Here is a 133831-nt window from a genome sequence, read left to right as displayed (position 1 = left end):
ACCCAGCACACAAACGTGCTCCTACCTTGCGAGCTGGTTGCAGGGGTTGCGGGGCTCTGGGGTGGTTGGCTGCCTGATGGTTAAAGCCTGGTTCATCCCTGCCCCCTAATTAGGGTCTGCTGGGCTCAGGCCAGAAACAGACATTAGGGAGTGAAGCAGAGCAGCTGTGTGGGATACAGCCGAGCTGCTTCGTGGGGCAAGATGCACATCACCAGTTGTCCGCCCATGGATCTTGTGGGAAAGCCGGCGACTTGCTCCCTGCTTCCAGGGTTCCCAAGGATCAGTGCAGAACAGGGAGCACACTAGGGTCCAGCCCTTGCAGAGCACAGCCGCTTGCCATGGCCAGGGGCACAGAGGGATGTCCCCAGGGGAGGGGTGCCGGCTTTGCTTGTGGGTGTGTGGGCTGCCAGCACTCGCCAACCTGTGCCCCTTTCCCTTGACCCTGCTTGCTGTGTGGGCCCAGGGCTCCCTGCTCCCCACGCTGAAGGAGGTGCGCCCCACGATCTTGTTGGCTGTGCCCCGCGTGTGGGAGAAGATGGAGGAGAAGCTCAAAGCCGCCTTCAGCCAGTCGTCCCTGGTCAAGAGGAAGCTGGTGGAGTGGGCACGGGGCATTGGGCTGCAGGCCAGCTACAGCCGCCTGGACGGGTGGGTAGGGGCAGCTGGGGACATGGGGCAGGTGGCACCATCCAGGGTAAGTGGGGAGGGTGGCGCAGGGGACACGGGGCAGAGAGGCCATGTATGTTGGGTCACATGGGCCTGGGGCACCCAGCAGCCTTAGCCCCAGACTTGGATGAGGTGCCGAATGCCCCTGCCCAGGGCGCTGCGCACACGCTGGGGGCACAGGCCGGCCCCGTTCCCCCTCTCGTGGAGCTGGAACCTACCTGGCCCTGGGGTAGCATGACCGCAGCAAACCCCTGGGCCAGTTGTTCCCCAGGCCACTTTCGCAGGGCCTTCGCTCTGCTCAGGGGAAGAGGCAGCATCCTCAGGCTGTGGAAGCAGCTCCCCTGGCTTGTGCTGTCACATCTGCCTGGCTTCAGCCCTGCTGCACCGCCTCATTCTCCCCACAGGGACGGCTCGTTGCCCTGGGGCTTTGCCCTGGCCGAGCGCTTGGTGTTTAGGAAGATGCGGGAGGCGCTGGGGCTGCAGCGCTGCGCCGTGCTGCTGACCGGGGCAGCGCCCATCGCCAAGGACACGCTGGAGTTCTTCATGAGTCTCCACCTGCCACTCCTCGAGCTGTTCGGGTTGAGCGAGGGCAGTGGGGTGCACAGCACCTGCACGCATGAGACCTTTCGCATCTTCAGGTGGGGCAGCACGTACGGGGCAGCGGGTTAGGGATAGGGTTGGACAGGGCAACACGCTCCAGTTGCTGGGACAAAGGTGGAAGCCCGGCTGTGCAGGGGTCTGGGCGGGATGGGGGCGGGGTGCTGAGGGCCTGGAGCAGGTCGGGGCACAGCAGGGGCTGGGGCACGGGGGATAGGGTGTCAGGGATCTGCTCCCAGCTGGGGGCGCAGGTGAGCGGGGTTCAGGACAGGGAGCACCTGGGAGACAGACCAGCCCTGCCCCCCCGCCCCCCGCCATCTCCGTTCCCACTGAGGGTGCGGGCGCTGCCTCCAGCTGCGGGAAGGAGCTGCCAGGCTGCAGGTCCCGCATCGAGCAGCCGGACGCAGAGGGCACGGGTGAGCTGTGCTGCTGGGGCCGCCACGTCTTCATGGGCTACCTGGGCATGGAGGCTGCGACGCGGGAGGCGCTGGACGAGGAGGGCTGGCTGCACACGGGGGACCTTGTGCGCCGTGACCCCGACGGCTTCCTCTACATTGTGGGCAGGATCAAGGGTAAGGGCTGGCGCACACAGGGGTGGGTGGGTGGGCGTGCAAGGAGCAGGGGTGGTGCGGGGCTGGAGGGCCTGGTGCAGAGGGCTGGCAGAGGAAGCATCGCCCTGCTGTGTCCTGTTGCTGCCCCTTGCGACCCCCACCCTCACTGCCTTTGTCCGGGGCTTCCCCCTGCCACGGCTCTGCCCTCCCACCCCATGACGCTGCGCCGGTTGCAGAGCTGGTGATCACGGCGGGCGGGAAGAACATCGCCCCGGTGCCCATCGAGGAAGCAGTGAAGAGGGAGGTGCCGATCGTCAGCAACGCGATGCTGGTCGGCGACGGCAGGAAGTTCCTGTCCATGCTGCTCACTCTGAAGGTGGGGACACCTCCGGGCCCTGCCTGCCCCCAGCGTCCCGGCAGGATGGGTCCCGCAGGGAGGGCCGTGGGCGTACTGTGGCGTGGACTCCAAGATACCTGCGCTCTGCGCCCATGTTCCCGCTCCCCGCACCGGCTGCCCACCTGCCCTCGTGTGACGGGTTCCCCCTCCCCCAGTGCCAGGTGGATCCGGAGTCGGGGGCGCCCCTGGACGAGCTGAGCCCCGAGGCCGTGCGGTTCTGCCGGGAGCTGGGCAGCCAGGCCACGCGGGTGTCGGAGGTGCTGAGCACGCGGGACCCGGCCGTGTACCAGGCCATCCAGCAGGGCGTGGAGCGGGTGAACCAGCGCGCCCCGTCCCACGCCCATCGTGTGCAGAAGTGGGCCTTGCTGCCCAGGGACTTCTCCATCGCCGGTGGGGAGCTGGGTGAGTGCTGGGCACCAGGCTCCCGGGACCAGGGCAGGAACCCGAGAGGGGCTGGGGGTGAGGGCTGGATCCTGGCGTGGATGGGTGCAGCCGGGAGGAGCTGGCCATGCCCAGCCTGACCCCTCCGGCCAGGGGGCCTGCCCGGCTTCCACTGCCCACAGCTCCCGGGGCCGCCCCAGCCTCCAGCCGCTCCAGGGCCCTGGGAGCCTCCCTGCAGCCCCTGGGATCTGCCTGCCCCTCCACAGCGATCCTGCCCTCATGCAGTGCAGCCGGCGTGCGAGCGCTGGCCTGGGCTGGGCTTGGCTGGGCCCCTGATCCCTCGGGGTTGACATGGGGCAAGGCCCAGCAGGTCCCTACACCAAGGCTTGCTGTTTTTTGCTGGTGGCCACATGAGGCCAGGAAGGAGTTTTCCCCTCCTGCTAGGCAGTGGCTGGGCTGTGACCATGCCCTTGCCCGTGCCCGTGGCTGTGCTTCTATGGGGCTTAAATGGACTGGGCCAGTGCTCCTGTGGGACCAACCTGCAGGGTTCTGGCTGTGCTCCTGCACTGGGGCAGGAAGGTGTTTCCCCTGGTCAGACTGGTCTGGACTGGGGGTTTTCTCCTCCCCTGCAGGGGCACGGCTTGGGCCTGTGGTCTCAGGGCTGTCCATGCCCCTTGGCAGCAACAGGACACAGCCCCGTGGCCCGTGTCTGGGGCAGGGGTGGGACTTACGATGGGGTGGGGACACGGGGTTTGTCCGGGCTGGTCCAGCTTGGGCCAGGCCGGGGGGACGTGGCTGCCTCCCACACTGGCTCTGACTCTTGGCAGCCCCCGGGCTGGGTGGCCGAGCTGCCCGTGGTGGTGGGGCCCTGCCGGGCCAGGCTAGGGCAGGGGCGTGGGGAGCGGGTCGGGACGGGCAGAGGTTGGGCACCGGGAGTGGGCCGGGTCCGAGGCAGGCGGCCCAGCCCTGACGCGCTCCCTCTGCTCGGCGGCAGGTCCCACGGCCAAGCTGAAGCGCCGGGCGGTGCTGAGCGCCCACGAGGACGTGATCCGCAGCTGCTACCGGGACTAGCACCTGCGCTCACCGCAGATGTGCCCCACTCTCCCCAGCCGGCCACCTCTGTGCCTGGCAACGCGCTGCCCTGGCCCCAGCCCTGACCTCCCTAGGGTGCAGCCTCTGCTCCTTCCCTTCCCTTCCCTTCCCTTCCCTTCCCACCCTGTGGGGCCAGGGCCAGGTGGGGAGGGCAGGGCAGAGCCCTGGGGCACGGGTTGGCCTGGCAGGCTTTGATTTCCCAGCCCATCATGGTGTGGGGTTGGAAGGGACCTCGCAGCTGCCTGGCCTCCCCTGCCCTGTGCTGGGCCAGTCCTGCTCCCGCCAGACCCTTGACCCACCCCGGCATGCCCAGGCCGACCAGCCCAGCTTCTCTGGCTCCTCTCAGCGCATGGGTCCCCCCTCGTGTGCCGCTGCAGCCCTGCTCTGTGCCCGCCCCGGTCTGGGCTCATCCCGCTGAACGCAGGGCGTGGAGCTACGTGTGCGATTTACATGAGTCCCCCTAAGGATCTCACGCGACAGCATCAGCGCTGCCCTTGATGCCTCTGCTGCATGGCTGTCACGTCGGCGGCCCCCAACCTGACGGGTCCCTTCACCACCTCCTGCTCACTGTGGGGCTCTTACACCAGACCCCGGCCTGCGGTCTGGCCACCCCCGCGAGGCATGTGGCACGTGGCTGAGGTGCTGCTGTTACGTGCTGCGTGTGAGTCTGGAGGCGCTGCGCGTCTGGCATGGCCTCCCCTCAATAAACCCGTGCTGTGCTTCATCCCGCTCTGCCTGTGTTGTCCCTCCGGGGCAGGGGCCAGTGGCAAGGAGGGCAGCGCCTGTGGGGGCCATGCCGGTCCCCCTCCCAGGGCAGCAGGGTGACTCCCTGCAGGTCCATCCCCCTTGGCCTGGCACATGGAGCAGGATTGTGGCTGCGTGGCCCTGGGAGCTGGCAGCTGTGCACATGCAGCCCCGGTGTGCCCCTGCCCTCTCCTGTGGCCCTGTGTCTCATGTACACAAGCTTGTGTCTCTTACATGTTGGCGCTGTGTATGTGCCCCACACACACTGGCTCACATGCGTGCACATATGTGTATGTGAGCAGGTAGCTGATACAGGTGGAAGCCGGGTCCATGCCCTGTGCATATTGGCTGATGCACACGCTCATGTGAGCACTAAAGGCACACCCATGTGTGTTGGCTACAAATGTCCAACTCGGGATCCTTAAAATTCTAGTTTATTAGGCGGATTGAAACACTGTAATCATAAACCTTGGGGCTGGTCCACACAAACACATGCACACATGCACACACATACACACACACACACAGTAGCAGGCTACAGAGTCAGGTATACCTATCCTACAAGCGCTGGAGTCTGTCGTTGAGGCTTCTTTCAGCGTGGTGTTATCTTCCAGAAAGGGGTCGCCGGCTGGTCCTTCTGGCTGGCCAGGTCTGGTCGAGTTGGAGATCAAGAGGGCGCCACTGAGGGTCACCTTTCACTGCCTTTTATCTGTCCTTGGCAGACTTTGGTGACTCCCCAGTTTTCTGGTTTGCCCAATCCAGGGGTCATTGACCCTCGTGGGACTTCCCCCCTCACCTCGGTGGCTACTGGACGGCATCTGACAGCCCCAGGGGTCGTCCGCATGTACGTGCAGGTTTGGGAATCCGTTGATGAATTTAGAATAGGGCTCTGGGAGTGGTCGATCTGCAGCTTCCAGGTGATAATTGCTGCCTGCTACTATGTTACACATTCAATCACTGATTCACTCGCTCTTTCAGAGGCCAGCCTGATACAGAGAATGGCAGTTTGATTTCTGCCCTTGTTAACATTGCTACAATGTATAACATATTCAGTTGAAAGTTGAAAGGTGAGGCATATAAATATAAGTTACAAATGCCATGGCACACAAATAGATAAAAATACCAAACTACAAGGGGAGATACAAAATGCACACATACAAATTTTAAAATACAATTCCTTATCTTAAAGTGAAAGAGAGAGGAAGGAAGAAAAGGTAGAAAAAGAGAAACATATCCAAAGAGGGGAGAGCAAATGCAGGCAAGAGGAAAAGGGGGCTTTCTGCTACATGTGCATTGGAGCACTCCCGCACAGGTGCACAGGCAGGTGTGGCACTTCAGGACACCATGGATGTGCCCGTACATGCACAGAGCCCATGCTTGGTGTGCACGGCCCAGCGCTGCCTGCTCCCACTGCAACTCGGGCTCAGGCCCTGGTGCTGCCGTGGCACCAGCCCACGAGGCACCGGCCTGTTTTGTGGTGGGACCGCGGCAGCTGCACAACGGACCCTTGCTGAGCACAGCTGCGGCTCCCCCAGCAGCTGCTCAGGGCCACTGCCTACCCAGCCTGGCCTGGCCTGGTCCGCCAGCTACGTGGTGCTGCCCGTCCTGCCCCATTCCTTGGTGCGGGCGCTTCCCTCCCAATTATTTAATAGATTTCATAGATTTCAGAGACATTACGGCTGGAAGGGACCTCAGAAGATCATCAAGTCCAGCCCCGTACCCCAGGGGCAGGAAGTCAGCTAGGGTCAAAGGATCCCAGCAAGACAAGCATCCAAATGCTTCTCAAAAGAGTCTAGACTAGGTGCTTGCCCCACTCCTGGGGAGAGTCTGTTCCAGGCCTTGGGGGCTCGGACAGTAAAGAAGTTTTTCTTTATGTCCAGCCTAAAACAGTCCTGGAAGAGTTTGTGACCATTGGACCTTGTCATCCCCTGGGGCGCTCTGCTGATCCTGATGTACAGCCCTGATGTACTTATAGGCAGCCACCAGGTCCCCCCCCCCCCCCAGCCTGTGCTTCTCCAGGCTGAAGAGTCCCGTGGCTCGCAGCCTCTCTTCATAAGCCCTGTTCTCCTGCCCTCTGATCATGTGTGTGGCTCCTCTGGACTCTCTCGAGCTTCTCCACGTCCTTCCTAAATTGTGGAGCCCAGAACTGGATGCAGCACTCTAGCTCTGGCCTCACCCAGGGCCAGGAGCCCTGGTCCCTGCTATGCCCTCCCTGGATGCACCAGCACTGCCCCGGGTATGGTCCTGCTTTACCAGGGGCTCTGTGTTCAAGGCCATGGGCAGTGAGTGAGGCCGCGTGACCATTTATCCAGCAGAGAAGCGCAGGAGCCTCTCTCTGGGGCGACGTGGAAGCAGGATGTGCTCCCAGCCACCCGTCCCTCGCCAGCTCCTGGGCAGCGCCGTGCACAGCTGGGGGAGAGGGGCGGCATCACAGGGCCACGGCCATGCTTGGCTCTCGGGATCCCCGGCTTGACTTCCCCTCCCTGACTAGTGCCACGTGCTGCCCGGCTCATGCTCCGTGTGCCCTGCCGTAGGCATGGCCTGTTCCTTCCCTGCTCGCCCTCGTGGGCATGCGTGCTCAGGGCGCCTGGTGCCTGCTCTGCAGCCAGTGGTAACAGGGACTGAGCGTGTGGTCACCTGTCCTGAGCACCAGAGGTCAAAGGTCGGTGAGGTGGCTGGGAACTCTGCAGAGGTCATTGCCAGGTCTCGGAGGGACAGCGCTCTCAGTGTCTGCAGCTCCGGCTGCCCAGAGCCCAGTTGGCGAGGCTGGCACCGTCAGGGCATGGACGCAGCAGGGGCTGGGCTGGGTGCGGGGGCAGGAGGCGCTGGGTTGGGGCAGGCACAGGCACAGGCACAGGCACCGGGTCCAGGTGCTCGGGGCAGCCAGGCCCCAGCCCCTCCTCCCGGGGGGGCCTCCGTGGTCTGTGCCCCGGCTCACTCCGTGTCCGGGCAGCGAGGGGTTAATGCACCCCCAGCCTCCGCCAGCTGGCCCCGCCGCGCTCGTGGCAGCCAAGGGGCTGTGCGCGGCACGCGTGTGCACACGTGTGCGCTTCCGCAGCTGGCCCGCGGGGAAGGGCGTCTGGCAGGGGCCGCACGCGGCAAGGGGCCCTTTGTTCCTCTCTCCCGGCAGCTGCACAGCAGATGGGGATCGGGCCCGCCGCACCTCGTCCTCGCTGCGGGGGCCTGGCCCAGCCCTGACGGCGCGGCGGGGGCTGCGGGCCCCGGCTCCTGTGCAGGCCGCCCGGCGCAGGTCCCGGCCCGGATCCTTTGCAGAGGGCGGCGCCAGGCCACACGGTCCCCGCCGGGACCCCCGGCCCTGAGGCCACGCAGAGCGGCTGCAGGAGGAGCCGGGCCGGCGGGGGCCCCCCGCGCCTTCCAGCTGCGCCGCCGACAAAGGGCCCTTCTTCTCCCGGCCGGGGCTGGGGCCCAGGCCGTGGGGGGCGGCGGCAGGGCTGGGCCACAGCCCCCCGCCCAGCACCGAGGCCCCACCGCCTGCCCCACGCGGCGCCGCGTGCACGCGTGTGCGCCCCGCGGCAACGCCCCGGCAGGACCCGCGCGGACCTCCCGCGAGCCATGGGGGCGGGGGCGGGGGCGGGGGCGCGGGCGGGTCCCCCCCGGCTCAAGGCGCCGCTTGTTGTTATAAATAGCCCGTGTCGGCCGCCGGCTCTGCGGGCGCGGCCCCGCCCCGGCCGTTGGCTCCGCGCTGCCGGGGCCGGGGCCGGCAGCTGGTTTCTGTGCGCGCTGCCTGGGAGCCGTCCTGCTTCCAGAGCAAACACCGGCTCCGCGCGGGCCGCAGCCGCAGCCGCTCCCGGGGGTGTCCGCGGGGGGCGCGGGGCTGCCCCGGGCCCGGCTGGGCTGGGCTGGGCTGAGGGCACGGCGGGGCACGGGGGGAGGAAGCCGGCTCGTGCTGCGCTCAGGAGGGAGCCCGGGCTCGGCGCCGCGCAGCCGGGAGCACCGCGCAGGGCCCGGCCTGTCCTGGGGGACCTGGCCCGGCTCGGCCCGGGGGCCTGCGGGCGGGCGGGTGGGGCCCGAGCGCAGCACAATTCTGCCTTGCCGCAGCCGGGGGCGGGGGCGCGCCGGCGGGGTGCCAGGAGAGGCCGGACGGGCCCCGCGGCGGTGCTGGGCACCCCTGTCCCTGCCCCTTATGCTGCCGTGTCGGGGGGTCCCGTCCCCGGGGGGGGGGGGGGGGCGCAGGCCGGGCTGGGCCAAGGCTCCAGTGGGCTCGGGGCGGGGTGGCGGCCGGAGGATCTGCTCCGCTCGGGATCAGCGCCCCGCACGGGGCAGGACGGGGCTTCCCCGTCACACTGGTCGCACTGGGGGGGTTTCCCGCTTGGACTGGTTGCACGGGGGGCGGTATTCCCGGTCAGACTGGTCTGCACTGGGGGGTTTCCCGCTCAGACTGGTCCCACTGGGGGTTTCCTGGTCAGACTGGTCGCACTGGGGGGGGGGGGGGGTTATTCCCCATCAGACTGGTCTGCACTGGGGGGGGCTTTCCTGGTCAGACTGGTCTCACTGGGGGGGGGGGGGGGTTATTCCCCGTCAGACTGGTCTGCACTGGGGGGGTATTCCTGGTCAGACTGGTCGCACTGGGGGCGGTATTCCTGGTCAGACTGGTCGCACTGGGGGGGGGGGGGGGTTATTCCCCATCAGACTGGTCTGCACTGGGGGGGGGGGCTTTCCTGGTCAGACTGGTCTCACTGGGGGGGGGGGGTTATTCCCCGTCAGACTGGTCTGCACTGGGGGGGTATTCCTGGTCAGACTGGTCGCACTGGGGGCGGTATTCCTGGTCAGACTGGTCGCATTGGGGGTTTTCCCGCTCAGACTGGTCTCACTGGGGGTGGTTTCCCGGTCAGACTGGTCGCACTGGGAGTATTCCTGCTCAGACTGGTCGCACTGGGGGGGCGGGGAGGATTACCGGTCAAACTGGTCTGCACTGGGGGGTTCCCGCTCAGACTGGTCGCACTGGGAGTATGCCTGCTCAGACTGGTCGCACTGGGGGGGCGGGGGGGATTACCGGTCAAACTGGTCTGCACTGGGGGGTTCCCGCTCAGACTGGTCGCACTGGGAGTATGCCTGCTCAGACTGGTCGCACTGGGGGGGCGGGGGGGATTACCGGTCAAACTGGTCTGCACTGGGGGGTTCCCGCTCAGACTGGTCGCACTGGGAGTATTCCTGCTCAGACTGGTCGCACTGGGGGGGTGGGGGGGATTACCGGTCAAACTGGTCTGCACTGGGGGGTTCCCGCTCAGACTGGTCGCACTGGGGGAGTATTCCCGCTCAGCCTGGTGGCACGGGGGGGTTTCCCCTTCCCTGCGGGCAGGGTCTCCAGGGTCCGTGCCCCCCCGGCCGCAGCAGGACGAGTCCCGGGGGGGGGGCGTTACTGGACACGGGCTTGTCCGGGCTGGGCCTGGCTGGGTCGGGACGGCCCCGCGTCTGTGACTGAGCGGGGGGCGGGGCGGGGCCGTCAGTAGGGGCCAGAGTGAACAGGCCCCGCGAGCGCAGCCCCGGCCCGGCCAAGGGGAGAGTGGGGCGGGGCTTCCTCGGAGCACGTGCTGCGTCCCACCAATGAGCGGGTGGCGTTCCCGTCGCTCAGCGACCGAAGCGGAAGCGGCTGCGTAGGCTGGCTCCTGCCGCCCGGTGTTTACCGTCTCCGTGGCAACGGCGCAGGCGCAAAACCGCCCGGGGTCGCCGCGATGGAGCCGGGACAGCGCCGAGGGCCCGAGGCCCCGCGCGGGTGAGGGGGCGTGGCCTGCCGGGGCAGAGGTCACAGGGCAAGGGGGGTGGGGAGACCATGGGGGGCGGCCAGAGGTCGCGGGGTCAACGCGGGTTTTGGGGGGAGACGGCGGGGGCCCGAGGTCACGGGCGGTGGTGGGGAGAGCGGGGTGCACCCCGGGGTGCGGCCGCCTGCGGGGCGGGCGGGGCCCGGGCCCGAGAGCGGCTCCCCCAGCGCCCCCCCCCACCCCGCGCACAGGGTGGCCCTCGCCGGCCGAGAGCGGCCCCGCCTGCCCGCCGGCCCCGCGGGCCACGGCTCCCCCCGCCAGCGCCAGCGCCAGCGCCAGCGCCAGCGCCAGGCGGCGCCCTGCCCCGCCGACACGCCGCCCGCCGCCGGGGGTCCGCGCCCGGGGGTCCGCGGAGAGGAGCCGCCGTGCTGCGTAGCAGGGCCGCGGGGCTGCGGCGGAGAGGAGCCCCGCAGCACGGCTGGCTTCCCTGGAGAGCTGCCCGCCGGGCAGCCGGAGACGGGGCGGTGCGTGGTGGCGCTGCCCCCCTGCCACGGGCGGCCCGGGCCCAGCGTGGGGGTGCTGCCGCCCGAGCCAGCCGTGGCGCTGCCCGGCCCCGCCGCGACGGCCGGAGAGCAGGCGCGGGAGCCCCTGCCCCGAGGGAGATGCTTGATCCGCAACTGGCAGGAGGAGGTAATTTCCCGGCAGGAGTGAGGCAGCGAGCGGGGAGTGTCGCGCGACGGACTCGGGGTCCCTGCGCCCCTGGCCGCCAGCCAGCTGCGCACGTCAGCAGCGCCAGGCCGGGCAGACGGGCGTCCAGGGCTTGCCTGGTGTAACCCGCCCCTCGCCCCCGGCATCCAGCGCCGTGCGTCGGTCGGTGCGGGGCGGTCAGCAGACGGCCCCGGCTGCTCTGGCCAGTAGCTCTCAACGGGCCCGTCCTCCAGGACTTTGAGCCCTTTTCACACTTGGGGACGCCACGTCCAGTGGCAGCGAGTTCACCCGCAGGACGTGTGAAAGAAGCACTTCCGCTGGTTTGATTTCAACCTGCCCCGATAACTTCCCCGCAGCCCTGGTGGAGTGTCTGGTGCTGCGGGACCTGGTGGAGAGCAGGCCCCACGCGCTGGCCACGTCCTTCAGGATTTCGTAGCCCCCTTTCACGTCCCCCCGGCCCTCTCCTCTCCAGACTCGCGTCCTAGCCTTCCCTTGTGCGCCAGCACAGCACCTGCTCCAGGCCCTGATCTTCCTGCTCGCCCTTCTCTGAACCTTTTCTAATTCTTCCGTGTCCTTTCTGAGGTGCCCAGACCAGGACTGCAGTGTTCGGGACGAGGGTGGGCCATGGGCTTGTATCATGGCGTGTCCATGTTTCTGGTTGCCCAGGCTGGTGTGACCAGCCGTGTCGCTTGCTTACCGGGCGAGGCGGTTCTTCTGCTCTGCTCTGCTCTGCTCTGCTCAGCACGGGTGAGGCCTCCCCTGGAGCCCTGTGTCCGTTTTGGGGCCTTGCACGTCACAAGGCGTGTGGAACGATTAGGGAGAGTCCGGCGAAGAGCAGACGACATGATGCGGGGCTGGGAGGCAACACTGATGGGGGAAGGCTGGAAGACCCGACCGAGGGGAGATTTGATCAGTCTGCAACTCCCTGAAGGCTGATTACGGAGAGGAAGGAGACGGGCTTTCCTTGGCCGCAGGGGACAGGACTAGGGCGGTCAAGCGTTGGAGCAGGCACCCAGAGCAAGTGGGAAATCCCGGTCCCTGGAAACATGGCTGGGGGGGTTTAGTCAGGGACGATCCTGCCTTGAGCAGGGGCTGGACTGGACGTGACCAGCCCGGCTTCCCTGTGATCCTATAAACATTTTATATTGGCTTTTTGGGTCCCCGGTGCACACGGAGCTGCCGTTTCTAGAGCGGTCTCTGCAACGACTCCGAGGCCTCTTCACGGAGGCGTGGCAGTCAGGTACGCACACGTTGCGAACGTGCAGTTGAGGCTGCTTTTCGCACGCTAACGACTTTGCACCTGTCACTGCTGAACTTCATCTGCTCCTTCTCTGCCCGCTCGCTCAGCTCGGTGAGACCTTTCTGCAGCCCCTTTCCATCTGCTGGGATGTGACCCCAGAGAATAATGTAGTGTTGCTGTGAACGTGGGGAATCCACTGTGCACACCCTTCTCCAGGTCGTTCAGGCAAACGGTGAACAGACCGAGGCCTGGCACGAGTGCCTCGGGGACCCCACCTTGCCCTTCCTCCATCCTGCAAGGTGCCCATTCCGCCGTACCCTTTGCGTCCTGGCTTTTAACCAGCCCGTCCCCCTCTACTGCGCGTCGGGCCACGGGCCAGCCCTCCACGTGCTGTCCTGCCTCCTTGGCGCAGACCTGTGGTCCTGCTGTGCTCCACTCCCTCCTCTGTGCCCTGCTGACCTGGCGGGTCCTGTGCCCTGCTCCCTCCACCCAGACTGACCCGTGCCAGCCACTCTGTCAGGCCCAGGCCAGGGCAGCTGGTGGGGGAAAGCAGCGGGTCTGGGGCTGCCTCGTGCGGCATGTGCCGCAGTCCAAGCACTGCTGCAGCAGCCCCGTACGTGACTGCCGAAGCTCCCCCCACCGCCGGGTGCAGTCACAGGCTGCCCTGGGCGACCTTGAGGGCTGAGCAGTGGAAACAGGACGAAATTCAATAGCACCAGGCGCCTGGTGAGGCACCAGGGCCGATCACAGCATCTCTGCCTTGAGCTGGGGCTCGTTGCTATGACAGGACGGGTGGGGGGAGAGGCCCAGACGTGCCGCACGGTCTCTGGGCAGCTGGGAGCCAGCAGCGCAGTGCCGCTCTGAGCAGGCCTGTGCGGTCCTGGGCGTGTGAGTGCAGGGCTCCTTCCTGGCTGTGGGCAGTGTGGGCCTCCATCGAGCCCCTCGGCATGTGGCTCTGGTCCCCGGCAGTCAGAGAATGGCACGTGGGTTGGAGCAGGTCTGGGGGGGTCGGGAGGGGGAGCCCGCGCTGGCACCAGAGCTGAGGGGCAGCAAGCCCCCGGGTGCCGTGCTTGGCGGGGGTCCCAGCACTGGCCCGTCCCAGCCGTGGTCGCATTGCTCTGTGTTCGCAGAGAGCAACCAACGAGCTGGACCAAGTGCCCAGCCCAGAGCTGGGCAGCGAGGGCATCTTCTATCGGCACGGGCACCGCGGGCTGCTCACCCCGCAGCAGTGCGCCTGTCTGGCCGACAGCACCACCATGAAGGACGCCTACCGCAGGCCCGTCCCCACGGGGCTCCCCCAGAGAGGTGAGGCTGGTGGGGGCGAGCAGGCTGCAGTGCACTGGTGCGGGTGCAGGAGGGGCTGCATGTGGGCGCCAGCCCCTGCCAATGCAGCATTGCTTCCTGGGGCTGCGTGTGCGGGGACTGCCGGCTCCGTGGCACGGAGCTGCCCTCGGCTCTGGCACGACTGGCACCTTTCCACCACCGCGGCCCAAGCGCTGCAGCTGTGCGCGTGGCTCACATGCCCTGCGCTGGCAGGCATGACAGCTGTGCCACGGCCACGCGGCTGTTTGTGACAGGAAGTGCTGGTGGGGGGCAGGGACAAGCCCTGTGGCATGCGGCAGCCAGCTTGAGAGGGTGTAGGGGTCACAGCCCCTCCCAGACCAGGACCCGGGCTGGGGTGGGCCACGGCACTGACTGTTGCCTTCTCTCCTGGCAGGGCAGCGCGAGGCCATGCTGGAGCTAATGCTGTACCACAAATACAGGCAGGTCGGCTCGCCCGCTGCCCCGTCAGGCTGGCTTGAGCACTGGCAGGGCTGGCACAGGGCAGGCCCGGTCTCGCTGCCCCCGTTCCCCCTGCCGTGCGCTGGGGCTGAGTCCAGCACAGGCCTACCCCGGCCGTGCTGCACCAGGGTCAGGGGCACCCAGCCGCAGCTGCCGACCTGGCACCTGTCTCACTGCAGCAGTGAGGAGCGGGCGATAGCGAGCAAGCCCAGCACGGCCCATCCCATCCCACACAACCCCCGTGGGGCCAGCTCTGAACTGGGCCAAGCCTGAGAAGCCCGCGGCCCCGCTTCTGTGCTTGTGCTGGACCAGCTGGCACTGCCTGCGAGCCCGAGGCCTTTCCTGCCGCTCTGCCTGCCTGCCAGGGCGGCAGGGCCCGGTGCCGGCCAGATGGGGCAAGCGCAGGGTGGGAGCTGCCTGCTTCCCCTGCTGCAGGCCGCTGGGAGACGGGAGCGGGGAGCGTGGCAGGCGGCGCAGGGACGGAGGCAGGGGTGCTCAGGGCTGCTAGCGAGCTGGGCTGAGCCCGGGCCGGCAGTGCCGGCTAAACCGGCCACAGGGAGAGCTGGGCTCGCATGCGGGTTGTGGCTCCAGCACCCACAGGCTTGCTGATATGTAGTAGCTGGGGGGGGGCAGGGAAGAGGAGGAGGAGGAGGAGGAGGAAGGCTGGCTGAGTGGTACTGGCACAAAGGCAAGGGGGTCTAAGGCAGCCCTGCCCGGGCACCCACCACACGGCACCAGCCTGAACGCAGCACCACAGCTGGGCCTCGGTGCAGACCCAGGCCTGGGGCCCGCGCAGTGCATCCCTGGGGCCCGGGGCTGGCAGCGGGGCCCCGGGAGCCGCCCCTCTGCGGGGCAGTAATGGGGCTCTTTGCAGGGAGGAGACGCTGAGGGAGCACTGTCCGCGCCCAGCGCCCATGGAGTCGCTCTCCACCATGCGCCAGGACTACCGCAGGGAGGGCTTCTGCTCCGCACCCCCACCCCCCACCCAGGTGAGCCCCTCTGCCCAGCTGCAAGCAGGGCACAGTGCCAGGGGCTGTGCCTCCAGCCCCCGGGGACTGCAGCCTCCCGCCCCAGACCCACAGGGATGGGGCTGAAGGAGGGGGTACAGGGGCCTGTCGGGGCGGGGTGGGGACAGGAGCTGCGAGGCTCGGCTGGGGCACCTAGAGGCAGGTGAGCAAAGCCCTGCGCCCGGTGACGGGGCCCTTCTCTGCCTCCAGCCCCACGACTACCGCATGGAGCAGCCCCGCAGCTTCTGGCTGGAGAACGCTGCCCGCATACCTGTAAGTACCTGCTCCCCGCCCGGGGCAAGGGCACCCCCGCAGCCCCCCACTGCCTTTGGTGACTGCCCAGGCTGACCCTGGGGCCATGCCACGACCCCCCAGCGTTGCCTTGCTCCCCTCTCTTCCAGGGCGTCACCAAGCCCCGTGCTGGTGACACCCCGTTCAAGAGGAACGCGGCCTTCTCCACGCCCGTGGAGGACAGCCCGTGGGGATGGCACCGTCCTGGCACCGTGTCCCCGTCAGAGCCGAGGCCCCTCCTGCCACCGACCCTGGGCAAGGTGAGTTCCCGTCAGCTGCTGGCGGCACGAGGCATGAGCTCACAGGAATGTGCTCGGCCCTCGAGCCAAAGCAAACCCCGCGGCAGCGAGGACTTCCCAGAAGCGTCCTGAACCCGCTCCAGGGGCCGTGGCAAGGACAGGCACAGCCTGGCAGGGGGTGCTGGGAAGCGGAGCAGCAAGGTCAGCAGGCAGAGGGCACAGCCCCCTCCCGTGGTACCTGGACCGGGTCAAAGAGCTCCCCCCGCCGATCCCCCTAGGTGTTCACGAGGGCCCCCGCGGGGGCTGTGGCAGCCCCCTGCCAGGCCGGAGCCGGGCCGGGCCAAACCGCCTGCCCCCAGCCCGGTGCTCGGGGTGCCGTCTCCGGCTCACAGATGTGGACTCACCCGCACATGTTGGGGGAGGTCTGTATTTCACCAAAATAGTGTGCACCGTCTGACTCCTATATTTACAAGGGGGAGCAGGGGTCGTGGCCCATGGGGTATTTACAGTGGGCAGGAGGAGCGTGGGGCGCTTCCTGGGCTGGGGGAGCAGCTGCACTGGCCCCGGCGGTGCCTCCCGCCCCGCTCTGCTGTGGGGCCAGCCTGGGCAGGAGCCCCTGACGCTCGCGGTGGGGGGTTAGCGAGTCCTGAAAAAAAAGCAGGCAAAGTGCCCGGGGGGGGGGGGGGGGGCGCAGGGCTCGGCCAGCCGAGTGGGGGCAGCAGGGGCTCGGGCCAGCTGAGCCCGGGGAGGGGAGGAGGGGGCAGTCGGGGCAGGGTCACGGGGAGACTCAGCAGGTGCGCCCCCAGGCCCTGGCCTGTTCCTGCCCGCCCCCGCGCAGGGAAGAGCAGCCGCGGGCCCAGGGCTGTGCCGTGGTGACGCCGGCTCTGCTGCTGCCAGTCAGGGCTGGGTCTGCTCTACCCCGTCCTGGGCGCGGGCACCGGGTGCAGAGCGGCCGGCGCGGGCAGGGCGGGCATGGGTCCCGCTGACCTGCAGTCCATCGGCAGCGCGCGGCAGTCGGGGATGTGGCAAGGGCTCCACGGCCGGAGGGCTCAGGCGACCATGTTGTTCTTCCTCTCGCCCAGCAGCCAGTACGTCCGCATCTTCCCCTTCCCCTGCAAGGAAGCACAGTGGGGTCAAGCCCAGTGCCGTGGCACCGCACAGCTTGGCCCGTGCCCCAGATGGGCAGCTGTGTCCCGGCTGCACCTCCTTGCCCCCGTCCCAGCTCCCCTGACCTCTCCCCTGGCTGGCCAGGCAGTAGCAGGGCTCAGCCCGCTGTGACGGGCCCGGGCACAGGGGTGGTGCGATGGGTGCGGGCAGGGCCGGGTGCAGGGACCCCCCGACTCCACAAGCACCGGGGATGGGCAGCACACAGCGATTCAGGGAGTCACTGCACTTCCCGGCTCGCGGACACTGATTCCTGCTAATCTCTCCCCTCTGCAGGAGTTAACGGCCCTCTCCCCTTGGTTGTGGCCTCAATGCGCCACTGTTCAAACTCCGTTTTCCTGTAGCGTTGCTGTCCCGTTGCCCTCCCTGGTCACCTCTCTCCTATTTCAGGCCCTGGCAATCTCAGGCTTTCGCTAAAAGAAGTAATAACCCGGGTGTAGACGTGACCGACGGTGACGTATTGGAGGCCTTGTCAAGACGCTCAGGGAGGCCCTGACAGCGCGGCCTCCGGGCCCAGGGGCACCACCTTGGCGTTGCTGCCTCGGGTTTGCCTAGCTCGCTGTTTGCTGAAGCTCTGTTTGTGACCTAGCAAATTCCTGCATATTTCACCAGAGAATGTTTGTTTTTGCTTGGATCTGAAACCGCGCGCGGCAGCGCTGGCCCAGCATCCCGCAGGCAGCCCGTGGCTCTGAAACAGGGCAAAAATGGGTGTTGGGGTCTATGTGAGGATGCACTGCACCTTCTGCCCCGCCGCCCCAAGTCCTACATGCACCCCCGGGCATAGCCCAGTCCCCAGCCTCCTCCTGCGGCTCTGACGGCCTGTGTGGCTAGCAGGGATTGGGCGCAGCTCGTCCCGTGTCCCTACCATCCTGGCTGCTAGGTCCCCTGCCTTCCTGCCCGAGCACCATCCCCTCGAGGGTCTGGGCACCCGTGGCCTGCACCTTCCCCGCCCCTGCGTGCAGCCGAGGCCCCCCTCGTCCCACCTTCATTTCTACGTCCCCGCGCAGCTCCAGCTCGAAGCAGCCAAACTCGTCCAGGACCTCCTTGGTGGTGGAGGAGACGTGGATCTTCAGGGCTGTGCCGGACAAGGTGGGGGTCAGCAGGGCCCTCAGCCAGGGTGAGGGGGCTGAGGCCTGGGCTGCGCCCCAGTGCTGAGGGCTGGGGGCCTGGCACACTGGACACGGCCTGGTGCCCTCCTGGCACCCTTACGATGCTAGGGCTGGGCAAACCGAGGTGCCAGGCCCGGGGGCACTGTCAGGGCTGGGGGCACTGTGCAGGGGACTCACCCTGCCCGTTGGACTCCATGCGCGAGGCCGTGTTCACCGTGTCCCCAAAGAGGCAATACCGCGGCATCTTCAGCCCCACGACCCCGGCGCACACCGGGCCTGCCGGACAGACGGATACGTCAGCTTGGCGCTGGCCCAGGCACCCGTGGGGCGCTGCCCCACGGCACGGGGGGGGCACCAGGCCGCAGGGTGGCTCACCGGTGTGGATGCCGATGCGCAGGTGCAGCTGGTCGCTGGGCCGGTGCCGGATGCGGAAGGTGCGCACGGCGTCGAGCAGCGCCAGCGCCATGCGCACGATCTCGTGGGCGTGCAGCTTGCCGTTGCGCACTGGCAGCCCCGACACCACCATGTAGGCGTCGCCGATCGTCTCCACCTGCGCCCATGGGGGACGGGGGTGAAGGGCTACTGCCTGCTCCTCCCCACCCAGGAGGCGACAGACCCCGGAGACCCCCGCAGGGGCCGAGACAGTCCGTGCCCCCAACCCGCTCACCTTGTAGACATCAAAGTTGTCGATGATGGCGTCAAAGCAGGTGTACAGGTCGTTCAGCAGCGTCACCACCTGGGGCACAGGAGCTGGGGCTGAGCGGGACTTTCCACAGCTGGAGACCCACTCAGCCCCGCAGGTGCCGGCAACTGGCCCCCGGCACGTCCAAGCCAGCCCAGCCCAGCCACGCACCCAGGGCCCAGGGAGCGACCTGCCCGCGTGTACCTGCATGGGGGTGCTCTCCGCCGACAGCGCTGTGAAGCCAACGATGTCACTGAAGTAGATGGTGACGCTGTCAAAGGCCTCGGCCTGCACCGTCTCCCCGCGCTTCAGCTGCTCGGCCACGGAGCTGCGGGGCGGAAAGGAAAGTGGCTGGGGCTGGCCGGAGCTGCAATCCTGATCCCTGGTGCCGGGTCGCAGCCGTCACCCCAGCGCTCCCAGAGCCGCGCACGTACAGAAGTGACAGCAGCACCAGTGCTGCAGGGACACGGCGAGGCCTGGCCCCTGCTCCAGGCATCAGCCCTGTCCAAACTGCCCTGCGCACGCCCTTGTCTGACCTGACCCTGACCCTAACCCTGTGCGGTCAACCTGGACACGGCCTTACAGAAAATCCCACTGCCGTGAGCTGGAAGGGACCCCAGGGGTTGCATCCAGTCCAAACCCGAGGCAGGATCAGCCCTGACAAACTCGGTGCCTGAGCTCAGAGCAGGACGACACCGTCACCCTGACACAGCCCCGGGCAGCGCCCCTGCCCCACAGCCGCCAACGTCCTGCTGCTGCCAGGGGGGTCGTGGGTGCCCGAGACCCCAGGCCAAGGCCGTGTCCCCGCTGCAGGGGGAGGGGAAACCCCCAGTGTGGACTGGGATGAGCAGGGGGGAAATCCCGTCCTGCCCGAGTGCAGGGGTCAGACCCTCCAGCCAGGACCCTGCAGCTTGGTCCCAGCAGCATTGGCCCGTCCCCATCCCCATCCCGGCCTGGGTTGCACCCACCTGATAAAGAAGGAAAAAACCCGACATCGGTAGCAATAGGAGCAGGGGAAAATCCCTTCCAGGCCCATGGGGCCACCAGCAAAGCCCCAGAGCCTGGGGCAGCCACGCACCAGGCAGAGCCACCCCTCAGCCCTCTCCCCGCACAGCCAGGGCTGCCGCTGTGCTCCCCCCTAACCCTAACCCGAACCCCCTTATTTAAATGTGGAGCCCAAGAGTGCACCCAGTGTCCGGGGAGGCCACACTAGCACTGCGCAGAGGCACTATCACCTCCCGTGCCTTGCACCTAATGCTTCTACCAATGCAGCCCCTCCATGCAGTCCCCCGGGGGCTTGGCTGGGGGGTCCCCAGGGGCAGTCAAGGCCCCAGCTGGGCAGCACAATGTTCCCAGGGGCTCCCAGTGCTATGCTGGGCACCTGCTGCTGTCACCACCCCTTCGCTCCCGCGTGGCCCCCCACGCTCTGATGCACCCGCTTGGGCCCGTGCTCACTGGGGCAGGATCTGGTAGAGCAGGTTCTCGGCCCTGCGCTTCTCCTCCAGGTAGGCCTGCGTCCGTTCCTCCACCAGCTTCTCCAGGTTGTTGGCGTACTGCTCCATGCGCGACAGCAGGTTGTCCAGGATGCTGGTGCTGCCCTCCCTGCGGGGGTAGGGGCATCAGGGGGCCCCATGCCCACGACACGGGAGCCAGGACCTGCCCTAGGCACTGCAGGGCCCCATTTCTGCTGCCCCCAATGCCCCTGCCCTGCAAACTCGGCCCCACAACACCCCCGTGCTTGTGCGGCCCCGGGCTGCTGCCCCCCCGGGAAACACCCAGCTCCGTGGGGCACGGCCCCCAGCCCCGCCACGCTGCACACAGCCATGGTCCCAGCCCAGCTCTCCCTAGGGGGCAGGCGGGCAGCTTCAGGGCCATCTTTGCCCCCGGCCCTCGAGACGGCTCCTGGATGGGGCATGGGCAATGCCCGCCCCTCTACAGGACAGAGGGGCACATATAAAGGCCCCAGGTGGGGACCCCACGTGGCACACCACAATGTCCACCCTAGGGGTGACTGTTTCTGGGGGGGGCAATGCCCAGTCCTCCTCCCCTGCATCTCCGCGCTACCCCCACCCTGCGGCACTCTACCCCCCGTCCCCCGCATCCTGCCCCCTGCTCCTCAGGCCGCCTTCGGGTCACTGGGGGGCACAAGCCCCTGCTGCACAGCCCCAGCCCATGCCAGGCACCCACTTGTTGAAGCGGCGGATGAAGACCTTGACCTGGCTGAAGTCGGGGCGCTCGGCCGGCTCCTGGGCCCAGCAGCGCTCCATGAGCAGGGCCAGCTCCTCGCTGTGCACGCCCAGGTCGATGGAGGGCCGGAAGAACGGCGCCTGGCTGTGCCGCACCTTCTGCACGATCTCTGCGGGGCAACGGGGGCATCAACGTGGGGGCCAGCACCCGGGCGGGGCTGGATGGGGCCTGCCTCGGCCGACTGGGGAGACACCGCCGCCCCGTCCCCCCGCCTCACCCTTGGGACTCAGGTCCATGCCCTCGACGTAGAAGGGGCCGTTGCGCAGGGCGATCTCCTGCAGGATGATGCCGAAGCTGTAGACGTCGGCCTTCTGCATGCCCTGGGTGGGCAGCTGCCCCTTCTGCAGCAGCTCGGGCGCTGTCCATAGCTTCTCTGCCAGGACAGGGCATGGTGCGGTCAGCGGGACTCGGGGAGGCGACCGCTCCCTGCCCCCAGCTCCGAACCCAGGGGCTGTGACCCCCCTGCCCCCCATGGCACAGCTCAGGGACCCCTCCGGAGGGCTATGACCCCGTCCACCCCGACGAAGCCCTGCAAGGGGGCACATCCTGCCCCGCACAGGACCATGAGGGGCTACGCCCCGGCTGGGCGCTGCATGGGGCACCGGCTGCATCCTGCCCCATGGGCGGGCAGAGGCTGCGGGAATCGGGCGCCCGGGGCAGCACTCACTGGCGTAGAGCGCGTGGGCATCGTCGGCGTCGGGCGCGGCGCGGAAGCTGGCCAGTCCGTAGTCGGTGATCTTGAGCACGAAGCGGCTGTCCACCACGCAGTTGGACGACTTGAGGCTGCCGTGGTGCCCGATGATGCTGTTGTGCAGGAAGGCCATGCCCTGCGCCGGGTGGACATGCGGTGAGGACCAGGCTCCTGGCCCAGTGGGACCCCATGATCCCCCTTCATGGGGAGACTGAGCCCGTCTGGGGGAGATCCCATCCCCGTCCCCATCCCCAGTGGCACCAGAGTTTGCCCCTGGGGCACGTGGCTGCAGGTGCCCGCCCGGCTGCGCCCGCTCGTTACCTTGACGATGTCGTTGATGAGCGAGTAGCGGAACATCCAGTCCAGGTTGATGCTCTCGTTCTCCAGGATGTCCTGGAGGCGGCGAGGGGGACACGTCAGGCGTGCAGCAGGGGCCCCGCCCCGCGGGAAACCTCAGCCACTGGCACCACGACCACAGCAGACACGGCCCCAAACCCAGCGCTCAGATCGGTCCCTGCATCCACCGCACTGGTGCCAGTGCCAAGGACAGAGCCCCCTGCCCGTGTCCCCAGGGCTGTATCAGTCTTGGCCACAATGCTGCCTTTGGAGCAGGTGTCTAGCAATGTCCGCCACAGCCCCAGAGGCCCTGCTTGCAGCTGGCGAGAGCCCAGGCCAGTCTTTCGCCCTAACACCTGTCCTCTCCCAGTCTGCAGGACTCCACCTCAACCAACAAGAGTTATTAAAAATGAATGCCAGAGATCTCTTCGGCCAACTCTTTTAGGACTCTTGAGTGGGGGAGACCAGAAGGGGGATTTTAAACCCTCTCTTCCTTGTGTACATTGGTTAACACCCTCCCTGCTCCTAATGCCTTGGGAAGAGGCTCCTCATCCTCACGTGACAGACTTCCTTCTGCTTCCTCCAAACAAAGCAACAAGGGGTTTCTTCGTCCTTATCTTGGTGCCACCCTGTCTCAGCATAAGGGCTGCCTTCGCCCCCGACACGCTTCAGGCACCTCGTCTTCCTGAGGCCAAAATCTGAAGATTTCCCGCCCCCCCATGGCCTTTGGCTTCCCCGCTCATTTCCTATGCTGCCTTTCCTCCCCACTGGCTATTTCTGCTGGCCCTTCCCTTCACACTGAGCCCGGGCAGGCCGCGGCCGGGGGACCTGGACATGCCAGGGCTGCAGGGGCGAGTCGCCGTGCCCAGCCCGAGATGGAAGTCACCGCGATCCCCTGACCCGCGCACCTGCAGGCTGCCCCGCGGGCAGTACTCCGTCACGATGCAGAGGTTGGGCGGGTCGATGCAGGCCCCGATGAAGCGGGTCAGGTGGTTGAACTGGATGTCCCGCATCTGCAGTGCAAACAGAGCCAGGCAGCCCCTCAGAGCCTGCTCGGGGTGCTCAGCACCCCATAGCCCTGGCCTGGGCGGCTGAAGACCGCCGGGCCCTGCAGAGCCCCCAGCCACGGGCACTCCGCCATCCTGGCAGCGACATGCGACGGTACAGCTACGGCTCAGGGATAAAGGGAGGGGGGGACGCAGGTGTGCATGCATGTGCAGGTCTCCAGGTGCATGCATGGCTGCATGACTGCAGGTGCACGTGTGTGGCTGCATGTGTTTGTTGCACAGCGAGTGAGGCTGGAGGGCCCAGGGATCATGCGCATGGTCCACGGCTGCAGCCATATTCCCCCTTGGTCCCTGAGGGGCACAGCCCAGACAGGGATGAGGCCACAGCCGGCCCCCACCCACCCTCTCCACACCACAGATGTACAGGCTGGGACCGCCGCATGCCCTGACCCCTCAGCCTGGAGCCATGGCCCCTGCCCCTCCTGCACCCTTGGCCGGGAGCTCACAGCCCCCAGGACCTACGTGCTTCAGTTCGAAGAGTATCTGCCTCGTCAGCTCGATCCGCTTCTTGTTGACATGCTTGATGGCCACGACGTTCCCCTGGGGAGCAGGGGGCAGGCAGAGTCAGCGCCGCAGCAGGGGGGTTCAGGGCTGGATGGGAGCATGCGGGGAGGGGGGGGAGCACGGTGCCAGGATGGGGGTGGGGTGGGGTGGGGTGGGGGCACCGCCGGGGCCCAACACTGACCTTGAAGTGTCCGGTGTTGGCAAAGACCTGGTACTTGCCGTGGGCCGTCATCAGGGAGCCGTAGCTGGAGCCGCGCTGCCAGGGAGGAACCGTGAGGGCTGTGTGGGCCCCGGGGTGCAGGGAAGGGAGGAGACGACGCAGCCGCCAGCACCCACGTGCGAGACGGAGCTGCCGGGCGCAGCAGCTCAGCAGAGCTCGGGCTGGGGCGCCACGGGGCACGGAGCTCCTACAGCCAGAGCCAGGACTGGCCCCACCGCCGGCGACCGGCCTGGCCGGGCCCGATCCTGCAGGGCAAGCCCAGCCGGGGCAGAGGCGAAGGGGGTGCCAGGCAGGCACCAGTGGGTGGTGGCTCCCCAGCTGGACATGGGTGTCTGGGGTCGGTGGGGAGGGCAGGGCAGGGCCCTGTGGGGCTGGCACAGGGCACAGCTCCATGGCATGGCCCAGGCAGTGTTAGGGGGGGTTACTCCGCGGGGGAGCTCCACGCAGGTGCTAACGAGGTGCAGGGCTGGCTGGGGCGGGGGTCGGGGTCAGGCGGTGGTGCAAGGCACGGGGGTGCAGAGGGTGGCGGGGCAGCCCAGGGCGCGGGGGCTCACCAGGGAGAGTGTGAGCCGGCTGCCAGCCCCTTTGTGGCAGCGGTCGGTGCTCCCGAACTGCAGCTCGTCCCAGCGGATGCGCCACAGCATGCTGGCCAGCTCCTTCTCCAGCATCAGCTTCCTGGGGACCCAGCCAGTCAGGGCTCCTGCCAGGCCTGCACCCAGGCCCAGGACACCCCTGAGCCCCCAGCCCAGCTCCACACGGCTCCCGGGGCTGGGACCCGCCAGAGGCTGTGGAGGGAACTGGCAGCACTGGGCCGGCGTGTGGGAGAGGCTGGGCCCCCCGCTCCTCCGGGCCAATGCAGCCACACAGCAACAACGTACGCGTGTATGTGCGCGTGTACCGTATGCACACACGGGAGGCTGGTAATGTGTGCGTGCACATGGGCACAAACAGGAAGCAGCCCCAGGAGCCCTGTGGAGATCGGAGCAGGGGTGCTTCCCCGCGACTCACCTGAAAATCAGGAAGCTGGAGATGCCGAAGATGACGAAGGTGAGGCCTGTGCCCAGGGCCACGATGGCCAGCGTGGAGAGGGGGGCTGGGGAGGAGAGCGTGTCACAGGGCTGGCCCAGCTGTGGGCAGGGGCCGGGCTGAGGGCAGGACCAGCGCCGGAGGCTCCAGCACCGCGAGCCGTGACGCCCGCCCAGGTCTGGTTATCGTGGCTGCTAGGCCCGCGGGCACGCTACTTAGCCCCGTGGCCAGCAGAGCCGACGAGCCCCCGGGAGCCGAGCTGTGCTCAGGGTGGACCCGGGGCAGAGGAGGGTTTGGCCCTGGGGGTTTCCGCCATTCGCAGCCCCAAGCCGGGGGGCAGATGAAGGGCAATGCCCCCAGCCCTGGGGGGAACCTGCCCGGGGGGCAGCCCGGCGGGGCAGGGGCAGCACTCACTTCGGTCACAGGAGGGGTCGTCGACGTCGAAGACGCAGGGGGGGTTGTCCAGGGGGGGCGCGCCCTTCACCCAGGGAATGGGCCGCAGCCAGACAATCTGCTTCTCCGCGCCCACGTAGTGCCCCGCCACCTGCAGCCAGATGGGTCCTCAGACAGCCTGCACCCCCCGCACTGCCGGGCACCCCCACACCGGACCACCCTGGCCAGGGCTCCCCGCTCCCAGCTCCGCGCAGCCCACCTCGAAGACGCCGCTGGCCAGGTCGCCCATGGCCCACAGGTTGAAGTCTGTGTCGCGGTCGTTGTTGCCGTCCATGCTCACCAGCCCTGTGACCCCTGTGGGGAGGAGGGGAGAGGTGCTGGGGCACCGTGGGGGCTCGACGTCTGCCCCCACCCGGGGGGCATGACGCCAGCCCCCTCCGTGCCCCCAGCCCCGTCCAGCCCTGCCCCGGGCCGCTACCCTGGAACTTGCGGTTGCGCATCTTCTGCAGGATGCGGGTGGTGTCCTTCTTGGAGCTGCCCTCGCTCAGCGTCTCGTTCAGCGCCATGGCATACAGCAGCACCCCGTCGTGGAAGCAGCCTGCCACCAGGTTCATCTGCACGCGGGGAGCGCACGTCAGCGCCGCCAGCTCCACACGGCCCCACACGCCCGGGCACAGCCCTGGATGGCCCCTCCATACGCAGACATGGCCCAGACACCTGGACACGGCTCCACGTGGCTCCCCCATGCCTGGCCATGGCCCTGACACGACCCCCTCCATGCCTGGACATGGCCCTGACATGGTCCAACATGGTTGGACACGGCCCTACATGCCTGGATATGGTTGTCCACATCTGAACACGACTGTGACACCCCCCTGCCCCATGCCTGAACATGGCCCTGACATGGTCACACACACCTAGACATGGCCCCACATGCCTGGACATGGCTGTGACATGGCCCCAGGCACCTAGCCACAGCCCCCCTGCCTGGACCAAGCTTCACATGCCTGGGCACAGCCCCGGCACAGCCCCACCATGCTTGGACACGGCTCCAACATGCCCAGACGTGGCTCCACCTGCCTTGCCATGACCTTAACCTGGCCCCAAGCCCCTGGACGCTGCCCTGTGGACTCTGTGGGCCCCGGCAGGACCCCTGGCAGGCCCCGGGCGCCCACCCGGTCCCTGCACGGTCACGGCCGTGCTCCCCAGGAGGCAGCAGAAGAGGACTGCGAGGGCGAGGGCGCGTCAGGCCTGCGGAGGAGAGGGCAGGAGCGGGCAGGGGGGGTCCCGCCACAAGCCAGCACCACGTGGTCCTGACTGCCCACAGGGCCGGGGGCGCCGAGCAGCAGGGAAGGGAGCCAGGACTCCTGGGCTCTCCTGCTGGCCCCGCCACACAGCTGGGCAAGTCCCTTCCCCGCTCTCGGTCCCCTGTGCGGGAGGGGAGAGCAGTGACCTTGAGGACAGAGCAAGAGCAAGGGGATGAAATTCAATCGCACCAGCGCAGTCATGTGCTTCGGCCGTCTGTCCGGGACTCGGAGCAGGGCAGGGAGGAGGCGCCGGCTCCAGGCACAGGCCCCAGTCATGGGGGCTGGGCGCAGCTGGGCAGAGGCAGCTGCGGTGCCAGGACACACGCAAGGCAGCACTGGGGCAGAGCGGGGTGGCATGGATGCCCCCAGAGCCCCGAACCCCCGACACCAGTCAGTGCAGCTGCGGGAGCTGCCCAGCCACGGGGAGACCCTGGGGCCCACCCCCAATGCCCCCACCCTGCCCCACGGGTGGCAGTGGGCGTCCTCTGCACCGAGTCCCGGGCGGGAAGGGCTGCTTGGCACCACGGCAGCCTCCGCCCCATCCAGCCCCCTACAGCCCAGCACGGACAGACGGGAGGGGGCACGGTGTGGCCTGGCCCCCCTCACCAGTGAGTAGTTGAGCTCCACGCCAAAGTCCTCCTTGGCCCGCCGGATCAGCTGGGTCTGGAAGTGCTGGTACTCGGGCGTCTGCGGCTCGTGGTACGTGATCACCAGCACCGTCTGCAACACGGAGCACGGGCCTCAGGCGCAGCACAGGTGCCTGAAACCCGGTCCCCAGCTCCCCCTCGGCCCCTGGTCCCACCTCCCACTCCTGGAGGCATATGGGGAGGATGCGAGGGCGTGCAGGACCATAGTCAGAGACAAGAAGGGCTGGAAGGGAGCTCAGGGGGTCACATCTAGTCCAGCCCCCTGCTCCAAGCAGGACCGGCCCCAACCACATCATCCCGGCCAAGGCTTTGTTGAGTCGGGTTTTCAAAACCTCCAAGGATGGAGAGCCCACCACTTCTCTGGGGAGCCTGCTCCAGTGCTTTACTACCTTCCTCATGAGAAATTTTTTCCTAATATCCAAACTAAACTCCTTTTGCTGCAGCTTGAGCCCATTGCTCCTTGTCCTGCCATCTGCCCCCACTGAGACCAGCCCAGCTCCATCCTCTTTGCAACCCCCTGCAGGGAGGTGAAGGCTGCTATTCAATCCCCCTCGGTCTTCTCTTCTGCAGACTCAATCAGCCCATTTCCCTCCTCCTCTCCTCACCAGTCCTGTCCCCCAGCCCCACAACCATTTCCATTGCCCTTCGCTGAACTCTCCATTGTGTCCACATCCTTTCTGCAGTGGGGCCCACATCTGGACACAGCACTCCAGATGTGGCCTCCCCAGTGCTGAATAGAGGGAAGAATCACTGCCCTCCATCTGCTGGCAACGCTCCTACCAATGCAGCCCAGGATGCCGGTCACCTTCCTGGCACCAAGGGCACACTGCTGGCTCCTGTTCAGCTTCTGTCCCATCCCCCCAGGTCCTGTTCTGCAGAGCTGCTGCCCAGCCCGTCCCGACGCATCAGTCCTGCCCCATCCTTGCAAGAACAGCGCGGGGGTGGGGGTGGTACCTGGAAGGCCTGGCGCAGCCCCGGCTCCTGGCTCTCGTTGTTCTGCCAGGGCATGAAGGCGCCACGGGTGGTGTCAGCCCGCAGGCTCTCCCCGAAAACGTCCACGTAGAAGAAGACATAATCGCCATTGGTCAGGTTCTCGCGCTGTGCCAGCGTCATCACCCGGTGCAGCATCTCCAGGGGGCCGCAGATGTAGATCACTGCCGGGGGGCAGGGGACGGGGTGTCAGGCATCGCCGGCCGGGGCAGGGCCCTCCCCAGGGCTCCAAGCTGCTACGCAGGATCCCAAGGGGAGGGTGTCCCCAGAGCCTCCCCATCACCCTGCAGTGGGACTGCCCCTGCCCAGCCAGGTAACGCCAGGCCAGCCCTGGAGACGGGGATCACCTTGAGCTCAAGGGCATGGGGGTCGCAGCGTGACAGCAACCCGCCTCCTGGAAGACCTCCACCCAGCATGGAGCCCCCAGGGAACAGCCCCAAGCTGCCCGCGGGCACAGCCCATCCATGCACCCGTTCCCTGGCTGAGGCTCCGTGTCGCGGTGGCCCCCAGCCCCAGCGGGTCCCTGGCCTTGCTTTCCCCCCATGGGACATCCTGGGATGATCCCCGTGCACAGGGGAAGTGGCTCCCGCTCTGGCCCAAGCCCTAGCGGGTCCCAGGGAGCCCGGCTGTCTGTGCTGGGAGCATGTCTGGGCGGCAAATGCCATCAGAGGCGGCTGCGGGGGCTTCGCTGTCTCCAGCTGCTGCTGCCAGAGATTAGCCGAGGTCGAGGGATTTGCTTTGGCTGCAGCCCGGGGGCCGGGCTCTGGGGCTGCTGAGGGAGAAAAACCACCTGGTGAGGGGCAGGGGCCCAGCACAGAAGCTCGGCTGGGACCAGCACCGGAGCCGGAGCTGGACCAAGGCGCGTGTGTCCCCTCCTGGCTCAGCCGCCGGACGCCCCAGCCCAGCCCAGCCCAGCCCAGCCCAGCCCCTCCCTGGGCCCCGGCACCCCCAGGCAGCCTGGCACCAGTGCCCCGGCTCCAAGGACGGAGGCTTTGCCGGGTCCTGGCGCAGGGGGAAGGTCCAGAGCCCTGGCCCCGCACTCGGTGGGCCGATCCTGGAGCGGCCCCCACCGCTGCCTTCCCTACCCGGTGCCCGGCATGGAGAGGAGACATGTCCAATGCGAGGCCCCGGGGGCTGGACATGTTTGGGCTGGGGGTGCAAGGCCAGGACACAGCAAGGGGCCCCCGGAGGCCCTGGCCTGGCTGTCTCTGTGGGGATCTGTCCTGGCGCAGCCTGAGCCCCAGACTGGACGTGGGCAACTGGCCCCAGCCCGATGCCCCCCACGCCTCCATGACAGATTGTGGCTGTGGAGTGTGAGAGCTGGGCGGCCCCCTCCGTGCCCGGCAGTCCCCGGGGGCTGCCCTCGTGCAAATCCCAGTGCCCTTCACCCAGGCAGTGCCCTGGGACAACCCCCAGGCTACAAGATGTGGGGAGGCCCAGGGAGGTGGGAATTAGGAATGGGGGAGCAGGGATGTTCCCCCAATCCTCAGAGAACATCCCCGCCGTCAGCCCCACGCTGCCGCATGCTATGAACATGCACACGCCTGTGAGCCCCATGTCCCACATGCATGTGCACTCGCTGCTGTGCCCCCTGCGTGCCCCCTGCACACACCTGTCTCGCCTCCATCACCCTCCTGGCTGCTCCTGGTGACAGGGCCGGGACGCAGCTTTTCTGTCCGCGTCCTTGTCCTGCTGAAGCCCGAGCTGGAGCAGCCCCCACCCGCACCCCCTCCTCTCCCCGCACATCCGTCCGTCTCTCCGGGGCCCTTTGCCCAGGTCCGAGCCCCTGTCAGCGCCGCGGAGAAGGAACGTGACCAGGATGGAGCCTGGGCTCGGATCCAGACAGACCCGCAGCCTTGCCGGCCCCCTCCCCTAAACCCACAGCACGTGGTCAAGCCAGTTCCTCATGCCCCTTCCCCGCCGGCCCCGGCGCCAGCCTGCTGCTCACTCCCCACCCGGGTGCCCCCGCACGCCGGAGCCCCTGCCCCGGGTCTGCCGCTCTCCCCCAGCTCCGGCCTCACGCCGTGCCCCCCACAGGAAGCTCTGGCTTCTCTGGCACTCGGCGCCTGCCCCCTCCCCCTGCGACCCGGGAGGACAGAGCTGCAGACACACCGGAGCCCAGCTGCCGCCCGCCGCACGGCCCCGCGGACGCCCCGCCGGGGTTCGCTGCTTTGTGCTGCCAGCCGTGCCGGGCTGCCAGGCCGGTGCTAGCTGCACAGGGGCTAGGCCCGCGGCGAGGTGGCCCCTCGACCAGAGCAGCCCTCCCTGCCAGCTTCGTGGTGCCCAGAGGAACCCGTGGGCAAGGCCCACCGGCACCAGGCCATGCTATGGAGCTTGTCCTTGCCACCCAGGCCCCACGTTTGGGGGAGGGGGTCTGAGCAGAGTGACCGTGCCCCCCGGGGTGACTTGGGCTGGGGCCGGCGGCTGGGGGAAGAGGCCGAGGCCGCCAGGGAGTCCCTGGCAGAGGCCGCCAGGCTCCGAGCGGCAGGAAAACATGTTTGGGTTTGTGGTCCTGCAGCCGGCGCGCGCAGGCTCCCAGCCCGCCCCTCTGCCGCACGGCGCTAATTGGAAACAGAGGGCGTCTCTGCTGGCAGGAAGGGGCGGCCGGGGCCCCAGCCGGGCCTGATCCCCAGGGCAGCGCGCCTGTGCCCCCTGCACCGCGCCGGGGCCTCACAGCTGCTCCGTGCTCGAGAGGGGCCGAAACCCCCGACCGGGGCCCCCTTCATCCTGCCAGAAAGCAGCCAGTGCCCCCCCTCCAGCAGCGCCACCGGAGCTGGGCTGGCAGGGGCCGGGGATTGAGCAAGGCAGGGGAGGAGGCGGCGGCAGGAATGTCACACCGCGGTGCTGCCCTGCACACGGCGCACACATGCACATGCACACGCACACGCAAGGCCCCAGACGTGTGGGGGCGGGGGCGGGGCGGCAGGCGCCTGCCCAGCTGAGCCGGGGTCAGGGCTCGCTGATGTGCGTCACGTGCGTCTCCTAACAGCCTCCCGGGCCTGGCAGCAGCTGGGCCTGGGGGGAAGGCATGGGGAGAGCAGAGGGGCAGCGCTCACACTGGGCGCAGCGGCTACGGAGGCCCCTTTCCTCCAAGGATTAGCCCAACCCTTTTGGGAAGCTGAGGGTGCAGCCGGGTTCACCAAGGGGCTGGACACGAGCTCGGAGGAAAGGGGCATGGGGAGCTAAGGGGCAGGGAGCGAGGGCACGGCCTCTGCATCAGACCTGCCTGGACCCTCAATGCTGGAGGCTGCAAGCGAGAGAGGAACAAACCATAGTCAGGCCCCGGTCACTCTCCCTTCAGCCTTCGCTCTCTGCCGCTGTGGGACACCAGAGACAGGACAAGGCGGACCTGGGGTCAGACCCAGTCCATGACAGATCCTACGCTCTTAGTCACGGCCACGGCAGCCACTCACACAGCCAGAGACCACGTCCCCCCAACACCCTCCTGGCTCCCACGTGTACACCGACTCCACTGTGCCCCACACATCTGCAGTGACGGCTGTCACGGCTCCCCTTACACACACACCGGCCCCGTGCTCCGGCGAGGCGAAGGGTTGCTGTCGCCTGTCACCCCCACCCCTGCCGCCAGCGGCCGTGTTACCTCTGCACCGACTGGCTCACGGGGTACAGGCTCCCTCCCCGGCACAATGGAAGGACACGGTGGAGGGACAGTGTCCCTCAGTTAATCTGGGCTGGCTGAGCCTGCAGGAGGGAACGTGCCACATCCGTGCCTGGCTGAGAGCTGGCATGAGCCAGGCCTGGAGGGAGACACCCACCACCACAGCGTCCTCTGTGCCAGGCCCCAGCACCGTGCCCCCATAGACCGGCCCAGGACAAGGGACCTGCATGTGGCTCAAGGGCAGGCCCGCTAGCCCAGCTGGGTCCCAGGACAGGACTGGCTCATCCCAGGGCCCTGGCACCTCTGCTGCCCAACGTGCTGGGTGCCAGTCCCACAACCCTGGCCTGGCTGCGTCTCCCTGTTTCTCCCCCACCCCACGGTCCCTGGCACCTGACCTTTGACCCTGGGTGCGATGTCCTGGTGACAGACCCTCAGCCCCGACCTTGGCCTGGCATCTTGGGCTTGCCTCTGGCTGCCCTGCTCTGCGCTCCCGGGCTCCCAGCGGCTCTAGCCACTGGACTGAGACTCCAGCTGACCACAACTGTGATTACCAACACCCTGCCTACTGTGTCTGGACCCTGGCCTGAGCCTTTGGCATGGCACACGGCCCCCAGCATCCCCACGCACCATAGCAGGCCCCCGCCCCAGAGGGCAGCGATGGATCTTGGCACCTGCCATGGAGAACGATTCAGGACTGACACCAAGTGGGAAGCCCTGGCCGAGACCAGCAGTGTCAACCTTGCGCCGTGTTTGTGCTTCCAGGCTCTCACGTTGCAGAAGCACAGGACCCCAGAGCCCAGGGTGGCATATGTCTAGCCCAACCCCTGCCCGAGGCAGGATCAGTCCCATCCAAACCGACATGGGGGCTGGGGACCACGAGCCCAGGGGATGCACTAGGACACTTGTCCCTGCCCTGTGCCCAGCACCGCTTTGTGCTCAGCACGGGCAGGCTGGGGAGCAGCTGGGAGCTGGGCAGGAGATGGCGTACATTTAAAACTGATTTACTAAACGCGGACCGGCTGTTTACTTGGCCCCCGGTCAACCAAGCAAACAGGCTGTGCCTGGTCACCAGGGCCAACTTGGTTTTAGAGCCAGCGGATCTTAGCTGCCCCCTCCACCCACAGCCTGGAGAGGAGGAGGGGGAAAGCTTCCTGCTTTTCCAACTCCCACCTGGACTCCAGGCTCTGAAGGCCCTGGTGTCAGCGCCCGTGGCTGGCCGGAGACCCCAGGCGAGGACATGGCTGCCATGGACCAAGCACTGCGGCTCTGGGGGGCACGGGCCTGGCGCCAGGACCCTCCGTGGCGCCTTGGCTCCCGTGTTGTGGGGCGAGGCGGGGGCTCAGGGGCATCCAACTCCCTGTGGCCAGCCCCGGCCCCCGCCCCAGGATGGGCAGCCGCCCCCCACAGCCCAGCCCCCAGGCTCTACCAGCCACGCTGGCTCCGGGGCCCTGGGCCCTCCCTAATGACACAGCACCGGATGCATTAGCGAGCAGCAGCTGGCTGGATCGATGCGCGGCTCATCAATAATGGAGCAGCCCAGGCGGGTCCTCCCGCGGGGCCCGATCCCTGCCTGCCCCATCAGCGCGGCAGCTGCCGGCTCCCCTCGGCCCGGCCCGGCCCGGCCTGTGCGCCCCGTCCCAGGAGCCCCCGGCGCTGCCAGCTGGGAGGCAGGGGCGGGGGGCGGGCTCAGCCCGGCACGGCGCCGCGCCGCGACCAGGGCCCCGCGCACGCACCGTCCGCGCCCCGCGACGTCGCGCTTGCGCCCCCCGCCCCGGCCCCGGCCCCGGCCCCGGCCCCGCGCGCTCACCGCGGGCGCTGGTCTTGATGAAGGCGACGGCGCTGTGGGCGCCGCCGTCGTCGGGCGCGTAGAGGTGGTAGCGCACGGCCAGGCTGGCGCCGTCCTGCAGCGCCTGGTACACGCCCTCGATGGTGAAGTAGTAGGGCCGGTCGTCGGTCTTGCGGTCGGCGTAGAGCAGCGCGGCGCGCGCGCTCCAGTTGAAGGCGCCGTGGAGCCGCGCCGCGAAGGCGCCGAGCTGCGGCGCGGACGGGCCGGTGCGCACCGTGGTGCGGTACTGGAGCCGCTTCTGCCCGAAGCCCGCGGCCACCGCCCCGGCCGTGACGAGCGGCAGGCGCCAGTGCGCGGCGAAGCGGCCCACGGCGGCCGCGGGGTACACGCAGCCCGGGCCCAGCAGCACGTCGGGGTCGTGGTAGAGCCGCAGGTCCACGGCCTGCAGCGGCGCCACGTCCTCGGAGCAGATGCCGTCCAGCTCGGAGCTGAGGAAGCGGGTGCGCACGGTCAGCGCCCGCGGCAGCAGCTCGGCGCGGCGCAGCGCCTCCAGCGCCAGCCTCACGGCCGGGCCCACGCGCGGCCAGGCCCACGCGTAGCTCAGGTTGCGCTCGGGCAGCACGGCGCCCAGGGTCAGGGTCAAGGGCAGGGGCTGGGGCTGGGGCTGGGGCAGGCTGCGGTTCGCGCCGTCGGGCTGCGCCCGGCCCGCCCCGCACAGCGCGGCCAGCACCGGCACCAGCACCAGCCCCAGCAGCGGCGGCGGCGGCGGCCGGCGCGGGGCGCCCATGGGGCCGGGCAGAGCGGGCTCGGCGCGGGCTGGGCTCCCGGCCCGGACTGCGCTGCCTTCGCCGGCTGCCGCCCGCCCCCGCCCCGCCCCGGGCCCGCCCCGGCCCCGCTCCGCTCCGCCCCGCCCGCCCGCCCGCGCCCCGGGGAGGAGCCGGCCGCTGCCCCATGCGTGCGTGCGGGGCTCCCTCCCCGCCCCTCGCGGGGGGCCCGCGCCGGACAAGTCCCCGCTGCTGGCTGCGGCGCGCGGGCAGGAGCCACCCGTGCCACCGGGGCCGGGGCACGCGGGTCCGCGGCGGGTGCCTGGGGCTGAGGCCAGCTGCACGCCGCGGTCCCTTGGCTCCTGCGCGAGCGGGGGATCTCCGGCTGCTCCTTCCACCCGGGACTGGGGCCGCGCCGGCCCCGCCGGGGAGACCTGGTTCAGTCCCAGAGCCACCGCAGGCACCGCCCTGGGGGCTTAGCCCAGCCTGACCCTCCCTGGCAGAGCCATGAGTCCGCAGGGCAGAGCCTGGGGTGCTCCCGGCTGGAGGCTGCTGCTGGCCGCCTTTCCTCTGCTGCCGCGGGAGGAAGCACTGGGACCCCCAGGGGAGCAGGAGCCTCTGGTGGGGGCCGGAGCTGGGGCCAGTGCCCAGCAGCCTGGGCCGCGCAGCCGCCAGCCGACCTGCGCGCGGCCGCCTCGCGAGCGCCGCGCAGCATTCCTCTCATTCCTGGGCAGGCCCTGTGGTCCCGTGGGGCCGGGGCTGGCGCTGGAGCGGGGCTGGCTGCATGGCGTGCCGGCCGGCCCCTCATAAAAGCTGGCCCCTCGTAAAACCAGCAGCAGCAGACGCCAGTGAGCCCCAGCGCCGTCTGCCTGCTAGGCCCTGCCGCAGCCACACGTCCCGGTGTCGGGGTTCTGGGCTGGGCCAGGGCAGCGTGACAGGCCCGGTGGCACACGGTTCCCATGACCCAGACGTGTGGGACAGGGTGGCAATGGTGGGCAGGGAGCAGGCAGGAGGCCAGGGGAGCTGGGGGCAGGGGCTGGGGAGCTGGGGTGGAAGAGGGGCCGTGTGTCATGGGGCATTGGGGGACCTACTCTGCAGTTCAGGGGGCACATGTGGCACAGGCCCGGGGGTTATTTCTATCCCTCGATGCCTGCTCTGGCACAGGCCAGTGGGCCTGGGGAGCTGGTGTGTGCCATCGAGTGTGCACCATCCTAGTGGGGCTGGCAGGTGCCATCAGGCACAGGCAGGGGATGCTGCAGCCCGGCCGTGTCCCTGCCATGCTGTGCACCGTAGTGTAGAGCAGCAGGTCCCTGCAGTCACCCCCACGTAGGGGCCCTGCATGAGCCCAGCACGGGTCTGCTGGGAACAGAGCCGCTGGATCGGGTCCTGACCCCCGGGGGCGGAGATTCCCACTCCAGGAGTCCTGGCACCTGGCCCAGGTGAGACCAAGCCGCACGGGGTAGGAGGAGACAGCCCGTGGCCCCAGTGCTGTTTGCTGCACTGGCCAAGCACAGGCACCAGTCCCGGCCAGCTGCCTGGTCCTGCTTTCTGCCACGAGCTGCTCGAGGCTCCTGGTGCTGGGGCCTGTCCTCCCTCCCCATGTGCGCCAGGGCAACTGCCGGGGAGCAGCAGGGGCTGGCGTGGGCCTAGCTCACTCCGTGCCCTGGCCAGTCCTCTCTGCCCTGCTCCCCTGGCACCAGGGACAGTTTGGGGTTTTGCCCCACAGCCCCTTCTCACCATCTCTAGGAGCTGTCAAGGCACAACAGCTGGATCCGCCTCATGTGGCTCTGCCCGTATGCCAAGGAGGTGAGGAAAAAGGTAAACCAGCTCTGTAATGAAGTAACAGGGGTCAGTAACAGCCTGATGATGAGAGAAGCGGTGCTGTATGAGCACCTGACGAAACACCCGGGGACCGTGTCAGCCCACTTTGACCAGTTCATGTCCTGTGTCAGGAGTGCACTGTGGAAGTCCAGGAGTCTCCTGATGTACAGACACGTGAAAATCGAGGTAGCAAATTGTGTTAAAATGGTACCCAGTGGGCTCCAGTCCTACTGGAAACCACTGGAGAGGACAGAGAGGAGGTGGCCAACACTGCCTGGCAGAGGGACAGCTGGCACAGGCTCATCAGAGACCCCCCTTGAGGGAAGAGGACAGCGACAGTGAAGGAGACAAGTCAAGCGACCGCGATGGGGACAGCAAAGATGACAACAGCAGCAGGGGAACCACCAGCGACAGTGATATGAACTAGGGGTTTAAAGTTCGCAACCGGTGCTAGAATAAAAGGGACGGACAGTGTAAATGTAACGGGGAAAGGGATGCAGGCAGGTGCGTGGGAGCGATTTTTGTAATGGGTACGCGGGTGTTAAGGGTTAAGGCTTTTGAAGAAGGATATACTAGATGGTCTATCTATCTATCTATCTATAAATATATTTATGCAAAAAGAAAAAAAAGCCCATCTAGTGCCGTTAATCCCTTGGTCCCAACTGGCGGCTCATCCTGCTCCGGGGTGGGGCCAGGGCCCGGTGATGGCTCCAAGGGCCAGGCCTTGTGTCGCAGGTGGCACGTGGCTGCAGGAGCGGCCAGCTGCTGCCTGTCCCGGGACCACCCGGCCGTCCCATCCTGTCCCGGCTGGCTTGCAGCTCCCAGGAAAGCCCCCTGCCCTTGCTGTCCCAGGTGCAGGCTCTGGGCTGAGGTGCAGGGGCAGAGGGTGGCCATGCCAAGGGGCCGGCTGGGCACGCTGCCCTGCAGCCTCCTGGCGGGTGCCAGCCCTGGCGCGGCCGCAGCTGCTCAGCCTCTGCAGCGCGGCTGTCTTTGTGTTGGCTGTGGTTCGCAGCTCCCGGCGGCTGCCATGAGTGCTTGGGGGGGCGGCCTCCTGCCTCCTGGCCTCGGGGCTGCAGCCACCAGCTTGTCCCCTCCTTGGGGGCCCCCTGCACCCACCGGGGCCCAGCACGCAGATGGGGCCGTGCCCCCGGTGCCTCCTGCCCGAGCCCTACAGGGAAGCCTGAAGGGGGTCGGCTTCACGGAGGGCCTGTCCTTGTCCCTCCGGCTGCACCGCGCACGGACGGCTCCGGCTCCGGGGTGAAGGGGCCGACGGCTCGGGGAGCGCCACGTGCCAGCAGAGGGAGCTCCCGGCAGGCAGCGCAGGCCTCCCCGGCGCGCTGGGCCCAGGGCTGCGCTGGGAGCAGGAGCAGGGGAGAAGGCATTGCTAGCCCAGGGGCCATAAACTCACCACCAGTGCTGGCCACCCCCTGCAGAGAGCCTGGCTCAGCAACCGCCCTGCCGGAGGGTCCTGATGCCACGAACTGCCCATGGGGCACTGGGCAGGACACCTGGGACACCTGCACCTGGCAGCTGGGAGGCCCCAGGGCTGCTGCAGGGAGCTGGTACCCACTGGATGGGCAAAGAGGGGCTGGGGACCCCACCTCACCCACGCCAGGGAGCTGACGGAGAGGCAGTCGTGCCCTGGCTGTGACCTTGGGCATAGAGACCCGAGGGGTCAGAGCAGGGGTAGGGGGAAGCTGCAGGTCAGGGGGTGTCACGGGCAGCGGCTGAGGAATGAGGGGCTCTGGGTGCAGAGGAGGTGGGCACGGATGACTCATAGATTCATAGATGTCAGGGGCTGGAGGGACCTTGTAGATCATCGGATCCAGCCCCCCTGCACTAGGCAGGAAAGGACAACGGGGGTCAAGTGACCCCAGTGAGGTGACCGTCCAGTCTCCTTTGGAAGATTTCCAGGGTAAGTGATTGCACCAGCTCTGGAGGGAGCTTATTCCACAGTCTGGATACCCTGACCATGAAGAAGTTTTTCCTGGAATTGAGGCTGAAGTGGCCTTGCAGGAGTTTGTACCCATTGCTCCTGGTCTTCCCCAGGGGTGCCCCAGTGAAGAGCTGTTCACCGAGCTCCTGATGCACTCCCCTGATGGAGCAGGAAGCCGCTACCAAATCCCCTCTCAGCCTTCTCGTCTATAGGCTGAAGAGGCCCAGGTCCCTCAGCGTCTCCTTGCATGGCTTGTCTTGCAAGTCCCTGATCATACGGGTGGCTCTCCTCTGGATCCACTCAAGTTTTTCCACCTCCTTGTTGAAGTGTGGCGCCCAGAACTGGACGCAGTCCTCCAGCTGCGGTCTCACCAGCGCAGAGTACAGTGAGAGGATCACTTCCTTGGTTTTGCATGAGATCTATCGGTTGATGCATGCCAGCGTGGTGTTTGCCCTGCTGCCCACAGCATCGCACTGCCCGCTCATGTTCATGCAACGGTCAGTCATTACCGCTAGGTCCCTTTTGGCCATGGTGCAACTCTGCAGACGTGTGCATGTGGGAGACGCGCGCGCGCGTGTGTGTGTGTGTGTGTGTGTGCGCGTGTGCCCATGCTCCTTGCAGCTCCTTGCTCGGGTTGCGGGGACCAGTGCCAGACCTTGGGGCTGGGTGTGCCTCAGAGCTGCCCTGGGCACTGAGCTGCAGGGAGGGTGCTGTGGCCCAGCCTCCAGCTCCCGAGAGGCTGGTGCAATGCTCCACCCGGCTGCACATCCCCAGAGTCCTGCTCCAGTTGGGCACCGTTGCTTGCGGAGGCCTCTCCTGCCCAGCCTGGCCCACACTGGGCCCTGCATGAGGATTGCTGGGGGAAGGGGGAGCAGGAAATGCCCCATCTGTGCTGCCTCCAGCCCCCAGAGATGCAAAGCCAGAAGCCTGGGACAGCCAGACACCCTCTGCCCTGCCACATCCGTCGTCTTTGCCAGCTGCACCGCCAGGGACCGCAAACACAGCTTCCTGCTTACCTGTCACCTGCTCTTGCTGGGTCTCCCAGAGCCGAGCGGTTGGTGCACAGGCTGCTACCCAGCGTCCACGCCCGCTCCCTCATGGCTCTCTAGCTCCTTGCTCTGGTCTGAGGCTCAGCACCTCCTGCCCTGACCTCTGGACTCTGCCTTAGCTTGCACCTGGGGCGCCTGGAGGCTTGGTCCCTGCTGGCAGGTGAAGCTGCATCACACGCGCCATCACTTCATACAATCAATTGCTGCAACACGCTACAGCACCGGGCTGCACTGAGCCGGCTGCAGACTGCGCAGAGCTCCTCGAAGCACTGGGGCTGGCGGCGGAAAACGTCGCTGGGTAGGCATGGCTCTGCGTATGTGTCTCTGCCAGCAAACCCCGTGGTAGGGGTACTGCCAGGACAGGACAGCACCAAACACCCACTACCATTCAGTCTTTTGAGAGATAAGACTACAGCCTGTCTGCGATCAGGACTCTGGCGAGCTTGGGCACTGAACTCAGGGCAGTCACCATTCCCCTCCTGGTTCCCTCTTTGTACCACGCCAAGTCAGGATCCAGTCACCCTTCCCGGTCATCTCCAGCCCCTCTCAGCAGGTAAGGCGGTACCACCCCGAGTCAGATAAAGAGGCAGGAGGCAGGTCTGTGGCCCAGCCCGCCCTTGATCGCGCCCCAACGCACAAGAAGAGGCGCTTGTGTCCGTGCCTGTCTAGCCAGGTGCACCAGCACAGTCCGACGCTCCCCGGTGCGGGCTGCGGGACACGCAGGAGCGAGGAGGAAGCTGGTGCACAGACAGGCAGTGGGTTGGCTTGAGTTTGCGGAGATCTCCCCCAGATCCCCACTGACACCGACACCCACTGCTTGGATGTAGCTTATTTTAAAGTGTTTCTTCTGTGGACTTGGAAGATGCCAGTGAGCTGGGGTGTGTGTCCGTGTGGAAAGGTCGGTTGTGGGGAGAGGACTGGCCTGTTTCTCACCCCCTGGGAACGCTGCTTGCCACGTGCTGCTCCTCGTCCCTGGCTGACCAGCTCATCGTGAACAGGCTCTGGGGCCTCCTGCTTCAGCCGCGCTCCCGCAGCGTCGGTGCGTCCCTGGGCAGTGGCCACGGCTGACGCAGACTAACAAAGACCCATGACTCTTTCAGCAGACACCGGCTGACTGCCTACAACTCAACTGCTATCAAAAGGCAAAACACTGGTTGTTACTTTTAGCTGCTGTGAAGCACTTTCCCAAAAGCAGTTATTCATTCTTGGCCTAGCCCCATATTAGTGGCCTTGATAAACAGATTCTTACTCTGCTTTCCCAGGCTGCTGTTTATGACTTAAATGCACTTATTGATGAGCGGCTGTATGCCAGCTTCAGCACATAGCATTCATAACTCAGGCTTTTGCTAAGTCCACAGTCTGCACCTGTCAGCGTGGTTTGCCTGTCGCTGATCCTGCCTACAGGGGCTGGAGCCCAGGGGGTGGGAGGGAATTTCTTTCCTCATCCTGGTGCCATGTGTCAGCGGGGTTTGAAGCCTCCCCCAGAGGCGCTGGGTGCAGCCCAGGCTGGGGCTGGGGCTGGGGATGGGCTGGGCTGGGCTGGCCTGGGGCAATGCTCCTGTGGGACCAACCCTGCAGGGTCCTGGCTGGCGGGGCTGGCCCCTGCGCTCTGGCTCAGCCCTGTGCTGCACTGGGACAGACAGGGATTTCCCCCTGCTCAAACTGGCCTGGACTCAGGGGTTTTGCCTTGCTCTGCAGTGGGGGCACAGCCCCAGCCCCTCACATGCTGTCGCTGCAGATGGGACCTCTGCTCCGCTTTCCATTCACGTTTGTGTGCCTACCAGCTTCACACCATGGCACGGGACTAGGCTGGGATTGCGGGTGGGGTGGAAACCCTTTCTGGGTCACCCCAAAGCACACGTCTGTGCCACCGGGGGCTCTCCCGAAGAAGCCTGGGCAGACTCCTGCCCACCCTGAAGCTCAGGCCTTGCATGCCAGCCTCCCAATCGACGGCCCCCAGAGCGGCATGCTATTCACGTAAGGGGCAGAGTACGACATGGGCGCTGGGCTGGCTGCAGGCACTGGGCACAGCACGGGGACCGGGATCCCCAGGATGGGGGAAACCTCCAGGACCCAGACAACCGTGGGTGCTGTGTCCCTGGATGAGCTCTCCGGCGGCTGCCCGCCTCGTGCTGTGTCCCCATGGCAGTGCAGCTAATGCCCGGCTCCAGCAGCCTGCCGTGCTGAGCACTGCTGCGGGGTTTTCGGGGGAAGGCACAGACACAGGGTGCAGCAGCTCTCCCCGGGGAGCCTTGCAGGGCGTGCTTCGGCTGGAAGGACGGACAAAGGTGTCGTTCCTGCCTGGCTCAGCCCACTTGGAGAGTGTCCACGAGTGGCCTTAGCCTGGAGCAATGCTGCCCCCACCCAGCACTGCGCCCGGCATGCACGCAGCCCCCTGGCCATGCCTCCCAGTGCAAGGCCCAGGCCCACGGGACTCGCCAGGGACCTGGGCAGGAGGATGCCCTCGAACACGAGCCCTCAGGATGGAGCAAGACCTGCCAGGCCCTGGGGACCATGGCTCTGCCCAGCCATGCCAGTGTCCATCACTGGGGATGGAGGCTCTGGGGGTCCTGGCTGGTGCCTGGGGGCTCCCTCAGGCTGGACTTATGCTCCAGCACATGCTGGGACAGGGCCATCTGCGCCAAGCCCCCTCCCAGTCTCCCTGATGACACCAAGCTAGTGCCCTGTGCCTGCAGCACCCCTGTGCCCTGGGGTCCCCCGGCTCCCAGCACCCCAGCCCTGCTCCCCGGGACAGGCCCAGAGCGAGCAGGAAACACGAGGCCCCAGGTGAGCGGCAGGCCCCGGCCCCCTCCCCGCAGGCCCTCGCGGGGGTCAGCGGGCCGCTGGCTGGCGCTCGCCCTGGCCATGTTCCCGGGGGCAGCGCGGCGGGCTCTTGGCCGGCACCACTGCCTGCTGCAGGGGAGCGAGCCGCGCTCTCCCGGGGTCGGCGCTGACTCACAGGAAGGGCAGGAAGCGTTCGGGGGGCTCAGGCACGATGAATCATGTGCTCATTTCCTCGCGGGGCCGGTCGTGCGGCACCTGCCGGGGGAGATTTATGGAGTGCCGGCTGCCCGTGCTGGCCGCTCTCCGGGCTTCTCCTCCTGGCCCCTGAACGCCCTCCAGCCTCGCAGCACCCTTGGAGCTGCGGGCACCATGCAGGGGTGGCAGCAAGGCCCCCTGCCCCGGCCCAGGCCGCGGGCGCGAAGGGGACGGGGTGCAGCCCACCCCTACCTGCCTGCTCTGCCCTGCGTCGCTGCACGCTGAGAGCCAGGAGCGGAGGTGGTTTGGGTGCCAGGCCGCGGCGCTGGGTGTCAGCCCTGGATGGCGGTGCTGGCACAGAGCGGGGCCTGGACTGCAGCAGCGTACGCGGGGGGAACGGGCCCCCTCGGTGCCAGAGGCTGCCGGCCACGCTGAGCACAGCAGGCAGCCGGAGGGACGCTGCCTTTCCGTGCCAGGGGCTGGGGGCTGCAGCGTTAGGAGGGACACGGTCTGCGCGCGCCCACGGGCAGGAGGCCACTGCCGGCTGGCGAGGGCTGCAGCCCCCGGGGTTTGTGTGGGATCTCAGGGAGCGCTGGTCGCTTTCCAGCCAGGGACGTGGCCGCGGCCCAAGCAGGAACAGCTCTGCTCCGTGGGAGGGTGGGGGCAGAGAAGGGTCATGGCTGCCGGACCCCCCGGGGCACTGGGCTCACATCCAGGGGTGAGGTGTGCCGGACGGATGGGACGGGCGGGGGGCTCTGAAGTGGACGGGGTCAGGGCAGACAAACAGCAGCTCCCAGGGACCGGGGGGGTCCCGCTGTCCGTGGCACCAGCAGTGCCGTGGCAGGATTGCTGCCCCCTGCTCTGGGGGCCACGCTCCAGTGTGGGGGCTGGATGGCTGGAGAGGAGCCCTCACATGGACGTGGTGGCAGGAAGAAAGCCCTGCAAGGGGGGGCTCACGCAGCAGCTGCAGGGCTCCTCGGTCCCCTGCACAAAGCCCTTCTGATAGGAGACACGCCGGTGCCACGGGCTGGATGAGCTGCTCAGGAAGGGCTGAGCCAGGCCTGGGGTGGGGGGCAGACACCTTCGCGTGGGCAGTGCCAGCCCCACAGGGCAGCCCCAGTGCTGCCGCGCTCAGTGCTGCACACCCCGGGCAAAGACAGGCCCAAAGCACCTTGTCCTGGAGGTGCCTGCATGCTGCAGCCCCCTGCCCTGCACCCCTCCTGGGGCTCCCGAGTCCTGGCTGCTGGGACCTATCCCCTCCAGGTTGGGTCACTGCCCTGCTCCCCCCTTCCACATGACGCCCAGCCCAGGCCTCCAGCCCGGCCCCCGGGCTCTCCCCTCGTGGGCCCGCACCCCGGGAGTCACCCCTTCATGGCGGCTGGTGATGCCCGGGGCGCTAGAGGGGACTCCCTCCCCTCCCCTCCCCTCCCCACCCTGATTCCCGGGGTGGCCCCTGAGACCCCCGGAGCCCCCTCTTCAGGCCCCCGCGCAGCCCATGCCCTCCGGAGCCGGCCCCACGGCTGGGCTCTGCCCGCTCCAGTCGCAGTAGGCACTGAACGAAAGGCGCCTCCGGCCCTGCTACTGCTGCACCCCGAGTGCCGTGGCACCCCCGCCGGCAGGGCCCTGCCCCCTTTGTGGAGTCATGGAGAAGTGGGGCTAGCAGGGACCCGAGAGCTCACATCCAGCCCCAGCCCGGCCGAGGCAGGACCGGTCCCATCCGAACCAGCCTGGACAAACACCATGTCCGAGCTCAGAGCAGTGACGTTGACCCTGACACGGCCCAGGCATCACCCCTGCCCCTGCCCCTGCCCTTGGAAAAACAGGGGGGCTGCAGGGCCAACGTCCTGCTGCTGCAAAGCGGGGTCATGGACACTCCACAGACCCCAGGCCGAGGCCGTGCCCCCGCTGTAGGAGGGCAACCCCCCCACCCAGTGTGAACCAGTCTGAGAAGGGGGGAAATCCCTTCCTGACCCCAAATAGAGCATCGGTCTGACCTGAGCGCAGGGGCAGGACCCTCCAGCCAGGACCCCGCGCGGTTGGAGCCAGCAGGAGCACTGGAGCAGCCCAGCCCCAGCCCCAGCTTCTGGGGGAGGCTTCAATCCCCCCGACACATGGAGCGGAGAGGCGGGGGTGGGGGGGGGGGGGGCACCACCAGTGCAGCCCAGGAGCCCGGGACATCTTCCCACAGAGCACAGGCATCGCTGTGCCCACATCCTCCCTGCCCTGGGGCTGCCCAACCTCTCCTTGCCCCCCCCAGCGAGGGAGAGTCCCCGGCTCCCCGGGCATCTCTCACCTGAATGAAGCAGGGATCGTGGCTGTGGGGTCGCTCTGCCCAGCAGGGTCTGGGGCCCTGTCTCTGCGCGGGGGCTGGGGCGCCCACCCCCTGCACACAGTTCTGAGTGCGAATGCTGCCTCATGTGCTTTGCTTGGGGGCCCAGGCCGCCCCGGTCACGACACGGGCTGCCCGTCTGCGCTGTCGCTCCCCGCCTGCGGCCCCTGGGCTGCAGCCCAGACAGGCTGTCTCCTTCCAGAGGAGCCGAGTGCAGGGCATGGCATTGGCCGGGTGTCTGCAGAGCCCGCGCGGCAGGAGGGTCCCCGGTGACGTCTGCTGCGCCCTCAGGCCCAGCCCATGCAGCAGGCAGCAGCCGGGGTCTCCCGCTGTCCTGGGCAGGCGGCGAGGCCCACCTGCTGCCCCCCACCCCCAGGCGGCCCTGATCCTGCAGATCCGTTACCTCTGGACCTGCACGTTGCTCTGGGCACTGCCTGGGGCTCAGAGGTTTTCCTTCCTCTGCAGTGGGGGCACGGCCTGGGCCTGGGGTCTCAGGCATGTATGAACCCCCTTTGCAGCAGCAGGATGCTGGCCCCGCGGCCCCGCTCTGTCCCAGGGGCAGGGGCGATGCCGGGGCTGTCTGGGAGTCGATGTTGTGCTGCTCAGAGCTCAGACAAGGGGTTTATCTTGCTGGTTTGCACAGAGAAGATGCTGCGTCAGGCCAGCCTTGGACTGGATGTGGCCCCCTCAGTCCCTGCCAGCCCTGCAGCTCTGTGACTCCTCAGCAGACCCCGGTGCTCGCGGTCCAGGGCAGGGGCACAGGCCTTTGGCAGCCGGAGCGGGCGCGGTCGCTCGGAGGATGGTTCGGAAGTGGGCAGCGGCTCCCACGAGCGGTCCCGGTGCGCGGCGGGCGGGGGGGGAGGATGCTTGATGCTTGCAGCTCACAAAGGGCTTCAGAGCCGTAGTAGGGGAGGGCATCACACAGCCCCAGGGCCAAGCGCCCTCGTCCCCGAGACCTGCCAGAGCCGGCCGAGGAGGTCTCCGGCCCCAGCTTGTGCGCAGCACTGCCCTCGCAAACCTCCCAGGAGACGCTTTGTTGAGCCAGGTCTGAGCTCTGGTTTCACCGGCTCCGGAGTGACTCCAGTTTCCTGCAGGGAAACCCCTTTTGTGACAACAGCGCCAGCTGGGCGGGCCCTTGTGCCAGACAGGCGGTGAGGGCACGGCAAGAGGGGCCGAGGAGGGCTGGGGCCATGGGGCGCGCACGCCTGGTGCCTTGATGCCCCTGCCCAGGGCCCGGCTCTCCCTGCTCCAGACACCCCGTGGCCAGGCAGGGAAGCATCCAGCCATCTCCTCTGTGCCCCCGGGGTGGGTGCTGGGGCCTGGGCTGCTGAAGGAAGGTGAGCCCCAGGGGGGGCTGAGCGGACACCCCCCCACGGGCTCCCACGACCCCCCAGGGGAGAGACCAGGGCAGGTGGGGCAGGGCTGGGGGCCCAGGGTGAGACCTGCCCTGGCTTTGCCTGGGCACTGCAGGGGCCCCTGGGCAGTTTGGCTGCTGTTTAGAGAGAAAACAAGCCTGCGTGGGAGCAGCAGCCAAGGCCTCCCCGGCGCGAGTGCGGCACCCCCCCACTTCCTCGGATTTATGGTGTTTGCTCTCCCGGTGCCAGCGGCATCCTGTTTGCTTCCTGCTCTGCAGCTGCCACTCGGCACGGCCGGCTGTAACGCTCCTGCCAGCCGGCACCGGCGCGGGCCGAGCTGTGGTCACAGCTGCCCCACGGCAGCTCCTTGGCTCTGGCCGGGGCCGCAGGGCCGTGTCCGCTGGCATGGCACTCGGCCTCCGCCAACAGCCGCTGGACATCTCTCCAGCTCAGTGCCCTGTGGGAGCCCTCTCCGGTGCACCAGCTTTGCCACGGGAGCCCCCAGCCGGCTGGGCAGCGGGAGGGTGATTTCTGTGCCGTGCCACGAGGTCCTTGCCTGCTAACCCGGGTGCCCTGCCTGTCTGGGCCCTGGCCTGCCCCATGCGCTGCATGGTGCCATAGTGCAACGGTTCGGCTCTCCACAGCAGCGGGGGCAGAGGGTGTCCTCGAGCCATGATGCCCAGAGGGGACCGGCGACCTTGGCACCCAAGCAGAAGCAGTGGTGGCGGGGGTGTCCAGGGCATGCACCGCACTTTGCAACCATCACGTCCCTTCCAGGTGCATCTGGTCACTCCAAACCCTGGCCCAGGCCAGCTCCCGTGGAGTAATGCAGCTGCCCCCAGGCATGAAGACCCTCTGGCTGCGGGGAGCACGGTGCTGCGGCCTGCAGCCTGGGCCCTGGGGCTTGCAAGTGGCCGGTTCCCCCAGCCCAGAGCAGCTCAGGGGTGCTGCTGTCTCCTCTGTCTGCCTGCCTTAGCACGGTACAAGCTGCTCTTGGACATGGTGACCAGCTTCGTGGAGTGGCCTCTGGACTCACCGGGGCCCTTCATGCCGTGCCCCAGCCCAGCAGGCACCATTGTCCAGTCTGACCGGGCAGGGGAGAGCCCCGGGGAGGGTACAGCACGTGCCAGCGAGGTGCCTGGTTACTGTGAGGGGTTGTCAGAGAGGGAGAAGCTGGTCCTGACTGGCTCCAGTGCCCAGCGCACAGGTCGGTGCTCTCCCTGCAGCTGCTCCAGCTCCGGCTCCGGCTCCAGCCCTCGGCTCCCAGCAGCCTCTCGGGTCCAGCAGTGCTGTCTCAACGCTCGGCAGGAGCTGACCCACCTGCAGCAGGCACGGCCAGGCAGCGAGGGAGGCCAGCCCCACACCCCACCAGCCTCCCGTCTGCAGGTTTTCTGCCCCGAGTGGTTTGCGGGGCCATTTCCATCTCCTCTCCAGCCCTTCGCCCTGGCAGACACGGGAGTGCACGCGAGCAGCGAGTGTTGCTCGCAGGTGCTGTCGACAGCAGTGACCCCCACCCTGCCCCGCTCATGCCCTCTGATCAAGCATCGCATCCGACGCCGCTTGGTTGCTCTCGGAGAGATGCTTCTGGACTGGGCAGGGTCTCACAGGACATTTGCTTTCTGGAGCATGGGGCTGGCAGGGACCCCTGGGCCCAGCCGTGGCCAGCGTGGCAAGGACTCCCATGCGCCGCCTGTTCGAATCCAGCCTCTGCGGCGCTGTCCTGCTCGGCTGCTTCTGGACAACGGCTCCGTGCAGAAGCTGTTGTGAGCCACAGAGCCCGGCTCTGTCCCATCTTTCTCCCACCGCTCCCTGGGACAACTGTAGGGATACATGAACCATCCACCTGTGGTGCCATGCTGCCGGGAGCCAAACCTCAATGGCATCACCAAGCAGCACTGCTGCTAACCCCCAACACAAGACGGGGCAGCCCACACCGGTGGCACCGTCACCCCTCCTGCCAGAGCAACTCGATCGCAGAGCTGTGGGGAAGCGACTGTGCTGGAACGGCCGGCGTGACGCGCAGACCCAGCGTGGCCTGGCCAACGCCACAGCCCCGGTGCTTCGGAAGTGCCAGACTGGGAGGACCTGAAAACCATTGGGAGCTAAACCGAGCGGGTGGAAATGGGGGTGATCACTGAGACGCTTTAACAGCTGTCCAGAACAAGGCAAACCTACTGGAGATCATGAAGGAAGGCACTTGAGGTTTAAGAAGTCCTGGCTAAGAGGAGAGGTGAAAACTGTAGTTAAAGTGGAGAAACGGAGAAGCTGTGTCTGGGCGTGCAGACGCAGCAGAGCTGACGGGAGGCTCCGGGCACCGGCCAGGTGTGGGGTCTCTAGCAGGCGGGCTCAGGACACGGAGCAGGAAACCTCAGCACTGCAGGAAGATGCAGGGTCCCGGCCTGGGGACCAGCCTGGGCCGCAGCAGGAAGACGCGGCTGTGAGTCGCGGGCGATGGAGAAGAGGCAGAGGCGGCGACTGTTTCTGCTCTGCACTTGCAGCGAAGCGGATGGGGATTCTGCGGACAGCCATGCAGGACGGCTCCCACTCCAGCAGCGCCGACGCCACCAGGACGGCAGAGCAGGTCTCAATGGGCAGGGCCAGGCGAGCTGCCAGCTCCTCCAGGAGGACGCGAAGAGCCGGCGACTTCCATTCAGAGAAGCAGGAGTGAGCGAAGGACGAGACAACACCGATCACAAGACTCCAGGAGCTCGGTGCATTAGTGTGGGACGGGGAGAGGCAGGGGTGACCTGTTTCCATTCTGCAAGCGCCTGCCACGTCCCTACCACGAGGCTGCCTGACCACACAATTAGAGAGATGGAGGGAAGCGGTGGCCACGCTGGGGGTGTGGAGGGGCTGTGGCTGGAGAGCGTCAAGGTGTGGCCTGGAGCCTGGATGAAAAGTTAGCCGCAGCCTGTCACAAGCACGGTGATGGCAGGTGAGAGCCGGACTGCGAGCGGGGACGGAGACGACCAGAACCGAGGTGGAAATGAAGCTCAGCGAGGTCGTGCACTCGCGTCAGGGGACCGCACGTCTCCAGCCGCGCTCCTGAATCCACGCGGGCAGCAAAGTGCCTAATTCACCTACGTGGGGGTCAGGAGGGAGGGCTGCAGAACGGCACTGGGGTGAAGTCTGTTTGCCCGAAGGTTCGTACCACGAAAACCACAGCCTGCGCTCGGGTCTTCCTTGCTAGCCGGACGACTGTGCCCTATTTTGGGGCTCAGAGGTGTGAAGCACCGCACAGCCACGTGTGCCCTTGCTGCTGTCGGTACGTGCTCCCCGGGCGGCGGGGAGACAACTTCATACTGCGGTGTCTGGTCATCCAGGACGACGGCGTCTCTGCTTATTCCAGACACGTGGCTGTCTCTGTGTACTTGTATCTAAGGGAGTAAATGGTGGTCCGCAGGCCTCCGCAGGCCTTGCCATGATTTTGAGGGAAAGGATAGAGATATGGAGAAGACGGGGGTGAGCTGCAACACGGGTGGGTTGTACTAGACCCTGACGTCCACCTTCAGTGGCTCAAGGCCAGCGCGCAGATCCGGCCTGCCTGCGCCGGGCAGGCATCGGACACGGTGCCACGCGGGAGCCACGAGTTCAGTGCAGAGGCTGGGCACTTGCCAAGGAGCGAGGTGCTAAGGAGACGCTCACGGCGAGAGAAGGACAGGGGTGCTCAGAGGAGCGGTGCGGGCTGGGGGTGACCCGAGGACTTCCCCGAGGGCTGCTCTTGGGACGCAGCGTGCCTACAGCAGTCACACGGGGCCGGCACGCAGGCAGAGGCGCGGTGATGAAATGAGCCGTGATGCCAGGCCGGGAGGCACCGCGACTGCAGAGCGCAGGGGAGCACCACGCCGGACTGGGAAGGCGCTGAGGCCCAAAGTCCTGGGCATGCCACGAAATCACCTGGTCACGGCTTTGGGGGTTAAGGACGAGAACCGCTGCATCTGCAGCTGGGAGCCCTTCAGCGGGACAGGCCTGAGCAGGGGAAAGCCCTGGGGCAGCCGCAGAGCAGCCGGGGAACGGGATCCCTACAAATCCTGGGCTGCTACACAGAGAGCAGCGGGTCGACAGCGCAGGGCTCCCCTGCCCCTGCCCCTGCCCCAGCGAAAGCAGGGCGGGTGCAGCCACCAACACCCAGCTGCTGCAAAGGGGGGTCATAGATGCTCTCGAGACCCCAGGCAGGGCCGTGCCCCCACTGCAGAGGAAGGGAAAACCCCCCAGTCTGCACCCCTCTGAGCAGGGGATAAATCCCTTTCTGCCCCCAGTGCAGTGTCGGTCTGAGTCTGAGCACAGGGGCAAGACCCTCCAGTCAGGACCCTGCGGGTTGGTCCCACAGCAGCATTGGCGCAGCCCCGTTCCCATCGTGGCCTGGGCTGCAGCCGGCCCCCAGCACCTGAAGAGGTGACAACTCCCTGACACGGAGCAGGAGTGGCGGAAGGGGGCCCCCAGCACAGCCTGCAGCCCGGGGAGCCCCACAGCAGCGCATGGCATCACAATGCCGAGTTCATCCCTGGCTGGTGGCTGCGCAGCCTCTCCTTGACGCCTCCGGTGATGGAGAGTCCCCCCGTCCCTGGACGCCTGCCCCACGGCCCAGGGCAGTGGTGGACGTGGCGGTGGCCGGCAGGAATCTCCAGAGCTAGGATGCACTGGAGGGTCAGTCGGCCTCAAAGGCAAACCCAGACTTGTACCAAACCCGGAGGAGACCTGACACGGGGCAGCTCACGCCAGCCCAACCACTGAGGCAGCAGGTGCTGGATCTGACACCGGGCCATCCTGGGGCCCCATTTGCTGCCCTCGTCCTCTGGCCATGCAGGTGCCACAACTGAGCCCCTGCCCCCTGCACATTTCTGTCCATCCTTCAGCCCTTGCATCCTCTGCTGCTTCCAGGAGCCGTGGCTGCACTGTCCAGGCCAGAGGACCGGCTGCCCGTGTCTCCTGCTTAGCCCTGAGAAGAGCTCATCTAGCTCTGGAGACCCGCTGGGCAGGGCAGGGCTGGGCTGGGCTGTCCCCCGGGCACCTGCATGGCTCCGTGGCCTGGCCTCATGCTGCCGTCCAGCCAGGCAGGGCCGCGGGGCCAGATTCTGGGACGCGGTGTGAGCCCAGGGACTTTGCTGGCGTGTGTCCTCTGTGCCCTGTATCCTGCTCTTTGCAGCGTGGGGCCAGAGCATCCCTCTTTGCAGCATCTCCCGGTGGCTGCAGACATGCTGGCCCGTGGCAGGCATCACCAAGGGGAGGGCTGCCCTCGTGCCCTGGGTTGCCGACAGCTGCAAGGCCACAGCGTTGCAGGGCAGAGAGGGCTGGGCCTGGTGACAGCTGCGCGGTGGCTTTGGTCCCACGCTCTGCCACGGGGCTGGGGCAACCTTCCTGCCAGCCCAGGGGTGGATGCACAGCTGCCATGATTGCAGCCCTTGGCCCTTCTCCAGGCTTGGATGTGCTGGGCACTCGGAGACCCGCTGCCCTGACATCTAATCCGTGGATGTTCTCAGGGACCGGAGCCAGCTTGGCGCCCCGGGCAGACTCAGAGAGAGCCTGTGCCCGGGTCCCGGCGCGAGGGGCTGCCCTGCACCTGCGGGTGCCGGCTCCGTGACCTCCCGGCCGCGTCCCGGGCCCCTTGGGGCTTCCAACTGGAGCCCTGCCCGGAGGGCATGAATCAGCTTTTCGCAGCTTGTTAAAGTCCTGATCCTGCCTCTTGTTTTCGTGCCTTTCAAATCAGGAAATGAGTTTTACAACTTTCCAGTGGGGCACAGCTGGTGGCCAGGGTCGTAAAGTTGAACTTTATAAATATCTCCCATGGGGACGGGGAAGAGCATTAAAAGGGAGAGCGAAGGACAGAGCAGGAGACAGAGAGAAGTGGGACTTCGCCAGGGCCAGGAAGAACCCATCTGAGCTGCAGCCATGGCCGGGCAAGGGCTGAAGGCTGGGCAGGTCTGGGGTAGGCTCTGCCTGGTGCTGTCTCTGCTCCTCCAGCTCCAGGGCTCCCAGGCCAAGTGCTACTTCCAGGCAAAAGGTAAGGGGGTCGGAGTAGAGGTGGAGATGTGGGGCATGAGGAGAGGCCTCCCCTTCCCCTGGCAGCGGGTGCTGTGCTGTGCAATTAAGGGATGTCATTGCAACCCGGTGGGCTGATGAGGGAGAGCGGTGGTCCATGAACCACCACCACCTGCCTGGGAAACCGCTACGGAGCTCCCAGCCACCCTGGGCAGGGCAGGGCAGGACGAGGCTCTGGTGCTCTTGGCATGGTCCTGGATGCTGGGCACAGCCTGGGGCTGTCGGTGCCAGCACCCGCACCCGTCCCTGCACCAGGCTCGGGGCTCCTTCGGCAACAGCTGCCGCATGCTCCTACCTGTCACGGGGCCTGGGCTGCACCCGGGCCACTGCCTCATCACCGCCTTTCCCCTCCCAGCCACCTGCCAGTACGAGGGGAAGCAGTTCAGCTTGGGGGAGTCGTGGCTCAGCACCAACTGCCTGCTCTGCACCTGCCTGCACCCCGTCGGCGTGGGCTGCTGCGAGATGTGAGTGGGTCGGGGGGCTGGTCCGCAGGGCGCCGTAACAGGGCGAGAGAAGCACCTGGGTGCGGGGCCTGCAGATGTGCCGCCGATGCAGGATGAGCAGCTGGTACCAGCTGGGCTGGGCTGGGCTGCGCTGCGAGGCAGCTGTGGGGCTGCCCCGGGGGCTGTGGGGTGACAGAGGGGTGCGTGGGATGGGGAAGCAGCTTCAGGTAACTCACTGGTCAGCCTGGCCTGGGAGCCCGTGCCCCCACAGCGCGGGGTGACGGCCCATCCCTTCTCTCCCTGCAGCACCCAGCACCCCATCGACTTCCCCGACTGGTGCGAGGCCCACTATGATGCCCAGACCTGCCAGATCTCCGTGGTGCAGAAAGCCAACCCCGGCCTGCCCTGCGTCAACAGCCTGGAGCGCGAGTGGGGCTCGGCCGGCACCCCTGAACCTGCGCTCAACAAGGTGCTGGAGACGGGGCTGAGCCGGTAGAGGCCCGGCAGCCCCGCGCCGCCGGCGCACCCACTGCATGTGCCAGACCTGCAGCACCGCCACGTAGACTCTCCACTGCAGCCACCTCCCAGGGAAACCACTATCCGGGTCCGCACCCACGGCCTAGCGCTGCCTTGGCATGGCTTTGCTTCTGCTTCAGCTTCCCAAGCCCCTCCTGCCCACAGCACAGCTCCCTCTCCAAGAGCAGCCCCAGCTCCGAGCGGGGGGCTCCGGGCACCCCACTGCTCCTACCCATGCACAGAAGCCCCTGGCTGGGGGAAGCCACGTGGAGGCCAGGCCAGGAGAGTGGGGGCTCTTGCCTGACCAGAGATGGGCACAGCAAGGGCAGTATGCCTCACAAAGCAGGGGAGGGGATGATGGCACCATGCTAGTGTCCAGGTGGGAGTGGACAGGCAGCCCCCAGCCCGGCTCGGTGGGAGCAGCTTTTGGGTATAGGGGAAGGAGATCGATTCTTTCCAGCTTGATCCACGGCTTCAAATGTGCACGGCCCCCAGGCAGCCTCCTGCCCCTGCGCCCGGGGCTCCTGCCTCCAGACCCCTTGCCTGCCCCACTGGCAGGGCACACCCCACCAGCGAGACCTGCAGCACGTCCTGGGGCACTCTGCACTGCGCTGCGCTGCCCAGAGGCTCCTTCCACCCTCAGAACCACTACAGCCCCTGCCTCTGCCCACGAGCGGAGGAGCTTACCTGCCTCGCACCTGGGCCCCGGGGGGGAGCCAAGCCAGGAGGCGGCCACGTGCTGGGTGCCCTGGGGCAACTGCAGCCGCAGGCCAGGCCTTCCGTGGGGTGTCCCTGCCTAGTGCCGTGAGAGGGGGCCACAGTGCCCTGCTGGGCTGAAGCGACCGAGGCGCTGGTGCGGAGCGGGCTGTGCGGCACCCCGCCCGGCCGGCGCAGAGCCTGCGTAGATGTTCTGTTCTCGCAATAAACGTATCACAGTCCACCTGGGCTCTGCCTGTGTGCCCGGGGATGTGCATGGGGGAGACAACAGGACACCAGCCGAGTCCGCCACACCCCGCTGCCCCCATGCTCCGGGCTCTGAAAGGCCCGTGGGACAGCAAGGAGGCGCCTGCACGCAGGCCCAGCACAGAGCAGGGACACAGGGCAGGGGCTTGGGGCGCAGTGAGGGCTGTTCGGGGGCCCCCTGGTGCAAAGCCCTGGGCAGGATCGGGGCTGCTAGAGGCTGTGGGTCAGGCACTCGGCTGTTTATTGATTCACACACAAACAGACTTGGGAAGGGCTTGTGGGGGAAGGGGCCGGGGGCCGAGCTGGGAAGGGCCTGGCCCATGCGGTCCTGCTTGGTGTCAGCTCTGTGTGGGCAGTGCCAGGGCCTTGGACAGCCCAGAGGGACTGGACCTGCCCTCCAGCCCAGGGGATACGAGGTCCAGCACAGGCTTCTCTGGCCTGGCCCTGGTGGGAAACGGGAGCCCGCTGTTCCCTAGCTGGGCCACAGCCCTAGAGAGCACAAGCCCAACCCTGTGCTGCGCCGAGGGCTAAGGCGCTGCCCCCCAGCAGGTCACAGGCAGAGTGGGTGGACCTGGACCTGGACCTGGACCTGGGGCAGGCCAAGCTCGCAGCTCAGAGCAGACTGCATGGGCTGGCAAGGCAGCCAGAGCACAAGCCCGGTGACAGGCAGTGGCTAAAAGGTCCCCGCTCTCTTCCTTTTCCTGCTCGGGGGCAGGGGCGCAATGTTGGGAGGGGTCAGGGCAGCTCACTGATTCGCCCAGCTCTCTCCAGCAAAGCCCACGTGTGGGTGAAAGGAGCAGGAGATGGGTCACCAACCCAAGAGCCCACAGCTCAGGGAAGCCCAGCCAGGCATGGGCCGGCTGCTGGGGACAAGCTGCAGAGGCGGCACGCAGTCTGCACATCAGCGCTAGTCCCTCCCCTCCTCGCACAGGGGCAATGAGTCCTGCAGGACCCGGGGGAGGATGCGCAGGGCCCAGGCCAAGCCTCCCATCAGATGGTGGTGGAGTTGGTGCTGGAGAAGGGGGACACATAGGAGGCCAGGACAGGGTTAGTGGGCAGAACCTTGATGGGCAGGTCCCAGCTGAAGGTGTCCACGTCGATCTGCTCCACGCCGCTCCAGGTGACCGTCTCTGACTGGTTCTCACGCACCAGGTGAGTCTCCACCGGCTCCCGCGATGTCACAAACTCAAAGTGCAGCCTCCACTTCAGAGACACTGGGCAGAGTGGGGAGAGGGCTCAGAGGCTGCCAGCACAAGGGCACTGGGCAGCAGCTATGGGAGCACTGGGTTAGGGCGGCAGCACCCGGCCGCAAGAGCCCAGCCACAGCTCTGGGATGGCATTGCGCCTGCCCACCCAGCGGCTCCCTCCCGATGGCCGGCCCTGGCGGGCACTCACCGATGTTGGTGCTGAACCCTGGCGTGGAGCCCAGCGGGATGGGCAGGCTGAAGCTGCTGCGCGACGTATGCAGGCAGGACTCCTGGTGACGGGCGTGAGTGCTGAAGGAGACGGGCTGCCCGCGCCGGCGCTGGAACTCCTCCTGGATGCTCTCCTCTGTCTGCAGACTCACCGAGTACTGCGGGCCATGGCGCACACGTGAGGGGTCAAGGGTGATGCCGAGCTGGGTGGCCCCTCCGCCAGTAGGGTAAAGGGACGTGATCCCCTGTGGTGACACCCCTCACCCCACCCCGACCAAACCCAGAGGGAAGCCTGAGGAGGGCCCCTCCACTGAAAGGGAAGCCCATGGATATCTGTGCTCCCCCACATGCACCCATGGGCCAGCTAAGGGGCTGCCTGCATTCCTGGCCTTGGCCACGGAGATGGTGGGGCTGGGAGCAGGGGCTGCACTGACCTGCAGGCAGGGGATGTCCCCTTCTGAGAAGTTGAACGTCCCGATGATGTCTTCCCCGATCTTATAGACTGTCTTGAAGATGCAGAACTTCCCCACCTTCCCACGGGTGTTGCTGATGCTATACAGGTCTGCGGAGAGAGGGAACAGCTCAGCAAGCTCAGGCTGCAGCCACGAGATGGTTCCTCCCTTCTTAGAGAGAGCTGCCCATCCCTTCCCCAGTACCGAGTTTTCACAGAACCACAGATAACGAGGGCTGGCAGGGACCTTACAGGAGTCATCCAGTCCACTCCTCTGTTCCAAGCAGCACCATCCCCAACTACATCATCCCAGCCAAGGCTTCATCCTAAAAACCTCCAAGGAGGAAATTCCCCCACCTCTCTAGGGAGCCTATTCCAGTGCTTTACCACCTTCCTCATGAGTTTTTCCTAATATCTAACCTCAACTTCCCTTGCTGCAGCTTGAGCCCATTGCTCCTTCTGTCATCTGAGAACAGTCCAGCTCCATCCTCTTTCAACCCCCCTGCAGGGAGCTGAAGGCTGCTATCAAATCCCCCCCCTTAATTTTCTCTTTTGCAGACTAAATCAGCCCAGTTCCCTCAGCTTCTCCTCACCAGTCCTGTCCCCCAACCCCACAACCATTTTTGTTGCCCTTTGCTGGACTCTCTCCAATGTGTTCACATCCTTTCTGTAGTGAGGGGCCCACAGCTGGACACATGTGGTCTCCCCAGTACTGAATAGTGGGGGAGAATCACTGCCCTTGATCTGCTGCAACGCTCCTACCGATGCAGCCCAGGATGCCGGTAGCCTTCTTGGCACCAAGGGCACACTGCTGGCTCCTGTCCAGCTTCTTGTCCACTCTAACTCACAGGTCTTTTTCTGCAGAACAGAGCTCCCAGCATAGGATTTTTCCCTCCTAAGTGCAGGAGTTTGCACTTCTCCTTATTGAACCTCATGACATTTCTTTTGGCCCAGTCCTCCAATTTATCAAGGTCTCTCTGAATCCTAGCCCTACCCTCCAGTGCATCTACTCCCTGCTGCTTGGTGTCATCTGCAAACTCGCTGAGGGCATGCGCTCCATCCCCTCTTCCAGCTACCCACCCACTGGGACTCCTTAGTGGCTTTCCAAGGGGAGAGGATGGTGTGGGTATTGGATCTAGCAAAAAATACGCTGCCACCTGCTGTAACGTACTTTGTGTGTCAGCTGGAGCAGGGGACTGGCTGGCTGAAGGAGGACAAGTCTGGGGGTGGTTGGCTGGAGAGAGCAGGGTGCTCGGCTGGAGAGAGCAGGGTGCTCCCAGCTGCTCGTTCCCTTGACTGGGTGGGGCAGCTTCCCCCGGCTGCTGCGAACCCCAGGGCTCCTGTACCAGTGGGTAGGCAGGACTGCCAGAGCAGCCTCTATGCTCTGGTGGCCAGGATGGGGCAGGAGACACGAGCAGGGCCTGCGGCAGAAGCAGCAGGAGGACAGCAGGGTCAGGCAGGGAACAACCTACGCAGGCTACGCCGAGAGGTGGCTGCCATCAGCAGCTCTGTGGCCAGGTCTGCCAGCCGAGGGTCCTTCTTCATCCCCTCCTCCTCCTCCAAGAAGGGGTTCGAGGGGGCGACAGCTTCATCCTGGGGGAACTGGTAATCCTTGAGCCCTGGGGGAGGGAGGGAAGGAGGAAGAGTCAGTGCCACGGCGGTGGGTGGCTGCGGGGAGGATGCCGCCTGCAGCAGGCCCTACCGTGCAGCACCAGGACCCGGAAGGGCACACGCAGCAGCTTGATGGGGGAGTTGACGCGCTGGCAGCCGACCGTCAGCTTGTAGGCGTACTTCACCGACTGCCCCCGGAAGGAAGGCGGCCCGTCCACCGGCAGCACCTCGCAGTAGGAGTCTGCAATGAGAGGGGCGGGCTCACCTCAGCTGGGCCAGCGAGGCTGCAGCTGGGCTGAGCAGAGGGTCCCTGGAGCAGAGGATCCCAAGGGGGGAGCAGCGTCAAAGACTGGCTAGGGGCAGGGCTGATCTTCCCTGGTGCTCTTGTCAAAGGCCAAGGACCCAACCCAGCCCGCTGTCAGCACCGTAGCACTCCTGGTCCACCCAGAGATGGATCACACAGAAGCACTGCCCTTCCCCTCCCCAGGCTTCCCTGATGATCTTCATCCGAGGGTACTTAGTGAATTAGCTGGAGTCACAGCGGAGCCGCTGGCACGACTGTTTGAGCGCTCATGGCGCTCAGGACAGGTCTCGGAGGACTGGAAAAGGGCCGATGTGGTCCCTATTTCCAAGAAGGGGAGGAAGGAGGAACCAGGTAACTACAGCCCGGTTAGTCTCACCTCTATCTTTGGCAAGACTTTTGAGAAAATTGTTAAGGATCACATTTGTGGGGGACCAGCGGGTAAAATAATGCTAAGGGGCAACCGGCATGGGATCACAGCAGGCAGATCCTGCCTGACTAGCCTGGTTTCTTTTTATGACCGGGTCACAAAATGCTTGGATGAAGAAATAGAGGTAGATGTTATTTACTTAGATTTTTAAAAGGCCTTTGACACAGCGTCGCACCCAGTTCTCACAAATAAACTAAACAGTTGCAATGTAGATTATTACACAGTCCAGTGGGTAGAAAATTGGCTTATGGGACACACCCAGAGAGTGGTGGTGGCCGGGTCAGTTTCTACCTGGAGAAATGTGGGCAGCCGAGTCCCCCAAGGCTCTGTGCTGTTCAATATCTTCATCAGTGACTTAAAAGAGGGAGCAGAAGGCACCCTGTCCAAGTTTGCTGGTGGCACCAAACTATGGGGGAGGTAGACAAACTAGAGGGCAGGGAGTGAATCCAGGCAGATTTGGACAGGCTGGGGAAATGGGCTGAACAAAACAGGATGCAGTTTAACAAGGACAAGTGCCATGTGTTGCACCTGGGGAGGAAGGATCATCAACACACCTACAGCCTGGGAGGCACCGCTCTGAGGAGCACGACTGTGGAAAGGGATCTCAGAGTCGTAGTCAACTCCAAAATGAAGTTGAGTCACTGGTGTGGTGAAGTAATAAGTAAAGGTAACGGCCCCCTTTCTTGCACAAGTAGGTGCATCACAAACAGGTCCAGGGAGGCGATGCTTCCCCTCTACGCGACATTGGTCAGGCTGCAGTTGGAGCACTGCGTCCGGTTTTGGGCGCTGCACTTCAGGAGGGATGTGGACAGCATGGAGAGGGTTCAGAGGAGGGCCACACATCTGGTTAAAGGCCTACAGAAAAAACCCCTACGAGGAGCGATTGAGGGTCCCCAATCTCTTCAGCCTTCACAAGAGCAGGCTGAGAGGTGATCTAGTGGCTGCCTACGAACTCATCGGGGGGGGACAGCAGGAAATAGGGAATACAATGTTTACCAGGGCGCCCATCTGGGTAACTAAAAATAATGGCCACAAACTGAGGGAAAGCAAATTTAGACTGGACCTCAGGAAAAAATTCTTGACAGTGAGGGTTGCCCAGACATGGAATATGCTTCCAAGGGCGGTGGTGCTGTCCCCGTCCTTGGACGTATTTAAGAGGAGACTGGACAGACACCTGGCTGGGGTCGTCTGAACCCAGCACTCTTTCCTGGCCAGGGCAGGGGGTCGGACTCGATCTAGTAGGTCCCTTCCGACCCTAGAAATCTATGAATCTGTGAAATTGCAGAGATACAAGTGTCCCAGGGAGGGCAGAGGCTGGGACATACAGACATTAATAACAACACTCCTCAGAGCAACTTGGGTCTCACAGACCCAACACCAGCAGTCTCCAAGGACGCCTACAGGCGCACCCACAGCACGTACGACAGGGGCCAGCAACACCTACAGTCACAGACAAGGAGGGCTGCCACGCTCCCCCGTGCCGCCCTAGGCTGGAAGGCCCTTTACAGGCCGGACCTAAGCTCTCTGTGGGGGGGAGCTGACCCAGGAGCGGTAGGTTGTGAAACCCCGGTTTTACGCATGTACGAGTCCATGTGCAGTGGCTTTAAGCCCAGTTTATGGAAATGGGAGTCTGCTCCCTTGCTTGCTCTGAGGGCCTTATGGTAAGCAAAACTCGGGGGCATCCGAACCCCAAGCCTCCGGGCTTGGGCCTGCAAGTAGGATGCCCGCCAAATGTTTTGGAAACATCTGAAGCCCCAGTTTTGGGTGGAGGATGTTTGCCGGTAGTAGGGCCACTTATGGTTCTGGACTCTTGGATTTGGAATTAGTTTTGGCAAATTTGGCCTTGGATACAAATTATTAAAAAAATTATAAAAAAATGCACAAGTCCATACACAAAAGCAATCTTAACTGAATGTTAAGCACTCACAAGTCAGGACAGTCCAGAACAACCAGCGCTGTCCGAGCTACAGCAAAATCCTCCGCAACCCAGCGCGTGAGCCTGGGCCAGACCCTGTCCTGACCACTGCCATAACCCGAGGGGCCAGAGGAATGCGAGAAACCCGTAAGAGGCAGCAGGGAACCATGCCCTGTGCAGATCTCATCCTGGCCCCTGGGGAGCAGAGCGTGACCTGAGCCCTGCAGCAGGTTTCATGTTCTTTCCATCAGCCACGACAGACACCCTGAGCTAACGGGGGAACTGGCACCAGCTGGCCCGTTATCCATCACGTGGCCACCCAGCATTGGGGGTGAGGGCACTCCCAGTGGGTTACGGTGCTGAGGTCTCTCCTGGGTCCCAGAAAGGTACAGGCCTCTCCAACCCTCTCCACCCAGCCTGTCTTTGCCTCATCTGGACATACACAGCCCAGTAGCAGCTGAAGGATGCTGAAAACATGGGAAGGAAGCAGAGAAGTAATTCTAGGCTTGGAAAAAGCAATCGACAGAGCAAGAGTGAGAGCTCCATCTGCTTGGCTTTATGAAAAGGCAATGAGAGGGCACTTGGTGTGTACAGTGCACAAGCCTCTCCCTGGGGAGAATATCTTGAAGGCTAAAAGGGCTCCTGAATCCAGCAGAACAGGAGCCAGAGGAAGGAAGACGAAGCCAGACAAGCCTGTATAAGTAAGGCCCAAGTGCGTAACAGCGAAGGGTGCTGGCCATCAGAACAAGCGGCTGATGGAAGCAGCAGTTCAAGGCTGCCTGGCTTGGGGTGACAAAGCAAACCAGCAGGTAGTAAGTTCAAAACAAACACCAGGGAGTTGTTTTTCTGGCTCTTAGTCAGAACTTCCTGGACCTTCAAGGTGCAGGCTGCAAGGGAAAACCCTGCTCAGACCTGGTCAATCTCCCTTCCAGCCTCTGCTCTGTCGCCCATCGTGCAACACCGGGCGAGACAGAACCAGGGTCTGACCAAGTGAACGGCAGCTCTTACGGCTCCATCTCAGCCCTTCCTGAATTCCGAGTTTAGTAAACCTCAAACAGCTGGAAAACAGGAAATGAAGACTTAAGATGATCGCCCACGCACCCTTAACCCTGCCCTCCGGAGCCGGCAGTGACACTGAGTGACCTGCATGCACTCCGGCTCCATCCAGATACCTGAGAGCTGCGGGGGCCAAGCTCCTCTGGGGAAAGCATGCCCTTCTCCTGGACCCTGCCTGGGAGATGACCGGGGAGAGGCACAGTGCAGCCAGGGAGCTGGGCTGCACGTGGGCTCTCATGGCAGGGTACAGCGGGGTCTTTGCTATGCAGCCTGTCAGCAGGGAGGTGAGGGGAGAGCTTGAGCTGTGTAGGGGTCAGTGTGCTTGGGGAGAAGGGGCTGTAAAGGGCACCAGCCCTGGGGATGCCCCAGTGCAGTGGGCTGTGCGACTGCAGGGCAGGTGCTGACAGCCCCATGCAGGACACGGCAGGTGTTACAAGGGCACAGGGTATTGCCCAGACAGATTCACTCCACCTTAGCTACAGACTCAGCCATTTCTGTACGTAAACCTATAGCAGAGATGTAGAATCTCTGCCCTCCAGAGCCGGCAGGGGAGGAAGGAAGACCCGGGAAACTATAGGCCCGTTAGTCTGACCTCGGTCCTGGGGAAGCTCTTTGAGAAGATTATCCAGGAGCACATCTGCGAGGGGCAGCAGGGGAGATTATGCTTAGGGGCAACCAACACGGGTTCATTAGGGGTAGGTCCTGTCAGACCAACCTGGTGCCTTCTACGACCAGGTCACAAAATCCTTGGGCGCAGGTGTCGCGGTGGACGTAGTCTTTCTGGATTTTAGGAAGGCCTTTGACACTATCTCTCACCCCATTCTCATTAAAAAATTAGGCGACTGTGGTGTTGATGCCTACATGGTCGGATGGGTCACTAGTTGGCTGGAGGGCTGCACCCAGAGAGTGGTGGTGGACGGGTCATTTTCGATCTGGAGAGATGTGGGCAGTGGGGTCCCCCAGGGCTTGGTCCTCCGGGCCACACTGTTCAACATCTTCATCAGTGACTTGGACGAGGGGGAGAAAAGCACCTTATTCAAATTCGCAGATGACACTAAGATGTGGGGAGAAGTAGGCACGCTAGAAGAGAGGGACAGGCTACAACTAGATCTGGACAGGTTGTAGAGGTGGGCAGATGAGAACAGGATGGGTTTCAACACTGACAAGTGCAAGGCGCTGCACCTGGGGGGAGACCCAGCAGCAGACCTACAGGCTGGGAACTCCCTTCTCGTCAGTGCAGAGGCAGAAAAGGATCTTGGAGTCATTATTGATTCCAAGATGAACATGGGCCGGCAGTGTGGGGACGCGGTCAGGAAGGCCAACCGTACCTTGTCGTGCATCCACAGATGCATCTCGAGCAGGTCCAAGGAGGTGATTCCCCCCCCCAACGCGACACTGGTCAGGCCACAGCTGGAGTGCTGCGTCCAGTTCTGGGCGCCGCACTTCAGGAGGGATGTGGACAGCATGGAGAGGGCCCAGAGGAGGCCACTTGTACGGTCAGGGGGCAGCAGGGCAGGCCCTACGAGGAGAGGCGACGGGACCTGAACCTGTTCAGCCTCCTCAAGAGAAGGCTGAGGGGGATCTAGTGGCCATTTACAAACTAGTCAAGGGGAACCAGAAGGCATTGCAGGAGTCCCTGTTCCCCCGAGCACTACCGGGAGTGACAAGGAACAACAGCCGTAAGCTGACAGAGGGTAGATTCAGACTAGACATCAGGAGGTGCTACTACACAGTCAGGGCGGCTAGGACCTGGAACCAACTTCCAAGCGAAGTGGTGCTGGCTCCTACCCTGGGGGTCTTCAAAAGGAGACTAGATAATCACCTTGTTGGGGTCGTTTGACCCCAGCATCCTTCCTGCCCATGGCAGGGGGTCGGACTTGACGACCTGCTCAGGTCCCTTCTGACGCTACCAACTATGAAACAAAGAATCGCAGACAACAAGGGTTGAAGGGAGCTCAGGAGGTCACATCTCATCCAACCCCTGCTAAAAGCAGGATCAGCCCCACCTAGATCATCCCAGCCAAGGCTTTCTCTACCCAGGTCTTCAAAACCTCCAAGGATGGAGATTCCCCACCTCTCTGGGGAGCCTGTTCCGGTGCTTTACGACCCTCCTCACGAGAGGTTTTTCCCTCATAATTAACCTCAACTTCCTTTGCTGCAGCTTGAGCCCATTGCTCCTTGTCCTGCCATCTGCCCCCACTGAGGCCAGCCCAGCTCCATCCTCTTTGCAGCCCCCCTGCAGGGAGGTGAAGGCTGCTGTTCAATCCCCTCGGTCTTCTCTTCTGCAGACTCAATCAGCCCAGGTCCCTCAGCCTCTCCTCACCAGTCATGTGCCCCAGCCATTTTCACTGTCCTCCCCTGGACTCTCCAACTTGCCCACATTTCTTCTGTAGCCTCATCTTGGCTGCTCCCTGGGCCATGGCAGGCCAGGCCCCAGGGCCCATTGTCCAGGGCTTGGCCCAGCCCCGTCTGGGGGGCCATAAGCAGTGTGGCTCTGTGGGAACAGCAGCTTCACGCTGGCTCCCAGGAGACACTGTCTAACCCTCCCCATGACAGCTCTTCCGAGCGGCGAAAACCTGAGCCAACAACTCAACACTTGGGCAACCACCTCGACCTGCCGAGAAAACCTTTGCCTGGGGAGGCCTGTGACACCTCGGCAGCCCTGTCAGCATATAACCTGCCACTTCTAGCACAAACAGGGCTGTGGCCTCATGGACCACTGGGATGGCAGCGATTGTGCCCTGAACTCCTGGCAGATCCAGACAACAGCAGACTTGTCGCAGGGAAGTCCCGGGGACGAGAGGCTGGCAGCACCTGGAGGAACGAGCTCCACCAGCAGAGGGGAAAAGCGGAGAATGGAAAATCCCTGCAGGGTACGAAGGGGCCAAGGCACCAGTGCAGAGGCTGCAAAGGGATGAACAAAGCTGGGGCAGAAGTGGGGATTGGAAAGGCTCGCCCTCATTGCACAGGGACCCTGTTTACCCGTGGAAGAGGGGAGAGTTACGGGAACTAACCTACAGCAGAGGCAGACTCCACGGTCCGGAGCAGAGGGGGATCCAGGACCCCAGAAGGCCTGAGCCTCTGCCCACGAACACTACACTGCAGTGAGAAACAGGCAGGGAGCCGCACGTTGGTGCGCCAGCCCGCCTGTCTGCCCCTGCACAGTTCAGCTCCGGCTCTGAGCAAGGAATGACCCAGTCAAGAGCTGGTCTAGAGTCCAAGCAAAGACCGCGTGTCTCATGGCTGCACAGACTCCGGCTGCAGAGTCCTCTTCCCCCGCCCCCACCTCCTCCCATGAGAGCGGACATGGAGCTTACAGGACTTTGATTCTCCAGGATCCAGCCGCAGGTCACAGAAGAGGATCTTGGGGGGAGTGGACAGGATGCACTGGCCTCTCTCTCCTGCAAGGGAAGGACAGGGTAACAGCTGCACAGCAGCAGAGCAGCTCCCTGGGGAAGGTGCCAGGACCACACCATGCCCCAGCCAGCTGTGTTGAGCTCTCACCAATGGCCTGGGGAATGGGATTTCATCTCCACTTCTTGATGGGCAGAGGAATGGGCAAAAGCAGCAGGATTGATGGCCCTCGTACTTTAATGCCAGTGCCCCTGCCTGTGTTATTCACAGAATCATAGAAAAGTCCGGCTGGCAGGGCCCTCCAGAGGTCACAGCCAGTCCAAACTTGCTCGAGGCAGGATCAAACCCATTCGTAACATCCCAGACATGTCCTCATCTAACTTATTCCTAAACCTACACAACACGTAACTACGAAGCTCAAAGACCCCAAGAGCCCCCAAATCTGCCCCAGGTAAAGCAGAGACATGGAGGCTGGCAGTGTCCTGCCACTGCAAGGGGTGCTTAAATGCACTCAAAAGTCCAAGGAAGAGGCTATGTTCCCTGCTGCAGAGGAAGGCCAACTGCCATCCCCAGTCCGTATCAATCTGACCAGGGGGAAAATCCCTTCCTGACCCCCAGTGCAGCACTCAGGCTGACCCTGAACCGGGGGGCAAGACCCTGCGACCTGGAACCTCGTGCTCTAGGCCCAGCAGGGCTGCCTCCCCTCGTCTCATCACCTGCTTCCAAAGGCTCCTGCAGAAACGTCGGCCCAGGGAATCCTACCAGGTGGGAAGGGGGTTTCTTCATCTACTGCCTCATAGGCCTGTCGAGTGCACCAGGACCAGTCTGGCTGGCTCTCTCCATTGCAATCACCTTCTCCCCATCGGCGCCCTTTCCTCTCCCCATCCCAGAGGCCTGTGCTCACCTCTGTTGGGGACGAAGACGGTCTCGTTCTCAGCCTGCACATCATGCTTGCTGTCGTCTGAGGGAGGCAGCGCCACCCGGTTCTCGCTGGCATGGAACTGGCAGTGAATCTGCGCACTGGCCCATGCAAGCATCTCACTGGGGAGAGAGGAGAGAGAAGGGCAGTGAGACACCGACAGCCAGATGGGTCCAGAGGGCAGGTGGGCCTGGAAAGTCCACACAGCCACAGCCCTTCCAGCTGTGCCTCTCTACCGAGGGCTCTGGTCCCTGGCTGGGAAAGGGCCTTTCGGTCCCAGTCCTGATGGCTCAGGTGTCTCCCCACGCGACTGTGTCCCAAGTCCAGCCAGGAGGGGCTTGGGCTGCAGCCCCATAGTGGAGAGGCTCCCTGATGTGGGGGGTCTCAGCCCCTTCCCTGCTTCACACCAGGCTGCAACAGGCAACCATCAGGTCTTGGCAAGCCTGGTGACCCGGTCGAAGGCTGAGAAAGATGCTGGCCATGGCAGCCCCCACCCTCCCCCTGCATTTCAGGACAAGGAGCAGAGTGGGGCTGCTCTGTTCACACCGCTCTCAGCTCTGGGACCCGGTCCTTCCCCACAGGCCCCCACTAAAGCACCACGTGGTCACCTCCGACCTGTGTCAGCAATGGGGAGGCTCCACCCTGCAAGAGCCCAGGGAACGGGGAGAAGAGCGGGGACAAAGGACCAGATGCAAGGGGGTAGGTGGAGACTGACCCTCATTTCTCTTTCCACCACGATCACGTGGCACGGGTCTGATTACAGAAGGCAGCACCGAGTCGCAGGGCAGAAGCTGCAGGATGCAGGGAAGGTCTTGGAGCCACCCTTTCCTTCAGCACAGGTGGAGCACAGTATTAACCAGTGACACCTCCAACCCTGGCTCCAGGCGAGCACCCGTGCGCTCACACAGGTCAGAGGACCAGAAACCCATTGGTAGCGATGAGTGCATGGCCCCTTCCCCAAATGGCTGCCTCCTGCCCTGGCCTGAGCATCACGGAGGGGGCAGGTTGTACGAGCAGGGCCAGAGTACTCCTGCCTTTGGCTAGACACCTTCCCTCCCATGCCACCCCGAGGGGTCCCGGGAGCAGTGCTGGTGTGCTAGACCTGCTACCACGGTGCGCTGCTGGAGGCTTTCTCCCCACAGCCCAGAGGAGCGGGAGGGATTGTTGCATGGCAAACAGGCTTGGCCTTCATCGGCCCCTGCACCACTGCTCTCTGGTTCCAGACGCTGCGCGGAAAACGCCCTCAGATCTTCTCTCTCTGCCCACAGAGCCCAAGCCGGTGACACGAGAGGTACAGCAAGTGGTGCTGGAACAGCACTGCTAAGCCAGGTTCCCTTGAAGCTACCAGGCACGTTCCTCCTTACTTATGGTCTCAGCCCGCTGCTGCGATGTTCCTGCCACCCCAGCAGCCTGTAAAAGCTTGCCATGGTGCCCAGAACGAGACATTGCAAACCTGGGAGCTGCTCCTCGTTAATGAACAGGAGCCTGCGGGGAGCATTTAGTGTGCTGGGGGCTGGGCAGCGACACAGCGAAGAGCCTTGCAGCCTGCCAGCGAGAGGCTCTTGCCCGCTCAGTTCAGCCCCAATCTCAGACCAGGGCACCGAGGCCCGTGTGTCGCTCTGGTGTTTGCCTAGCACGGCAGTCGGCCACCCCTCTCGGCTGTAGGTTGGGGTGACCCTGCTCGGCTCAGAGGTGGGCAAGTGCTAGGACCTGGCCGGCTGTCACTGCCTTTCTTCCTGCGGCAGCATGAGGGATGCTCCTGCCACCACTGCCAGAGGCCACCAGTGCCCAAGCCACCGAACTCCCACATCGTGGGTCATATCAAACAGCTCCGCAGTCTGTAGGCCGCTGACTGCTGCTTCAGCTTCCCATGCCCTGCAGATTTCCCCGTGTGAATCCTACCCCTTCAGCACTCTGTACTTGGCAACCTTCACGGCTGGCAGGGCCGGGCCAGGCCGGGCGTCTCAGACACTGCTCTTGCACCTCCCGATGCGCAGAGAGCGTGCTGCAGATTGCACTTGGCATTGAACTGTGGAACGGCTAGGTTGGCAGGGCCCTCGGGCGGTCTTGGCTAATCCAACCTGTAGCAGAAAGCCCCCTTTTCCTCTTGCCTGCAGTTGCTCTCCCCTCCTTGGATATGTTTTTCCTCTTCTACCTTTTCTTCCTTCCTCTTTTTTCACTTTAAGATAAGGAATTGTGTTTTAAAATTTGTATGGGTGCATTTTGTATCTCCCCTTGTATTTTGGTATTTTTATCTATTTGTGCGCCATGACATTACTTTTGTAGCTTATATTTTATACTCCTCACCTTTCAACTAAATGTGTTTAGTTTCAGAAGTAAGTTATACATTGTAATAATGTTAACAAGGGCAGGAGTCAAACCTCACTTCCCTGTATCAGGCGGCCCCTGAAAGAGCAGTGAATCCGTGATTGAATGCGTAACACGGTAGCAGGCAGCAATTAACACCTAGGGAAACCGCAGATCAACCAACAGAAGAAATCAATAGAAGACAATGTAGCAACTGGGAAACCTCTAAACATCACTGATCAAGGGCTAGAAGCCCTGGTCTGAGCTAATCAACATCGGGGACCAACTTTTGGGCTGAATATCTCCAGATCGACCGTTCCCAGAGCCCTATTCAAAATTCATCAATGGACTCCCAAACCTGCATGTACATGCGGACGACCCCTGGGGCTGACAGATGCCATCCAGTAGCCGTCGAGGGGGAAGTCCCACGAGGGTCAACGACCCCTGGATTGGGCAAACCTGAAAACTGGGGAGTCACCAAAGTCTGCCAAGGACAGATAAAAAGCAGTGAAAAGTGACCCTCAGCAGCGCCCATTTGATCTCCAACCTGACCAGCACCCGACCTGTCCAGCCAGAAGCACCAGCCGGCGACCCCCTTCTGGAAGATAATACCACAGCCTGCCACCGGAGGTTGTTCAAGCGCCTTCATTGAACACCTTCAAGATGAAACTGGATGCTTATCTTGCTGGGATCCTATGACCCCAGCTGACGTCCTGCCCTTTGGGCAGGGGGCTGGACTCGATGATCTTCCGAGGTCCCTTCCAGTCCTAATGTCTATGAAATCTATGAAAACCATGCTGGAAGAAGCCTCGATGGCAGACTCCAGCCATCGGGATAGGTATACCTGACTCTTGTAGCTCGCTAATGTGTGTGCGCATGTGTGTGTGTGTGGGGACCAGTCCCAAGGTTTATAATTTAACTTCATTACAGTGGTTCAATCTGCCTAATAAACCAGAATTTTAAGGATCCTGAGTTGGACATTTGTAGCCAACAAGCCCTGCTCAAGGCAGGCCTCTCTGTTATGTAAGGCACCTGCTCAAGGCAGGAGTAACCCTGTCTGAACCACCCCAGATAAGCCTCTGTCTAACCCAGTGCCTCTCAACCTTTTTGGACTGAGGGCACCCCTCGGAAGAGGCCAGCTCTTTGTTTTCACTTGTTTGGACCACAGAAGAATAACAGAACAATTCTGCTGCAGAGGACGCAGAACAGGTCTGAATGCTTTGGACTCCTATCTGAGATCTCTGCGCTTACCCTGTGACTCATGCTTGCTCACCTCACAGGGCTATCATTGCGAGGCACCCCGCAGCACCCCTGAAAGGATCTCAAGGCACTGCAGGGTGCCAGGGCACCTGACTGAGAATCACTGGTCTAACCTATGAAAACTGCACTAATGCCCCCTCTGCACAACTCCCAGTCACAAGGCCCCAAGCCACCGAGAACGGCCCAACGTGCCCAGGTGACGCAGGGGGCGCTGGCAGTGCCTGGGTGCTGCACGGACAAGGAGAAGCTTGAGGTGGCCAAGGAATGGCATCCTCTGCCCAGGACCCCCCGTAGGCTACCTCAGCACAAACCCTTTCACGTGCTTGAAGGTGCCAAGGCCTCCTCTGACTTCCAGGGGCACATTGCACAGCGGTGCCGTCTCTAGGACTGGCTTCCCTGCCTCTGCCTTCATCAAGGGCTGTCCACAAATACGCTAAACAGAAAGCACCACAACTGATGCCATCCTTTGTTCTCCAAACTGAGCACAGTCCCCCCACCTTGTGCTTTAGCTACTGCTTTGGAAACAAATCTCTCGGAGAAACATCCTTCAAAAGGCCAGGAAGGAAAACATAAGTCTGGATTCACGGACACCTGCCAGGCTCCTGGACAACCTCAAATGGTTTTGGGACAGATGCTCCTCTGGCATCTTCTTTTTCAGTGGCCAAAATCTCCTTCCTCAGCAGCAGCATCATGTGGCACCACCTTCTAGCAGGATCCTGATCTTAACTGAAAACCCTGGTGTGGCTTCCTGAGAAAGGTCACCAAACCCATACACCCCAAGAGCCCTCCTTCCTTGGGGTCTTTGTTTGTCCACTGCCTCCGCTGTCCTCGGGCCTGACTGCCCTCTCTCGTTAGGGTGTGCGTCTTACAGGGCTCTCACCTCGGTCAGCTCACCTCGGCCGTCGTCCCTTCAGATTCCAGGTTCTCTTCTCTGAAATATCAAGGAACACAACCCAGTCTCTCGCTGTGGGGCTCAGCATTTCCCCCCTCGAATGAGCAGCCCATCAGTGGTTACTCCTGACCTAGGCACAGTCTCAATGAGCCGGGGCGTGACGCTCGACTGCGTTTCCAGTGCTGAGGGAGCCCCGAGATGAACTCACTCAACAGCCCCTTTCCGGGGTGGGGTGGGGGGTGAAGGTGTGGTTCTCTCTCTCCGTGACACTACATCTGCAGAAATCACTGATCTGCACCGACGTCGCTTGTACGCTGGAACCTCCGTACAACATCCTCAGCTGCTCTGGGGGTGAGGGAGGGAGGGAGGAGTTGCTGCACGTTACAGCCGCATTTAAATCCACTGCACCTACATGAAACCGTGTGACAACCGCCATGCTGTTAGCTTCGCCAGTCAGTGTCTGAGGCTCTCAACATTACCCAGCTTTACCACCTGGTCAAGAACCAGCTTTTACTTCATCTTCAGTGGAGCAGGAGCTGACGTGGAGCAGGGATGAGGTGGTGCTGGATCTCTCAGCGGAGCGGCTAAACACCCAGTCAGATTCATTGAGGAAACTGTTGGAGCACAAGATTCTGTGGGTAAATGTGAAAGCTTTTATTAGACCAACTAAATAGCTGGAAAAATTGTTCTCTGCAAGCTTTCGGGTACAAACACCCTTCTTCAGGCAGAAGGAGAGTCTGCTGGTATGTGTGTGCTCTCCTGGGTGGAACAGAAGCCACTGCTCAAAATGTAGGTCTGTGAAAATGCAAGTGCATGGCAGCGAAGATCAGAGGCGATGGGAAATGGCTGCAACCTATCCTGCGGGGCAGGTACATGCTGTTTGGCCAGGTACGTGGAGGGCTGCTCTTCATCCCCAGCATGCACGGGACTTCCTGTTCGGTTCCTGCAAGCTCCGCTGGGCTGGATGGGTCCTTGTCCAGGAGCGCCAGCACAGCTCTTATAGAGGGTCTCCCGTGGCAGCCCCCGCGCCACAGACTTCCACGGTGAGAGCGCTGAGCGCCCTGTACCTGCTTCCTCGGAGCCTGCCGCATTCAGTGCCAGGCTTTATTTGGAAATTAACCCTTTGTTCATGTTTTTTTCTGGCATCTCAAACCAATGTGCCTCTGAGCTTGGTCTCCTGGCTGTACAGTTCTAAGCGTATTCGGCATCAGCGCTGAGGATACGTTCCCACAAAACGCAACTCTTGCTAGCGTGAGACACCTCCCTTGAGCAGAACACCTCTGCATTGCGCCTCCAGTGCCTCACTCATGGCCAACCTGTTTTCTGACCTTGCTTTGTACATTTGCATCAGGTCCTCCTGCCTTGGCAGGCACTTTGATTAGAAGCCTTCAATTGCGCAGCACGAGATTTGGTTACCCTGCAAACACCCATTCTTTAGGGAATCTCCTTGACTGGGGCAATGCCCATGCTTCAACCTGGCCATCACTGGATGTGTTGGTTCCTCATCACACCTGGACTCCTGGAAAAACTTTCTTGTTTGTTTTAAACAAGTGGCATTCTCCTGTGAGCACATGCGGTGGAGTCCAGGATTGCCGCGGTAGCAGGTCACAGACCCTTCTTGCTTACTGCGATATGCTGCGCATCTGCAAGGTTTCGCTGTCCATCTTCCTTGCATCTCTCGCTCCCAGGGGCTTGCGAAGAGGGCTGCACCTCTGTAAGTCTTTGCCAGATTCGCTTCCCAACCGAGGGCTTCTTGTAGCTTTGTTTGCTCCACTTTTGCTAGTGATTCAGTTCCCCTTGGACCTCAAGTACCTACAGTCGGAAGGCAGGGTAGAGATGCAGCTTTATAGACTAACTAAATCAAATATATAAGGAGAGCACAAGCTTCCGCAAGTTCTTGTGGTTACCTCTCCAAATGCTGTGAGTGGACCGGGGTGCAGAAAGCAGGGTGCAACAAGGACAGAGAAATTAGAATAACAAAAAACAGGGGAGGGGAGAGGAGATGGCAGGGGAGGTGCTAGGAGAGAAAAGCAAACAAGCAGAAAACCCCAGGACAAAGGGGGTCACCAAAGTTAATCCAGGTAATGAGAGAAGGATCCCTGGTCCCTGTCTAAAACCAGACTTCACACAGTCGGTCTGGGGATAATTTCTGTTCCGGTTTTCCATTAAAACTCGTCTGCAATTTTTTTTTTGCCTGTGAACAGCAATCCTGAGGCCAGGGATGGAGAGTCCAGGGAGGTTGGACCCTCAGCTGAGGTCCCCAAAGGTGATCGAGTCTCGGCCCCACGGCTCGGACCTGCTGTGCCACGTCGAGCACAGCCAAGACAGAGCTCAGCATTGCTTAATGAGCTGTTTGTGCAGAGCTGGAGAAGTCAGCTTCACTCTACATCGCGGGGACGGTTAAATAACAGCGCAGCTCCCCCCTGCGTGACATGGCAAGCCCGGCGCAACCAGACGCTCCGGTTTCGAGGCCAGTTCTGCACCATTCCCCTGCTGCGATCCTCCTCCAGGACCTGTCAGGCTGCTGCCGGCCCTCGTCACGGCACGACTGTCCCACCGCCCCGGCCCGCTCTTACGCCACGAGCCACAAACAAAGCTGACCCCATGGCCAGGTCAGGGACAGGCCAGGAGTGCCAGGCACGTTACACGGGCCCAGCACCCCACGACCGCGCTGCGCGGGGCCAGGGGAAGGGGCAGGGGCACGGTACCCATGGGTGTCGCGGCACCCCACGACCGCGCTGCGCGGGGCCAGGGGCAGGGGAGACGGTACCCAGGGGGGTCGTGGCACCCCACGACCACGCTGCGCGGGGCCAGGGGAAGGGGCACGGTACCCATGGGTGTCGTGGCACCCCACGACCGTGCTGCGCGGGGCAGGGGAAGGGGCACGGTACCCATGGGGGGTCGCGACACCCCACGACCGCGCTGCGCAGGGCAGGGGAAGGGGCACGGTACCCAGGGGGGTCGTGGCACCCCACGACCGCGCTGCGCAGGGCAGGGGCAGGGGAGACGGTACCCAGGGGGGTCGTGGCACCCCACGACCACGCTGCGCGGGGCAGGGGAAGGGGCACGGTACCCATGGGTGTCGCGGCACCCCACGACCGTGCTGCGCAGGGCAGGGGCAGGGACACAGTACCCAGGGGATTGCGGCACCCCAGGAGGGGGGCACTGCGGGGCGGGGCGGGGCTGGGGGGTGTTGGGCCGCCCCCCGGGCGGGGGTACCTGGAGGCGGAGGTGGAGGCGGCGGAGAGCGGGTTGGTGAAGGTGATGCTGCACTCCAGCACCTCCCCGGCCAGGAACACGGGCCCGCGGCCCAGCGCCGCCACCACCTCGATCATGGCGGCGGGGGGCGGGGCGGGAGCGGGGAGGCGGGGCGTGGCCGGGGGCGGGGCGCGCGGAGGAGGTGGGCGTGGGCGTGGGCGTGGGCGGGGCGGGTTGCGGCGCGGAGGAGGCGGGGTGGGGTGGTCGGTCGGAGGCCGGCGGGCAGGCGGATGGCGGCGGCGGCGGCGGGGCTGATGGAGCGGTTCGAGGGCGCGGCGGGCGGGCGCGCGGTGCCGCGCTGCGGGTGGCGGGTGTGCCTGGCGCACCGCTTCGCCGAGCAGCGCCAGCCCTACCGCGCCCGCGACGTCCCCGCCGCCGACCTGCGCGCGCACCTCGGCCTCGGACTGCGGTACGTGCCTGCGGCGCCCCCCCCCCGCCCGGCCGGCCGGCCCCGCACCCGGCCCCCCCCCCCGCACGCTGCCCCTTCCCTCAGCCCCCTCTGCCCCCTGCATGCTGCCCGCCCCACACTCTGACCCCCCCGCACTCTGCCCCCCTGCACGCTGCCCCTTCCCTCAGCCCCCTCTGCCCCCTGCATGCTGCCCCCCCGCACACGGCCCCTTCCCACGCCCCCCCACACTCTGACCCCCCCCCGCACACTGCCCCCCCGCACTCTGCCCCCTGCACGCTGCCCCTTCCCTCAGCCCCCCCTGCCCCTGCATGCTGCCCGCCCCACACTCTGACCCCCCCCGCACTCTACCCCCCTGCACGCTGCCCCTTCCCTCAGCCCCCCCCGCACTCTGCCCCCTGCATGCTGCCCCCCCCACACACGGCCCCTTCCCACGCCCCCCCACACTCTGACCCCCCCCCCGCACACTGCCCCCCCGCACTCTGCCCCCTGCACGCTGCCCCTTCCCTCAGCCCCCTCTGCCCCCTGCATGCTGCCCGCCCCACACTCTGACCCCCCCGCACTCTGCCCCCCCGCACGCTGCCCCTTCCCTCAGCCCCCTCTGCCCCCTGCATGCTGCCCCCCCGCACACGGCCCCTTCCCACGCCCCCCCACACTCTGACCCCCCCCCGCACACTGCCCCCCCGCACTCTGCCCCCTGCACGCTGCCCCTTCCCTCAGCCCCCTCTGCCCCCTGCATGCTGCCCGCCCCACACTCTGACCCCCCCGCACTCTGCCCCCCCGCACGCTGCCCCTTCCCTCAGCCCCCTCTGCCCCCTGCATGCTGCCCCCCCGCACACGGCCCCTTCCCACGCCCCCCCACACTCTGACCCCCCCCCGCACACTGCCCCCCCGCACTCTGCCCCCTGCACGCTGCCCCTTCCCTCAGCCCCCCCTGCCCCTGCATGCTGCCCGCCCCACACTCTGACCCCCCCCGCACTCTGCCCCCCTGCACGCTGCCCCTTCCCTCAGCCCCCCCCGCACTCTGCCCCCTGCATGCTGCCCCCCCCACACACGGCCCCTTCCCACGCCCCCCCACACTCTGACCCCCCCCCGCACACTGCCCCCCCGCACTCTGCCCCCTGCACGCTGCCCCTTCCCTCAGCCCCCTCTGCCCCCTGCATGCTGCCCGCCCCACACTCTGACCCCCCCGCACTCTGCCCCCCCGCACGCTGCCCCTTCCCTCAGCCCCCTCTGCCCCCTGCATGCTGCCCCCCCGCACACGGCCCCTTCCCACGCCCCCCCACACTCTGACCCCCCCCCGCACACTGCCCCCCCGCACTCTGCCCCCTGCACGCTGCCCCTTCCCTCAGCCCCCCCTGCCCCTGCATGCTGCCCGCCCCACACTCTGACCCCCCCCGCACTCTGCCCCCCTGCACGCTGCCCCTTCCCTCAGCCCCCTCTGCCCCCTGCATGCTGCCCCCCCGCACACGGCCCCTTCCCACGCCCCCCCACACTCTGACCCCCCCCCGCACACTGCCCCCCCGCACTCTGCCCCCTGCACGCTGCCCCTTCCCTCAGCCCCCTCTGCCCCTGCATGCTGCCCGCCCCACACTCTGACCCCCCCCGCACTCTACCCCCCTGCACGCTGCCCCTTCCCTCAGCCCCCCCCGCACTCTGCCCCCTGCATGCTGCCCCCCCCACACACGGCCCCTTCCCACGCCCCCCCACACTCTGACCCCCCCCCCGCACACTGCCCCCCCGCACTCTGCCCCCTGCACGCTGCCCCTTCCCTCAGCCCCCTCTGCCCCCTGCATGCTGCCCGCCCCACACTCTGACCCCCCGCACTCTGCCCCCCTGCACGCTGCCCCTTCCCTCAGCCCCCTCTGCCCCCTGCATGCTGCCCCCCCGCACACGGCCCCTTCCCACGCCCCCCCACACTCTGACCCCCCCCCCTGCACACTGCCCCCCCGCACTCTGCCCCCCGCACGCTGCCCCTTCCCTCAGCCCCCTCTGCCCCCTGCATGCTGCCCCCCCGCACACGGCCCCTTCCCACGCCCCCCCACACTCTGACCCCCCCCCTTCCCTCTGCCCCCTGCACGCTGCCCCTTCCCTCTGCCCCCTGCATGCTGCCCCCCCGCACACGGCCCCTTCCCACGCCCCCCCACACTCTGACCCCCCCCCTTCCCTCTGCCCCCTGCACGCTGCCCCTTCCCTCAGCCCCCTCTGCCCCCTGCACACTGCCCCCCCGCACTCTGCCTCCTGCACGCTGCCCCTTCCCTCAGCCCCCTCTGCCCCCTGCATGCTGCCCGCCCCACACTCTGACCCCCCCCGCACTCTGCCCCCCTGCACGCTGCCCCTTCCCTCAGCCCCCTCTGCCCTCTGCATGCTGCCCCCCCGCACACGGCCCCTTCCCACGGCCCCCCACACTCTGCCCCCCCTTGCACTTTGCCCCTGCATGGTGCCCCCGCGCCCCACATTGGGAGCTGCCCCGCAGACGGGAGGCGGGGGCTGGGCGGGGGGCGAGGATCCTCTAGCCCGAGCCGGGCGCGAGCGGCTCCGACCCCCGCACGTGCAGGGGGGCTTTGGGCGGTGTTGCGCCACGAAGGAGGGCCGTGGGCGCGAGGCGGGGAGCACGGGGCAGCGCGGCGTGGCGTGGCATGGCATGGCGTGACAGTTGCGTGTTGCAAGCCCTTTGAGGCCGTTTGCCCTCCGAGCCCGCAGCCGCCGTTGGCCGCTTGCACAAGGGCCCGGGCTGTGCCGGCTCGCGGGTGCTCGAGGGGGGGGGGACGCCAGGCCCCAGCCATCGTCGCGGGCCCCGGCTGTGCATGCCATGGCCTTGTGCACACGTGCGCGAGCGCGGGTCGTGGTGTGCATCCGAGCGGAGGTGCCTGCGGTCAGGACGTGTCTTCCTGCCCTGTGCGCGCGGCGCGGGGCTGCCTCTGCGGGCGCGAGGGCGAGGGCGAGGGCAGCTTCCCCAGCACCGTGTGTCCCAGCCCGGCTGAGCCCTGGGTTACTCGAGCCCTGCAGGCCTGGAAGGCGGAGGGTTGCCTGCCCCTGGCTGGGTGTGGAAACCCTCGGAGGGGTCCCGAGGCAGCGGCTGGGAAGAGGCGAGCTGTGCAGACGCAGCAGTGCTGCTCCCAGGCGGAGGCAGAGCCGGCCCCAGGGCCAAAATGGCAGGGCGCACAAAGGCAGCGCGGCCCCAGGCAGGGCAGGGCAGGGCAGGGGGTGGGGAAAGCAGCCGTGCAGGCAAGTCCTAGCAGAGGTGTTGGAGCCGGGTTGCAACGAGCTCCGCGAGACGGTGTTGGCACAGAGCGGTGGCAGCGAGAGGGCACCCCGCAGCGCTCGCAGCCCCCGGCCTCCCGCCTGCTGACCATCGCCCCGGCAGGGCCGCGCAGCGCCCATCCTTCGCCGCTGCACCGCTGCAGCGCGGGTGGAGGAGAGGAGCCAAAGTGCTTCGTCACCCGCGGCGTGGTGCTTCCTTATCTGAGCCCCTTCCCTGCCGCCCAGGTGGAGCTCGCTGCACTTTGCCCTCCGCATGAGCAATCGCAGTAGGTGTCCTCCCCTGACTGCCAGTGCAGAGGATGAGGAAGAGGAGGAAACGCTCGCCTGGAGCTGCCAGTTGCTGTGGAGGGAGGGATGGGCGTGCTGTGTTGGTGGGGCTTGCTCTGGCTTCCTGTTTTCACAGAGGTGAAACAGATCTCTGACTCGCCGCAAGGGACAGCGCCAGACACCCCCGGGCTGGGGCTGGGGCTCGTGCGGACGTTGGCGATACTGTACCGTCAGCGAGGTTCGCTCTCGCTGCGCTGCAGCAGCCCAGAGGTGAAAAGAGCCGCGTGTGATTTTTGTCTGCTGTGAGCAGGCTGGGAGAGCACACATGAAAGGTGGAAACATGCAGGTTTTCCAGGTTTACAGAGCTGCCGTTTTGACTGCTGATGGGGACGTCCAGATACCGGTCGAGGCTGACCCTGTGTTGATCGGTCTGCCTGCTGAAGGCAGGGCTGGTGTCTAGGCGCTGAGAAGGTAGAGCGGGGGGGCCGTGCTGGAGAGCGGTGCATGCCCCGCTGAGCAGGAACTCGAGCTGCAAGCAACGCGAGGGCTGAGAGCGCGCCCGGTGCTGGACGTGGCATCAGGGGGGTGCCGAGTCTGGGTGTGGCATTAGTGAGACCAATACCGGGCACCGAGCCCAGGTCTGGTGCTCACACTTGAAGCGGGCGCTGGCCGGTGGGAAGGGCTCTGGAGAGACGGGAATGGCCGGAGGCCTGGGCATCTCGCCGCCCGAACTGCTGAACTTGGCAGGAGAAGTGTGATGGGGAGACTCGGACATGGTGTAGGAGCACCAGCCCAGTGTTGGAGCACGTCGCCCCTTCTGCCCAGTGTATTTACAAGCCCCAGGCTCGCATCCTAGCCAGTAGGCCAGTCGCCTGTGATACTGCGTCAGCACAACCCGGGGCCGTGTACAGACGCAGCGGCGCTGTGGGGAGAGCCGTGGGGTCCTCAGCGCCGTGGCGGGGCTTGGTTGTGGCATTGGCGAGAAGTCGGGTAGGAAGGAAGTCATCTAGCCCCCCCGCCTGAGGCAGGTTCAGCCCTTTCCAGACGTCCCAGACAAATCCATTGACCAGCAAAAGGACTCAATCTGCCCTGACACGGCACCAGGCATCGCACCTGAATCTGCCACTGGGAAAGCAGGGGGTCCACAGCAGCCAGCTCCCCGCTGCTCCCAAGGTTGCTAATATACGCTCAAGAGGTCCTGGGTAGGGGCCACTTCTCCCGCTACACAGGAGGGCAAACCCCAAACGATCCCTATCAGTCTGACCACACGGGTAAGATTCCTTCCTGCCCCCGTATGGGATCAGTCTGACCTGGAGCAGAGGGGCAGGACCCTCTGGGTTGGGTGCAAGTCCCAGCAGGAGCATTGGCACAGCCTGGTCCCCATCCCCAGCCTGGGCTGCGGTTAACACCCGGTGTCTCCAAGGAAGGCGTCGAAACACCGTGACACGTAGCAGCAGGGAGAGGGGAGGGAAATTCCCTCCCACCCCATGTGGCAACCAGCAATGCCCAGAAGCCGGGGAAATGCCCGTAGCGGAGCACAGGCATTGCTATCATCCCCACCAGTGGCTGCCCACCCTCTCCTTGACACCTCCAGCGATGGAGAGCCCCCAGCCTCCCTGGCCTCTGTCCCACTGCCTCCCTGCGCTGACTGTGAAGACGGTGTTGCTGATGTCCCACACAAGCCTGCTTTACTGCAACTTCAAGGCCTTGGTCTGGGCCCTCCTCTGCAGCAAGAGGGGAAAGGCGTTTTCTCTCTTTCCGGCAGCCCTTCCAATATTTTGCCGACTGCTGTCATGTCCCCTCTGAAGTGCCTCTTCTGCCTGCTGAACATGCCCAGCTCCTTCAGCCTCTCCTCACGTGACTTGCTTTCCAAGTCTTTTATCATCTTTGTCACCGCCTCTGGATCCTCTCTGACTTCTCCACTTGGCTTTAAAATGCAGAGCCCAGAAAGGCATGCAGCACCTAGATGAGGCTGAACCAGTGCCGAGCAGAGGCACTATTGTCTTGCACTAATGCCTCTGTTGATGCAGCACAAAACTGCACTGGCCTTTTGTGCAGCCGCATCACACTGCAGACTCGTATTGAGTCTGTGGTCTATCAAGACTGCCCGATCCTTCCCCACAGCGCTGCCACCCAGCCAGGTCTCCCCTCTTTTGTATTGGTGGTTTTGATTAGGGCAGCACCTTGCCTTTGCCCACATTGAACTGCACATTGTTGGCTCCAGCCCAACTTCCCAGTCTGTTGAAATCCTTCTGAATTGCGCTTGCATCCTCCAACGTCTTTGCAATTCTTCCCAGTTTTGTAGTGTTTGCAGACTTGCTCCAGAAGCTTTCTGTGCCAGCATCCAAATCGCTAATAAAGGTGTTGAATTGATCCAAAGGACGCTGCTTTGCAGCTGTAAACCCCCTTCCCTCCCTAATCGCAGGGGCTTCTCATCCCCCTTTGAGCTGGTCCACAAACCATTTGAATCTGCTGAGCCTTTGAGGGGGCCTGATAGCTGCAGGGCTACTCCAAGGCAGGGTCCCATCGTCAGCAGGGATCTGAGTTTTCCTGTGGCGTTGGGCAGGTCAGGAGTAGTATGTGTTCATAGTTGGTTGGAAAAAGTGGCAGGAAAAAGTACTGGGGTCAAACAACCCCAGCGAGGTGTTCGTCTAACCTCCTCTTAAAGCCCCCCAGGGTAGGAGCCAGCACCACTTCTCTTGGAAGTTGGTTCCAGCTCCTAGCCACCCTGACAGTGAAGTAGTGCCTTCTGATATCTTGCCTGAATCTACCCTCTGCCAGCTTGTGACTGTTATTTCTTGTCACTCCTGGGAACAGGGACTCCCCCAATGCCTGCTGGCCCCCCTGACTAGTTTGTAACAGGCCACTAGATCCCCCTTCAGCCTTCTCTTGTGGAGGCTGAACGGGTTCAGGTCCCGTCGCCTCTCCTCGTAGGGCCTGCCCTGCTGCCCCCTGATCATGCGGGTGGCCTCCTCTGGACCCTCTCCGTGCTGTCCACATCCCTCCTGAAGTGCGGCGTCCAGAACTGGACACAGTACTCCAACTGCGGCCTGACCAGTGTCGCATAGAGAGGGTGGATCGCCTCCTTGGACCTGCTTGAGTTGCATCTGTGGATGCACGACAAGGTGCGGTTGGCCTTCCTGAGCACGTCCCCACACTGTCGGCCCATGTTCATTGTGGCATCAATAATGACTCCCAGATTCTTTTCTGCCTCTGCACTGATGAGAAGGGAGTTCCCCAGCCTGTAGGTCTGCTGCTGGGTCTTCCTCCCCAGGTGCAGCACCTTGCACTTGTCAGTGTTGAAACCTATCCTGTTCTCATCTGCCCACGCCTGTAACCTGTCTAGGTCCGATTGCAGCCTATTCCTCCCTTCTAGTGTGCCCACTTCCCTCCACATCTTAGTGTCATCAGCAAAGCTGAACAAGGTGCTTTCTAGCCCCTCGTCCAAGTCGCTGATGAAGATGTCGAACAGTGTGGGGCCGAGGACCGAGCCCTGGGGGACCCCACTGCCCACAGCCCTCCAGGTCGGAAATGACCCGTCCACCACCGCTCTCTGGGTGCGGCCCTCCAGCCCGTTAGCGACCCACCTGACTGTGTAGGCATCGACGCCACGGTTCCCTAGTTTTTTAATGAGCATGGGGTGGGAGACCGTGTTGAAGGCCTTCCTGAAGTCCAGAAAGACTATGTCCACCGCGACACCTGTGTCCAAGGATTTGGTGACCTGGTCATAGAAGGCTGCCAGTTTGGCCCGACAGGACCTGCCTTGACTGAACCTGTGCTGGTTGCCCCTGAGCATCACCTCCCCTGCTTGCCCCTCGTGGACATGCGCCAGGATAACTCTCTCAAAAAGCTTACCCAGGACCGAGGTAAGACTGACTGGCCCATAGTTTCCTGGGTCCTCCTTCCTCCCTTTTTTGACCCAGGCTGATGCATTGTGAGTATGGACACATGCAACAAGGAGACAGGTTAAACCTGGAGCAGACAAGCCTGTTAAACCAATGTAAAGCTGCATGGAACAGTTTAGAAGCATACCTGGAAAATCAAGTGCTGTCTGCGACCACCTGTCCCGCTCCCAGGAGGGGACGTACGCCAGTGCCGCTGGCCAGCTCGTATGCAGGGGGCAGTCCCCAACTCTGGGCTGGAAACCGTGAGCTGCCACTGTGGGAGCCCAGGACGAAAGCCTCGGCAGCAGTACGTGCCGCGGGCAGCGCAGGGGCAGGACAGCGCTGCGCTGTGCTGCGCCTGTTTCCGATGGAGAAGGCGGCTCGGGGCCCTTGGAGGAGCCGTCGCCTCGCACTGTGGAGCCGTGTGCAATGGTCCGTGTGTTCATGTCGATCACGCTTTGTTGCGCAGTAACCAGGGATCTTGTCTTTCACTGTGGTGTTGGCAGCTTCAGCCTCTTTGGTGAGACCCTGTGCCCACGTGCCCCGGTCAGCTCTCCCAGTGTCTTCCTCGTGCCGCATCGGCCAGTGGTGGTACTCGTGAGGTTGCTGCTGACCCCCTGGGGGAAGGACACGGGTAGGGATGGTGAGTGTGCGCCACTTGGGACTCTTGCCAGCACAGGTTTCACGCCCAAGCTGTGCAAAGGGCTGCACAGGCTGACAGGGTTGTGTCATTTCACACACTTGGCCGCACCCTTTGGTGCTGCGGGTGTGGGAGGTAGGTAGCTGAGAAGGGATGCTTCTCACTGGCAGAAATGGGGGATCTATAGGGGGTGTCTCTGAGGGACACCCCGCAGTCGAGGTCGGGAGCAGCGGGGACGCCTGCTCCTCCAGACCCTCTGGCCTGCAGAGCCTTAATGGCGTGTGCCACAAAGCAGCAGCACGCGATCGCCGCGAAGACCCGTGTGCCCGAGAGCCGGGCAGCGCAGGGCATGCTGCTTTGTGCTGCAGGTGAATGCAAATGCTTATGAACATGGAGCATGTTATTTGTAGGGTGCAGTAGTGTTGAGGAGGCAGAGATAGGGGTTTTCCGGAAAATTTTGAATTGGAAAATTTTCCAATGCCCTAAATAGAGCGTGATCTGATTTAGTGTGTTTAGTTTTGTTTACTAAATATAAGTCAAATAAAAAAGTATCCCCATGTCAATATTATGTCCCAATAGCCACAAGTATTTGAACTGAAATATTTGATTAGGAAAAAAAAAAAAAAAATAGAGCGCACTTAGTGTAGTTTAAATGTTATATTCAAACACGTTCACAGCTTTATGTGGAAAGAAATTATTTTTATTGGAATACTTGTAAAAATGTAAAGAACAATACACAATAGCATGCACTTCCCTTACATTGCTTGTTTAAAGTTAAAAAACACCAAAACCCCGAAGGCGCTGAAGACTGTTGACACACTAATTTTAGCACATCCAAAGAGCTGTGCATGATATGCCGTGCTTTGGTTTTGATTCAACCTGCACAGCCAATTAAGTGAATTCATAACTAGATTTTTGGTTTGGATTATTATGCGAGTGTATTTACCCTCCTGTTTACAAATTAATAAAACACATATGTACTTTTTCATACACTTCCTAGGGATAATCACCTGAAAAACACGAATTACAACTTTGAAACTGCCCAGCTCATCTAATATTGTGTTGGTATCCATTCACGGTTACTAATGAATTTTATGAAACAGTGAATTTTCAGAAATGTAAATTTCCCAAGGAAAAACAAAGCACTGGAAAATGTTGCTGCCCACAGGTCTGTGAGAGGGGCGAGAGACTTCCCCGTGACGTTTCTGTGCCTTTGCAGGTTTGAGGCGGCTGGCGGGTCCTGGCACAGCCGTCCCAGCCCTGCGCGCAGCCCGCTGTGCTGCTGAAGGATTGGGGCGAGCGGCGCAGGCAGGGGGAAGTCGCTGACTCTGAGCTGGTAGGACACCTGGAACAGTTGGCAGGAAACCAAAGCCTGGTCCAAGCACTTCTGGAATTGCCTGGTTGAAATCCCTGCGAGCATCCCCCGTTTCATCCATCCGAGAGACCTGTCGTGTCCCCTCGGGTGTCTACAGCCTGCAGCGCCCCACGCCCCTGCTAGCCCCCTCCGCTGGGCACGCCTCTGCCGGCACCTTGGCCGAGCGCCTGCAGACGAGTTCCTCTTCCTCTTGCCAGAGTCGAAAAGGACGTTTCCGTATGAGCGCGCTGCCGGGAACGTCTGCCGGAGCAATCCAAGGCTCTGAGCTAGAGAAAAGCAAAGTCACTGCTGGTAAAAATGGTGGATGAGACAGAACAGCGAGTAGTGGTGAGGATGGGATGCTGCTCAGAGCCACCTGGGCTATTGCAGCAAAGTGAGCCTAAATCCTGTCCAAAGCAAAGCTGTGCACGTAGGAGCGAGGAGTGCAGTGACCCAGACCGGACCCCCGGGAGGCAAGCAGCCGTCTGAGCTCCCAGCACGGTGCTGGGGCAGGGGAGGCTGCTGGGCTCCTCGGCACGTGAATGGGGGAGCCGTGGGCAGGAGCAGGGAGGTGTGTACGGTGTTGGCCTGGCCTGGCGTGGCGTGGAGTCCTGCATCCAGCTCTGGCGGCTGCGTTTTAAGAGGACTAAAACAAAATGTCCAAGAGCCACCAATGTGATCCAGGAAAAATCACCTGATGGGAAGAGACATAGTGAGAGCTGGGTCTGCCCTGTCAACCAGAAGAAAATTGATTCAGCTGGGTTGATTCTGGTTTGTGAATCTGCAAATTGCATTTGGAAGCAAAGCACACGTTAATGGTGAGAGTGATTAATTACTGGAACGTGGTGCCCAGGCAGGTGGTGGGTTCTCTGGCTCCCGTGGATTTGAATCCAGGCTGCATATCTTTCTGGAAATGCTTTAACCCAGCTCACATCCCTGTGCTCTGTGGAAGGGTGCCTGGGTGAGGTCTCCAGCCTTTTACACCGGTAGTCCGGCTAGGTGGTCTTACTGACCCTTTTGCCCGTAAGCTCTGTGGAGGATGGTGTTACCCACCCCTGGAGAGCAGCGATGAAGGGGCTGAGCTGCGGTCAGGCGAGAGGGCCTGGCTGCACCGGAGAGGCACAAGCCCATTTTGTTTTGTCAGCATGATCCTGCTTGGGCTGTCTTGCATACCACGTGCAGCAAGGGACTGCTCTGTGTCCTTCTCCAGGGGTCTGCAGCCTTCTCCACGCTGGTGCTTGCTTCCTCCGTAGGGCACTGCGTGGAGGTTGGGGGCTGCAACTAAGCATGTGACCCAGGTATGAAGAGGGCATCTTGGAGGGGGACAAAACTTTAGGGAGAGGAAGGTGCTTCCCCGTTGCCCCACAACGGCCCGTGTGGGTTCTTGCTCCTTCCTGTGAATCGGCTGGCGCTGCCCGCTGCCGAAGGCCGGCACTGGCTCCGTGGCCCTTGGTTCTGTGGGCCTGTGTTTCTTCGTGGCTGCTCCCAGGTTGAGCTGCGTCGAGCTATACCGATCTACAGCCACTTTGCTCCTGAGTGAGAGCGTCCCGGGGGGGGGATGCTGATGTGTGTTACAGGGCCTGGGGTGTGTGTCTGCTGCTCCACTGGGGTGCCAGGCAGCTCTGGACTGCGACATGCCATGCATGCTCCATGGGTGCTTCTCCCAACCCAGGAGTGCAGCTGCCTTGGAGCCATGCGGTGGGAGCAGCCGGGTCTCCGGAGAGGCATCTGTGCAGCGTGGCGATGCTGAGGGCTGCACTGAGCAGCATAGACAGGCCTGGAGACGCACTGACTTCACACCATCGCTTGACCTCCCGTCTTGCCTTCCCTGCGTGTCCCTGTGCAGGCGTGGCCCTGGTGTCCCCGGGGCCTCCCAGGCTGACCCCCCACCCCAGGCTCAGTGTCGCCCTGAATCAGGCTGGCTGTATTGTCCAGGCTTTTGGGTGGCCAGGTGTGGCCAGGCCCATAGTTGTTCTGGGCACCCTGTGCAAAAGCACTCGCTGTGGTGAGCACTGTGTGCAAAAGCAAAGGCACAGGGGACTCTCTCGCCCCTTCCTGTGCTCGCCAGCGTGTTTCCTGGGTTCAGCCAAGGCTCTACTTGTCCTGGGCACCTGATTTCCAGTAATACGTTTTCCATCTTGCAGAACGACCTGTCTGTACTGTGCGGCACACCTCAGCGAGCACACCCTCAACTTGCCAACAACCGCCTCATCCCAAATTACTGTGCCCTCCCTTGCCAGGAAAGCTCTCTGCCCATCTACCTGCTATAATCCATGTGCTAATTGTTCTTGGCTGGAGGCGCTAACTGAAAGCTGGCGCGGTGCTGGCTGTTACAGAGGCGGCACAGCTTGCATGTTCTGCTGTCTCGATGCCGCAGGTGAAGGAACAGCTGTTCCCGTCCCCTGCAGCCCTCTGGCTGTGAAGGGCACACCCCGCTCTGTTTTGTTCCCTGTTGTTCTTGCATCTCTTTCTACCTGGAGAGGCCTTTGGGTAGGAAGTTGTTTGACTGGCATGGCCTGGGACTGTACAGGCCACAGGCTGGCTTCATTCATAGTGCCAGAGAGGAGCAGGGCTCTCCTCTCTCACGTGCAGGAGAGCATGAAGAGCTGCTCTGCATGGCTTTGCCTACACTGGGTGAATCCTGTGGATGCTGACTGTCCTGGTGCAGCGCGACTTGCTCCATCGCACTTGTGTGGGTTTGATGATTGGCTAAGCTGCACGTGTGTGGATCATGCTGCGTTGGCATGCTCAGTGCTGACCCTGGGGACCCAGGGCATCAGTGACTGGCCTCTGAACACATGAGTAGCCAGTGAAGATGGTAACCAGAGCGGGAGCGACCCCCCCTTGGCAGCTCTGTGACACCTCCCTGGTGCCTGGAGCCTGCAGGTCTGGGTCACCTTGCGGCAGAGTGAGTTGGGATGGGGCAGGTGTGCGGTAGAGTTGGGATGGGGCAGGTGTGCGGTAGAGTTGGGATGGAGCAGGTGTGTGGTAGAGTTGGGATGGGGCAGGTGTGCGGTAGAGTTGGGTTGGGGCAGGGGTGTGGTGGATTGAGCTGTTTGGGCAGAGGTGCGGTAGAGTTGGGTTGGGGCAGGGGTGCGGTAGAGTTGGGATGGGGCAGGGGTGCGGTGGATTGAGCTGTGTGGGCAGGGGTGCAGTGGAGTTGGGTTGGGGCAGGGGTGCAGTGGATTGAGCTGTGTGGGCAGGGTTGTGGTAGAGTTGGGATGGGGCAGGGGTGCGGTGGATTGAGCTGTGTGGGCAGGGTTGTGGTAGAGTTGGGATGGGGCAGGGGTGCGGTGGATTGAGCTGTGTGGGCAGGGGTGCAGTGGATTGAGCTGTGTGGGCAGGGGTGCAGTGGAGTTGGGTTGGGGCAGGGGTGCGGTGGATTGAGCTGTGTGGGCAGGGTTGTGGTAGAGTTGGGATGAGGCAGGGGTGCGGTGGATTGAGCTGTGTGGGCAGGGTTGTGGTAGAGTTGGGTTGGGGCAGGGGTGCGGTGGATTGAGCTGTGTGGGCAGGGTTGTGGTAGAGTTGGGATGAGGCAGGGGTGCAGTAGATGGAGCTGTGTGGGCAGGGTTGTGGTAGAGTTGGGATGGGGCAGGGGTGCGATAGATGGAGCTGTGTGGGCAGGGTTGTGGTAGAGTTGGGATGAGGCAGGGGTGCGGTGGATTGAGCTGTGTGGGCAGGGTTGTGGTAGAGTTGGGATGAGGCAGGGGTGCAGTAGATGGAGCTGTGTGGGCAGGGTTGTGGTAGAGTTGGGATGGGGCAGGGGTGCGATAGATGGAGCTGTGTGGGCAGGGTTGTGGTAGAGTTGGGATGAGGCAGGGGTGCAGTAGATGGAGCTGTGTGGGCAGGGTTGTGGTAGAGTTGGGATGGGGCAGGGGTGCGGTGGATTGAGCTGTGTGGGCAGGGTTGTGGTAGAGTTGGGATGGGGCAGGGGTGCGGTGGATTGAGCTGTATGGGCAGGGTTGTGGTAGAGTTGGGATGAGGCAGGGGTGCGGTGGATTGAGCTGTGTGGGCAGGGTTGCGGTAGAGTTGGGATGGGGCAGGGGTGCGGTGGATTGAGCTGTGTGGGCAGGGTTGTGGTAGAGTTGGGATGGGGCAGGGGTGCGGTGGATTGAGCTGTATGGGCAGGGTTGTGGTAGAGTTGGGATGAGGCAGGGGTGCGGTGGATTGAGCTGTGTGGGCAGGGTTGCGGTAGAGTTGGGATGGGGCAGGGGTGCAGTAGATGGAGCTGTGTGGGCAGGGTTGTGGTAGAGTTGGGATGGGGCAGGGGTGCGGTGGATTGAGCTGTGTGGGCAGGGGTGCAGTGGAGTTGGGTTGGGGCAGGGGTGCGGTGGATTGAGCTGTGTGGGCAGGGTTGTGGTAGAGTTGGGATGGGGCAGGGGTGCGGTGGATTGAGCTGTGTGGGCAGGGTTGCGGTAGAGTTGGGATGGGGCAGGGGTGCAGTAGATGGAGCTGTGTGGGCAGGGTTGTGGTAGAGTTGGGATGGGGCAGGGGTGCGGTAGATGGAGCTGTGTGGGCAGGGTTGTGGTAGAGTTGGGATGGGGCAGGGGTGCAGTAGATGGAGCTGTGTGGGCAGGGTTGTGGTAGAGTTGGGATGGGGCAGGGGTGCGGTAGATGGAGCTGTGTGGGCAGGGTTGTGGTAGAGTTGGGATGGGGCAGGGGTGCGGTGGATTGAGCTGTGTGGGCAGGGTTGTGGTAGAGTTGGGATGGGGCAGGGGTGCGGTGGATTGAGCTGTGTGGGCAGGGTTGTGGTAGAGTTGGGATGGGGCAGGGGTGCAGTAGATGGAGCTGTGTGGGCAGGGTTGTGGTAGAGTTGGGATGGGGCAGGGGTGCGGTAGATGGAGCTGTGTGGGCAGGGTTGTGGTAGAGTTGGGATGGGGCAGGGGTGCAGTAGATGGAGCTGTGTGGGCAGGGTTGTGGTAGAGTTGGGATGGGGCAGGGGTGCAGTAGATGGAGCTGTGTGGGCAGGGTTGTGGTAGAGTTGGGATGGGGCAGGGGTGCGGTAGATGGAGCTGTGTGGGCAGGGTTGTGGTAGAGTTGGGATGGGGCAGGGGTGCGGTGGATTGAGCTGTGTGGGCAGGGTTGTGGTAGAGTTGGGATGGGGCAGGGGTGCGGTAGATGGAGCTGTGTGGGCAGGGTTGTGGTAGAGTTGGGATGGGGCAGGGGTGCGGTGGATTGAGCTGTGTGGGCAGGGTTGTGGTAGAGTTGGGATGGGGCAGGGGTGCGGTGGATTGAGCTGTGTGGGCAGGGTTGTGGTAGAGTTGGGATGGGGCAGGGGTGCAGTAGATGGAGCTGTGTGGGCAGGGTTGTGGTAGAGTTGGGATGGGGCAGGGGTGCGGTAGATGGAGCTGTGTGGGCAGGGTTGTGGTAGAGTTGGGATGGGGCAGGGGTGCAGTAGATGGAGCTGTGTGGGCAGGGTTGTGGTAGAGTTGGGATGGGGCAGGGGTGCGGTAGATGGAGCTGTGTGGGCAGGGTTGTGGTAGAGTTGGGATGGGGCAGGGGTGCGGTGGATTGAGCTGTGTGGGCAGGGGTGCGGTGGAGTTGGGTTGGGGCAAGGGTGCGGTGGATTGAGCTGCCTGGACAGGGACAGCGTCATATCTGCATGTGTGCAGTGCCCAGCGTGGTTGGTTCGTAGCCTACGAAGCAGGGGTGCGGGCTGCCCTTGCCCTTGCCCTTAGCTGTCGCGTGTACTGTGGCCTGTGGGCTTTGCTGAGGTCTGTGTGGCCTCATTCTCCCATCGTGCCCTCGCCAAGGGGCCTTTTGGGAACAGGGTGGTGATTGAGATGTACCTCCGAAGGCTCCTTCTGGCTGCTCTCATCTTGCCCTACTAGTGCTGAGGGGTGGGAGAGCCTCCCACCTGGGCCACAGGCTGCCGAGGTTGGGACAGAACGGGCATCAGCTGGATGCTCGCCGGGCACCAGCCCAGAGTCCTCCCCCTTGGGCTCCCCCCCTGCCCACACCGGGCCTGGTGCTTGGCTCGCTCTGCACCGCAGGTGCTGGCAGGAGGCTCGCATTTGTTTGGTCTGGTGTGCTGGGGCCATGGCTTGTGTCTGCAACCCTTAGCAGCAGGGCACTTGCTATGTGTTCGGCCTGAACCAACCCTCAGCTGACACCTCGCGCTGCTTGGAAGACCAGCAGGTCTGTGTTGTGTGCATGGCTGACACACCTGTTCCTTGTCTGCCCTGGGCTGGGTGACCTTTCTGGCGTGTGTTGGGTGTAGCTGAGTCCCGCTGAAGAGGACAGGCTCTCTGTGCCATGGGTGGGCATCACTTCAACCCCTGGTTGCAAGGGGCTCTCCCAAGACAGCCCTCCCAGACTGTCCCCAGCAGTGGCACGTTGCACCAAGCAGAGTCTCCAAGGCAGGGTTTGTGCCGGGCTCTTCCCCTCTTCGCAGGCTTGGCGGTTCCCACGGGGCCATTCTGTCCCCTTCAGAAGCGGATGGGAGGCCACGGCTTGCCCAGTGCCCTGGAGGGGTGCTGGAGAGGGAGGTGATGTTGTGGCCCAATGTCTGTGCTCACATCTCCCTTTCCTGGCAGGTATGTGAGGTGGTGGTACAGGAAGACGCATGTAGAGAAGAAGGCTCCTTTCATTGACCTGTTCAACTCGCTTCCTCTGCGCCAGATCTATGGTGAGCTCCCAGCGTGGCCGGCAGGGCGCCCGTGGAGGAGGGTGGTCTCCGCGGGGCAGGATGGCCGCTGGGCTGCAGCAGCTCTGTGACAAAGCAAGTGGGAAGCCGTGGTTTCCCCCGGGGCTGTGGGGTGGGTCAGGATGGGAGGGGGGGCTGTGCAGGGCAGGTCTGGAGGATGCCCCACGGCTGCTGTGGGCAGGATTGGCCTGGACTGCTGAGGGGCCCTGGGGCAGGCCGGGGGGCTCCGAGGGGGCCACCCCGGGATTGCTGCAGGCCAGGCGGCTGGGCCATGTCGGGGGTTGCCTCCATGCTTTTTGGGGGGTTGGAGCCCTGGAGGTTCCTGTAGGGCTGCTGCATGGTGGGGTGAGGGTAGGGGTGGGGGACAGGGGTGTTCCCCCGCCACAGTGATGGAGAGGAGACCTGAACCCATAAGCTGCTGTCCCCAGGAGCCTCCCAGCAGCTTCTGGCTCCGTCTTGGAGGGGGGAATTAAATTGCTGCCTTTTGCCTCTGCTAGGATGCCCACTGGGCGGGTTTGGGGGCGGCACCATCACACGAGGCTGGCGGGGAGAGTTCTGCCGATGGCAGCTCAATCCTGGGCTGTACCACTACAAAACCGTCATTGCCGACCAGGTGGGTGCCCTGCCCTATGCTGGTGGGCCTGGTGCTTCATCCTAAAGCCCTGTCCTCTCCCTGCCCATTGAGGTGAGTGAGGGGCCCCTGGGCACTGTCCCACCCGCTCACCTGCTGCCATCACATCTGTGCGTCCTGCTCTGGGGAGCGGGCAGTGGCCAGTGCAGAGCAGCGTGGCGCGGTGCAGCAGGTTAGAAGTGGAGCCGCCTCCAGCCTGTAAAGCCCCTACCCAGCTCAGGCTCGTTAGCGTTTCCCTTTGCATGTGCAGCCCAGCTGCACTTTGCTCCCTGTACAACTGCTTTGGGGCTGCATTGGCCAGCTCCCGTCGTGCTGCATGTTGAGGCGACCAGCAGGCCAGGCTCGGAGCAGGAGCACAGCTGACCTGAGCGAGGCCGGCTGTAGGGGGGGGCCCTGCAGCCCAGCCCACCACATTATTGCCCCTTTCCCGTAGTTTTCTGGAAGCTGGGAGAGGAGCAGTCACAGCAGGACCTCTGCCTAGGTGGGCGGCTCTGGGGAGCGTCTGGGGCTTCTTTCACGCCGCCAGGGTGCAAGCAGAGCCAGGGAGGAAGGGTGGACTGCTGAGCTGGGGTGTGCCGAGGTCCTGGGGTTAATGCCTGGCTGCATGGGCAGAGGCACGAGGGGCTCCTTTGGAAGGACTCCTGGCCCAGAGATTGGCTCCAGGACTTTGGAGCGCCTCCTCCATGCAGGCCGCAAGGTGAAGGAGCTTCCGAGCCCTGCTGCCTCGCTGGTGCGGGTCAGGACACTGCAGCACCTTGCGGACCCAAGCATGGGCACAAGCAGAGGGCAGCCGCGCTGGGAGCTGGCCGAGGTGCTTTAGCGGGGCCCAGTGATGGGACCCTGACAGTAGCACGGGGCATTCTCATGCGTGTTCGCTGTAGCCCAGGCTTCTCCAGGACAAGAGTCTCTGCTGGTGGGCGCAGGTTCCCAGTTCTCCCTTCCCCTGTCATCTCCCCCCTCCTAGAGAAGCGAAAGCAGGGCGAGCAGGGCTCTGGCAGCCAGCAGTGGAGAGGAGAGGAGAGGCCTGTGCTGCTACAGCTGGGGCTCTCGGGTCTCGGGCAGGGCTTGCCCTGTGCTCCCAGCTCATTGCTCTGCGCTGTCTCCTCCCAGTTCACTGTTTGCTTGCGTCGCAGAGGGCAGACCATTTACCAGCAGGTCCTGTCTGTGGAGCGACCCAACACCCTGCAGGGCTGGAACTGGGGCTACTGCGGTCACTATGCCTTCTACCATGCCCTGTACCCTCGTTCCTGGACGGTCTATCAGCTCCCCGGACAGGACGTGGTGCTCACCTGCCGGCAGATCACCCCCATCATCCCCCATGACTACCAGGTGAGTGGGAGAGGCTCGCCCCTTCCCTGGCCATTGCCCCTGCATCTCTCTGATCCGCCCTTAATCCTCTGGTGTCCCCGTCACTGGGATGATACTTGCCCAGTGGACCCTGAGCCTGGTGTAGGAGTTGCTGAGGAGTGATGCACCGTGTTGGGAGGGGAGCCCGTCTTTCCTGCAGGATTGTCAAGGCAGCAGTCCTGGCCATGCACCGTCTGGCTCAGCTGCCCTGGGACCTGGCCGTGGCTGCCGGCCTGGGCTAGCAGGCCACGTCGGGGGCACTGCTACAGCGCTGGTTCGGATCCATCCTGTAGTGACAGGAGGTAGTGGTGCGTGGCCTGTGTCCTGAGATGGGGGTCACAGACCAGGCGCTGGGCCTGGCGCCTTTGGAGATGATCTCTTCCCTTTCAGGGCCCAGAATCCTTCTCCTGGCAGGTTCCTTCTGATCTGTCCCTCCTTATCGTTCCTGCCCTGGCTTGCCCCGGGGGCTTGCATTAAAGGCAGCAAGAGAGTCAGATGAGAGCCTGCCTGCTGCCTGGCAGTGGCTCTCCTCCATCACTATGCACACGGCTGGGGTTGGGGCTGTTCCTTTGAGCCCTGAGCAGCCGGTGAGATAACCAGCACCCTGCCTGGGGGGAGCTGGGCTGGCAGGATTGCTGTGGGCCTTGGCCTCTGCCTGCCCAGAGCATAGACGGGGGGCCGCGGTGTGCAGGACCCCCTGGCAGGGGCAGTTCCAGCTGTTTACCGGTAGAACTGAGGGGTGTCTCAGAGGATGCATAGGCCATGGGGAGAGCCCTCAAACACGGAGGGATTAAGCAGGCTGGGACTGAAAGCGGGTGATGAGGATGGACAGGACAGCAGAGGTGTGGCAGGAGCTTTCCTGCTCTGGTCTCTTAGGACAGGAGCAAGCGGATAGTCGCTGGCACATGGCAGGTGTAGCATGGGTAAGGGTAAAGGGAGTGCTCTCAGCCTGTGAAGGGCAGTGCCACTGGCCAGAGTCCAGCCATGGGCAGGAGGGCAGACACGTGTGGCAAGAAGACCCAGTGTTGTGGGAGCAAGTGCCAGAACCAGGAGTTTCAGGACAGAGGAGACCCCCCTGGTCCAGGGCTTATCCCCACCCCTCGCTACTGGCCTGGGCAGCTTGTCCCAGCACTGAGGGCAAGGGCTCCTGGCAGCCAGAGGTGTTGTACCCTCAGCTCGTACCCGTGAGCACCACAGTGGCTTGTGTCTGCAGCAGCCTCCGTGCTCAGTGGCAGAGGCTTCGGTATTCAGATCCATAGGCCTGTCTCCTGTCCCTGCAGCTGCTGCTGTGCCCATAGGTGCCCTGCAGCTCGATGACAGCTAGTGCTGGAGACGAGACACTCAGGTGCATAGACAGAATCTAGCTTGGCCATCCCTGCTCCCGGCTGCATTGCCGCAGGGCGCTGAGGGCAGTACAGGCAGGGAGCTGGGCACTTGGCATGGGCGCTTTCCCCTGTGGAGCTGGGGTGCACGACCTTCACGGTCCAGTCCCCGTGCGCTCTGCTGGCCCTTCTTCGTGCAGGCTCTTGCTGTCTGAGGGACATGTGTGCTCCGCAGGCTTGCCGCACCCTCTGAGCTGTGCATGCCCTGTTTTCCAGGACACCAGCCTGCCTGTGGGAGTGTTTGTCTGGGAGGTGGAAAATGAAAATGATGAGGACATGGACGTGTCCATCATGTTCACTCTGAGGAATGGCATGGGGACCAAGGAGGACAAGAGAGGGGGCCACTGGAACGAGCCCTTCAGCATGGAGAAGGAGGGCGAGCGGGTCTCTGGCGTCCTGCTGCACCACTGCATCCCTGTGAACCCGTACACCCTGGCCATCTCTGCCAGAGAAAAGGTAAAGGGGCGGCCCAGCCGGGGCGGCAGTGTGTGTCACAGGTAAGCAAGGCTCCGAGGACCCTCGGGGTCACAGCTACTCCAGCGCCCTGCTCCAGGCAGAATCGGCCCTGTCTAAGCCATCCCACAGAAGAGTTTAGCTAATGTGTTCTTCAAGCTGCTCGAGCACCTTTCATCTGCACGCCCAGGGACAGTGCCTGATGACGCCAAGGGCAAAGCAGGGATGAGGACACTGCGAGTCCTGCCATGGCAAGGACAGGAATAGTTTGCTAATTCAGTGGTCCTTAAACTCTGCTGGGAGGAGGGGTGTGCGCGTGTCCTTTGGGATGGGACTGTAGGCCCGATGGCCTGGGGAAGTGTGATCTCCGTCTGAGCCTGTCTGGCCAGGCTGCCCGGGATCGCAGCCCAGGGGTTGATCATGGGCCCAAGGGCAGCAGGCGCCTGGGCGCTGGGCAGAGCTGCTGCAGGTCCCAGCCCAGTGGCTGCCTGATGGCGGATGAGCTCGGGGGGGCAGGGCCAGGGCCAGGGGCAGAGGTGGAGCAAACAAGATGCGGGGCAGAGAAGAGTTGTGACCTCTGCTTCCTCTCCTAGAGTGCAGGGCAGCGCCATTGAGCTCAGCCAGTGGCCTGGGCTCTGGCTCCGGCTCCGCAGACGTGTGAGGTGCCAGCCCCGCTGCTCGGATGGGCTGCATCTTCCAATGCTTATGTTTCCCCCCTTGCCCTCCAGGCTGGCACTGGCGTGACCCACATCACAGCCTTCAACCCTGCAGGCACAGGACAGGAGGTGTGGCAAGACCTTCTCTCGGACGGACGGCTGGACTCCCCGGCAGGTGAGGCCTGACAGCAGCCTGCGTGCGGGCCTGGGTGCCCGAGCTGACGGCAGAGGGAGCCTTCAGCTGTGCCACCAGCGAGGCTGGGCACTTGCCGGGCGGTCTGACCCGTGCCCCGTCCGGCCCGGTGTCCTGTCAGCAGTGGGCAGGGCCAGGGGCTGCAGAGAGCAGCGTGGCAGCCCCACGGCGGTGTACGGGGCGGGGACGCACGGTGCCGGGGGTTTCACGTCCCTGCAGGAGTCGCTGTAGCTAGTTAAGTCACTGCCACAGTCTCGCTCCACAGAAACATCTAGGCCTTCCCAGGGCTGGGAGTTTCTTCTCTCAGCCATGTCCCGTGGCAGCGAGTTTCACTGGCCAGCGTCCTGTTTGTTTCTTGTCTCCGTTCTGGATCTCCCCCATCCCTGCTGTTCCTGACGGCCCCCTGGTTCCCGCTTTGTGATGTAGGAATAGAAATCCCCACAAAGCCACCTGTGACACTTCCAGGATCCTTCTGCATCCTGTTCCTCAGCTCCTCCGAACACCTGGTTAAAGATCTGGCCAGAGCTGAAGTTTCTGTTGTTGAGCTGTCGGCTCTGACGCCCCATTTACCTTAACTCGGAGACTTTCACCAGGAACAGCCAGATACCTTCCTTCAGAGACGCCTAGGAAACAAAAGTAGGAGATCTCGCTGCCCTCTAAAGGCAAGCAGGACAGCAGAGGCCACGAAGTCAAACCTGTAGTGTCTCTAGCATATTTTTATTCTTTTAAAATAGAATTTATTTAGCATTTATTTTATTTATTTGGACCTTGTCCGCATTTTTTTTGCAAGTCAAAACGGTATTAACTAGGTGTTCATAGATGTTAGGGTCTGAAGGGACCTCAATAGATCATCGAGTCCGACCCCCCCTTAGGTGTTTGCCTAAGAATCCCCTGGCGCATTCGGAGGATTCGCGAGGTTACTGCCACACAACTTGTCTGGGTACGGGTTAGACGTAGTAGGGTCAGAGCGTTGTTGTAGCCTGGGCAGTCCAGGAAACGTGGAGAGGCAAGAGGTTTTTGTGATACTTTTATTGGACTGACTATACCGAGGAGAGATGCTGAACCAGCTTTGGGGCGTGGAGCCACCGAAGTGAAGGTGGTGGGTGTTTTGTGCTCGGCACTTGTCAAACAGGTTTCCCAACAATACAGTTGGTCCAGAAACCTATGCCCCTGGTTAGAACTAGCAACTGTCAGTTTGCTCCGGCACCGCTGTCTGACCCCTCCGTCAGGCTGCCTCTTGCCTCTGCCTGCCCCTTCCTTGCTCCAGGCGCCGCTCGCTCCACCTCTGTAATGCTCCCCGGGGCACGTGCCATTGGGCTGTTTGGCCAGTTGGAAGCAGGTCGTGTACTCCTGGCAGCACTGTCCCGTGGGATGGGACACCTGTCAAGGTGGAGGAGAGCCCTTGATTGCTCAGCATGTGCATGTCTTACCTGGCAGGCAAGAGCAGCCACACAGAGAAAGGGGAGGCGACTGCTGCGGCCGTGTGTGCCCGGTGCACGGTGCCTGCCCGGGGGCACGGATCGGTGGAGCTGGCCCTGGCGTGGGACATGCCTTGTATTCAATTTGGCTCGAAGGAGAAGATGCATCTCAGGTGGGTGCCCTGATTCTCCAGGCTCACTGTGCTGCCGGACTACACTCAGTGAGCCACGTGTCCCCCTCCTGTGGGTCAGTGGGACCTCTCACCCCCTCTAACGCCTCGATGGCTGCCTGGCACCGTCGGCCCCCCATGCCACCGAGGGGCTCTGCGCTAGCACCCCAGCCCCAGCCAGCCAGAGCGGGGCGGTGCTTGTGTGGCAGGGACCACCCCCCAGTCCACGCAGGCTTCAGACCAGGGAACGTGCCTCTGGCCCCATTGCTGTGTGCCCCTGCACGAGCCTCTGCAGCAGCCCCCCTGCGCTCGGGTTCCCGTGGCCACGCGTGCTGTAGTTGAATGCCTTGGAGAATCCCCTGGGCAGGGCTGAGGGGTTCACCAGCACCGGCCTCTTAGACCTCTCCCTCTAATGCAGCGGTTGTTAGCCTTTTTTGTACGAGGACCCCTTTGCAAAGATCAATGGCTTGTCCCGACCCGCGCCCCCCCCTGCCCTGCTGCAGCCTCTGCACCTGGCCACACGCACCCACCCTGGCCCTCCACCCCCTGCTCCCATACACTTACCTTCATCTGGCTATTGGGGCTGCTCCCGTCATCCTGCCTGGCTGCATGCTGACCACCGCGTCCCAAGCAGCCCCTTGCACACTGGGGCGCTGCCAGCCTGCAAGGGAAAACCCATGCTTTCGTGCATTTTTATGGCACTTGCTCGCAACCCTTTGAAATATTGTTGTGACCCATGGGTCGAGAAATGCTGCTGTAACGGACCTGCTTGGGCTCAGCCCGGGGCAGTTGCCTTGCCTTATACAGGGCACAGTGGGCACCGGTATTGTGGTCCTTCCTGACATGGACGTCAGTGACTCTAGTATCTCCTCGTACCGTTTTGCTCCTCGTCTGGTTGCCTCAGCTTCGAGACACCAGCTCTGTGCCCCATGGCCCCTCCGTCCTCCCCCTCCGTGTCCTCAGCACTAAGGGAGAGGCGGAGGGTGGGGAATCCTGCGCGGCAGGGCCAGCCTAGCCGGCAGCCGTGGCTCGCAGCGACGCCCCGTGGCCAGGCTGGAGAGGTGCAGTGCCCGTCCAGCTGTGCAGCACTGCAGCTGTGCCTGATGCCTCGAGAGAGCGCAGCCCCTGCTGCGGGGCGAGTGGCCCGCCTCCCCGCCTGCTGCTTGGTACTGGGGCAGGGTTGAGCCCGTTGCCCTGGGGAGTGGAAACCTGCTGGGTGGTAGCGGTGGGGTCCTGGCCAGACTCCCCGTGCTGGCTGGGACGGGCGGTCTGTTCTGGGGCAGCAGGTGGGTGCTCTTCCGTCTTCCCTGCCCAGACAGGCTGGGTTCGGCAGCCCCTGGCTCCCTGCCTTGTGCCGGGCTCATGCCGAGCGGTCTGTCTGTCTGTCCTGCAGGCGGTACACACGCTACTTTGGCAGCAGCGGCGACGCTGGCCCTGCCCTTTCCCACTATGCGTTGACGCATTACGAGCAGTGGGAGGAGAAGATCGAGGCCTGGCAGAAGCCCATCCTGGAGGACAGGTGCGGTCTGTAGGGGCCAGGGACGGTACGGGCTGCGGGGTGCCTGCTGGGCAGGCAGCTCAGGTCTCCAAGCCAGGGAAGAGGGATCCCTTTACAGGGCATGCAGAGGGGGTTTGGTGGGAGACCTGGGCTTTGTGCAGCTGCTGACCCCTTCAGCATGGGGCAGAGCCCTGCATCCGCGCAGCTGGCTGGCCAGCCCCCCAGACCTGGAGCTCAGGGACGCACATCCTCCCCTGCCACGTGTGGGTGCAGGGACGTTGGAGGGAGGCTGCAGTGTCACCATGGGCACGTCACGGGACGACCGCACTCCCCTCGTCCGGGGCCGGGAGCCCCGTGCCTGGAGTGGGAGGGCGGGCGCTAGACCCGGAGGCTCCCAGGGCCCGGTCTCCCTCTGTGCAGTCCCTCAGCCCCAGAGCCCAGCTGTCCAGGGCAGGGCTGGGACCCAGAGGCTTTGCTGCTGAGTGGGGCCTCGAACCACGACCTGTCTGGGCCACCCTGGACCCGGCGCGCAGAGCTGCTGCGACGGGCTGTGCTCTGGCTGTTGGAAAGGCCTGGGGTGGTCAGGGCCTTGCTGGCCGGAGCCGTGCGCCCGTCCCGACTGGGTGAAGCTGCGGCTCCGCAGCTCCACGAGCTGAGCTGTGCGTGAGCGCCCGCTGCGCAGCTGCCAGAGCTGGGCGCGGGGCTCTGTGCGTCCCTCGGCCGTCTGCTCTCCTCTCTGCATGCTGCCGCCTGGGTTGCACAAGCGTGTGCGCCTTGCAGCGTGCTCCACCCCCAGCGATTCACTGTGCAGGGGGGCACGGGCTGTGGCTCTGGGCACGACTGCCTCCATGGCTGAGTGCCCCCTTGCCCCGCAGCCAGCTGCCTCCCTGGTACAAGTCGGCCCTCTTCAACGAGCTGTACTTCCTGGCGGACGGCGGGACGCTCTGGGTGGAGCTGCCCCCAGAGGCCTGCGCAGAGGACGTGCAGGGTCCGAGGGGGGCAGGCCTGTCGCAGCTCTTCCCCGTCCTGCAGGAGTACGGACGGTTTGCGTACTTGGAAGGTAACTGCCGGCCTGAGCGCCTGCCCCAGCTTCACCCCTCCCGGCTGAACCCTAGGCACCCTTCTCCTCTGCCTCGACCCTGGTAGCTCCCAGGGCGGGCAGGCCCTGCCCTCGCTGGGTGGGAGGGGAGCTCTGGCCAGCCCCTCCCTCATGGTCTCCGCTGGGTCCCCAGGGCAGGAGTACCGCATGTACAACACCTACGACGTCCACTTCTACGCCTCCTTTGCTCTCGTCATGCTGTGGCCGAAGCTGGAAATCAGCCTGCAGTACGACATTGGTGAGCATTGCCCGGTCCCGGTCCCTCAGCAGACACGCTGGCCAGCGGTGCAGCAGCTGTGCTGGAGGAAATGCGTGCAGAGCTGGACTGCTGGTGCCCTCGGTGTGGAGCCGCTACCTGGATGGGGCACCGCTTCCCAGCAGCCCCCTGCCCGCCCCAGAGCGCCGAGCCGTAGCAGCTCTGTACCGAAGCCGCTGGCTGCCCCGTTGCCTGCTTCCCCGAGGGAGCCTGGAGAGCAGGGCAGGCTCTGCCCGAGCCCATGGGAGGGTCGTGCACGGCTGGTTCCCCTCCTCCCCGGCCCCCAGAGAGGAAGGAAGTGAGACCAGGATGCCCTGACTTGGCCAGCTGGTCGTGGCGCGTGGAGGGTGGGAGAGCAGCCGTGATGCAGCCGCTCCCCCTTCCCAGGGGCTGCTGGAGGGGCTCAGACCCACTCTGCTGTGCCGCCTGCGCTGGGCTTCACTTATTTTGCTGCCTCCAAGCTGTGTGAATGGAGCACCGTGGGGCGGGGGACCAGGGGAGGGCTCTGGATCTGGGCCCTTGGGCTGTGATGGTCGGGGTCTGCAGCGCTAGCCTAGCCTGGGGGTCCTGTGACACCCTCTGACAGGAGCCTGGGACAGCCTCTTTGGTCTCGTGCCCTCCCCAGGAGAGGTCCTAGCACAACTGGCCCCCCAGCCCAGGGCCACGCACCTGAGCCAGCCCCTGCGCGGAAGGCTGAAGCCGGAGGCAGGCGTGCGGCGGGGACAGTGGGGGCGCGGGAAGGCCCTTGGTGCTCCGTGGCAGGAGTGTCGCTCGCTTGGAAAGCCTGCTAGCTCCCTGCTCGCTGACCTGTGCTCTCCTTAGCTGCCGCGGTGCTGAACGAGGACACGCAGCCCCGGCTGTACCTCATGAACGGGCAGACGGCCCAAGTGAAGCTGAAGAACGTCGTGCCGCATGACATCGGGGAGCCCAGTAAGGGTCCTTACCCCGTGTAAGGGCTGGGGAGTCCCATGAGGCTGTTCCCAGCAGCCTGTCCTTTGCTCCGAGCTCCCAGCCAAACACTTGGCTGTTAGGGAGCGTCTCCGGAGATCCAGGGACTGTCCCTCCTCCCCCAGGCGTGCTGTGTGGGCAGGAGGATACTTCTGCAGGTTGGGGGGTGAGGGGGATAGTGCACGGACATACGGCAGGGAGCCCTTCCAGGGGGAGCCCCTTCTGCAGGGTGTGCCTGGGGGCTGCGGGGGTGAGGCAGGAGGGAGCCTGTCTCCGTGTGAGCTTGCTGCGTGGCACGTGGGGGTGCTACCGTGATGGGGACCAGCTGGGGTGTGGGGCAGGCACAGCCATGGGGCGCCTGGTCCCAGGAGGCCTCCGGCGGGCACGGGGTGCTGCAGCTGCCCTGTGCTTGGTGCCCAGGTGACGAGCCGTGGCAGCACGTCAACGCCTACCTGATCCACGACACGGCCAGCTGGAAGGACCTGAACCTGAAGTTTGTGCTGCAGGTGTATCGCGATTACTACCTCACCCACGACTCCACCTACCTGCGGGACATGTGGCCTGTCTGTCAGGTACAGCCTGCTCCTGCTCCGCTCAGACGGGCTGCGTGCAATGCGATGCGGAGCAGGCCCGGGGGGAAGGCAGCTTGCAGCGGGGCAGGGATGAGCTTTCATCTCCCCCGGGAGACACCCGTCCTCTCTGGAAACAGAGAAGGGCCCTGGCAGGGCAGTGGGAGGCAAGCAGGACTGAGACTCTGCCCGTCCCATAGGCAGTGATGGATTCTGAGCTGAAATTTGACACCAACAACGACGGGCTTATCGAAAACGCTGGCTTTGCCGACCAGACTTACGACGCGTGGGTGGCAACTGGAGCCAGGTGAGCATCCTGGGGGCCGGGGCAGGGCAGGTGACCGAGTCACCGATGCAAACAGGGTGGGGAGGAGGGCAAAGCGGGCACCAGCAAATTGGCCTCATCTCCTCTGCTTCGGCAGTGCCTACTGTGGCAGCCTGTGGCTGGCAGCTGTCTGCATGATGTGCAAGATGGCGGAGATCCTGGACGACGGCGGGGTCCTGCACAAGTACAGCGCCATCCTGCAGAAGGGCTCGGAGGCCTTTGAGAGGCTGCTGTGGAACGGTGCGTCCGGTCAGGGTGCCGAGCCCAGCCCATCGCGGTGGGCGCTGCGCTGCGCTGTGCTGGTTGGGGCAAGCCTCTGTCTCGCACCCTGGGATGCAGGCTGTGCGAGCAACCCTTGATGGCATCGTGGTGTGGTGTGGTGTGGCAGCCCAGGAGCCTGACTCTGTTCTCACTCCCCAGGCAAATACTACAATTACGACAGCAGCAAGGGCATCTCTTCCACCAGCATCATGTCGGACCAGTGTGCAGGCCAGTGGTTTCTCCGGGCTTGCGGCCTGGGCCAAGGGGAGTTTGAGGTGAGAGCCCCTGTGAGGCCCTGTTGGGGCAAGTATCTGCATCCTGGGGTGGGAAATGTCTGGGGCTGCAAGCAGCCTCCTGGGTCCTGGCTGCTGTGGGTCAGAGGAGTGCAGGGGACTGGGCCAAAGGGAGTCAAGAGCTCCCTCCTGCATGTTGGGCACTGGCTGGAGGACCTGGGCTGCTGTAGCTGGACGCCAGCTACCTACTGGGTTGCAGGATACAGCTACAGCCGTGCAGTTTCTAGCAGTCTCCTGTGGGTATCTGTTCTCAGCACAGCGATATGCATGACAAGCCAAGGAAAATTACAAGTACAATTCATTGGGAGGAAAAATGAGGTGGGAAAAGATGTGAGCGAGCGAAGATGGGAGCCACCTAAGAACCAGTTATCAGATGGCCAACGCCCCACCGCTGTGCAGGGGAAGTTGTGGTTAAAGCCCATCGTGGTGAGGAGGGGAAGTGAGGGCAGCAGTTGGAAATAAGCCTGTGCGTAGCAGTGCAGATGAAGTGTGGGGAGGCAGCGGTCGACACGGGCATGAAGGGTGGAAAGGCGTCAGCCCCATTACAAGAGGGTGGTGAAATCCTTAATGACAGGGCAGGAAAGCAGCAGCGGTCGGTGTTTGGGAAGAAGCAGGAGGACTTCTCAGTCCAGTAGCAGCACAGCGTCTATTAGGATCATCTCTGCCTTTGTGCGAGGCTGCGATCCGTCCCTCTGGGAACCAGGCGCCTGCGGCCAGCTGGCTGCCCTGGCTTCTGGACACAGCTGGGAAGGGCTCGGGGACTTCTGTAATGGCCTGAGTGAGCTCAGCTGGACGGAGCAGGTGGGCTCCTGAGGCAGGCTCTGGAGAAGGGGGCAGGCGCCGGGGCCTGATGGGTGCGTGCTTGAATAACAGCCTGGAGGAAAAGTCTGTCTAAGCCCTCCCTCCCCACACACGCAGACATGCAGGCGTGCTCTTCACGCGGGGGGTGCTGTCGCTCCTCCCGGAGCCGGACGGAGGAGCTTCAGCCTGCTGTCACTTCCCTCCTGTTAAGAGCAACATCATCGTGCTGGCCTCTCTTTTTTCCCCTTTTCTTCTTTTTTTAGGTGCTTTGCAGGTGACCCTCCTCCTCCCTCCCCCCACACCAAATAAATGAGTATCTAATAACTCCGTGAACTGTGAGGCATCCCCGGGGGCTGACGGAGAGGTGCTGTGTGCCTCTGCTCAGGAGGGGTGAGCAGGCCGAGCCTGGTGACTGCAGCCCTGGCTCAGTCCCAGGCAAAATAATGGAAAAGCTGACTCAACTGATGGGGAATTAAAAGCTGTGCATATAATTAGCACTGGTAGCACAGGCTGAGGAAAAGCAGGGGTTGTCAAACTAAGCCAGTTGGGTTCTGCGCAGAGGTTACAGTTTTGGTGCTAGAGGGAACTGCACAGATGTAGCCGACTGGGATTTCTGGGAGGCATTGGACCTGGTTCCCCAAAAAGTGCTGATTTTGTAATCAGAACAGTTGATGTGCGCTTTCCAGGCATTCAAATGGAGTGTGAACTGGCTAAGCAGCACATCTCGGGGAGTTGCTGGCAGTGGGGAATCCACACCCACCGAGAGGATGTCTCCAGTAGCTCTTTTGCAATGAGCACGATGCCCAGCACTATTCAGCAGTGATCTGGCAGCGAGTGTAAAGATCACTGCTGATGGGTAGTAGTTGCTGATAACATGCAGGCTGCAGGGATGGAAGAGAGCAGGGGTAGGGCAGCTCTGTGGTCTGGTCTGGATTGCCTGGTTTGCTGGGCCTGTTTAAACTGCTTCTGGAAGGCAGAGGCCTGCACTTGGGGCCCAGGAACGCAGGACAAGTCTGCAAAGGCTGGCAGGAGCCCTCTGGGAAAAGGCAGTGAATGGAGAAGGAGTCTGCCCAAGGAGCTCACCCAGGAGGGAGCCAGGGAGCAGGAGACTGCGTGCATAGGTGGGAGCGTGGCACCAGGACCCTGGTGCAGGTGCTTGGCGTGCAGGTTCTTGTGTTGTTTTCCTCCCTCCCTCTTTATCCTTACAGCATAGGTGCGCTCCAGGGAGCAAAGGAGGCACAAATGGAGTCTGGGTCAGCTGTTGCGACCTATGTGGGTTGTGCCATGTTCGTATTTCTCCCGGAGGGTCAGGAGCACTTCATCTGCACGGCGTGCAAGCTGGTGTGTGCCCTGAGGGGAGAAGATTCACAGATTGGAAGCAAGGGTACCCACCACGCTGCATTGCACCCGGGACCAGGAAGAAGACTTGGAGAAGAGTTACGAGAGGCTGGTATTGGAGAGGCCAAAGGGCAGCGAGGAGAAGTGGCAGCACGTGACTAGAAGACGGAGGCCCCCAGGATTGAGGAGGGGTGGAGTGAAGTCAGCAATTGCTTTCGAACCCTGCGGTGGAGCTGCTGAGGAAGAGACAGAGGAGAGGACATCTGCAGGCACGAGGCAAGGGAGGCAGCAGCCTGGACACAGGAAGTGCACGGCCCCAAGGACGGGCTCCTGGACCACGGCACCAACAAGGAAGAGAAGAGCAGGCTGGTTGGTGACTCCCTTCTACGAGGCACAGCACCACCAATTTGTCATCCAATTTGTCATGCCCAAATTCAGGACGTCGCAGAGAGACAGCCAAAGCTCGCCCATCCTGTGGACCGCTGCCCCTTCCTGCTTGCCCTTGTACGGACCAACAATACTTCCAGGAATGACACTGACCAGATCAGAGGCGACTACGAGGCTCTGGGCAGAAGGCTTGAGGAGCGTGGAGCACAAGTGGTGGTCTCATCGATCCTTCCCGTGGGAGGCGGGGGTCCAGGCAGCGAACGCGTGGCTGAGATGGTTGTGTCGACACGAAGGCTTTGGCTGCTTCAACAATGGGCGGATGTTCTTGGGAAGAGGGCTGCTGTCAAGAAATGAGGTCCATCTGATGAGAATGGGGATGAGCATCTTGGGGTGCAGTCTGGCCACCCTAGTAAGGGCTGTACTAGGGGGATGGTGATCGAGCAACAGAGCCCAGTCCAGAGGGGAAGGGCTTGAAGGGGGAAACGACTCGAAGAAGCAACTGGGCTCTGGCAAAGGTTCGGAGAGCTACAGGACTGCAACAAGCAGAACAAAAGGGGAGCGAGGAGTCGAAGCGCAAAACGCATCTGGTGCATGTACACAGATGTGAGAAGTGGGGGGAACAAACAAGACAAGTTGGAAGCTGCAGCCTGTGAAAAGGACTGCGGTCTGATTGGCATCGCTGAGACCTGGTGGGACAGCCCTTGGGACTGGACCGTGAACACTGCGGGCGATGCGGTCTCAGGAGGCTCCGCTCGAAGCCACGCGCCGTGGGCCCAGGTCAGAATGGCAGGCGGTTTCAAGTGGAGTCCCATGGGTCTGTCCTGGGCCCGGCGCTGTTCAATGTGTTTGTCAACGATTCACGTGCCGGCAGAGGGAGCTTCTGGAGCAAGTTTGCAGATGACACAAAACACGGTGGAGGATGCGAGCACAATTCAGAAGGGTCTCGACAGACCGGAAAGCCGGGTTGGAGCCGACAGGATGCGGTTCAGTGTGGAGACAGGCAAGGTGCTGCACTCGGGAAGAGTAGTCTTAAACACCAGTACAAAACGGGGGACACCTGGCTGGATGGCAGCACTTGGGGGTCTTGGTATATCACAGACTCAGTACGACTCTGCAGTGTGACGCACGACCAAGGACCAAGCTGGGGACGTGGGGGTGACCCGCACTGAAAGGCCGCGTGCAGTGCTCAGACGCCCGTGTTTTAAGGGTGCTGACGTGGGACAGCGGTGGACAGCTGGGCTCCAGGTGGGGAAGGTCACCCGCTAGCGGCAGCTCCGTGGGGGCACTTCCGAGTCCCCGAGCGCAGTCCCCCGCTGCTGTGGCACCGTGTCGTCCTCCTCGCCACAAACTTGCCTGCTGGTGTTGGATACCCAGAGGCATTTCCTCCCCATGTTGAGGTTGAGAGGCTGCTCCAGAACCGCTCATCTGATGAGCAGGAGCCATTTTCCGGCTCTGGGCTTAACTGCACTGATGGCTAGTTTGTTGGCACAAGAACGGCTGGGGACAATGTCCTTTAACCCTGCTGGCTCTCCTCCCACCCAAGCGCTCACAGCCTGCAGTGCTGACTGGTGGCAACCGGGCCCTTTGCCTTGCCCGGGTGGGCAAGCCCAGCTCCTCTGGCTTCCTCGTGGAGACCGGTCCCTTTCCCAACGCGCTCGCAGCCCTTCTCCGCACTTGCTCGCGCCTGAGTTCCTCCTGCTTGTGGGCGACTAGAACCGCACACGCCTCGCACGTGCCGCACCAGTGACCTGAATGCTTCACGCTTCCCCTGGAAATGCCTCGTCTGTCCTGGGGTCGTGTTGGGATCCTAGCAAAGCGGGGCTGGAAGGGACCTCACGGTGTCGCATTTAGTCCAGCCCCTGGTCAAGGCAGGATCATCCCTCACAGCAGTTCTCAACCTTTTTTGTACCAAGACCCATTTGTAAACCTCAAGGGCCAGTCTTGACCCTGTGCCCTCACTCCCAACCCACTGCCCCCCAGCCCTCCAGTGTGTGGGGGGGCCCAAGCAACTCTGCCAGCCTGCAAGGGAGAAGCCAGTTTCCTACATTTTTCTCCTTTAAAGGAGAATCCATTTTTAAAGTTTGTTTGTGACCCTTTCATATATTCTCACAACCCACGGGTTGAGAAACACTGGACTAAACCACCCCAGCCACGTGTCTGTCCAGGATCCCACCGCCTCACCAGGGGCCTGTTGCAGCGCTGGACCCCCGCAGAGCCGGGAAGTTCCCTCTCATCTCCAGCCTCAGTTTTCCCTGCTGCAGCTTGAGGCTGTTGCTCCTAGTCCTGTCCCCTGCGGCCACAGAGAAAAGCCCCCCTCCAGCCTTTCTCTAATCATCTTTCAGATAGTTTGAAGTCTAATCGGGCTTTGTTTGTGGCTGCATCATAGCCGTGGCTCATAGGTACAGTGCGAATGACTAATGCCACACGGTCTTTCTTCTCTGGTTGACAACTGATGAGCTCCCGGCCCCTAGTAGAAATCCTGACGAGGCCCCAGGTGCAGGTGCACAGCTGCGCGCCTGGTGCAGCTGAATCCCGGTTCTTCCCGTGATGCTCTGACTGCGGGGTCGTCCCCGCCGGCCCTCAGCGCAGCACCATCCACAAGGCTCCAGGGGTTACTCTGGGACCGAGCTCGAGAACTTGTGTTTGCCTGAAGCCTCTTCCAGAAGAGCGTTGGGCTGGGAATTGAGAACACCGAGAGGTGGGGATGCTGCCACCTCCTTTGGCAGCTCCTTCCCGCAGTTCACGGCCCTGACACTTGATAAAGGTTGCGCCCTGTTTTCCACGGGGAGGTGTTTAGCAGCTTCTTCCAGCCGTTGCTTCTTGGTGCGCCTTGTTTCCCTGCTCAGGCCGAGAGCTCTGGCACCCGTGTCTCCGCTCCCTGTGCAGGCACTGACGCCCGTCGGCTCCTCTGTCGGTTTGCTTTGCATGAGCTGAAGGGCGGCTGCTCGCTAAGTCCCTGCCCAGTGTCTTATCCAACCCACCACCCATTTTTGTAGCTCTTCCGTATCCCTGTTAAAACGTGGGGCTGTAGGCCTGACACCCCCAGTACTGCAGCCAGAGAGGTACTTACAGGCCCCTGCTCCCGTGTCGCGACCCTGCGCGGCCCCATGACTGTTCCCCCGTAGATCCTTCTCAACTTGGTTCTCTCCATGCGGTGCTGCTTTCACGTCTGTCCTCCCTGCGCACAAGTCCTGGGAGTATTTAGTGCTCCAAGAGGTCCCCATCCCCATCAGAAGCTGGCCTGGGGGCTTCTAGCGTCTGTCACTCCCTTCCCCATCGCTTTATGGCCCAAGCCAGGTCTGTTTGGCCCCGCTGAGGACCTGGGCCCCAGTCTAGCAGGGAAAGGCAGAACGAGACCCCATTAAAGCCAGATGCATTCAGATCAGAAGCAGGGCGGCGTAGAGGGTGAATCTGCGAGTCGGGTCCCAAGGAGGAGCAGGTTCTTCGTGTCCAGTTGCCCCGAGGCCTTTCTGGAAACGGCTTTCGCTGCATGCCGTGGTTGCCTCTGGGCTGTGTGGCAGCTTGGACGACACGGCGTGTTGAACTCCCTGCAGAGTCCTGTCCCTGGAGCACATGCAGGGGCAGCAGGCTTGGGACCCTGGGTTCAGGGTGAGCCCAGCTGATGGCCACGTGTCTGTCCCTGCAGGTTTTCCCCAAGAGCCACGTCCTCAGCGCACTGAAGACAATCTTCGAGATGAATGTCATGGGCTTCTCCGATGGCACGATGGGAGCCGTGAACGGCATGCGGCCGGATGGCGTCCCGGACACCTCCAGCGTGCAGTCCAACGAAGTGTGGGTCGGCGTGGTGTATGCCCTGGCGGCCACCATGATCCAGGAGGTGAGCACGGCAGGTGCGTCCCCACGCTTCTCCCCGGGCGGGCGGGCGGGCGGCGCGCGCTGACGCCTCCCCTCTCCCCTGTGCTGCAGGGCCTGGTGCAGGAGGGCTTCCGCACGGCGGAGGGTTGCTACCGCACCGTGTGGGAGCGGCTGGGCATGGCCTTCCAGACGCCCGAGGCCTATTGCCAAAGGAAGCTTTTCCGGTCGCTGGCCTACATGCGCCCCCTCAGCATCTGGAGCATGCAGCTGGCCCTGGAGAGCAGAGCGGGGCGCGCACCCGACTCCCCCACCGACGAGTGAAGGCACCACCGGGCTGAAGCCGGGGATTGCTGCTGCGTTGCCCCAGGCCGGGAGCCTGCTGGGGGGGACGCGCTGCGCACAGGCCACCTGTGCAGGGGCCGGTCCAGGCACTGCCCCTTTTAGAGCTCGTTTTAAATGCTGTGTCCTCCCTCCTGCCAACCGCCCCTCGCATGCTCCGGCGGTCAGCGGGCCCCTCCTGTGCGAGGGGTGGGGGGCGGTGTGGCTCGGGGGGGATCTGGGGGCCAGGGCTTCGTCACCCCTGGAAGTCCCCCCTCTCCTCAGGGCACCTGCAGGGCCTGGCCCGGCCGGGGGGCAGCGAGCTGGAAGCCATCCTCCCCTCGGCCCAGCAGCAGGGCCTACGAGTCCCACTGCTGGGAGGGGAATGGCCCTCCCCAGCACAAGGACCCCCACTCCCATTCACTGCAGCTGGTCCGGGAGGGGCAGCCACAGCTGCCCAGCATGAACCACACCCTAGGAGCGCCCTCTCCTCCACCCCCCTGCCCCACCCCACCCCGCCCCACGGCCTGGCCTCTGACAATCCTCCCGCGCGGCCGGCAGGATGGGCCCGTGCGTCTGCCCCAGGCCCCCGCGCCGGCTCTGCACGGGATCGCAATCAGTTCTGGTCTGTCGGCCACAGGGGAGACATTTTTAGATGCAGAGTGATTTTAATTTAAATTCATAATAATAAAATATTATCCATGCACAGCCCTGTCCTGCCTGCAGTGCTGCAGCCTGTGCTGCCACATCTAGGGCCGGGCTCTCAGTCAATGAGCCTGGCTCCTGTCCCATGCCACCGCCCCTTTCCGCACACCTGCGTGGAGGTGGGCACAAGCCCAGAGCCATGCACCTCTGGCTGCAGGGAGCGTTGGGCCGGCGTGGACCTCGAGCACGGTCTGCCCTCGGCCTTTCCAGCAGGTGCGGGCAAGCACTGAGCGGGAGCGAGTCTCTGAGGGTTGCATGGGAGATGAGGAGCGTGCTGCATCCCGAGGTGGCGATGGGGGAGCCCTGTGGTTGCAGTCCACCGCCTGCCTGGAGCAGGAGCTCCCTCCTGCAGAGCCATGCCAGGCAGCCCCCTGCCCTCGGGCTTGCACCACGCCTGCCGTGCAGGAGGAAGCTCTCGTTCCCCCTCCGGAGTGCGGCTGCCTGCCCTCGAGCCCCGGGCACTGGCCACAGCCCAGCTCAGCCCAGAGCCATGGGTGCTGCTTGGAAAACCCAGTGGGTCCTGCCAGGGGCTCTTGCTCTTCCCAGCAGGGTCAGACCCAGTGCCCTGCCTGGGGCCGTGAGGGGCTTTTTCCCTGCATCCCATGGGCAGGGCCCATAAGGGGTTTGCCTGCCTGGGGGACAGTTTGCAGCGGGGCCGCTGCGCGGTCCCTGGTCAGTGGCCGACTGGGAGGCCCTGCCAGCCTTGCAGGCTGAGGTGAGCCACGGCGCAGGCACGGAGCCCAGGGCAGGCGTGGTGCTGGTGTGATGGCACCACCTTGTTGCACGGTGCTGTGCAGCGGGGCAGGCCTTGCCCCTGGGCTCCCAGCCCAGGCCTGGTGGAGTTGCCTGAGGCCTGCGGGGGGGAGGGCTCACGGGGCTGTGCTGGTCAGCAGAGCCCCAGGGCACTGGGAGGGACTGGGGGTGCTGCTGCAGTGTCCGCTCCCTGGCCAGGGCACCCCAGGTTCACCCCGGCCTGGCTGCAAGGAGGCCGCCTCGCCGGCTACAAGGGGGCACGAGCAGCTGTGTCCTTCCACCCCTGTGCTGCTGCTGTGCTAGGTGCAGCTGTAGCATAGGGCTCAACAGGGACGGCCATGGTGTAAATGGTCCTTGCTATGAGTTCCGCCTGTGGCCGGAGCTGCCCTGTCGTTCTGGGGCACGGGGAAGCAGCTTCACTCCAGGCCCGCAAAACCGGCCTCCAGGCCGGGCCTGATCCGACACCAGAGGAACCTGGGCCAAGAGGCGTTTGGGCCAGCCTGGCCCCTGCACATCCCCCAGGCCAGGGGGTGGAAAGCGAGCGGGAGGTTGCAGGGGCTTCTGGCGCTGCATGCCCGCTTGGTCTTGCTGGGCCTGGTGCACCTGCGTGCCCGCCCTGCCTGGCAAGAGCCAGGGACCTGGGGCTGCCGGTGACCTGGGGTGCACCAGCTGCGGCCTCTCTTCCGAGCAAAAGGGCATGGGCATGGGGAGCAGCTGGCACCGGTGCCTGTCTGCATGAGCCAGGCCTGGCCATCAGCCCGGGAGAGGCTGTGCAGGCTCAGGGCAGCGTGTTCCAGCTCCTGCCCTATGCTAACAGGGATGCCCTTGGGTCTGCAGGAGTTTGGCCCTTCACAAGCAGGGCCGTGTGCCCAGACCGACTGCTGGCAGCAGCTGCCTCTGGAGCCAGGGGTACACCCCAACTGCAGCCACAGGTGCTCCAGGAGGAGGGCAGGGAGCTACATCAATGCAGCCCAGCAACCTGGCACGCTGCTCCTGGAGCGCCAGGGAAGGCGATGGCAGAGCTGGAGCAGAGTGGGTCTGGGGCACCTGTCACGGCCTGGAGTTGCTGTCCCTGCTCCTTGGGCCCGAGCGTGGGGACCCTGGGCACCACAGACGGCTGGGGAAGCCCGAGGGGCTGATGCCGAAGGGCAGAGCTGCCCAGGTACAATGGTACAGGGTGAAGCCCAGCAGAGGTGCTGCCTGGGGCAAGCAGAGTTGTTGTTGTCCCCCCCACCAGGGCCAGCGCTGCAGGGTCTCTGGGCCGACGTGCCTTCTTGTCCAGGGGCTTCTCTGAGCCAGAGCAGGCCTGAGCCCAGGGCAAGGGGCCGGGCCTGGCTGCCCCTGGCATCCTCATAGCCTCTGCTGCACGGGGCCTGTCGCCCGTCTGGGGTCTGGGGCACGTCCCTGTCCCTCATGACCCAGCTCCCACTGCAGCCACACACCTGGCAGGATCAGCGTCGCCTGGATGTGCCCTGGTGAGGTCCCTCCCTTTGCTCTCCTTCAACGGGAAGGAGAGAGTGAAGGGCACAGGCCCCCCAGGAGGGCTGGGCGCACCTCGGGGGCAGTACTGGAAGCCCAGCAAGAAACTCCTGGCATGATGGAAGTGCAAAAAGCGTGAGAGACCGATGCGGCTGCACAAGGAGCTTCTGGGACGCCTCCGTGCAAAAGGAGCCGCTCAACGGCTACTCTGCCTCCGTCTCCACAAAAAATGACCAGTCCTGGAGGGGCTGCCCCGAGGAAGTGGGAAAGCACCTTTGCTGCTGACAGGAGGCTGCAGACCAATGGCTTGACGTTGCAGCAAAGGTTTAGGTTGAGATCAGGAAAAGATGCCTTCAGTGTCGGAGCAGGGAGGCTGTGGGAGGCCAGGGACCCTCCCTCACCAGTGGTATTCAAGGAGAGGTTGGGCAGCCGCTGCGCTGGGCGGCGATGCTCTAGGCCAGTGTTTCCCAGCCTACAGGTTGTTCCTGTGGCCAAGCGAAACCCAGGGCAGCTGAACCCCAAGACTTGGGCTTGCCCGCCAAAGGATTTGGAAGTATCTGAAGCCTGAGGATGGGGTAGAGGATGCTTCCTGGTAGTAGGGTCACATACGGTTCTCGAGTGACTCGTGGATTTGGCTGATTTGACTCAGGACATGAAAAATTTCCCTTAAAAATAAATGAGCATGAAAGGGTCCTGAACAAGTTTTAAAAATGGGTTCTCCTTTAACGGAGAAAAACGTGGGAAATTGGCTTTTCTTTGAAGGCCGGCAGAGCTCCAGCCTGCAAGGGGCCCTCTGCTCCACACGCTGGGGGGCCGGGGCCAGCAGGGGAGGAGTGAGGGGTCCACACTGGCCCTCGGTGTTTACCAATGGATCCTGGAACAGGAGAACCGCTGCTCTAGACACTCCCAGGCTTCTGGGCTGCGCTGCTGCCCCTGCAGACAGGGACGTGCGCTGGGCCAGGCCTGATCCCCGTGGCCTTGACCAGCAGCATTTACATGACTGTCCTGGGCTCCTCCGCGTGGCTTAAGCACTGCCTGGAACAGCAGAGCGAGGCCAGCAGGGCCCCATGGCCCTCATGCCTAGTCCAGCCCCAGCTCCAGGCAGGATGGTCCCTGTGTGACCCATCCTTGTCTGCCCTGTTCCTACCAACGCGCCATGGGCCTGACCCCCAGGCCGAACACTGAGCGTGCCCAAACCTGCGCCGGGGGAGCTGAGGGTGAGGGCCGGCAGGGTCCTGCTGTTGCAAAAGGTGTTTGATGCAGAGGCCTTGGCTGTGGCTGCACTTGGTGCCCACGTACCAGCTAAGCCCACAGTAGGCTTGCTATGGCCACATCCTCAACATGCCTGGCAGCGGGGCAGAAACACCTGGCCCGTGATGGGTGCTGCAGGGCACTGGCTGCAGGTGGGTGGCTAAGGGCTTTTCCCAGGCTCTGGTTCCTGTAACCACCATGTCCAGGGGACCCAGCTGCTTGCACAAGGCCAGGGGCAGGTGGGCAGAGCCTGGGAGCGGTAAGCTGGAGCCCCTGCTTGTCCCATCCAGCTCCAGGCACTCTGCACCGCTGCAGGAGGGCTGTGGGCTCCTCCCTGCCCCTCGAGAAGCATCTGCCGCTACCTGGTGCCAATGCAGCTGACCTGTGCTCCCAGTGCAAAGTGCATGCCCCTGCAGCCAGTGTGCTTTGGTCTTCACCCAGGCTCAGGCTCACATTGGCACAGCCTTGTCCCCATCCCCAGACTGGGCTGTAGCAACACCCAGTGCCTCTGAGAGACAAAAAGTCCCAAGGGCCCCTGACATCTCTCTCCCGGCTCCCACAGCGAAGGAGTGTTTTCTGGATCCCGTCTAAACATGCTTTGCTGCAGCTGGATGACAGTAAGTGGAGAGAATGCTACTTGCATCAGGCAGACCTGTAAACCCATCTAGACGAAAGCCTGCCAAAAACCCTGCAACACAAATGTTATGTTCAGCCCCCAATTCTCTGCTGCTTGGGTCCCCAATTAGCCTTTCCACTTGTTTAGCCACGCTGGGTGCCGGGCACAGCAGGGCGCCCTCTCCAACTCCTCTCTTGTTAAGTAAACAGGCAGCACTGGCCTTGCCCTGTACAGCCGCATCGAATCCCCCAGGTCTCCATACCGCCTTACCTGTGCCACAAAGGAGTCAGATGCCTCAGCCAACTCCTTTATGACTCTTGGATGCCAGTTTTCCAGACCGGTTGATTGATTTTGCAGTGGTATAACCTGTACCACGCAACAGGCTGTGCCCAGGGACCTCACCCCAAGCTTTATTGCTATTCTGGCTACGGTTGTGATGTGCCTTGCACCCGCCCCACTCAAAACCCATTCCCGGAAGCACAGAAAAGACCCCAGAACCTGCCACTTGCTAGAAACCATGAGGTCTGAGGGCCTGATGCACAGACCCAGAGTGGGGGCAGGGTGCTGGGCCTGAGATGCAAGCGCAGCTGGCACCCAAGGGGCTGCAGAGGGAGCAGGGATGGCCCCGGATGACCCCTGGCAAGGCTGAAACCTTGGGATCCCGCTGCAGCAGGGCTCGCGAGCAAGGCAGGGCCATGCCCAGGGATCTGGACCTGATGCCGATCTCACGCCTGGGACCCCTGTGCAGGGCCAGGGAGGAACCCAAACTGACCCAAAAGCCACGGCCGACTGGTGCCTCCTGGGGCTGCCCCCCGACTCAGAAGCTGGCGGTGGCAGCGAGGATGGGGCTGGGGAGCACCCGAAGAAGCCGCTGGCGTTGGCGTTAGGGGGGACACGTGCCTGTTGCCCATGCCCACAGCAATGGGTGGTGCAGCCGCAGGGCAGCACCGATGGGAAAGTGCCTCCAGCTGCAGGGCTCTGGGCCTGGGTGGGAGCCCAGCGAGCAGCTGGCCCCAAAGCCAACCCCTGGGGATGCCCGTGCTTGCACCCGGGGGCAGCGCTCCTTTCTGAGAAGAGGGCAGTGCCCTCGTGGGCGCCTGCGATACTCGCTGCCCGTGGGGGACGCCCCACCGCACTGCTCTCTGCTTCCCGGGGGGCCCGTCTGCTCTGGATCTCCCCGGCTGGAGCTGTGGCTGCGCCCCCTCGGCAGGTCTGCCTGGGGCGGGGCACCCTCGGGGCGGCAGGACGCAGCCCAGCAGAGCCCGGGGAGGGCTGGAAGGCCGAGACAGCAACATGTCTCCACCTGCCCTCGCGCCAGGGAGGTGCAGCCCGCGGGCGATCGCTCCCCGGCTCCCGCAGCAGCGGTGGGGAGCCAACGCTATTCATGACAGCGTTTGCCCCCCCCCGGCCTGGCGCGTCCTCGAGCTGCGGGGCAGAGGCGAGGCGGGGGCCGAACTCGACGCAGACCCCGGGTGGGACCCAGGCACGCAAGCGTGGGCAGAGCGAGCAGGCCACGGCCGCCTTCCGGCAGCCGGTGCTTTATTGCGGAGCTGGGTTGGGGGGGCGGCTCATCCCGGGGGCCAGCCCATCTGGCGCCCGCCCAGCACGTGCAGGTGGAGGTGGTAGACGGACTGCGCGCCCAGCCGCCCCTCGTTGATCACTGCGGAGAGACACGTGTCAGCGGTGCGCGGGGACCCCGGGGGGGGGGGCACGCCACGCCACGCGCGCACTCACCCACGCGGTAGCCGTCCGACAGCCCCTCCGCCTTCGCCGTCTGGCTCGCCACCAGCAGCAGGTGCCCCAGGAGCTGCGCGGGGGCGGGGGGGGTGAGGGGCAGCCGCGCCCCCAGCGCCCCCGCCCCAGGAGATGGGGAGCGCCCCCAGCCCCAGGCGAGGGGAGGGGCAGCCGTGCCCCGGTGCCCGCCCGCCCGCCCCCTCACCTGCTGGTCGGCGGGCGCGGCGTGGCTGAGGCCGGGCAGCGGGCGCTTGGGGATGACGAGGAAATGCACGGGGGCCTGCGGCGCCGCGTCGCGGAAGGCGAGACACTGCCGCGGCACCGGGGAGAGGGGGGGAGACGGGGGTCACCGGGGGGCGGGGGTCACCCCCGGCCAGGCCCCGCCCCCGGCCAGGCCCCGCCCCGCCCCGCCCCGCCCCGCGCACCTGCTCGTCGTCGTGCAGGATGTGGGCGGGGAGGCTGCCCTCCACGATGCGGCTGAAGACGGTGTCGGGCGGCCCCTGCCCCGCGGCCTGCTGCGCCCGCGACACCTCGTCGTCCCCGCCCGGCGCCGCCAGGCCCCGCCGCCCCGCGCCCGCCCCCAGCCCGCGCCCGCGCAGCCCCGCCGCTGCCGCCCCGCGCACCAGCAGCGCCGCCATCTTGCCGGGGCCACCCCAGCCCACCTCGCTCCCCCCCCGCTCATTGGCCCGGCCGTCCTGGGGACTGTGCTGCCATTGGCCGTGGGCCGCAAGGCGGGGGTGGGGCTTTTGCGGCACCGCCCCCTTATCGCCGCCTCCCATTGGCCCGCTGGGCTCCGGTCGCCGTTGGCCGCCAGCCCTGTCCTCCACCGCCCCGTTGTGCACCTCCCCCTGCTGGGCGGGGCGGGGCGTCCTCCGCGTGCCCTGCTGCGGCTCGAGCCCATTGCTCCTTGTCCTGTATCTGCCCCCGCTGAGACCAGCCCAGCTCCGTCCTCCTTGCAGCCCCCCTGCAGGGAGGTGACGGCTGCTATTCAATCCCCCTCGGTCTTCTCTTCTGCAGACTCAACCAGCCCAGTTCCCTCCTCCTCTCCTCACCAGTCCTGTCCCCCAGCCCCACAACCATTTCCATTCCCCTCCTCTGGACTCTGCACCGTGTCCACAGCCTTTCTGCAGGGCGGCCCTAAATAAATAAATTGTAAATAAACCGTTTGCTTTTTTTAAGCCTGTCCTCTTGCAAGTCGCTTATCAGGGGAAACCCTGCGTGCTCCCCGACAGCTCCCAGGTGGAAGTTTGTCCGCAGCCCCGGGGACGACGCGCCCGACTAGATCCCCGGCAGCGCGGGGAAGTGCAGCGAGCCATTGGCTGTTTCAGTCCAACTCGCCGCGCCGGAGGTGGAGCGGCAAGAGAGAGGGAGGGGAAGAGCAGGGACCCGACACGAGCAGGATCCGCTCCTTCCACCGGCAGCGTCTGCCACACGTGCGGCCGAGCACGCGGGTCTCCGCTCAGCCTCTTCGGCCTCACCAGGGACTTCCCTGCCTGCGGGAAGGCCGTCATCCTTGTGTCGAGGGACTGCTGCTGGCCACGACTCGATGCGTGGTAGCCTATTACTCTTCTATTAGCAGAGACGTGTTTGATTAACACTTCAGCTTGTCTCATTACGCTAACAAACTGCAATTGTGAACGGACATTTTGAAAAAGGAACCGGGAGCTAGAGCTGCGCCTGCCTCTCCCTGTTGATTTGCTGAGGCGGGGCAGTGCCACCGGTGCCTGCCCCAGGGCTCTGGCCGGACCTGCCCCGGGCCAGTCCCGGCCCTAGCTCTGCAGCGTGGGAAGGGGCACAGGGCTGCAGCAGCCTGTCGCCAGGCACAGAGCCGGCTGGCCGGAGGGGCACAGCTGCTGTGGGATGCAGGCGCCATCGATCACGTCCCTGTACATGCTCAGCAACTCCCGGCGTTTCAGCTTGGCCCTGGGACCTGCCGACGAGCAGAGAGGAGAGTGGCAGGGCCGGGCTGGCCATGCCTGTGGGCGGCAGCCACCTCCTGTGGCTCAGCACAGCCCCCACTACCCCGTGCCCAGCGTGGCCAGGCCTGCTGCTGCTCCCTGCACCCCACCGCCCTCCACACGGCCTGGTACAGCCCTGGCCACGCCACCACGGGCCGCTCAGCCAGCCAGGGCCGGGGCTTTCCGTGGTCACCTGTCCAGGAAGCTCCCAGCCAGCACAGCTCAGGATCCCTCCCACCAGCACGCACCACCTCGACCCCAGGGCACGGGGGCAGGCAGCTGGTGAGAGGCACGAGGCTGCAGGGACCCCGGGAAGCTCCCTGGAGCGGCTGGAGCGGCCCCAGGAGCTGTGGGCAGTGGAAGCCGGGCAGGCTTCCTGGATGGAGGGGTCAGGCTGGGTGTAGCCAGCTCCTCCTGGCTGCAGTGGTCAGCGCCAGGCCCCAGTCCTTGTCCCCAGCCCCTCTTGGGCTCCTGCTCTGGCACCCAGCACTCACCCAGCTCCCCACTGGTCCCTCGGCAGCAGGGCCCATTTTTGCACAAGGTGGGCACGGGACGGGGCGCGCTGTTCACCCGCTCCACGCTCTGCTGGTCGTGGCCTCCATGCCCAGGTAGCCCATGAAGACGTGGCAGCCCCAGCAGCACAGCTCGCCGGTGCCCCCCGCGTCTGGCTGCTCGACGCAGGACCTGCAGCCTGACAGCTCCTTCCGCAGCGGGAGGCAGCGCCCGCAGCCTCAGTGGCAGTGGAGGTTGGAGTGGGGGGGAGGGTGGGCTGGCTCCCACAGGTGCTTCCTGTCCTGAGCCCCCCTCACCTACCCCCAGCTGGGAGCAGGTCCCCGCCTCCACGTCTATACCTTTGTGCCCCATCCTCTGCTGTCCCCTGACCTGTACCAGGTGCTGAGCTCACCTAGCCTCCTGCACACCCGGGCTTGCATCTGGGGCCTGCCCCTGCACCTGGGGCTCCTGGCCCTGCCCCCCCCCCCACCTCTGACCTTGCCCAGAGCCCTCCCTGCCCCCCACCAGCACTTGGAGAAGGTTTTCCTGCCCCCCTGGCCCTGCCTCCACGAGGATGCGACCAGACTGGCGGGTGCAGGTGGCCTGTGTGTCCCTGTGCTCTCAGTCACGCCAAACAACTTGAGAAGCGGCAGATGGAGGCTCACGAAAAACATGTCGTTGGCAGTGGGCGGTCATCGGCAGGGCGCAATGCTCCAGCCCCAGCTCCTCGTGCACCTTCCTGAACACCGGGCGCTCGGCCAGGGCATGCCCCAAGGCACCGAGCTGTCCCTGTGGGGAGGAGGAGGAGGAGAATGAGGAGGGATGAAGCTGGAGAGCTCTATGGGGCTGGCCAAGGCTGCTCGTTCAGGCGGGGCATTTCAGGGTTTTGCTCAGATGCAGAGCTGTCCTGGGCCCTGGCCTGGCACCGTCTGCACTGGACATCTGTGCCCCAGCTGACCCCAGGCCCTTGCGAAGCAGGAAACCCTGCTAGGCATGGCCACGGCCAAGGCCACGGCCACGTTTCCAACCAACACAGCTGCTGGGAGCCGTTCTGTGGCCGGGCCCCGTAGGGAGAGCAGCCTGCACCTAGCTATTCCCACAATGGTGCCGTGGGCCTGAGGAGCCAGGCAGGGCCCTTCTATGACCAGGTCACGCACTGCCTGGACTTTAGGAAGGCCTTCGACACAGTCTCGCACCCTATCCTCATTGGGAAGCTAGTGGATTGCGGAGTGGACGCCTACACGGCCAGGTGAGTGGCCAACTGGTTTAGGGACTGCACCCAGAGGGTGGTGGTGGATGGGTCCTTCTTGGCCTGGAGGGAGGTGGGTAGTGGGGTCCCGCAGGGTTCAGTCCTAGGAATGGTATTATTTAGTATCTTTATCAGTGATTTGGACGAGGGCGTGGAGAGCACCCTCTCCAAGTTCGCTGATGATACCAAGTTATGGGTCAAAGTTAGTACACTGGAGGGCAGGGAGCAGTTACAGGCTGACCTGGACAGGTTGGAGCAATGGGCAGAGAGAAATAGGATGCAATTTAATAAAGATAAATGTAAGGTACTCCACCTGGGAAGGAGGAACCCCCAGCACACCTATAGGTTAGGAAGTGTCCTTCTCAGCAGCTCGGAGGCAGAGAGGGATCTTGGAGTCATAATCGACTCCAAGATGAACATGAGCAGCAGTGTAACGAGGCCATCAACAAGGCCAATCGCACCTTGTCGTGCATTAGCAGGTGCATGACTAATAGATCAAAGGAGGTGATGCTCCCCCTCTATGCGGCACTGGTCAGGCCACAGTTGGAGTACTGTGTCCAGTTTTGGGCGCCGCACTTCAAGAGGGATGCGAGGAATCTGGAGAGGGTCCAGAGGAGGCCACTCGCATGATTAGTGGCGTTCATGATAGACCCTACGGGGGGAGGTTGAGAGAGCTGAATCTCTTCAGCCTTCACAAGAGACAGCTGAGGGGAGATCTTGTGGCTGCCTATGAATTTAGTAGGGGAGGTCAACAGGGAATAGGAGAAGAGCTGTTTACTAAGGAGCCCCAGGGAGTGATTAGGAATAACGGGTGTAAACTAGTTGAAAGTGGATTTAGGTTAGATATTAGGAAGAAATTTTTCACAGTAAGGGTGGCCAGCATCTGGGATGGGCTTCCAAGAGAGGTGGTGCTATCACCTAGCTTGGAGGTCTTCCAGAGAAGGCTAGATAGTCACCTGGCTGGGATCGTCTGACCTCGGTCCTCTTTCCTGCCAGGGCCAGGGGGTCGGACACAACGATCCATTGTGATCCCTTCCAACTCCACAATCTATGAATCTATGACCCAGGGATCTCACAGGGCTGGTCTTGCTCAGGGTCATCAGGGCATGTGGTGGCTGAATCCCTCAGGGCAGAGAGGCAAGTGCCCTGCTGTGCTCCCTGCCCTGTCTGGGGCCGCAGCTCTGCACTGACCCTTGGGCAAGGCCAGACCAGGCCAGTGTGGGGAAATTCCCCCCCCCCCACTTACCTGCCTACAGGACTGACTGGGCTGGACCAATCCCAAGGGGAGGGGGAACCCGCTCCTCTCTTGTCTCAGGTTCCCCCACACTGCAGGTCATCTCACCTGGCAAGGCTGATGTCATTTGGAAGCAGCAGTCAGCAGCCAATGGGACTGCTTCTGGTTGGAACTTGGTGATGAGGTCACGACAGGTGTTTAAGAGCCCCTCCATGAGGAAGGGGAGGGGGCAGGCATGTTTTGGACCACAGCAGAACAAGCCGGGCTGCCTCCAGAGAAGAGCTTGGTCAGACTCTGGGTGTAAATGTGAGCAACTTACCTGAATTTTAGCTAGTAACTTAAGACAAGGTGATCTAGAAGAGTATCAAACGGCTACCAAGCGGCTTCTGTTTGCTCGGGGTTTTTCTTTTGATACTTCTCTGACCTGTGCCCCTCCCCAGGCCTACCCCCTCCAGTGAATAAAGCTGTCTGTTACAACAAGCCTTGCTGTACATGCTTGTGAGAGATGAGACAGGCCTTTTCGGCCCCCTTTTGCTCGGCTGGCTAAGGGAAGCTATCTATGAATGCTTCAGTTCAAGATCTTCCATGTTTCAGGGGTGCACTTGGTAGCCGTGTTGGTCTGAGACAAAAAGACACACAAAAAACTAGAACTCTTGGTTCCAAAATTATACCTTTTATTAGACCAACTGGAAAATGGCAAGAAAATTGTCCTTTTCTGCAAGCTTTTGGGATGAAAGTCCCTTCGTCAGGCTCTGGGCAAAGTGTACCGGTTCGAGAAGCACCCCGAAGTACCATGGTGGGTTAAGCACCCCTAAGGTCTACAGGGTCTGGGTGTGAAAGAGCTCCAGTCCCAGCCTCCACTTTTGGGTTTGTTTTCCTCCTTTCTTCTCTCTTTGTCCTCTCACATGTCTGCCAATCTGGTTACTCTGGGTTACTGTGTAAGAGGGTGTGAATTGAACTTCTCTATTGTTTGGAGCTCTGACCTCAGGACCTGGGGGCAGGGGATTAAGCCCATGTCATTCCTTTAGGTAACTGTGATGTTTTTCAAAATTGATTGTCAAGAATCAACTGACACCTGTCCCTGACTGGGTCCAGGTGGTGAGGTGGGAAGGGCTATTTCAGCGCGTCACCTCCAGGAAGAAGGAGGTCGGACATTTTTCGAAGTCACGCACACAGAAGCGTGGACCCCCACGTCCTGCGTAGGAGGGAGAGCTGTGAAGTGAGTAACTTACCAGGAATGTAACTAGGACCTTGGATGAACGTACTCTAGTCACACATCAAAGGGCTACCAAGCCTCTGTATTTGTGCAGGGTTAATCTTTCGTTGCTTCTCTGACTTGTACCCTTCCCCATGCCTACCCTCTCTACCCAATACAGCTATCTGTTATAGCCAGCCTAGTGGTACATGCTTGAGAGCGATTGGGAAGGCCTTCTTGCTCCCTTTGCCTGGCTGACTAAGGGAGGCTGCTTTCTATGCTTCAGGCTATAAGAAGCACCTGGATATATCCTGCTCGGGTTAAGCAACCCCTAGGTCTACAGGGCCTGTGTATTCGGGGTGGCACAGGGCCCGGACAAAGACCTGAGTCCAGGCGGTGGCTGCAGTTACCCCAGACTTGTGGGTGTGCTCCAGGAAGGGGGTCAGCCAGAAGTTGGCAACCTGGGGGGAGGGGGGGGGGCACCCAAAGCTTGGTTATGGTTGGGCGCAGTGAGACAGGTGGTTCAGCACAGAAGCGCCCCCTGCTGGCCCACCACACTGTGTACCCCGGGTGGCACAGAGCCCTAACAAAGACCAGACCCCAGCCATGGTGGTGGCAGTGGTTAACCCGGGCTTGCGGGTGTGCTCCAGGAAGGGGGTTGGCCAGACGTAGGTGCCCCAGCGGAGACACCCAAAGTGTAGTTTTTGGTGGGGCGCAGTGAGGTGGATGGCTCCGTGCAGGAGTGTCCCCTAGTGGCCCACCATAGCCAGTGTGCGGGGTCCAGCCGTGGGGGGGCCTTAGGGGAACAGACAGACTAGGCCCCTCCGACATTGCCCCCACACACCGTGACGGCAGATACTGGGGCAGGACAGACACCCAAACAGGGACGTTGAGGTATGTGTTTGTGTGTGTGTGTGGGGGGGGAGGGGGGGTATGGGGATGGGACAGGTTAGACCCTGGGCTGCACAGAGCCTTCAGAGCTTGACAGAATCGCTTCAACTTCTGAACAAGAAGAAGGATTGCTGGGAAGACATGGGATCCAGCTGACAAAAAGAGGGAAGAGCATCTTCACAGACAGGCTTGCTAACATAGCAAGGAGGGCTTTAAATAGGGGATGGAGACCAAGCCTTGGGGCCAGCTGGGAAGTGGGAGACCTGAAGGAAGCACAAGGAGGAAGGGGCAACAGAGGGGACTTCTCTTTCTTCCCATGGAAGTAGGGCAATTGGCTAGTTGCCTCCAGTGCCTGCACGTGAATGCCCCAAGCCTGGGAAACGAGCTGGAAGAACAGGAAGTCCTTGCACAGTCACAGACCGCTGATGTCATTGCAATACCAGAGACTTGGTGGGAGCTCACAAGACGGAGCATGGTCATGGATGGGCACACACTGCTCAGGAAGGACGGCAGGGGAGAAGAGGAGGAGGAGTTGCACTGTCTGTAAAAGAGCGGTATGATAGCTCAGAGCTCCAGTATGAAGCTGGAGATAGGCCTGTTGAGAGTCTCCGGGTTAGGGCCAGAGGGAAAGCAACAAGGGTGATATTGTAGTGGGGGTGGGCTACAGACCACCAGACCAGGAGGATGCGGTGGATGAGGCTTTCTTCAGACAACTAGCAAAAGTTTCCTGATCACAGGCTCTGGTTCTCATGAGAAACTTCATTCACCCTGGCATCTGCTGCGAGGGCAACCCAGCAGCGTGCAGGCAACCCAGGAAGATTTTGGAGAGTGTTGAGGACAACTTCCTGGTGCAAGTGCTGGAGCAGCCAACCAGGGGCCGTGCTCTTCTTGACCTGGTGCTCACAGACAGGGAAGAATTGGTGAGGGGTGTAGAAGTGGATGCCAACTTGGGTAGCAGTGGCCATGAGAAGATCGAGTTGAGGATCCTGAGGAAAGGAAGGATGGAGAGCAGCCGAATAAAGACCCTGGACTTCAGAAAAGCAGGCTTCGGCCCGCTCAGGGAACTCATGGGCAGGATCCCCTGGGAGGCTAGGCTGAGCGGTAGAGAAGTCCAGCAGAGCTGGCTGTACTTTAAAGAAACCTTACTGAGAGTGCAGGAACAAACCACCCCGATGCATGAGAAGACCAGCAAGTATGGCAGAAGACCATCTTGGCTTAGCAGGGAACTCTTCAGTAAACTAAATCACATCAAGGAAGCTTATAAGACATGGAAACTGTGGTGGGCCAGCACTCCTCTGCTGAGCCACCCACCTCCTTGCACCCGACCATCTACTAGGCTCTGAGTGCCTCCCTGGGGCACCTCACATCTGGCCGACCCCCTTCCCAGAGCACACCCACAAGCCTGGGGTCACCGCTGCCACCACCCAGGAGTTGCGGTCTGTCCACGGGCCTGTGCCCCCTGGGATACTCAGGCCTTGTAGACCTGGAGGGTGCTCAACCCAATGTCAGAACTTGGGGTGCTTCCTTGAGCTTAAAGCCCTTAGTCAACCAGACCAAGGCATAACCCAGCCCCTCTCCCAATAAGTCTCCCACGCTATGCTCAGAGGAGATCCTTATTGGTACAGAAGGAAGGCTTGGGGTAGGAGAGACCAATATGAAAGAATAACCCTAGAGCAAACAGTGTGGCCTGGTAGCTGTTGATTACAGAACTGCTGTACTGCAAGCTATATATCTAAATCGACCTCACTAGTATCATCCAGAGGTCAGCTGCTTTCCTCTGGAGGCAGGCAGTTCAATGTGTGTCCATTTTCAAGAGAGAAAGGGAGAGGGCTACAGCTTCTTCCCTCTCCTTCCTCATGGGGACTCCTTTTAGCCCCTCTTGTGACCTCATCACTAAGTTCCCACCAGCAGCAGTCCCATTGGCTGAAGTCCAGTGCCTTCAAATGACCTCACCTTCCTGGTCCAATCAGGCAGGTGTTATTTGATGCCAACCAATCAGTTTAGAAACGAACACTAGTAAAGCCCCTTCCTCCAAACCATGAGTTTAGTGCCCCAGACAATAGAGCCAGGGTAAGCCAGGCAACCAGGTTGATGGACAGGTGAGAGAACAGGTCACCTGATCTGCAAGGGCGAGACACTGGAGACAAGGGGAGCAGGTTCCCCCTCCCCTTAGGAAGGCATCCAGCTGGGTTACAACTCAGGGTCACCTGCAGCAGATGGGGGTGGCGCTGCCTGCCCACCACAGTGACCATGGTAACCAGACAGGTAATAAGCCCAATAGCAGCGTTTGGGAAGATACTGCGGTGGTATTGCATCACAAAATCTTCGACAAACAGCTAGGGAGGAGTATGAGAGCACTGCGCGGGCACGCTGGGATGAAGTCAGGAAGGTCAAAGTGCAATGACAGCTGTAGCTAGCAAGGGATGTGAAGGGTAACATGAAAAGTTTCTACAAGTAGGTCGGCAGCAAGAGGAGGATCAGGGAAACGGTGGGTCCCCCACTGAAGGGGGGAGGCAGCCTAGTGAAAGAGGATGCAGAAAAGGCTGAAGTGCTCAATGCCTTTTTCGTCTCACTCTTCACAGGCAAGGCCAGGTCCCAGACGACTGCGCCGGGCAGCACAGTTTGGGGAGGAGGGGAGCAGTCAACATCGGTGGAAGAACAGGTTAGGGACTACTTAGAAAAGCTGGACGTGTACAAGCCACGGGGCCAGATGGGATGCACGCGAGGGTGTTGAGGGAGTTGCCTGATGAGATTGCAGAGCAATTGGCCATCATCTTTGAAAACTCATGGTGATCAGGAGAGGTCCCGGATGATTGGAAAAGGGCAAACATAGTGCCCATATTTAAGAAAGGGAAAAAGGGGGATCAAGAGAACTACAGCCCAGTCAGCGTTACCTCAGTCCCTGGAAAATCATGGAGCAGGTCCTGAAGGAATCCATTTGTAAGCACTTGGAGGAGAAGAAGGTGATTAGGAACAGTCAGCGTGGGTTACCCAGGGGCAAGTCATGCCTGAGGGTAGTAATCAATGGCTTTATGTCTAGCTGGCACCCAGTATCAAGTGGAGTGCCCCAGGGGTTGGTCCTGGGGCCAGTTTTGTTTAATGTCTTCATCAACGACTTGAAAGATGGCATATAGTGCATCCCCAGCAGGTTTTCAGATGACACTAAGCTGTGGGGAGTAGCAGATATGCTGGAGGACAGGGTTAGGATTCAGAGTGACCTAGACACATTGGAGGATTGGGCCAAAAGAAATCTCATGAGGTTCAACAAGGACAATCCTGTGCACCGGTGCAGGCTGGGGGTGACAGACTGGGCAGCAGCTCTGCAGAAAAGCGCCTGGGGGTGACAGTGAACAAGGAGGTGAATATGAGCCAGCAGTGTGCCTGGGTTGCCAAGAAGGCGACTGGCATCCTGGTCTGCATTGGGAGGAGTGCTGCCAGCAGATCGAGGGCAGTGATCCTTCCCCTCTGTTCAGCACTGGGGAGGCCACACCTGGGGTCCTGTGTCCAGTTTTGGGACCCCACTACAGAAAGGATGTGGGCACATTGAAGAGAGTCCAGTGGAGGGCAGTAAAAATGGTTGGGGGGCTGGAGCACAAGACGTGTGATGACAGGATGAGGAAACTGGGATTATTTAGTCTGCAGAAGAGAAGATTGAGGGGGGTTTGAATAGCAGCCTTCACCTCCCTGCAGGGTGGATCCAAAAAGGGTGAAGAGGGTCATTTATACACATACTCTGGGGTGGGGGAGAACATCCCTAATTAAAGCGCCTGCAGTATAACATGCATTCAGCATCCCGCACTTCAACATGGCGGTTGGGGCTGTGGCGGGCCAGTAGGGGGTGCCCCTGCATGGAGCCGCCCACCTCCCTGCCCCGACCACCGTCCAGGCTCCGAGTGCCTCCCTGGGGTGCCTCCCGTCCGGCCGACCCCTTCCCTGGAGCACACCCGCTAGCCTGGGGTCCCGCTGCCACCATCCAAGGATCTGGACTCACTTCTGGCTCTGCACACCTTGGAGAACACAGGCCTGATCGTCCAATGGGTCCTAGACCCAATACCAGCACTTGGGGCACTTCCCCAAGTCAGGGGCCTAATAGGAAAGTCTCCCTTAGTCCACAGACCTAAGGGGCCTCCTCGGCATAATGTAGACCCACCCCTCAATAAGTCTCCCACACCGGTCACAATGGAGAACTTTATTGATGACAGGGGGTAGGGCGGAAACAGGGTAAAAGGTAGAGCAGTATCAGAGGAATATCAGAGGAATCCCATAGAGCAAACCAGGGTGGCTGAGGTAGCCGTTTTGATCTCGCATCTGAGTTACTGAAGCTAAATATCTAGTCTGATCTCGAGTAGCTTACTCACACTCATCGTCCAGAGGTGGTTGGTGTTTCCTCTGGAGGCAGGGCACTCTTGGAGCATGCGGTGATGAGGAGAGAGCCAGGTTCAGATGGTGAAGCTCCTCTCCCAGGTTCAGATTCACCTGGATGACCACATGGCTATGGCTGCCTTCTTCCTGGACCGGGCCTTTAAATAACCTTTCTGACCTCAGCAGCCCGGTCCAATCGAAGCTGCCAGTGCTGGCTACTAGCCAACCAATTTAAAAAGCATCACTGGCTACCTGGGCCGGTGGGCGGGGCTTTTTCCTCCCCCCTCCCAGGTGACCAGAGCATCCACATCCGAGGCACCAGGCTTTTGTCATGTAGCAGGGAGGAAGATCCCCCTCCCTGTGGAATTCAGCACGAGCCTCTCACGCTGGCAGAGACAGATCTCTGGAGAGGGGCACCGACGGTGGCATTTCTGCCAAAGGGACAATTTAACTAGAGCTTATTTGACAAGCTTTAGTTAAGGCGCCCCCGCTGCCATTTTGAAACACAGGGACAGTGACATGGAGGCTGCTGGAGTGTGCTAATTAGCATGCTCCAGTAGACTGGCAGCAGACTCGATTAACTGAGTGCTCAGACATGTGCTAAACACCATGCGTCGGAGCAGAGGTCCATCACGTGTACCCACCCTTGTGCACGGAGCTCCTCCATGGGCTGCAGGTGACCTGAGACTCCCCAGTGCCACTGCCCGGGCACAGCCCAGTGTGAAGCTGGGGGCACAGGCAGCTGGAGCAGGAGAGGGGGCCGCAGCAGGTGCCAATGGAGCCCAGGTGGCCAGAGAAAGGTGGGCAGCCGGGGCCCTGTAGCCTCTGCCCGGCCCTGGCCGAGCCCTGTGCCATGTGTCCAGAGCTCAGCCCCAGGCTGGCTCGGTGCCCTCTCTCCCTGTGGCTCCTGCAGTCAGGACCTGGCAGGGGCTGAGCCTTGTGGGGCACGGCCCTGCCCAGAGTGCCCACGCAGGCGCCTGGGGCCAGTCGATGCTGCTGTTGGCTTGTGGGGCAGAAGGGGCACTGGGGGCGGTGCAGATGGGACCCTGTCCCTGGCAGCCCGGCTCCCCTGCCAGACGCAGAGCCAGGGCTGGGCAGGACTGAGGGAGCCTCCCCAGGGCGGCAGGAGGCAGCGGGCCTGGTGCCAGATGCAGCACAGCACTGAAGCTGCTTGGAGCCACCTGGTCTGGGAGCCCTGTGAGGGCAAGTGTGGGTGCTGGAAACCATGCTGTGGATGGAGATGCGGGCTCAGGGCAAACTCCAGCAAAGGGGCCAGAAATGGCAGCTGTGGATGGGACCTCCCCTCCCTCTTGGTGTGCGGCCCCAGGCAGGAGGGTCTGGGTTTCAGGAGTGGTGTCCCTGGGAGTCCTCCTGCACCCCCAGGGAGATCCCATTCCTGGTGGGCTGTGGCGTCCCAGGGACAGGTCATCTTGTTGGCGGGTCTTCTACCTGTCAGAGCCTGGGATATGTGGGTCTATGTGCCAGGAGTCTTGGTTTCCCCAAAGAATGCGCTCACCCCTGCCCCATAGCCCTACCCTGTGTTTCCCACACCTTGGGGTCTTGTGTCCTCTTTCCTGTCCCCTATAACCCCAAGGTCCTTTCCCGCACTGCTGCTGCCTGCCCAGTCCCCAGTCTGCATTTGTGCTGTAAGTGCTCTTGGACTTTGCACTTCAAACCATGGCAGAGTAGGGGAGAAAGGGCCCGCAGGAGGTCACCTCTGGTCCCCCCCCGACCCGATCCAGCAGGATCGTCCCTATCCAAACTGTTCTAGAAAGTTTGTCTAACCTATCTTTAAAACTGCATCAGCAGCTTTCCCATGCAGCTGCGAGGCACAGAGCCCAAAACATTAGGAACAGCCTGAGCTGCCAAAGGACAAGCAGGGGCACGAGGGCATTGTCCATGTCCTGCCATCACAAGGATCCCCTGAGAGACCCCAGGAAGAGGACCATGCCCTCCTTGGCCCCTCACGCCCATAGAGAGCAAGGCAAGAAGCCCACAGCCATGCGGTGATATTTCTGTGACTGCACAGTCTGGCCTTGAGCCGAGGGGCAAGATCCCCAGCCAGGAGCGTCTGGATGCATGTTCCAGCAGAAGCCTTGGCACAGCCCAGTCCCTGTCCCCATCCTGGGCTGCAGCCAGTACCCAGCGCCTCGGGGGGAGGTAAAGAAACTGTCACAACTGTAATAGTCCCACGTAGTGACCAGCAAAGCCCAACACCCTCCACTCTAGCCTCAACAAATGTGCCTTTACCCATGGCAGCCTCCAACTGCAGTCAGGAATCCCCTGCACTTCACCTCACCCCTGTCAAGGGGTCTCCAAGGATGCACGTGTGGGAGCTCCTGGGCATGCAGGTGTTGCAACATCCACACTGAGCAGCTCTGCCTCCGTTGTTTCTTGCACAGACAGCTCCTCTTGCCAGTGAGCAGGGCCCATGGTTTCCCTGCTCTCTCATCTGCTTCACTTATTTCTAGGCCCCTTCACCTTTGTACTCCTGGTTCTGTCCCCACATCTTCTTGTTCTTCCCAGGCAGCTCATTCCCTGCTTGCAGAATGTCTTGTGGTGGGCCAGTAGGGGGTGCTTCTGCACCGTGCCCAGCCAAAAGCCAAGCTTCAGATGCCGCCTCAGGGGTGCCAGCTTCTGGCTGACCCCCTTCCTGGAGCACACCCACAAGCCTGGGGTAGCGCTGCCGCCACCTGGGGTCTGGTCTTTGTCTGGGCCCTGTGCTGTCCAGAATACACAGACCCAGTAGACTTAGGGGTTGCTTAACCCCAGAAGGATATATCTGAGTGCTCCTTATAGCCTGAAGCATAGAAAGTAGCCTCCCTTAGTCAGCTGAGTAAAGGGAGCAAGAAGGCCTGCCCAATCCCTTTTGAGCATGTACAACAGGGGCGGCCAATTATTTTGGGTGGATGGCCGCTTACTGAATTTTGGCAAGTCAGTGAGGGCCATATGGGTAGCCCCACCCCTTGACAGGTGCCCCGCCCCCTGGTTGTGATCTTAGGACCAGAAGTCCCGCCCCCTAACCCATGTCCCTCCTCTTGCCCCCTGGAATTATTCCTTTCAGCAAGGGGGTTAGCCATCTCGGAACCAGAAAAGTACCAAATTATATTCTAAAAATTAAACATGTACTACAACTGTGGCCACCAACCAGTTGATTGTGATCGACCAGTGGATCCCAGAGCCTCTTGAGGTTGATGCTCGGCTGGGGGCTGAGTGCATGCGTGCATGTGTGCATGCACATCCCCTAGCCCAGCAGGTCAGTCGGTGGTGGAGGGAAGGGACAGAGGCCCGGGGGGCACATGCTGGGCAGCAGGAGCTGCCTCCGCAGTGCACAGATGACATGTGTCCACACCTAAATGTGGGGCAGTGCTGGTGGCTGCAGCTCTGAGGTAGGTAGCGGGCCTGGAGCAGAAGCCAGCTCTGCACAGCCAGTGCAGCTGTGGGCTGGGAAGCTGCACTGGGCTGTTCCCACCAGGCCTGGCCCATGCTGCGTTTGGGGTGGGCAGCTGCAGCTCTGGGAACAGGTGTTGGGGGGCTATGCCCTCCACACTGTGGCCTTACTCTCAGTGCCATCACCGCTGCTACTTGGCCTGAGCACAGGCCGGTCAGAAACAGCTTAGCACTGCCCAGCCCTCCCAGTCCCACCCTGCAGCAGATCTGGGAGAACATGTCGCCATGCTCTCCTGGGTTGCGTGCCCCCACTCCCACTCCCCACGCCCCCTGGACAAGTTGCTCATGGCTCCATCACTTGCCCCGTGCCGGCTGTACTCCCTCTTTCACTGCTGTCAGGGGGGAGAGATCGAGGCCCCAGTGGTGAGGGAGGGAGTGGGGGCTAGGGCCGTGGCCTCTATCTGCCACCCTGCCCTTTCCCCTCCCCTCCCCACAGACTTACCTGCTGGGTAGCTCTTGAGTACCTTTAAAATTCCAAAAATGATCTCTGACCTAAAAAGGTTGGAGACCACTGTACTACAGCATTCATTAGTTTCATTTAAAAAAATATTCATAGATTTCATAGACATTAGGGCTGGAAGGGACCTTGGAAGATCATCGAGTCCAGCCCCTGCCCAAAGGGCAGGAAGTCAGCTGGGGTCATAGGATCCCAGCAAGTTAAGCATCCAGTTTGCTCTTGAAGGCGTTCAATGTAGGCGCTCATAGTTTTGTCCTGATTTATGTGTTTGTGTAGTATACCTAGAGGTGACAGTATAATAGCTTAAAAGGAAGTCTTACTCTTGTATATTGTGGGTGGGTGGGTATGATGGGTGACTGGTGCCTCCTGGCTCTGGGTGGGCACCACCAGCCACTCGCCAACTGGGAGGGGGGGGTTCCCCCAGCAGCCAATTGCTGCTGGTGGGGGGGGGGGGTCCCCCAGCAGCTGACTGCCAACCCTGGAAGTGCTGGCAGCAAACTGGAAGTGCCGCTGGCAAAACCAGAAGTGCTGCTGGCACTTCTTGGGGAGTGGGTGGGGGCACTGGATGGCACTCCCCACTCCCCGGCTGGTGAGGGCCAATTTCAGGGGTGGCGCTGCCACTGCTCAGCCCAGATGGGTGAGTGTGGGGTGCGCTGGTCCCCATCTGTACCAGGGAGCTGGGGTGGGGGGGACTGGGAGCAAGCAGGTGTGTGGGAGCTAGTGACAGCCAGATGGGAGCACAGTGCCTGTACCAGTGTCCCGGGACTACTGCCAGCGGGGCCCAGAGCGGGGCCTCAGGAGTGTGAGGGCTGGGGCTCTATGGAACCAGACCAGCTCCCCTTTCTCCCTGCTAGTGCATCCCAGCCCAGCTCCATAAAGCCCCTGCCAGCCTGTGCCCTGCACTCTTGCTGCCTCACTCTGGGTCCTGCTGACACTGGCCCCAGTGTACTGGTGCAGGTACCACACTCCTGCCCAGCTGTTGCTGAGCTCTGTGCCCCCACTCACTGCCCCTTCCCCCTGCCTGCCACACCTATTACCCCACTCCCTCCCTCCCCTCTCGCCCGCTGGAAGCTCCAGCAGCACATGGTTCCTGACTGCATCGCTGGGACAGCAGGAGCCAGTCCGGCCCGGGCCTGAGGACTGGGGAGATCACCCACGGTCCTCTCCTCCCTCCTTTCCACCTCTCCTCCTTATCTGTATTTCCCTCAGTTTGGGGAGGCAGGAACAGTCCTAGGCCAGAAGCCCCTGCTGCAGAAGCCCCCACTAAGCAGAGGCTTCTGTCGGGGATTGGGGGTGGGGGTGGGGGGGGACAGGGCCCGGCTGGACTTGCTGCTGGGGCTTAGTTCTTCCACTGGTTGTCCCTGGGTCCTACTGCTCCTGACTCCTGTCATCTTTGACAGACAGCCAGGGGCAGATAAATATTATTTTTCTAATTTTTTTAGGGGCCCTGCTGGCCAGATAAAATGGCCTGGTGGGTTGGATCTGGCCCATGGGCCATATTTTGCCTGTCCCTGATGTACAACAAGGCTGGCTATAACAGATAGCTTTATTGTAGAGAGGGTAGGCATGAGGAGGAGTACAATTCAGAGAAGTAGCAAAAGAATAACCTTGAGCAAACAGAAATGGCTTGGTAGCCTTATGATATGAGCCTAGAGTACATTAATTGAAGCTCCTAGTCAAGTTTCTGGTAAGATACTTTCAGATCTTGAGTATGAGAGAGATCTGCGGAGGTCCACGCTTCTGTGTATGTGTTTTAAAGTGTCCAACCTCCTCCTTCCTGGAGGGAGCCCTCTTATATAGCCCTACTGACATCATCACCTGGGCCCAGTCAAAGACGGGTTATTTGATGCCAGACAATCGATTTGAAAAATATCACAATTACCCAGTGGAGTGAAATGGGCTTAAGCCCCTACCCCATGTTGCGATTTCAGAGTGCCAAACAATAGAGAGGTTAAATCCACACCCTCTTATCTGAGCTAGGTCACATACACAGTAACCCAGGGCAATCAGGTTAAGAGACATGTAAGAGGACAAAGACAAAGGAAAGGAAATAAAAACCAAAAGGGGAGGCTGGGAAGGTAGTTCTTTCACATGCTTCACCTGCTTCTTCCTGCCGTGGCAGTCTGTGGGGGCCCCTCCAGAGCATCACTGCCCTTCTTGTCCCTCTGTCTGCCCAGGTGCACCCAGGATCGCTGCTGTCTTCTTGCTGGCCCTGAGCACAAGCTTGACTCTCCCGCAGTTGTCTGTAGCATGTCCTTGCAGAGCAAACTGTGCTTCCCAGCAGGCTGTGCTCCTCAGTGTCAATATTGCTGGTACAGAGTGTTCCTGCCAGGTTTCTGTTATATCCACAAGGTAACAGTTTTACAGAGCAGGATGTCCAGTTCCTCTTGCTTGTTCCCTGCTCCTTGTGTTTGCACCCACATGCAGGACACACTTTGCAGCCTGCCCTGCCAGGTTGCCTCTTGCATCTCTGCCCTGTTGCAGTTCTCCAGCCCTTCTCCACGGTATGGCCTCTTCTCCCAGTGCCCAGCCCTCAATGCACAGTGCACCCGCAGAACCCAGTGCCTTCCATATTCACCCAGGGGCCAGTGCCTCCCAGCACCAATCCCGTGCCTGTTAGGTTTTCTTTGTCCTTTCCCGCAGGACTTTAGTTTAAGCCTTCTCACCAGCTCAGCCCATTACATGTCCCCTCCAGCCTGCTCAGGGCTGTTCCCGGCAGTGGTGTTGGTGCCCCCTGGACAGGCCAGAGCGGGCTGCCAGGAAGCATGTGCAGGCAGGCAGCAGCATCGGACCTGCCCGTTGCCAGCCAGGCAGGCAGTGGATTGCGTGCGCCCCCGTACAGTCCCTGGGCAGCAAGCAGAGTGGGTGAGGGGTAGGATGGGGCGCAACCCTGATCCCTGTTTTCCCTGAGACTGGGAGAGGAGACGCTGTGCAGGGCCCTCCCACTGCTCTCCCCACAACTAAGGGAGGGGTGCACGTGAGGCTGGCTGCCCATGCAGTTCTCATGCCCTGTCCAGATTCAGACCCGGCTGGGCTCCTCCCATCCCCAGCAGCACCTGGGAAGCTGGCTTCAGCTGAATGCTGCTCTGGATGGGACCGACCCAGCCAGGTCTGCACCAGCCAGGAAAGGCGGCATGCAGCTGAAGTCAGCTCCTCAGCTGCTGGGGACAGGAGGAGCCCGGCTGGGTCTGTACTGGCCAGCAGAAGTGGCGGCAGAGCTGTGTGCCACTCTGGACTGATGGGCGCAGGCAGGGGGAAAGTGCAGCTGAGCCCCTGCCGCTCCGGCTGGGCTCGTCCCATCCCGAGCAGCACGCGGCTCCGCCGCCGCTTCTGCTGGCCGGTGCAGACCTGGCCGGGCTCCTCCCGTCCCCAGCAGCACGTGAGGATGCCTGCCACCCCAGTGCCTGGTCCTTATCCTTGATCCTGCCTGTGATGTAGAGGAAGTTCTCAGGGTCATGGCGCACCACGTCCCCATGTGAGCAGCCAGCCCTCCTTGTCCTCCATGCCCAGGTAGCCCATGAAGACGTGGTGGCCCCAGCAGTAGATCTCACTGGTGCCCTCTGTGTCCAGCTGCTTGATGCGGGACCTTTCGCCTGGCAGCTCCTTCCCACAGCTGGAGGCAGCACCTGCGCCCTCAGTGGCAGTGGAGGCTGTTGGTGAGTGGGGGGAAGAGGTGGGAAATGCCATGGACACACACTGACCTGGGGGAGACTGTGGGGCCCCTGAAGTGCTCCATCCTGAACCCTCCTCCCCTGCACTTCCAGCTGGCAGCAGATCCCCACCTCTGGTACTTGTGCCCCAGCCCTTGTTGTGCCCTACCAGACACTAAATCCCAAACTCCCTGGCCCAGATCCCTCCCATGCCCGCTCCCCCTCCCTCAGATTCCTTGCACCTCTCTACCAGCACATGGAGAAGACTTTCCTGCCCACCCAGCCCTGCCCTGCCTGAGGATGCAGCAGGACTGGTGGGTGCAGGTGGCACGTGTCACAGCGCTCTCGCTCACACCACACAACTGGAGGCTCATGAAGAACTCCAGCGTATCCTTGGTGGTGGGAGCTGCCTTGGTCATCAGCATGGTGCAATGCTGCAGACGCAGCTCCTTGTGTACCTTCCTGAACACCAGGCACTCAGCCAGGGTGCAGCCCCAGGGCACGGAGCGCACCCCTGCAGGGAGGAGGAACAGAATGAGAAGGGATGAAGCTGGGGAAGTCTATGGGGCTGGCCAAGGCTGCTCATTCAGGCAGGGCATTTTGGGGACACTTTGCTCAGCTCCAGAGCTGTCCTGGGCCCTGGCCTGGTGTCGGCGGCACTGGACATTCTCTGCCCCAGATGCTTCCAGTGCCCTCATGGTTTCTGGTCATGTCCCTGCAATCTGACACATGTGGCCTGTCTACCCCAAGCCCACCATGAAGGCCCTGTGAAAGTGGGCAATGGGAGCAACTGGCCCCAGGGACTTGCTGTGTCATTTCTCCCAGGACCAGGCAGGTGCCAGCTTCAGGAGATGGAGGAACTAGGCAGGGCCTGTGCGCCCAGCATGTGCTCAGCACCCTGGACAGGGGAGTTTGGGAGCTCAGCCGTGTATGGAGCTAAGGCTGCTGGGTACCTCATGCCCATGTGGCTTGTCTGGCCTCCTCACTGGGTGCCCCAGGCCCACTGACTACCCTCCCCAGATGGTGGCACCCAGATGGTGGCACCTGCCCTCTGCCCCACCTGCCCCTATCTACCTGTCCAGGCAGCTGTAGGTGGCCTGCAGCCTAATGCCCCGTGCCCACTCCACCAGCTTCCTCTTGCCCAGGGACAACTGGCTGAAGGCAGCTTTGAG

At 63.2% G+C, this 133831-nt stretch overlaps 7 protein-coding genes and 1 long non-coding RNA gene across 11 annotated transcripts in view; 4 read left to right on the top strand and 4 right to left on the bottom strand.

Annotated features, from left to right (window-relative positions):
- LOC132249679 (long-chain-fatty-acid--CoA ligase ACSBG2-like) overlaps positions 1-4394 on the top strand; it is a 14368-nt gene extending 9974 nt beyond the window's left edge. The window contains exons 9-14 of the mRNA XM_059725420.1: positions 464-645; positions 1068-1301; positions 1615-1832; positions 2048-2187; positions 2364-2610; positions 3584-4394. Of these exons, the coding sequence (XP_059581403.1) occupies positions 464-645; positions 1068-1301; positions 1615-1832; positions 2048-2187; positions 2364-2610; positions 3584-3660 (1098 nt within the window). The 3' untranslated portion in view covers positions 3661-4394. The remainder of the gene's footprint in view (positions 1-463; positions 646-1067; positions 1302-1614; positions 1833-2047; positions 2188-2363; positions 2611-3583) is intronic.
- A 5304-nt stretch (positions 4395-9698) lies between these two features.
- SPAG8 (sperm associated antigen 8) lies at positions 9699-17184 on the top strand. Of its 2 annotated transcripts, XM_059725418.1 has the most exons (7): positions 9699-10159; positions 13224-13398; positions 13811-13860; positions 14754-14864; positions 15093-15155; positions 15284-15433; positions 16967-17184. In XM_059725418.1, exons 2-7 carry the CDS (start codon positions 13350-13352, stop codon positions 16991-16993), a joined length of 450 nt encoding a protein of 149 aa, XP_059581401.1. In that variant the 5' UTR covers positions 9699-10159; positions 13224-13349; the 3' UTR covers positions 16994-17184. The 2 variants fall into 2 exon arrangements, with proteins under 2 accessions (XP_059581401.1, XP_059581402.1); XM_059725419.1 differs by lacking the exons at positions 13224-13398; positions 13811-13860 and having other exon boundaries at positions 9701-10159; positions 14750-14864.
- LOC102563737 (atrial natriuretic peptide receptor 2) lies at positions 15824-34051 on the bottom strand. 3 transcript variants are annotated; one of them, XM_059725415.1, is made up of 22 exons: positions 33222-34051; positions 27760-27959; positions 26765-26878; positions 25330-25465; positions 25111-25205; positions 24873-25002; positions 24441-24525; positions 23987-24107; positions 23394-23468; positions 23171-23248; positions 22550-22654; positions 21627-21698; positions 21282-21441; positions 20832-20987; positions 20555-20723; positions 19823-19969; positions 18572-18695; positions 18353-18421; positions 18061-18235; positions 17863-17961; positions 17560-17651; positions 15824-16524 (listed from the first exon to the last, which is right to left on the bottom strand). In XM_059725415.1, exons 1-22 carry the CDS (start codon positions 33985-33987, stop codon positions 16462-16464), a joined length of 3231 nt encoding a protein of 1076 aa, XP_059581398.1. In that variant the 5' UTR covers positions 33988-34051; the 3' UTR covers positions 15824-16461. The 3 variants fall into 3 exon arrangements, with proteins under 3 accessions (XP_059581398.1, XP_059581400.1, XP_059581399.1); XM_059725417.1 differs by lacking the exon at positions 33222-34051 and adding an exon at positions 29408-29696; XM_059725416.1 differs by lacking the exon at positions 33222-34051 and adding an exon at positions 28143-28688.
- Positions 34052-51152: 17101 nt separating this feature from the next.
- Positions 51153-53371, top strand: MSMP (microseminoprotein, prostate associated). Its single transcript, XM_006265996.3, has 3 exons — positions 51153-51434; positions 51828-51936; positions 52222-53371. The coding sequence occupies exons 1-3, from the start codon at positions 51323-51325 to the stop codon at positions 52409-52411; spliced, it is 411 nt and encodes a 136-aa protein (XP_006266058.1). The 5' UTR covers positions 51153-51322; the 3' UTR covers positions 52412-53371.
- Positions 53372-53618: 247 nt separating this feature from the next.
- Positions 53619-72668, bottom strand: RGP1 (RGP1 homolog, RAB6A GEF complex partner 1). The gene is made up of 8 exons (XM_059725412.1): positions 72525-72668; positions 64832-64968; positions 63891-63974; positions 56963-57112; positions 56733-56879; positions 55244-55371; positions 54790-54967; positions 53619-54608 (listed from the first exon to the last, which is right to left on the bottom strand). Exons 1-8 carry the CDS (start codon positions 72638-72640, stop codon positions 54385-54387), a joined length of 1164 nt encoding a protein of 387 aa, XP_059581395.1. The 5' UTR covers positions 72641-72668; the 3' UTR covers positions 53619-54384.
- Positions 72669-72778: 110 nt separating this feature from the next.
- Positions 72779-107889, top strand: GBA2 (glucosylceramidase beta 2). Its single transcript, XM_059725411.1, has 17 exons — positions 72779-72972; positions 88915-89006; positions 89522-89637; positions 90766-90984; positions 92601-92840; positions 93566-93668; positions 95124-95277; positions 96668-96793; positions 97648-97832; positions 98005-98109; positions 98950-99057; positions 99496-99647; positions 99845-99951; positions 100067-100209; positions 100390-100505; positions 106696-106887; positions 106977-107889. The coding sequence occupies exons 1-17, from the start codon at positions 72794-72796 to the stop codon at positions 107184-107186; spliced, it is 2547 nt and encodes an 848-aa protein (XP_059581394.1). The 5' UTR covers positions 72779-72793; the 3' UTR covers positions 107187-107889.
- Positions 94385-96671, bottom strand: LOC132249677 (uncharacterized). The gene is made up of 2 exons (XR_009461217.1): positions 95839-96671; positions 94385-95066 (listed from the first exon to the last, which is right to left on the bottom strand). It is a non-coding gene; the product is annotated as an uncharacterized LOC132249677 (long non-coding RNA).
- A 5602-nt stretch (positions 107890-113491) lies between the features above and the next one.
- On the bottom strand, positions 113492-114374 carry HINT2 (histidine triad nucleotide binding protein 2). The gene is made up of 4 exons (XM_059725413.1): positions 114147-114374; positions 113927-114031; positions 113722-113794; positions 113492-113647 (listed from the first exon to the last, which is right to left on the bottom strand). Exons 1-4 carry the CDS (start codon positions 114357-114359, stop codon positions 113556-113558), a joined length of 483 nt encoding a protein of 160 aa, XP_059581396.1. The 5' UTR covers positions 114360-114374; the 3' UTR covers positions 113492-113555.
- Positions 114375-133831: the final 19457 nt, after the last annotated feature.

The sequence above is a fragment of the Alligator mississippiensis genome, chromosome 3 (assembly GCF_030867095.1).
Source record: "Alligator mississippiensis isolate rAllMis1 chromosome 3, rAllMis1, whole genome shotgun sequence".
NCBI lineage: Eukaryota > Metazoa > Chordata > Crocodylia > Alligatoridae > Alligator > Alligator mississippiensis.
This window is presented reverse-complemented; position numbering and strand designations above follow the sequence as displayed.

Bases quoted from the DNA above. Each gene is read 5' to 3' on its own strand.
- LOC102563737 (XM_059725415.1), bottom strand. From the start codon at position 33,987: ATGGGCGCCCCGCGCCGGCCGCCGCCGCCGCCGCTGCTGGGGCTGGTG. The intron at 25,206-25,329 runs GTAGCGGCCCGG...TCCTCCCCACAG, and splicing joins GCGCAACCGCAAGTTCCAGG to GGGTCACAGGGCTGGTGAGC. The intron at 22,655-23,170 runs GTAGGTCCTGGG...TTTGCACTGCAG, and splicing joins TACTCTTCGAACTGAAGCAC to ATGCGGGACATCCAGTTCAA.
- MSMP (XM_006265996.3), top strand. From the start codon at position 51,323: ATGGCCGGGCAAGGGCTGAAGGCTGGGCAGGTCTGGGGTAGGCTCTGC. The intron at 51,435-51,827 runs GTAAGGGGGTCG...TTCCCCTCCCAG, and splicing joins GTGCTACTTCCAGGCAAAAG to CCACCTGCCAGTACGAGGGG. The intron at 51,937-52,221 runs GTGAGTGGGTCG...CTCTCCCTGCAG, and splicing joins GGCGTGGGCTGCTGCGAGAT to CACCCAGCACCCCATCGACT.
- RGP1 (XM_059725412.1), bottom strand. From the start codon at position 72,640: ATGATCGAGGTGGTGGCGGCGCTGGGCCGCGGGCCCGTGTTCCTGGCC. The intron at 64,969-72,524 runs GTACCCCCGCCC...CTCTCTCCCCAG, and splicing joins GCCTCCACCTCCGCCTCCAG to TGAGATGCTTGCATGGGCCA. The intron at 56,880-56,962 runs GTAGGGCCTGCT...TCCCTCCCCCAG, and splicing joins CCGGGTCCTGGTGCTGCACG to GGCTCAAGGATTACCAGTTC.
- HINT2 (XM_059725413.1), bottom strand. From the start codon at position 114,359: ATGGCGGCGCTGCTGGTGCGCGGGGCGGCAGCGGCGGGGCTGCGCGGG. The intron at 114,032-114,146 runs GTGCGCGGGGCG...GTGCCGCGGCAG, and splicing joins TCCTGCACGACGACGAGCAG to TGTCTCGCCTTCCGCGACGC. The intron at 113,795-113,926 runs GTGAGGGGGCGG...GCCCCCGCGCAG, and splicing joins CCGCGCCCGCCGACCAGCAG to CTCCTGGGGCACCTGCTGCT.
- SPAG8 (XM_059725418.1), top strand. From the start codon at position 13,350: ATGAAGGACGCCTACCGCAGGCCCGTCCCCACGGGGCTCCCCCAGAGA. The intron at 13,399-13,810 runs GTGAGGCTGGTG...CTCTCCTGGCAG, and splicing joins CACGGGGCTCCCCCAGAGAG to GGCAGCGCGAGGCCATGCTG. The intron at 13,861-14,753 runs GTCGGCTCGCCC...CTTTGCAGGGAG, and splicing joins TGTACCACAAATACAGGCAG to GAGACGCTGAGGGAGCACTG.
- GBA2 (XM_059725411.1), top strand. From the start codon at position 72,794: ATGGCGGCGGCGGCGGCGGGGCTGATGGAGCGGTTCGAGGGCGCGGCG. The intron at 99,648-99,844 runs GTACAGCCTGCT...CCCGTCCCATAG, and splicing joins ACATGTGGCCTGTCTGTCAG to GCAGTGATGGATTCTGAGCT. The intron at 106,888-106,976 runs GTGAGCACGGCA...CCTGTGCTGCAG, and splicing joins CGGCCACCATGATCCAGGAG to GGCCTGGTGCAGGAGGGCTT.